At 42.8% G+C, this 117,752-nt stretch overlaps 4 protein-coding genes and 1 pseudogene across 13 annotated transcripts; 4 read left to right on the top strand and 1 right to left on the bottom strand.

Moving 5' to 3' along the window:
• The first annotated feature begins 3,540 nt into the window (after positions 1-3,540).
• Positions 3,541-6,865, top strand: LOC115207975 (HIG1 domain family member 1A, mitochondrial). Of its 3 annotated transcripts, none has more exons than XM_029775636.1 (4): positions 3,541-3,675; positions 5,735-5,846; positions 6,058-6,192; positions 6,373-6,865. In XM_029775636.1, exons 2-4 carry the CDS (start codon positions 5,756-5,758, stop codon positions 6,435-6,437), a joined length of 291 nt encoding a protein of 96 aa, XP_029631496.1. In that variant the 5' UTR covers positions 3,541-3,675; positions 5,735-5,755; the 3' UTR covers positions 6,438-6,865. The 3 variants fall into 3 exon arrangements, with proteins under 3 accessions (XP_029631496.1, XP_029631498.1, XP_029631497.1); XM_029775638.1 differs by having other exon boundaries at positions 3,543-3,675; positions 5,751-5,846; XM_029775637.1 differs by having other exon boundaries at positions 3,566-3,675; positions 5,748-5,846.
• Positions 6,866-12,624: 5,759 nt separating this feature from the next.
• LOC115207976 (natural resistance-associated macrophage protein 2) lies at positions 12,625-55,834 on the bottom strand. Of its 4 annotated transcripts, XM_029775641.1 has the most exons (18): positions 55,719-55,833; positions 43,353-43,454; positions 36,779-36,845; positions 32,704-32,858; positions 31,900-32,019; positions 31,533-31,652; positions 31,242-31,348; positions 27,581-27,651; positions 27,394-27,461; positions 27,103-27,258; positions 20,797-20,955; positions 20,265-20,351; positions 19,978-20,097; positions 19,588-19,737; positions 19,167-19,240; positions 17,095-17,248; positions 16,834-16,896; positions 12,625-13,051 (listed from the first exon to the last, which is right to left on the bottom strand). In XM_029775641.1, the coding sequence occupies exons 5-18, from the start codon at positions 32,017-32,019 to the stop codon at positions 12,929-12,931; spliced, it is 1,572 nt and encodes a 523-aa protein (XP_029631501.1). In that variant the 5' UTR covers positions 32,704-32,858; positions 36,779-36,845; positions 43,353-43,454; positions 55,719-55,833; the 3' UTR covers positions 12,625-12,928. The 4 variants fall into 4 exon arrangements, with proteins under 4 accessions (XP_029631501.1, XP_029631499.1, XP_029631500.1 ...); XM_029775639.1 differs by lacking the exon at positions 36,779-36,845 and having other exon boundaries at positions 55,719-55,834; XM_029775640.1 differs by lacking the exon at positions 36,779-36,845 and having other exon boundaries at positions 43,353-43,468; positions 55,719-55,834.
• Positions 55,835-79,553: 23,719 nt separating this feature from the next.
• Positions 79,554-98,094, top strand: LOC115207977 (syntaxin-16). Of its 5 annotated transcripts, none has more exons than XM_029775648.1 (9): positions 79,554-79,605; positions 90,167-90,178; positions 90,317-90,424; positions 90,739-90,879; positions 92,016-92,178; positions 92,380-92,468; positions 93,011-93,154; positions 96,611-96,691; positions 96,819-98,094. In XM_029775648.1, the coding sequence occupies exons 3-9, from the start codon at positions 90,332-90,334 to the stop codon at positions 96,918-96,920; spliced, it is 813 nt and encodes a 270-aa protein (XP_029631508.1). In that variant the 5' UTR covers positions 79,554-79,605; positions 90,167-90,178; positions 90,317-90,331; the 3' UTR covers positions 96,921-98,094. The 5 variants fall into 5 exon arrangements, with proteins under 5 accessions (XP_029631508.1, XP_029631504.1, XP_029631505.1 ...); XM_029775644.1 differs by lacking the exon at positions 79,554-79,605 and adding an exon at positions 81,212-81,789; XM_029775646.1 differs by lacking the exon at positions 79,554-79,605 and adding an exon at positions 81,214-81,738.
• Positions 98,095-98,197: 103 nt separating this feature from the next.
• Positions 98,198-106,603, top strand: LOC115147804 (probable aminopeptidase NPEPL1; annotated as a pseudogene).
• Positions 106,604-110,414: 3,811 nt separating this feature from the next.
• On the top strand, positions 110,415-114,514 carry LOC115207978 (cathepsin Z). The gene is made up of 6 exons (XM_029775649.1): positions 110,415-110,573; positions 111,883-112,046; positions 112,643-112,822; positions 112,968-113,118; positions 113,493-113,658; positions 113,894-114,514. Exons 1-6 carry the CDS (start codon positions 110,461-110,463, stop codon positions 114,017-114,019), a joined length of 900 nt encoding a protein of 299 aa, XP_029631509.1. The 5' UTR covers positions 110,415-110,460; the 3' UTR covers positions 114,020-114,514.
• Positions 114,515-117,752: the final 3,238 nt, after the last annotated feature.

Raw genomic sequence — 117,752 nt, forward strand, 5'->3', positions numbered from 1 at the left:
GTGTACCTGTGGATGCATTTCAAGGCCTACCTTAAAACTCAGTGCCTCTTTGCTTGACATCATGGGAAAATCAAAAGAAATCAACCAAGACCTCAGAAAAATATTGTAGACCTCCACAAGTCTGGTTCATCCTTGTGAGCAATTTCCAAACGTCTGAAGTTACCACGTTCATCTGTACAAACAATAGTACGCAAGTATAAACAGCAAGGGACCACGCAGCCATCATACCACTCAGGATGGAGACACGTTCTGTCTCCTAGAGATGAACGTACTTTGGTGCGAAAAGTGCAAAATCAATCCCAGAACAACAGCAATGTCAAGGGTGTGTGTACTGGTGGCGAAGTCAGGTGCAGGAGAGCAGAGAGTTGTGAACAGGCGCACACTTTATTCAGGCTGGAGTGAACAAACAGACGGACGCAAACTGCGTCAAAACCTCCAGCAAAAAGGCAAAAGTGCAAAGCGCGAAAAACACTCACCAAAGCTAATGTACAAAATAAACATACATACAACGTGCACAAACACGGAACATGGAAACATAGCCTGGCGCATCACAATAACCACATAACAACAAACAATTTCACACAAAGACATGGAGGTGAACAGAGGAATAAATACATGCAATGTGATTAGGGAATGAAAACCAGGTGTGCAGGGAACAAGACAAAACAAATGGAACAATGAAAAATGTAGCGGCGATGGCTAGAAAGCCGGTGACATCGACCGCCGAACACCGCCCGAACAAAGAGAGGAGCCGACTTCGGCGGAAGTCGTGACAAGCAAAGGACCTTGTGAAGATGCTGGAGGAAACAGGTACAAAAGTATCTATGTCCACAGTAAAATGAGTCCTATATTGACATAACCTGAAAGGCCGCTCAGCAAGGAAGACGCCACTGCTCCAAAACCGCCATAAAAAAGCCAGACGACGGTTTGCAACCGCACATGGGGACAAAGATCATAATTTTTGGAGAAATGTCCTCTGGTCTGATGAAACAAAAATAGAACTGTTTGGCCATAATGGCCATCGTTATGTTTGGAGGAAAAAGGGGGAGGCTTGCAAGCCGAAGAACACCATCCCAACCGTGAAGCACGGGGGGTGGCAGCATCATGTTGTGTGGGTGCTTTGCTGCAGGAGGGACTGGTGCACTTCACAAAATAGATGGCATCATGAGGTAGGAAAATGATGTGGCTATATTGAAGCAACATCTCAAGACATCAGTCAGGAAGTTAAAGCTTGGTCGCAAATGGGTCTTCCAAATGGACAATGACCCAAGCATACTTCCAAAGTTGTGTCAAAATGACTTAAGGACAACAAAGTCAAGGTATTGGAGTGGCCATCACAAAGACCTGACCTCAATCCTATCGAAAATGTGTGGGCAGAACTGAAAAAGCGTGTGCGAGCAAGGCCTACAAACCTGACTCCATTACACCAGCTCTGTCAGGAGGAATGGGCCAAAATTCACCAAACTTATTGTGGGAAGCTTGTGAAAGGCTACCCGAAATGTTTGACTCAAGTTAAACAATTTAAAGGCAATGCTACTAAATACTAATTGAGTGTATGTAAACTTCTGACCCAATGGGTATATGATGAAAGAAATAAAAGCTGAAATAAATCACTCTCTACTATTATTCTGACATTTCACATTCTTAAAATAAAGTGGTGATCCTAACTGACCTAAGACAGTGAATTTGTACTAGGATTAAATGTCAGAAAATGTGAAGAACTGAGTTTAAATGTATTTGGCTAAGGTGTATGTAAACTTCTAATTTCAACTGTAATATCTCACTCTCTGACAACATACTCCAACAACCTGTCCCAGATATGCCTGAGCAATACAGTGTGCGCTGCATTGTGTGAGGTCTGGCTTGGTCTGGCACTATATACCGTAAACCAATACATTGACCTATAGGGAGAGAGGAAGAGAGAGCACACATGTGCAGGCAGCAGAACAGTGAAGTAACAAGGAAATAGAAGGGTGTGATACTGGATACCCATTGGTTGAGAATGTGAGGAATTTATGGAAAACCTATACAGAGGTCACGTGATCCTCAGTGTCTGGCAGGAACGAGGGGGCTGAAGAGAGGGAGACAGGATAAGTAGAGAACACCAGAAGTCACAAGGGTGGGGCAATCAGACACACATAGCGAAGTTAACTAAAACAGTGGTGTAGTAGTCCCTTTTGATTAATACCCCTGGTTACAAATATATTTATATCTCAACTACATCGTAGACCACAAGTTGAACTCATGAAGTAAAGGCACGTCCTGTACCATGTGATTTGCAGGAAGACTGCTCCCCCTCCTCCTTGCCATCCTGCCCTGAGGTGGCCTCTGCTGTAGAGCCCTGGTTCCAGGAAAAGGGGCCTAGAAGGCAAACTGTGATGCCTGGGCAGAGTGAAACAGGAGGAGAGAGAAAGAGGGAATAAGAGAAGGACAGAACGAGACGGCCCGCAGAGGCGTAGTAAAAAGAGGTGATAAAACAAGAGAAGCAAACAAAAATGCCCAAATCGAGAGATTTTGAGGGAGACAGAAGAAAGGGGCATACCTAGTTAGTTGTACAACTGAATGCATTCAACTGAAATGTGTATTCCGCATTTAACCCAACCCCTCTGAATCAGAGAGGTGGGGGAGAAAAGGAAAGAAAATGAGAGAAAAACCCTCCCATTTTACATAAATCCTAAAACAATCTCACTGTCCAGCAGTGCAGACTGCTCACTTTGGGAAAATAAGGTATTTCACGGAGAACCCCTTTGTAGACTAACACCAGTTGGCCTACCTGTAAAATGGAATAGATGTTTGAGGAAGAATGTAACAAAAATATGAACGTAGAAATTATGTATGTGCAGAGACTTTCATTATTTATAGGAATGGAATAACTTGGAGTGCAATAAATGTAACTGCAACAACAGCAAATAAGCAATACAATTTAAAAAACTGTGGCAAGTATTATAAATAACTGTCGAGGCAAAGAGCCTCTCTGGTTGACACAAGACACTTGTTTTAGCTCGCGGGCACCCCCGTGTGAATTCAGACCGTAAGCATCGTCAGAGATTTGGGCCTCACTCCCTCCTATCCGAGATAACTACTTCAGCCCTCATCCAACACCCGTTCTGCCAGTCACATTCTGTTAAAGGTCTGCAGCTAGCGACTGGACCGAGCTGCAAAAAACAGTCACTGTACAGTTTTATCTTCATCTCTTCATTCAAAGCCTCAATCATGGACACTCACTGACAGTTGTGGCTGCTTCGCGTGATGTATTGTTGTCTCTACCTTCTTGCCTTTTGTGCTGTTTTCTGTGCTCAATGTGTGTGCCATGTTTTGTGCTACTACACCTTGATGACCCAGGCATAACTTGCTGACTGATCAATCAGCACCTTTTAATAATTTTAAATAAACAAATGAATAGCTTCCAAAAATCACTGTAACCTACCTACATATCAAATCGTATGTTGAAAAAAATATAAAAATATTCGATGATGTCCTTATGCACGTTATTACGGTGTATTACGGTACACTAACGTTACCGTAGCTTTTCTATCGCGATAAGAATATTGCGTGAGACGGAAACGAGGGAAAGAAAACGGACTAAACTATCTTTGCTTGACATCAGAGATTGAAACAGAGCCCAAACGCAGCCAAAACATTGCTTCTTTAGCGGGATCTTTCGACAAATCGAATGTAAGTAATCAACCAATAGTATAAAGCTCACTCGAATGGCTGTGTAATAATTTGTACTCTCACTGTAAATGATGCGCCATCCTAGCATTATAGATGATTAGGACTGTCTTCTGCGATTCTGTCCTTGTCTGGGATACTTGCTAGCTTGTAAAGTTAGGTGACATTCTAAGGTCACGAGGACAAATAACTTGCAATAAAAAACATACATTAACACAAAGCAGTGACTGTAAATGATTGTCAAACGCCGTAGTTTAAAATGCGACATCAAGCCACCGGGCTGTGAAGCTCTAAACTCTGGGTCCATCCCTCGAGTCTACTGTACGTAAGTTGAATAGTAAACTCAAATGTATAAGTTCAAGGCATGTTCCTGCTTTGTGTCACGTAGATAAGTAGCGGTATGTGGTAAAGGGACATTTGTTATAAGCAATACATCTGCAATATACATTTATTATGATTAAATGAGTATCTTTGCAGTGCCTTCGGGAAGTATTTAGACCCCTTGACTTTCCACATTGTTACGTTAGCCTTATTCAAAAGCAATATATATGACAAAAACATCCTCAAATCTACACAATTTTTGCAAATGTATTAAAAATAACATACCTTATTTACATGTATTCAGTCCCTTTGCTATGAGACTCGAAGTTGAGCTCAGGTGCATCCTGTTTCCATTGATCATCTTTGAGACATTTCTACAACTTGGAAACCACCTGTGGTAAATTGATTGGACGTGATTTGGAAAGGCACACGCCTGTCTATATAAGGGCCCACAGTTGACAGTGCATGTCAGAGCAAAAACCAAGCCACGAGGTCGAACGAATTGTCCGTAGAGCTCCAAGACAGGATTGTGTCGAGGCACAGATCTGGGGAAGGGTACGAAAACATTTCTGCAGTATTGAAGGTCCCCAAGAACACAGTGGCCTCCATCATTCTTAAATAGAAGAAGTTTGGAACCACCAAGACTCTTCCTAGAGATGAGCAATCGGGGAGAAGGGCCTTGGTCAAACCCGATGGTCACTGACAGAGCTCTCTCTAGAGTTCCTCTGTTGATATGGGAAACCTTCCAGAAGGACAACCATCTCTGCAGCACTCCACCATAGTGGCCAGACGGAAGCCACTCTTCAGTAAAAGGCACATGACAGCCCGCTTGGAGTTTGCCAAAAGGCACCTAAAGACTGTCAAACCATGAGAAACAAGATTCTCTGGTCTGATGAAACCAAGATTGAACTCTTCAGCCTGAATGCCAAGCGTCACGTCTAGAGGAGCCTGTCACCATCCTTACGGTGAAGCGTGGTGGCAGCATCGTGCTGTGGGGATGTTTTTCAGCGGCAGGGACTGGGAGACTAGTCAGAATCGAGGGAAAGATGAACGGAGCAAAGTACAGAGATCCTTGATAAAAACCTGCTCCAGAGCGCTCAGGACCTCAGACTGGCGCAAAGGTTCACCTTCCAACAGCACAACGACCCTAAACACACAGCCAAGACAATGCAGGAGTGGCTTCAGAATAAGTCTCTGAATGTCCTTGAGTGGCCCAGCCAGAGCCCGGACTTGAACCTGATCAAACATCTCTGGAGAGACCTGAAAATAGCTGTGCAGCGATGCTCCCCACCCAACCTGACAGAGCTGGAGAAGATCTGCAGAGAAGAATGGGAGAAACTCCCCAAAGACAGGTGTGCCAAGCTTGTAGTGTCATACCCAAGAAGACTTGAGGCTGTAATCGCTGCCAAAGGTGCTTCAACAAAGTACTGAGTGAAGGGTCTGAATACTTATGTAAATGTGATATTTCAGTTGTATTATTTTTAATAAATTAGAAAGCATTTGTAAAAACCTGTTTTTGCTTTGTCATTGTGGGGTAATGTCTAGATTGAGGAAAGCCAAATGTTTATCAATTTTAGAATAAGGCTGTAACAAAACGTGGAGGGGTCTGAATACTTTCCGAAGTCACTGTACATTATCTTTTACCAACAGTAGTGTGTATGACAAGACTACAGTACCTACTGTAATTAGTGAGGGATATAAGTTGGACTGTGTTATTCAAGCCAGTATTCCCTTATGTCAGTCTCTCCTCCCAGCAGTCATCATGTCCTCCAACAAAGATTTGCCAACATATGATGATGAGAATGAATCAAAATTTCTGAGGAAAGCGAAGGAGTCTCCGTTTGTCCCAATAGGTAAGTGAATCTGTACAAAAAAAATAAACAATTTTTACAAGAGCATGAATTATGTTGGTGGTTTCACCGCAGTGGAACTTTTTCATAGTGCATGATTGATTGAATCCCAGTCAGTCATGGAATAAATTGTAATCCACTTTTCCAACCCTGGTTCTAAGGTTAGATATCATACACCCAGACCATCATTGCATTTCCCATGTGTTTTTTACAGGCATGGCAGGATGCGCTGCAGTGGTCGCCTTTGGTCTGTGGAGGCTCAAGTCGCGGGGAGACACAAAGATGTCAGTCCACCTCATCCACATGCGTGTTGGAGCTCAAGGCTTTATAGTAGGCGCAATGACATTAGGTAAGTCCTAATCTAATATGTGCTGTATAACAGATACACAGGCCCAACAGCGAATATCTCTTAATCAATTTACAGGGGCAACATGTATCACACAAGACTGTGACCGTGTTGTGCCCTTATACACGTACCACTACCATGAAATGGAACACTAACATGACTGTAATGTTTGTCTATTTGTAGGGGTGATCTACTCTATGTACAAACAATACCTTGCACCCACGGACCCAGGTGAAGACAGCAAGTGAGCCTACCAGCCAATCAGCAAGTGACATGACCAGAAAACGCTCCACGCCTGCCATTTCTGCGTTCTACCCTTAGAAATAGAAATCATAGAATGGATTATATCTGTCAAAATAACATTTCATTCATGGCAAGTCATTTATTTTGGTGAGGGCGTCATTTAAGCTAAGCAGCATTTCAATCTGGCAGTCACTTTGAAGAAGGTTAGTACATTTCAGGTAGTCGAGTGGCACATTCATTCTGTTTCAATCATTACCTCTTTGCTAGACACCTGATGTAAACCACCAGTAAAATGCCACCTTGAAGGCGACCAGCACACCCATAAACTCCTATAGCCAATCCACTCATTGACCATTGTCAGCCTCACCATGTAGTGTTATTGTTATTATATAATAAATAATATATTGGTTATTTTCTAAAATCTACTTTGAAATATGAGTTAAGTTGTTATTTCATTAACAGGTACAGAAGTAGGTAAAAGGTTATTTTCAACCACCTATCTGCACACTACTATCTCTTCTAAGGGATGGATTGAAATTTACAGAATGGTTACCTGGAGGAAAATGGGGGAGGGTCATGCTTTTTCAATCAAGGGGAGGGTTTAGTATTTTTTTTAATGAAATCTAGTCCAGGGGAGGGTCATGTAATTGATGAAATTTCAATATTTCTCAGTGTTTTTGAATTTGTTGCTTATTAGGCTATATATCAATGTGTGCCTGGGTGCGCAATATCAAGTGTGCTTATAGGCTATTTAGTGTGGTGACAATCATATGATCTATAGCTTATAGGCTACGAAGTGCATGCTCGGTGAAGCAAAGAGCAAAGTTACATTTCTAAGAAAGCTGCTGGGATGGTGTAAATACAATTAGGCTACAATGGATATTCCAACCGTGAGTCCTGGCCTGCTCTTGCTGATCAAAAACGTTTTTTTTGTGTGCTGCCCAACCAATGGCTGTGCTGTGTAGGTCTACGGTGGCAATTTAGGAGGAGAGTCAAAGGCTTCTTCTGAAAATAATTTATGATTAGGCCTAGTCCCCAAAAAAATGCACCCTTGCACACATACTAGCCTATGTTCTGTTCAGTTTGAGAAGGAGAGCGAAAAGATGAGGACCAAAGGTCAACTTTGATAGCTTGCTACTACTGTAATTGATTTCAGTAAAAACTGTGTTTCTTGCCCATTATGTATTTATCAGAGTTACTGACCTCACAATAAGATAGATTCGAGTAACTTACATTGTGGTGCTGAAAGTTGAAGCAACAGCTGCAGTACAATCAACCGGAAATGGACAGACAGCTCATGGTGCTGAAGGTAGGCAAATTCAAGTAGGTGTAATTCATTCATAGTCTTAATGTTAATTAGACTTTACTGACAAGAGAGCTTTGTGTTGGAGCCTATTTATTCCTATTTACGAAAGAGGTAGGCGTACCTGTTTGACAGACAAAACTGGGCTATAGGCTATCCATAGACCAACAAATCTAAGGCACTGCATCTCAGTGCTAAAGGCGTCACTACAGACCCTGGTTCGATTCCAGGCTGTATCACAACCGGCCGTGATTGGGTGTCCCATAGGGCGGCGCCCAGCGTCGTCAGGGTTAGGCCGTTATTGTAAATACGAATTTGTTCTTAACTGACTTAGTTAAATAAATATTTGTTTTAAAAACCCACCATGCACTCTTTAAATAACAGCCCTTCACTGTCACGGAGGTAGGCTAAGTTCCAAGACTGGAATTGAGGGGTAATGAGAGGGTATGCCATAGGCCTACCTTTTATTTAAGAAAATGGCAAAAGGCATGATTTATAACAGCGCTTTGGTCCGTGATGCTTTATGCTATAAAACAACCGGGAAAGACACGACTCCGATGCATATGGGAATATCCTTGCCTCGTGTCTTTGACATTGAGGCTGAGCTAGAACCTTCTATAGCTGAGAAGACAAAAAATAGACTTTGCTTGGAAGTAATCTAATTCTGTTACTATCAATTGATTAAGCTATTCACTTTCTGTACAATAGATGTTTAAATCGGAGGGCCTGTTGTCCGGACCTCTCTATGGGGGTACCACAGGGTTCAATTCTCGAGCCGGCTCTTTTCTCTGTATATATCAATGATGTCGCTCTTGCTGCGGGTCATTCTTTGATCCACCTCTACGCAGACGACACCATTCTGTATACATCTGACCCTTCTTTGGACACTGTGTTAACAAACCTCCAAACGAGCTTCAATGCCATACAACACTCCTTCCGTGGCCTCCAACTGCTCTTAAACGCTAGTAAAACTAAATGCATGCTCTTCAACTGATCGCTGCCCGCACCAACCCGCCTAGCATCACTACTCTAGACGGTTCTGACTTTGAATATGTGGACAACTATAAATACCTAGGTGTCTGGCTAGACTGTAAACTCTCCTTCCAGACTCACATTAAGCATCTCCAATCCAAAGTTAAATCTAGAATCGGCTTCCTATTTCACAACAGAGCCTCCATCACTCATGCTGCCAAACATACCCCCATAAAACTGACTATCCTGCCGATCTTTGACTTCGGCGATGTCATTTACAAAATAGCCTCCAAAACTCTACTCAGCAAATTGGATGCAGTCTATCACAGTGCCATCCGTTTTGTCACCAATGCCCTATATACTACCCACCATTGCAACCTGTATGCTCTCGTTGGCTGGTCCTCGCTACATATTCATTGCCAAACCCACTGGCTCCAGGTCATCTATAAGTCTTCGCTAGGTAAAGCTCCGCCTTATCTCAGCTCACTGGTCATCATAGCAACACCCACCCGTAGCACACGCTCCAGCAGGTATATTTCACTGGTCACCCCCAAAGCCAACACTTCCTTTGGCCGCCTTTCCTTCCAGTTCTCTGCTGCCAATGACTGGAACAAATTGCAAAAATCACTGAAGTTGGAGACATATCTTCCTCACTAACTTCAAGCATCGGCTGTCAGAGCAGCCGATCGCTGCAGCTGTACACAGCCCATCTGTAAATATCCCATCCAACCAACTACCTACCTCATCCCCATATTTGTTTTTTTCTGCTCTTTTGCACACCAGTATTTATACTTACACATCCTGATCTGCACATATCACTCCAGTGTTAATTGCTAAATTGTAATTACTATGGCCTATTTATTGCCTTACTTCCTTACTTAATTTGTACACACTGTATACAGATTTTCTATCGTGTTATTGACTACGATTGTTTATCCCATGTGTAACTCGGTGTTGTTGTTTTTGTCGCACTGCTTTGCCTTATCTTGGCCAGGTCGCAGTTGTAATTGAGAACTTGTTCTCAACTGGCCTACCTGGTTAAATAAAGGTGATATAAAATAAAAACCTAGACAGCTTTTAGGTAAACACTTATGACTGACTCTCGTTGGGTTAAGCTACAGAAGAAGAGTAGCCAGTAGTCAAAGCTTACATATTTCTGCGTTGGTAGGCCTACTCTGTCTGGGGTGGAAAAGTAGACCTAACTTTTGAAAGTACCATGCTCAGATTCCTGTTGGATGTCGCAGATTTAATTGTTTGCAAACAAGACACACTGATTTAGCATTGTAGAAATAAGATAAAATGAACACATAGGATAAGAATGGACAGAGAGAGGCCTGTAATTTCTCATTTGTGTGGTATTAAAAAATTCTGCTAATATGTAGAATTGCATGACATTTTTAGAAAAAGGCCAGTTTGTCTCCGACCTGCAAATACAATGAAAGATCCATGCAATGCTTTTACTATAAAGACATTCATTCCACCCCTACTCTTGTCCACGGTGGTCTGCGAACCCACAACTTTCTGGCCTGCAGCCCTCTGCGCTATCAACTCCTGTGTTGCTATGCAATGCTTACAGGATGAAGAACAGTTTCTAAAACTGCTTATCTATAGCTCTGGTCTGTCCAGGAAGTGAGGGAAAATGGTAGGAATGTTCTCTGCTATCCACTTTGATTTAATTATTATTTTGGGTATAGGGGATGGTCACTTGTTTTTTTCCCACCAAGCGTTGAGGGAGGGTTTAGGTCAAATATATTTTGCTGAAGGGAGAGCCATCCATTGTTGTAACCTTTACTATAAAGAACGTTCACTCCCTAAAGAGAAGTATTGACATGGAGCTCAACGGGTCTCAAAGATGTTATTTTCAGTGTCCGGACTGTTTAAAAAATATATATAATGCTGTTAATGAGTTTGTACATAGTGAAATTTGTGAAAAGTATTTAATGGTTTATCTTTGGAAAGTGACAAAAAACAGAAAAGGTTATTTTGTACAAACGTTTTTATTCATCGAAAATGTATGGTACCAGCGAAACTTAACAGCCACAAACTGTTGATACTTTAGTTTCCTTTGAAAAAGATATATATAAAAATAAAGTCAATATATCTATGCGATTGTTAAATTGACCAAATACAAATACTGGCTTTACAGTACATAAAATTCCACATTAAAAATAAATGTCATATGTAAACCATACAAGTGAATGACTTCTGTTTGAAGATTTCATAATTAAAACAATCCAGGGTAATGACTTCACTAAAGTGGTGTGATCATGCACACGCAGAGACCTTCTATTTATGATAGATCTACACTCAAAATGTCAGTCTATAAATATATGTAAATTCTACAATGGTCATCAGGAGCTGTATTTAGCAGTGACACCTCTGACTTCATAGACCGCGTCAAGAAGCAGAAAAAGCCTGCATCTTTCATTATATTGGGCTTTGGGTACGAATTTAAACTTCAACAGAATTTCAATGGGTAGAGTTTTGTACTAACAAAAACACTGAATTCACAGAAAGAGGTCAGTACAATTGTTAGTATCACATTAACATTTTCCCTGAGAAATGATTTGAAGAAAATGGGATAATTTGGGCATGTGGGCTGCTTTTATGCCTTTCACTGTAAAGCCAAAGCTTTAGTTTTACTGGGGTGCTTTGGAGGGAATGACCAAAATAGCAGGACATTTGTAGAAAATGTTAAATGACTTCACCCAAAATCTAAAATATTTATCTATTAGCACCTTGAGTGTGATAAATTGTGTTTTATAAATAAAATGTAGAATTATTTTGAACACCCCTGCCCCAGTTTGAGCAGGGCAGTGGGTGCATACCTTCTTTTTAAAATAAATAAAATACAAATCCAGCCTGGATTCGTACCAGGGACTGTAGTGATGCCTCTTGCAATGAGATGCAGTGCCTTAGACCGCTGCGCCCGTCGGGAGCCCTGGGGAGTTATAATTGCAAGTGCCAGAGCAACTGAGTTAGGAAGTTGTTCTTAAAAGGGCCAGTCCGCACTTGAAACAATAACAAAGCAGACACCACGCCTCTGTTTTGATAAAAAGCTGAGGGATGGGCCTGGAGAAATGTAACCACTTAAATTCATAGACCGCGCTATGGATGCAAGGACTGACCCTCCAAGATTTGGTGTACTGGGTTCTGATGGGGTACGACTGAACTATGGTCATGAGGCATTTCTAAGTAATATTCTTCAAGAAACAATTGATATACAATGAGTATACAAAACATTAAGAACACCTGCTCTTTCCATGAAAGACTGAGCAGGTAAATCCAGGTGAAAGCTATGATATCTTATTGATGTCACTTGTTAAATCCACTTCAATCAGTGTAGGACTTTAAGCCTTGAGATCATTGAGACATGGATTTTGTATCTGTGCCATTCAGATGGTGAATGCGCAAGACAAAAGATTCAAGTGCCTTTGAACGGGATATGATAGTAGGTGCCAGGCGCACCGGTTTCTGTCAAGAACTGCAGCGCTGCTGGGTTTTTCACACTCAAGTTTCCCATATGTATCAAGAATGGTCCACAAACCAAAGGACATCTAGCCAACTTGACAACTGTGGGAAGCATTGGAGTCAACATGTACCAGCATTCCTGTCCATGCCCCGAAGAATTGAGTCTGTTCTGAAGGCAAAAGGGGTTGTGGGGAGGTCTTCCTAATATTTCGTATACTCAGTGTATATCATTCATTTATATGCTCAAAAATTGATGTAGCAACTGTGAATTGGCCCTTTAAGTGCTTGCTCTGATAAAGTCTTACGAAAATGAAGTTCTCTGTGTGTTCATAAATAAAACAATTCTACAACGTACATGCATATAAATTGGTGGCAATTGCCTTTTTTGTAACCAACTCACTACACACAGTGTATTTCCCATATAAAATGATCACAGCTTTTCAAAGTCATAACAATGCTGTCCCGTGAAAAAGACAGCTCATTTGCAGAATTTTTATAGTGCCACGTTGATCAAGCATGCTCGACATGACAAAAACCAACAACTCATTAGGGTAAACTTGATAATAGGCCTAACCTTCATATAATGCCAATCATAGTTAGGCTACCTGCCCAGTGGAATGTCAAGTGAGGGGTTCAAGGCTTCTTGTAAGGGTCAGATGATGAGGATGGGCATTTACGAAGGTCTGGCTGGCACTAAGGCACAGGAGGCGCACTGCATCCTCCATGTTGAAATCACAGGGGTGACCTTCTCTAGCTACGGACTGTATCACTGCTAATAACCACTCCTCCAATGTGTTCTTCTTCTAATCTCTCCACCATCGTGTCGCTGTCCATGTCCTTCAGCAGGTAAATGTCATTGTGTCCCGTCAGCATCTGAGAAGTGAAGAAGAGCGTGAGAGATGGTTAATCTCATGCAATGCGAGTTTGATTCTCTTAATGTCATAAGCACTCGATTGGTAGGATCTCATTCATCAACTCATTAACCATTCCCGGGAAATGTTTAAGCAGTTGTATGTTGACTGCGCATAGGCTACGTACTGTAAGCAGCAAAGCTCTTTTCATCAGGTGATTGTGAGTGTTCAATGCCAATGTTGTAATCTATGGTGTCAAAAATTGACAAATGCAAAGAAATCCATCACTGACACCAACCAAAAACAAAGTAGTGCTTACCAAGTTTTTCTCATTGGGCTTTCTAGGGCCTGGTGATATTTATTCAACATAAAATGTGGTCAGCCCAGTGCAATGCGTAGCTGCAGGAGTATGGTTCATTGGGACATTTATTATGAAGTGGTTGCTACAGACTAGCCCTGCTAGAGCTGCCCCGGTCAACTGTAAGTGCTGTTATTATGAAGTAGAAAAGTCTAGGAGCAACAACGGCTCAGCAGCGAATTGGTAGGCAACACAAGCGTATAGCGCGTAAAAATAGTCTGTTCTCAGTTGCAACACTCTCTATTGAGTTCCAAACCGCCTCTGGAAGCAATGTCAGCACAAGAACTGTTAGTCGGGAGCTTGATGAAATGGGTTTCCATGGCCGAGCATCCGCACACAAGCCTAAAATCACCATGCGCAATGCCAAGTGTGGGCTGTAGTGGTGGAAAGCTCGGCGCCATTGGACTCTGGAGCAGTGGAAACGCGTTCTCTGGAGTGATGAATCACGCTTCAGCATCTGTTAGTTCGATGGACAAATCTGGGTTTGGTGTATGCCAGGAGAACGCTACCTGCCCCAATGCATAGTGCCAACTGTAAAGTTTGGTGGAGGAGGAATAATGGTCTGGGGCTGTTTTTCATGGTTCGGGCTAGACCCCTTAGTACCAGTGAACGGAAATCTTAACGCTACAGCATACAATGGCATTCTAGACGTTTCTGTGCTTCCAACTTTGTGGCAACAGTTTGGGGAAGGCCCTTTCCTGTTTCAGCATGACAATGCCCCCGTGCACAAAGTTAGGTCCATACAGAAATGCTTTGTCGAGATCGGTGTGGAAGAACTTGACTGGCCTGCACAGAGCTCTGACCTCAACCCCATCAAACGCCTTTGGGATGAATTGAAACGCCGACTGCGAGCCAGGCCTAATCGCCCAACATCAGTGCCCACCTCACTAATGCTCGTGGCTGAATGGAAGAAAGTCCAGAAAAGTGGAGGCTGTTATAGCAGCAATGGGGGGGACCAACTCCATGTCAATGTCCATGATTTTGCAATTAGATGTTTGACGAGCAGGTGTCCACATACTTTTGGTCATGTAGTGTACAATAATGTTCAAATACCAAATAGATAGATAGCAGCTTCCAAATACTATAGACTTGGGCTGATTATCATGTCAGCAGGATAAGAATTTCCATTGTGCAAGATTAACTTTTCACATCTTAACCTGGAATAAGATTGCAATAATTTTAGTTCTCTCATTGAAAAACACGAGAACAAGTCACACTCGCTCTGCTTGAGCATGAAAGATAGGATATGAAAAACTATGGCTGACCACTGAGAATCCTCTCAAAAGGGACAGGGAGGCCTCTGAACAGGAACAAGTGTATTTGTTGTCATTGGGGTTTACATAATGTCCGTTGTGCACAGCAGGTGCGTCATTTTCTGTTCAGGCTTCATTTTGTGTTTATTTCCCAATGATTCTACATGTTAAATCCAGGGTATCTGCAGATTCAATGAAGTTGAATTTAAGACCTTATTAATGCTACTCAGAATGCAATTTAAATACACATTTTAAGGTCTGCGTGCTCCATACACCTGCTAATATTCCCCTCTAGAAATGAGCCCATGTTGGCAAAAAGTAGTATTTTTAGGGCTGGCTCTTTCACCAAAGGCTATAGCCTACATGGCTCATATTATCAGGCAGGTGTGCTATTTTAGCCATGAGCATTTGTCCCGTAGCCTAAGGAATTTAGTAGCATAGTGGTTAGGCTATAGATGGCTGAAGCATGGGGTTGCCCATCTGCATTTGTTTAGGCTACCCCAATGGGCTAATTATTAGCTAGATATCAAACTAAGTGTTCAGAATTTTGGCTTCGATATCAACACCAGCTTAATGCTCACTCAATAGACTTGGGCTGAAATAAAAATGCCTTAAAGTCAAATGTACACTGGGTGTGCAGGCTTTTGATTCAGCCCTGCTCAAACAACAGAGTCAGCTTAACAAGGTCCTGTTGAGCAGTGAATTTGAAGAATCTGGTGCTAGAATTGGGCTGAAATAAATGTCTACTCACCCAGTAGCTCTCCTGGAGGTATTATGATATAACATTTGAACATTAGCCTACAACCAAAAAGTTGAATAAAATAATTCCCTCATTCAATAAATCAGGTATCAAATAGCTATACTTCAAAGCAAGGTAGCCAAGCGGGAGGGGCTCTAGACGGACTTTTTCCAGTGCCAAGTAAGACACGAAAGAAGTGAGCTATTTCATCTAACACGTTCAGTGAATGTATAATGGCTATTTTGATGTGCAACATGTCAAAATAGGATCCAGAATAATCAGATATCCTTTTTAGAGATGAATTTGCCAGCATGTTTTGTGCATATTGGCCTAGGCTACATGCTACATCATTTACCACCTGAGGAAATGGGAACTCGAAACACATTAGCTAGATTGCTAACTCTAAATATTATATGGTTGCTAGATAGCCATGCAATTGATCTAACAGTACATTTGATGTTCTACAAAAACTTTCCATTGGTAGACCTATATAGGCTACTTGATGCCTATTCACCACACATGATGCCTATTCACCACACATGCTCTCCACTCCATTCCCCCGGCGCATAATCTCAATGACATACTATGCTTGTAAAGTGGTGTTATTTCCATTGACAGTTGAGAAATAATTGGTATACTTGGTATACTCATAAAGCAGAGACTTTCCTCTTTTTTAACAGTAGTTGTTTTAAAAACTGTCTTTCCTGCAATTAGCCTACATTTTGAAATGTTGCTCAACTGTCAGTACGCTTGCGCCTATCAGAATGGATCTCTTCCTTTACTATGTGTGCAAAGACTGGAGCGGGAGTGAGAGCCAGCAACGAAACAAGGAAAGGGCAGATACTTTCATTGTGGGAAGCAGGTGAATGCACATTACTGTTGACCAAATAACGGTTTTAGAACCAAAAAATCTACAGGCATGTTGTGTAGCCGAATCACCGATGTAAGCAAAATTGCTTTGGTAAGAGGGAAATGACAGTGTCAGCAATTTTCGGTTTAGCGTCCCAACTCTAGTCTTGTTGTCTATCAAATTGTACAGGTTACCTTGTTCTCTCCTCTCTCTCCTCTGGCAACGGACCGACGCGCACTGGCACACGCAGAGGCGCACACGTGGATAGCTCTCTAATATTTTGAAAGTGCACCTTGAGTATTATTTGATGTTCAATAGTTTTTTTTGCCATGGTGGCAACAATTAAGTAGCTGCACAATATAACAGAAACACTGTAGTCACCTCCTTCACATTTTTTAAGACCTGTGAAAACAGATCAATTAATTTAAGACTAAGAACCTCCGGACACCCTGTGAATTGCCACCGTTCTTTGACAACCAGCAGGTGATCTACTGTGCACAGCCGACATTTGTGTTGGTCCATCTTTTAAACACTGTCTTGTTCAGTTTTAGGTGTCATACTCTGGCTGTTCCTCTATGAACACAGAAGGTCTGTTGTTGCTTACCCTGCTGGCCAGACAGGACACATCCAGACAGGAGACCCCCAGGGCTATCAGACAATGCCACGCCTGTGGACACACACAAAGAGGGTAGGAGGTCAGAAGAGGGTCATTGTACTCCCTATAATAGTTTACAATGCATCTTTCCAAACCCTGCATTCAGTACTCAGCATTAAAAGTAATCACTTCATTCTGGTGTTAATATACAGTGTTGTGTGCTAATCAAACCCGGTCCATGGTGTTATAATGACTGCTATAGTAACTCACCAGGTAGCCCACAAAGCATAGGTACGCTATACAAAGCAATCCCGCCAGCACATAGAGAGCCACACTGCTTAGGCTGGTCACGTAAACCACCACAAAGTGCATGTTGATGGCACAGACCACCAGGATCACCAGCCCTCCGCCTATCTTCCACACCCTGAGGAGCACAGGCACAGCTGAGATAGTAAGTTGGCACAATGATAAATTGTCACTGTCATCACATGTATGAAATCATTTCTTTATCAGTGCAAATACAGAAAATCTAACTGCATCCAAAATGGAACCCTTATTTCCTCCAGGCCCTGGTCAAAAGTAGTATAATATGTAGGGAATAGTGCTGAGCGATGAACCGAAGTTTCAGGGGGGGTTCGGTTATTAAACAGCTAATTGACAGACGTCGGTTCAATTACTTGAATTCCATTTTGTTTCTCTAGAGAAATCAAATAATTCACAAGATAAATTAAGTCAAGAACTATGTGGGACGCTGGGCTGATTGGAAGTTGTAGTTTTCATTAGGCAAATATTTAACCCAGCTCAACGCAGAAACTTGGTAATTAACTACAAGAATGACCATAATCCATTGTGCCTCTTCTTTCCGGCCACGGAAAGAGGCGGATACACACAGACCATAGGAGACTGCGTGAAAGAGGAATGACAACACAACGACGAGAGGGACAGAGTTCGTGAGGTAGCTCTACCTGATTGATAGTTAGCTACTACTAGCCTACCTAAATAGGACGACTTGTTCAATGGGAAGCACAGAAATAACAGATGGTTGTCTGGCTGGCTGCTACTGCTTGAGCAGAGATGAGATGGAGTCTCGTGTGGCTCAGTTGGTAGAGCATGGCGCGTGCAACATAAGGGTTGTGGGATCGATTCCCACGGGGACCAGTACAACAAAAAAAGTAGCTTTCACTACTGTAAGTCACTCTTGATAAGAGCATCTGCTAAAATAACTCAAATGTTCCACTACAAGTCCATGGTGTTTGCCTACAAAGCAAAAAGTGGAACTGCCCCTCCCTACCGTCAGGCTATGATCAAACCCTTCATCTCAACTCGAGCACTCCGTTCTACCATCTCTGGTCTCTTGGCCCTCCCACCGATAACGGGAGGGCAGCCCCCACTCAGCCCAGTCCAATCTCTTCTCGGTCCCTGCCCATCTTCCAAAAGCGCCTGAAACCATAACTCTTCAAAGAGTATCTTAAATAATCTCCTCCTCACCTCGACTACTATGCCTGTAATATGTGGTTGTCCCACTTAGCTTTCTTAAGATGAATCCACTCACTAACTGTAAGTCGCTCTGGATAAGAGTGTCTGCCAAATGACTCAAATGTAAATGTAAAATGAGATGATGATTTAAAGGTATTAAAATAAAGTCATCAAATAAAAACTAAGTAATATACACAACTGAAATATTGTATTAAAGTAATGTGAATACATTTTGGTTGAGAAGCAGTAATAGGCATTCACTACCATCATGAGGCTCTTATTGTTTTATTCTGTGTTACAGAATTAAACCCACTGTCAGTGTCAGGAAAAAGGCGATGGCTGAGGGAAGCTCTATAATCATTTTCCAGAATGCATTACATGTTTAAAATAATACTGATTATTTTTTAATAACCGAACCAACCTCAAAAAGCACTAATCGCTCAGCACAAGTAGAAAAGTAGGTTATATTTGAGACGCATCCCTGTCATCACGTCTATGAATTAATTGGTCAATCAGTGAAAACACAGAACCAATCGGAGTCATATAATAATAATTTGGTGGGTGCTTATATTTTTCCTATTTTATGTATGTATGAATTTTACGCATGTGTGAATTGGAAATGTGTTTTTTTTTTTTTTTTTGCATATCCCAACTCCCCTCAGAGTGGGGTCACGGCCAGGGTCAGCCATTATCAAAGGCAACCCTGGAGCAATTAAGGTTTAGTGCCTTGCTCAAGGGCATATCGACAGATTTTTCACCTTGTCGGCTCGGGGATTCGAACAAGCGGTTACTGGCCCAACGCTCTAACCGCTACCTGGCAGGAGACCTGCCGCCCATCTCTGGGGTAGAGGGTTATGATGACTCACAGTCCATTAGCGAAGTCATTCATGATGGATGTCAGGCTGGTGAAGGTCAGGATGGGGATCAGAGCAAACGGAAGCTATAGAACAAGGAAAGGCAGAAAGAACAGTTGAAACTGACTGCATCCAGTCCCCTTCTATACCTTTGAATACAAGCATCAGTGTAACACCCTAAAAGACTCCCAGCCAGCCCTGATTAGCTGTTCTCCACTGGGAGAACAGCAGTACCGAATCTCCATGGTGTTCTCTCTCTAACCTGCATGTCCCCAGACCCAGCCTCTACTCTCTCTGACCTGCCCCCATGTCTCCTCTCTCTCTCTGACCTGCATGTCCCCAGCCCTCATGTATCCTCTCTGTCAAGCCTCCCTGTCTCCTCTCTCTCTTTGTCCTCCATGTCTCCAGACCTCCCACTCGCTTTCTCTCTGACCTGCATGCTCTGCAGCACGTTGAGGAAGTCATTCATGCCCGTCAGGTGCTGCACGTCCTGGAAGATGGCCACCAGCAGGGTGGGGAAGATGGCGATGGAGCGGGTGAGAAGCACCCGTGCAAAACGGGACCAACGCAGATTCAAGAAACCCTAAGGCAGGGGCAAAGAGAGAGAGAGAACTAACAGTCAACACACCCACATCCGGACCTACACAAAACCCATTATCTCACACACACACACACACACACACACACACACACACACACACACACACACACACACACACACACACACACACACACACACACACACAAATGGTTAACAATACAATTTGCAAACTCTCTCATACACACAGAAACACAGCCAATGAGTATATCAGCACGTTCTCACCTCCATGACAAACTGGCCAGAGTAAGTGCCAGTCATGGTGGAGCTCTGTCCGGCAGCAAGGATCCCGATGGCCCAGATGTAGAGGGCCACAGGGCCAAAGAAACAACCCAGCACCACCCCCTGTACAGTCAGAGAGACAGACAGAGAGAGAAAGAAAGAAAGAAACAGTCCCCTCTATGGTTATGCATCTTATCAAGACCTAAATAAATGCCATTTCATGACAAAATTATTGACATATCCTATCACAGGAGGTTATGTAGACTGTTGTTAATCCATTAAAGACGTACTCCCTTGTAGATGTCCACCTGTAGCCTGCTGTTGTCCAGGGGGAAGAGGTCTGTGTGTGGACTGCCTGATGCATTGCACATTGCATTCTGTGACACACAGAGAAGAGCAGCAGCACATCACAAACAAAGGGCGTCACTGATTTAGAGGTGCCATACTGGCCATGCTATATTACTATTTATAAACTGGGTGGTTTGAGCCCTGAATGCTGATTGGCTTATAGCCGTGGTATATCAGACCGTATACCACGAGTATGACAAAAGTTATTTTTACTCTTCTAATTATGTTGGTAACCAGTTTATAATAGTAATAAGGCACATCGGAGGTCTGTAAAATATGGCCAATATACCACGACTAAGGGCTGTGTCCAGCCACTCCGTGTTGCGTCGTGCATAAGAACAGTCCTTAACCGTGGTATATGGGCCATATACCACTCCTCCTCTGGCCTTATTGCTTAAATAAAACATCTGTAAAGGAGTGTTACATTCTGAGACATAAGATGACATGCTGGGTTTGGTTAGTCGTTATACCCACCACTTCAATGTTGGTTTTCTCGTAGAAGGCCTCGGCAAACACTGCTACAACGAAGACGTTGATGAGGAAGGAGATGAAGAGAGCGATAGTCGACTCGATGAAGTAGTATTTGTTGGCCTCCTTCACCTCCTTCTTGTTCCCACGATCTATTGACCGAGACTAGACGATAAAATATCATTCAAATTAATTAAAATATAAAATCACAATTGCTGTGACATTGGACTTTTAGGTTGTTTGCCCCAAAAATTGGGCAATGATTCCATTCCAATTATTCTCAAAATGTATTCACTAATATTGTATATGTCATAGTGAAGGTCTATGATGGCTCTGGGGCAGCAGGTAGCCTAGAGCTTAGAGAGGAGTGCCAGCAACCGGAGGCAAGAAGTGAGCTGGCAAACTGGAGGTTTGCTGATATCAAATCCCAGTCTTCATGGGCACACAAATTCCAAATAATGTATGCGATTGCAAAATCAAATGCTTCTAACGAAAAGAGTCACCTTACTTTGATACTTAAAACCCAAATCGATGCTGTCGTTAACGTGGTTCTTCAATAACTCTGCATTCGGTGTCCAGCTGATTAGTTAAGCCATGATATTTTCACATCTGATCCAAGAAGGAATTTTCCAAATGACAATCAAGTAACAAACAGCTGTTGTGATGGCACATGTGATGCAACAACAGCCCAAGTGTTGGGATAAAAAGTGTTTGCGAGGAATGTCCAGAACAGGTATTCCCAAACGGGGGTACCCCCAGTTGTCGGGGTACGCCAAATAAAAATGTGATTCACATTTTCAAACAGTCCATTTATATTTTCCAACGGGTCTATACATTTGGGTGAGGTTTTTTCCTCACCTGAGTAGCCTCGTTTCACTGCCAAAAATAAAATTAAACCATCTAGTGTTCAGCGAAATAACAACACAATGTCAAATACAGGTAGCTTAGTCCAATAATTAACATCCAATCACATTAAACCGTTACTCTCTCGTAGGAATTCCAAACGCAGCTGGTGCTCATTCCGTTTGCTTGAAAACAGATAAATGGTAAAAAAAAAAAATTTAAAAAACGCCCGCGTCCAGAGACACATACCAGCTCTACTGGTAGTACTGCTACGGCCAGCAGTACTACACCTGCACCTGTCGACGACACAAGTTGTTCTGCTTCCATGAGCACATCCAATGCTAGCATCAGTAATTCTACATGTGTTGTTAGCCCAGCTAGCATGGACACTGACAATTGTGAATCTGATGCAGCCAAAGAGCTACTGCCCCCTTACCCGGGAAAGCACCGAACAACAGACAGGGACGTTGGACCATCGGAGAGGCGCAAATATGATGAGAACTACATTGATTTGGGGGTCACTCATATTGGGAGTAGTGCCTTTCCTATGTGCAAAAGTACTATCTCACAACTCAATGAAACCTTCACTCTTGCGCAGACATTTAGAAACAAAACATGCCAATTTGAAAAATAAGCCACGGAAGTTTTTTGAGCGAGAATTAAGACAACTTTCAAGTAGTAAGACAGATACCATTAATAAGAAGGGGCTAGAAGCGTCTTATATGGTGATCTACCGAGTGGCTAGGACAGGAAAGACCCATTCTATTGTGGAGGACTTAATTCTTCCTGCTGCCGCGGATATGGCTGGGACAATGCTGGGGGTAAAAACTATACAGACAATGCCCTCATCAAACAACACTGTTTCACGACACATCAGTGACATAGCAGGAGATGTCTTGAAACAATTACTGCTTAGCATACAAGCCAGTGAACCCTATGCGTTAAAGCTGGATAAGTCAACAGTTGTGGCGGGCCAGGCACAGCTCCTGGTATATGTCCGTTACGTTTATGGGGGGGGGGTCAGTTAAGGAAGACATCTTCTTCTGCAAACCAGGACAACAGGAGAGGATCTTTTTAAAGTCCTGGATAGCTTTGTGACATCAAATGGACTTTGGTGGTCAAGATGTGTTGGTATCTGTACTGATGGAGCAAAAGCCATGACAGGGAGACATAGTGGAGTGGTAACGCACATGCAAGCAGTTGCTCCCGACGCCACTTGGGTACACTACAGCATCCACTGAGAGGCTCTTGCTGCCAAAGGAATGCCTGACAGCTAGAAATACGTTTTGGACACTACAGTGAAAATGGTTAACTTTGTTAAAGCAAGGCCCCTGAATTCTTGTGTATTTTCTGCACTATGCAATGATATGGACAGTGACCATGTAACGCTTTTACAACATACAGAAGTGCGCTGGTTATCAAGGGGCAAAGTATTGACACGTTTTTTTTAAATTGAGAGACAAGCTTAAAAAGTTTTTTCTTTACTGACCATCATTTTCACTTGTCTGATCGCTTGCATGATGACGAGTTTCTCACACGACTGGCCTATCTGCGTGATGTTTTTTCTCACCTGAATGATCTGAATATAGGATTACATGGACTCTCCGCAACTATATTCAATGTGCGGGACAAAATTGAGCCTAAGATTAAGAAGTTAGAGCTCTTCTCTGTCTGCATTAACAAGAACACAGGTATTTTCCTCATTGATTTTTTTTTTTTGTGTGCAAATGAACAAGCTTACAGACAGACAATGTCAAATGTGATATAGCGAAGCACCTGAGTGAGCTGGGTGCGCAATTACGCAGGTACTTTCCCGAAACGAACAATACAAACAACTGGATTCGTTATCCCTTTCATGCCCTGCCTCCAGTCCACTTACCGATATCTGAACAAGAGAGCCTCATCGAAATTGCAACAAGCGGTTCTTTGAAGTTGTAATTTAATCAGAAGCCACTGTCAGTATCCTGCCTTGGCAAATCACGCTGTTAAGACACTGATGCCCTTTGCAACCACATACCTATGTGAGAGTGGATTCTCAGCCCTCACTAGCATGAAAACTAAATACAGGCACAGACTGTGTGGAAAATAATTTAAGACTGTCTCCAATTCAACCTTGCAGAGTTATGTGCATCCTTTCAAGCACACGCTTCTCATTAACCCGTAGTGAGTTATTCACAATTTTTGATGAACAAATAAGGTTTAATATGTAAGATGGCTAAATAAAGAGGAAAATTGATTATTATTATATTATTATTTGTGCCCTGGTCCTATAAGAGCTCTTTGTCACTTCCCACGAGCCGGGTTGTGACAAACTCACACTCATTCTTATGTTTAATTAATGTAAGGTGTGTGTGTGGCAGGCTTACAATGATGGCAAAAAACAACATTTGAGAGTGCGCTGACCCTGGTGCTAGAGGGGGTACGCAGCTGGAGGTTGAATGTTTGAAGGGGTACGGGACTATAAAAAGTTTGGGAACCACTGGTCCAGAATATTTTGGAGTCTCATTCGTTACGCAAGTGAAGACAGTTGTGCCTGGTTCTACGTTGGCTCGAAATATCCCTTGCAAATTGATGTTGATCTGTTGTTGTCTGCTTGATTTACAGAAGCATCTCGTTAGATTTAACAGAGAACGCGTCAAGGTAATGAGTCCATGTTTTCAGTCTGCTGTGTGCAATTGTGTAGTGATGGTTTGGATTTCTGAGCTTGAACTATTATTAATCATTAGTTCTAATAGAGACATGAGGGGTGCAATAGCTGAGGGTTTACACCATGAGTTGTCTGTAGGAGGAAGGGTTATGGTGGATGGGAGGGGCTGAGTGCAGGGAAAACGGTCACATGTGGCAGTACTGATAAGGGGAAAGAGCCGTGGATGAGGGGGTCGAGGTCAGGTTAAGGGAAGAGGAACCATTTATTTCCCGTATCACTTTGTTTCCTACCTAGTAATAAAGATGCAATGTTTAGCGAAAAAGAGGAGACTCCACCCAAAGTGGGGTACATATACCACCACTATCGTACCATGTCTTTGTCGATTCAGCTGTTCGATCCTTTGGGAAGAATACATTTGGTTTAAGCTTTAATAGTATCCGTTGAGTTCTTACTTGGATAATTAGAACCTAACAGTAGGATAGACCAGGGGTTCCCAAACTTTATCACTCGTGGCCCCCCTTCCAGCATTGGGGAACATCTCGCACCCCCGTTGAGCACGAGTCACTCCTATTTATATGGGTAAAAGCACAGTTCATGACAAACTTCTCACACCCCTCTTGTTGGTGGAGATAATTTCTCAGGTTGAAGCTCATTTCATGCAATTCTACACATTTTGTCATGGGGTGTAAAAAAATAAATTCTGCAATTTTAAATCAATTTTATTTGCAAATCAATACATGTTGCCATGTCTAATGTGTGACTAAAAGTGACAAAAAAATTGCACCAATATATATGGTCTAAAAAAAAACTTAGCTGACATGGGCTGGTTGATCTGGACATTTCTGACAAGTTATAAATAGCTCTCCAAGGTCTGCAATGACTGACATGATAAGAGGAACTGATGATGCACTATCCAATTTCAAAATTATACCTTGTGCATTCTACTACAACTTTCAAGAGGAAGTTTAAAGCCGGACTGAGTTCCTTTAACCTCAGATGTAAATGGCAAAATGTTCATTTCCGTGGACAGAGTTCCTTTAACCGCCGCACAGTTTGGGATCCACTGGGATAGAATATTGCGCAAAACCAAACCCTGTTCCTATGATTTATTCTGAATATAATGACAAATTATACTGAACAAATATATAAATGTAACATACAACAATTTCAAAGGCTTTACTGAGTTACATTTCATATGAGGAAATAAATTCATCAGGCCCTAATCTATGGATTTCACATGACTGGGAATAGAAATAAGCATCGGTTGGTCACGGATACCTTAAAACAAAGGTCCCCACAAATAGCCTCAGGATCTCATCACGTTATTTCTGTGCATTCAAATTGCCATCAATTAAATGCAATTATGTTTGTTGTCCATAGCTTATGCCTGCCCATAACATAAACCCACCACCACCTTGGGGCATTCTGTTCACAGTGGCCATGCACATGGTCTGCGGGTGTGAGGCCTGTTGGGCGTACTGCCAAATTCTCTAAAATGACGTTGGAGGCGGCTTATGGTAGAGAAATTAACATTAAATGATCTGGCAACAGCTCTGGTGGACATTCCTGCAGTCAGCATGCCAATTACAAGCTCCCTCAAAACCTGAGACATCTGCACATTTTAAAGTGGCCTTTTATTGTCCGCAGCACAAGGTGCACATGTGCAATGATCATGCTGTTTAAATCAGATTCTTGATATGTCACACCTGTAAGGTGCATGGATTATTTTGGCAAAGTAGAAATGCTCACTAAAAGGGATGTGCATATGGAACATTTCTGGGATCTTTTATTTCAGTTCATGAAACATGGGACCAAAAGTTTACATGTTGCATTTATATATTTTTGTTCAGTGGGCTTATTGGTCACTTTCTCATTATAAAAATAGCGATTGTGAGATTAATGCTACCGCTATTCATGGCTTTGTATGTGTGCCTGCGTCTGCTATAGTATACAGGGGAAAAAAATGCATGCATCCAATCTATTTCGTCAGGCAATGTCCACATTACTCTCACATATTTAAGGAATGCAATAATAATTTGAATATCAATGCATTGGCAAGGCCTACAAAATGCATTATTCTTAAAGTGATAATGGCCTACTTTTTCTGACACTTTTTGCATGCTTTTTTTGGGGGGGGGGGGGGGTCTGTATTAGGCCCTATACGTACAATTATATAACATTGATGTCCTTGAAAATTACAATTAAGTATTTGAAAAAGTCCTTGAATTTGACCTATCAATGTCTGTATGAACCCTGCTTAAAGGATGTATAGTCCTAGGCCTATGTTATTGTATAGGTGGAGTTATGGGTCAATTTGCATATATTCATTCCTCTAAGTAAACATGTGGAACTGCATGAAAATCTTTTTTATTTACGTTTCAAAGCATTTCAAATGTTGATCCCAATGTCAGTCATTGGCCCCATAGAAAGACCCTTATGTAAGCCTATGTGCATGCATGTGTGTCTTTTGGAGAGGTTGGGTTAAAAGCGGAAGTCAAATTTCGGTTGGCCCTTGTTTGGTCTTAAGTCATAGTGAAGGTCTGATTCCTTGTACTATGTCCCAATTACTTATTTGACTAAACTGTACTCTCACAGTAAAGGCATTTAGCTCCCCTGTACGATGTCAGTGAAAGTCTTACCCTATGGGCCGTACGCACCCTCTGTAGCGCCTTGCGGTCGGATGCCACAGTTGCAATACCAAGCGGTGATGCAGCCAGTCAAGATGCTCTCAATGGTGGAACTCCTCAAGGAACTGAGGGTCCATACTATGTCAAAGCAGGTCTTTGACTCCCCTGTACCATGTCATAATGCAAGAGACCTACCTTGACGAGAGCTGAGTGCAGGTAGATGTTGTGGGGCATGATGACGGCTCCTACGATGCCCACAGCCTGCTCCATCTGGGCAGGACCACAGCCCTCACAGTACGGCAGAAACATCCCCTTCAGCAGCTCCCCCTGGTCCGGACGCACCACCACATACTACAGGCACATACGTAGAAACAAAACCCAACAAATTATATCAAAGCTGCGCTATATATTATCAAACCAGCTGCCAGGTCTATGGGAGAAGTTGGAAAGTGTTAATGATCAATACAGGGAAAAACTTGTTCTTACCTCATACCCAAAGCTTACAGCCATGATTGTGATGAGAAACCCAAAGAAGGCTTCAAGTTTTCTCAGGCCTAAAAAACAAAAGTTGAAAATCACATTGAAACACACCCATACAGAAATTGATACACACCTCTACCCAAGGACCATTAAATCACATACACATCTTGGTATGCGTCAAAGAAACACTCACCATATTTATCTAGAAAGAGGAACACAAAGGTGTCAATGATTGTGATAAGGACACCTCCCCAAAGTGGAATCCTGGTAGATGGCAAACAACAAATGTTAGTTTGAGCCCAATACATTGACCTCCAGAGCGGCAGTTTTATGCCTATGTCTACATCCCAAAAGTCACTGCATGTCTGCATCTCCACTTTTGACCAGAGGCACCCTATTCCCTATATTGTGCACTACTTTTGAACAAAGGTCATTATACAGTGCATTCAGACCGTTTGACTTTTTCCACATTTTTTGTTACGTTTCAGCCTTATTCTAAAATGGATTAAATAATTTTTTCCCCCTCATCAATCTACACACAATACCCCATAATGACAAAGCAAAAACTGTTTTTTAGAATTTTTTGCAAATGCATTAAAAATCTAAAACTGAAATCTAACATTTACATAAGTATTCAGACCCTTCACTCAGTACTTTGTTGAATAACCTTTGGCAGCGATTACAGCCTCGAGTCTTCTTGGGTATGATGCTACAAGCTTGGCACACCTGTATTTGGGGAGTTTCTCCCATTCGTCTCTGCAGATCCTCTCAAGCTCTGTCAGGTTGGATGGTGAGCATAGCTGCACAACTATTTTCAGATCTCTCCAGAGATGTTCGATCGGGTTCAAGTCCGGGCTTTGGCTGGGCCACTCAAGGACATTCAGAGACTTCTTCTGAAGCCACTCCTGCATTGTCCTGGCTGTGTGGTTAGGGTTGTTGACCTGTTGGAAGGTGAACCTTCACCCCAGTCTGAGGTCCTGAACGCTCTGGAGAAGGTTTTCATCAAAGATCTCTGTTTACTTTGCTCCGTTCATCTTTCCCAAGATCCTGACTAGTCTCCCTGCCGCTGAAAAACATCCCCAAACCATGATGCTGCTGCCACCACCACGCTTAACCATAGGGATGGTGCCAGGTTTCCTCCAGACGTGATGCTTGACATTCAGGCCAAAGAGTTCAATCTTGGTTTCATCAGAACAGAGAATCTTGTTCATCATGGTATGAGAGTCCTTTAGCTCCCTTTTGGCAAACTCCAAGTGGGCTGTCATGTGCCTTTTACTGGGGAGTGGCTTCCGTCTGGCCACTCTACCATAAAGGTCTGATTGGTGGTGCTACAGAGATGGTTGTTCTTCTGGAAGGTTCACCCATCTCCACAGAGAAACTCTGGAGCTCTGTCAGAGTGACCATCGGGTTCTTGGTCACCTCCCTGACCAAGGCCCTTCTCCTCCGATTGCTCAGTTTGGCCGGGCGGCCAGCTCTATGAAGAGTCTTGGTGGTTCCAAACCTCTTCCATGTAAGAATGATGGAGGCAACTGTGTTCTTGGGTACCTTCAATGCTGCAGACATTTTTTGGTACCCTTCCCCAGATCTGTGCCTCGACACAATCCTGTCTTATATAGACAGATGTGTGCCTTTCCAAATCATGTTCAATCAATTGAATTTTCCACAGGCGGACTCCAATCAAATTGTAGAAACATTTCAAGGATGATCAATGGAAACAGGATGCACCCGAGCACAATTTTGATTCTCATAGCAAAGGGTCTGAATGCTTATGTAAGTAAGGTATTTCTGTTTTTTATAAATGTGCAAAAATATCTAAAAACCTGTTTTGGCTTTGTCATTATGGGGTATTGTGTGTAGATTGATGAGGACATTTTATTTAATCCATTTCAGAATAAGGCTGTAACATAACAAATTGTGGAAAAAGTCAAGGGGTCTGAATACTTTCCGAATGCACTGACAAAGGGAAACCCAGCCGCGAGCTGTCCAGTGACGCGAGCCTACCAGACGAACTAAATACCAACTATGCGCGCTTCGAAGCTAGCAACACTCAACTATGCATGAGAGCACCATCTGTTCCGGACGACTGTGTGATCACGCTCTCTCAGAGCATGCACTGACCAGCTGGTGTCTTCACTGACATTTTCAACCTCCCTGACCCAGTCTAATTCCTACATGTTTCAAGCAGACCACCATAGTCCCTGTGCCCAAGAACACCAAGGTAACCTGTCTAAATGGCTATTGCCCCGTAGCACTCACATCTCTGAAATGCTTTGAAAGGCTGATCATGACTCACATCAACATCATCATCCCAGACACCCTGGACCCACTCCAATTCACATACCACCCCAACAGATAACACAATCTCTATTGCACTCCACACTGCCCTTTCACACCTGGATAAAAGGAATACCTATGTGAGAATGCTGTTCATTGACTACAACTCAGTATTCAACACCATTGTGCCCTCCAAGCTCATCACTAAGCTAAGGACCCTGGGATCAAACACCTCCCTCTGCAACTGGATCCTGGACTTCTTGATGAGCCGCCCCCAGGTAGTGAGGGTAGGCAACAACACATCTGCCACGCTGACCCTCAACACAGGGGCCCCGTAGGGGTTAGTGCTTAGTCCCCTTCGTACTCCCTGTTCACCGATGACTGCATGGCGCACGACTGAAACACCAGCATTAAGTTTGCCGATGACAGCGGTGGTAGGCCTGATCACCGACGACGATGAAACAGCCTACAGGGAGGTCAGAGACCTGGCAGTGTGGTGCCAGGACAAAAACGTCTCCCTCAATGTCAGCAAGACAGAGGCGCTGATTGTGGACTACAGGAAATGGAGGGCCGAGCACACCCCCATCCACTGGGCTGTTGTGGAACAGGTCGGGAGCTTCAAGTTCCTTGGTGTCCACATCACTAAGGAACTATCATGGCCCACAAACATCAACACAATATATATATATATATATATATATTATTTTTTTTTTTTTTTTTTTTTCCCCCACCTTTATTTAACCAGGTAGGCTACTTGAGAACAAGTTCTCATTTACAACTAGCGTAGAGGGCACAACAACCCTTCTTCCCCCTCAGGAGGCTGAAAGGATTTGGCATGGGCCCTGAAATCCTCAAAAGGTTCGACAGCTGCACCATTGAGAGTATCTTGACTGGCTGCATCACGGCTTGGTATGTCAACTGTTTGGCATCCGACCGCCAGACGCTACAGAGGGTAGTGCGTACGGCCCAGTATATCACTTGGGCCGAGCTCCCTGCCATCCAGGACCTCTAGACCAAGCGGTGTCAGAGGAAGGCCCTAAAAATGGTCTAATACTTCTGCCACCCAAGTCAGACTGTTCTCTCTGCTACTGCATGGCAAGTTGTACCGACGCACCTGGTCTGAAACCAACAGGACCCTGAACAGCTTCTACCCCCAAGCTAGAAGACTGCTAAATAGTTCAAACGTTAACTAATAGCTACCCAGAATATCGGCATTGACCCTTTTTGCACTAATCTCTTTTGACTCATCACATATGCGGCTGCTAATGTTTATTATCTATCCTGTTGCCTAGTCACTTTATCCCTACCTATACATATCTACCTCAATTACCTCGTACCCCTGCATATCGATCCAGTACTGGTACCTTGTGTATATAGCAAACTCCTTGTGTCACTTTTTTCTATTTGTTCTACTATTTATATATGTTTGTCTCTCTGCATTGTTGGGAAGGTCCCGTAAGTAAGCATTTCACTGTTAGTCTACATGTATTTACGAAGCATGTGACAAATAAAATTTGATTTGATTCTTAGTGTAGTAAACTGTAGTCTAGTTGGGCACTGGCTGGTGGTACTGTAGCTACCTGCCAACAGAGAGGAGGTTGAAGGCAATGGCACAGCCAATGACCTCCTGCATGTCTGAGCCAATGATGGCCAGCTCCACCATCAGCCACAGGATAATACGAGGAACCTGGGAGTGAGGAGGGGATGGAGGTGTGAATAACCAGACTGAATATAACACACACAGCAACCACATTCAATTACATTAAACAAAACCAAACCCTTTTATATGGTGTTATACCAGAGTGTGTATGAAGAACTGGAGTGTGTGTGTGTGTGTGTGTGTGTGTGTAAGGCGAGGGAGGGATACTCACAGTAGGGTACTGGCGGTTGCAGACCTCTGCTAGGTGCATCCCTGTGACAACCCCCAGGCGTGCAGCCAACCTCTGCAAGAGGAGGCCGATGATGGTGGCCCCTAACAATACCCACAGGAGCTGAAAGAGGGAGAATGGTGATGAAGCATGGGATTAAATGAGTCAATGAAAGAAATAACCAAGAGCAAAACGACCAGAGGGAATAAGGTATGCTGATTATAGAATTGAATGGAATAAAGTACAACTTCACTGTCAAACAGAGATAGAACTTTGCAGATGAAATCATTTTTGCCATAGTTTTTGAGCATAGTACCCCTGCCGCTAGAGAGTGAAGGTCACCCATGGCTGATGTTGTGTCTGTGTTCACCTTAAAGCCAGCTTTGGCTCCAGACTGTAGATCAGACTCGATGTTCCCTGGGTCCAGATAGGCGATGCTCATCAAGAAACCAGGTCCCGTAAAGGCCCAGAGTTTACGGAAACTGAACATCTGAACGAGATAATCACGAATAGCACAATTAACGCCTGAAAATAAATCTTAGCATGAAGTATTATCTGTCATTGATGTTAGGATGATTCATAAATTCTAAACTATTCTATAGTCAAAGCAACTTCATGTATTTAACTTTATACAGGTCATAAACTTCATGTAATAGGCTCTGAGGTCATAGGCCCTGTGATGTCACTGACTGAGGTAATAATAATCTCTATGATGTCAGACATAGATAACAATAATCCCTGAGATGTCATAGGCTCTATGACTCAATAATCATTGTGATGTCATACCTGGTGAGGTTATAATAACTCTTGTGATTCCATAGGCTCTATGACTCAATAACTTTGAAGTTATAGTCCTTATGCGGTCATGAAAGCCCTTTGATGCCATGGGCTCTGAGTTAATGCCGCGTTCAAAACAACTCAGAAACTTTCGACTTGGAAATGGAGCTCATCTTTATATTTCCAAGTCGAATGTTTGAGTTTCCTACTTGGAAAGTATCAGAATCAACCAATTGATAGCTCTACGCAAAAAAAACATATGCACATATTTAACTCTGAGGTTCTGAGTTGTCTTGAAAGCACCAGAGTACTCCTTGTGATGTCATAGATCCTGGGGGTCATAGGCTCTGTGTTAATAATCCCTGTGAGGTCATACGCCATATAATGGCTTCAGTACCTGGGTGACATCCTCTGGGATTGGCACCTTCTCCTCAAAGTATGTAGAGAAGGGCTCGTCGTCCGGGGCCCCAGACACTGTTGAGGCTGGCGGAGAGATGGAGCTGTGCTGGTCCTGGGTGGTCTGGATAACCCCATTCTCCTGTAAAGACTCCTCTGAAGAAAGGAGAGGGGGGAAAGACAAAAATGTCCCTCAACAATTTCCACAACAGCAGCATGTTGCCTATACTTTATTCTGTTGACATGAAAACAACAATTGTGAGTATATGACCCTAAACAATATGAAGAGAGATTCTATTCTACCCACACTATTCCCATGACAAGCCATCTGTTCTATACAACACCAGATAAAAGCAGATATTCACTGGCAACCTTGCCACAGTCAACAGATTGAAAGCTCTACTTTCATTCTCCACAATCACTTCTGTCATTAAAGTCATAAATGCCTAGAAGGCAGCATTTGCCATTTTCAACAAGAAAGTGCCACATATAGCCCGGTACATCAAAGTCATGTGTAAAAAGTGTGTCAATCAATATTCTGAAACCAGCTGAGTCTTCAGGAAGGGCCCACAAACTTGTTTTGACACAATTTTAAACACTTCAGGTTAAAAACTAAAGTAGATGTCAACAATAGGTTAATGCAAGGCGACTGAGGACACCTTTTTCTCTTAAGACATTTTTAGGCTATATCTAGGCCTAATTATACATCAAATCTTATTTGTCACATACACATGGTTAGCAGATGTTAATGCGAGTGTAGCGAAAAGCTTGTGCTTCTAGCTCCGACCATGCAGCAATATCCAACAAGTAATCTAACCTAACAATTTCACAACAACTACCTTATACATACAAGTGTAAAGGAATGAATAAGAATATGTACATAAAAATATATGAATGAGTGATGGCCGAACGGCATAAGCAAGATGCAGTAGATGGTATAGAGTACAGTATATACATATGAGTAATGTAGTGTATGTAAACATTATATAAAGTGGCATTGTTTAAAGTGGCTAGTGATACATTTATTACATCACTTTTTCCATTATTAAAGTGGCTAGAGTTGAGTCAGTATGTTAGCAGCAGCCACTCAATGTTAGTGATGGCTGTTTAACAGTCTGATGGCCTTGAGATAGAAGCTGTTTTTCAGTCTCTCGGTCCCCGCTTTGATGCACCTGTACTGACCTCGCCTTCTGGATGATAGCGGGGTGAACAGGCAGTGGCTCGGGTGGTTGTTGTCCTTGATGATCTTTTTGGCCTTCCTGTGACATCGGGTGGTGTAGGTGTCCTGGAGGGCAGGTAGTTTGCCCCCGGTGATGCGTTGTGCAGACCGCACCACCCTCTGGAGAGCCTTACGGTAGTGAGCCTTACGCTGCTGCGCCTTCTTCACCACGCTGTCTGTGTGGGTGGACCATTTCAGTTTGTCCGTGATGTGTACGCCGAGGAACTTAAAACTCTCCACCCTCTCCACTACTGTCCCGTCGATGTGGATAGGGGGCTGCTCCCTCTACTGTTTCCTGAAGTCCACGATCATCTCTTTTGCTTTGTTGACATTCAGTGTGAGGTTATTTTCCTGACACCACACTCCGAGGGTCCTCACCTCCTCCCTGTAGGCCGTCTCGTCGTTGTTGGTAATCAAGCCTACCACTGTAGTGTCGTCTGCAAACTTTATGATTGAGTTGGAGGCGTGCATGGCCACGCAGTCATGGGTGAACAGGGAGCACAGGAGAGGGCTGAGAATGCACCCTTGTGGGGCCCCAGTGTTAAGGATCAACGGGGTGGAGATGTTGTTACCTACCCTTCACCACCTGGGGGCGGCCCGTCAGAAAGTCCAGAACTCAGTTGCACAGGCAAGGGTCTCGAGCTTAATGACGAGTTTGGAGGGTACAATGGTGTTAAATGCTGAGCTGTAGTCGATGAACAGCATTCTTACATAGGTATTCCTCTTGTCCAGATGGGTTAGGGCAGTGTGATTGCAATTGCGTCGTCTGTGGACCTATTGGGGCGGTAAGCAAATTGGAGTGGGTCTAGGATGTCAGGTAGGGTGGAGGTGATATGGTCCTTGACTAGTCTCTCAAAGCACTTCATGATGACGGAAGTGAGTGCTACAGGGCGGTAGTCATTTAGCTCAGTTACCTTAGCTTTCTTGAGAACAGGAACAATGGTGGCCCTCTTGAAGCATGTGGGAACAGCAGACTGGGATTAGGATTGATTGAACATGTCCGTAAACACACCAGCCAGCTGGTCTGCGGATGCTCTGAGGACGCGCCTCAGAATGCCATCTGTGCCTGCAGCCTTGCGAGGGTTAACACGTTTAAATGTTTTACTCACGTTGGCTGCAGTGAAGGAGAGCCCGCAGGTTTTGGTAGCGGGCCGTGTCGGTGGCACTGTATTGTCCTCAAAGTGAGCAAAGAAGTTGTTTAGTTTGTCTGGGAGCAAGACATTGTGGTCCGCAACGCGGCTGGTTTTTCTTTTGTAGTCCGTGATTGACTGTAGACCCTGCCACATATCTCTCGTGTCTAAGCCGTTGAATTGCGACTCTACTTTGTCTCTATACTGATGCTTAGCTTGTTTGATTGCCTTGCGGAGGGAATAGCTACACTGTTTATATTCAGTCATGTTTCCGGTCACCTTGCCCTGATTAAAAGCAGTGGTTCGTGCTTTCAGTTTTGCGCAAATGCTGCCATTAATCCACGGTTTTTGGTTGGGGAATGTTTTAATACACACTGTGGGTACAACATCACCGATGCACTTGCTAATAAACTCGCTCACCGAATCAGCATATTCATCAATGTTGTTGTTCAACGCTACGCGGAACATATCCCAGTCCACGTGATCGAAGCAACCTTGAAGCGTGGAATCCGATTGGTCGGACCAGCATTGAACAGACCTGAGCACGGGTGCTTCCTTTTTTAGTTTCTGTCTATAGGCCGGGAGCAACAAAATGGAGTCGTGGTCAGCTTTTCCGAAAGGAGGGCGGGGGAGGGCCTTATATGCATCGCGGAAGTTAGAATAACAATGATCCAGGGTTTGCCAGCCCGGGTCACGCAATCGATATGCTGATAAAATTTAGGGAGCATTGTTTTCAGATTAGCCTTGTTAAAATCTCCAGCTACAATAAATGCAGCCTCAGGATATGTGGTTTCCAGTTTACATAGAGTCAAATGAAGTTCGTTCAGGGCCGTCGATGTGTCTGCTTGGGGGGGAATATACACGACTGTGCCTATGATAGAAGAGAATTCTCTTGGTAGATAATGCAGTCGGCATTTGATTGTGAGGAATTCTAAGTCAGGTGAACAAAAGGACTTGAGTTCCTGTATGTTGCCATGATCACACCACGTCTCGTTAATCATAAGGCATACACCCCCACCCTTCTTCTTACCAGAGAGATGCTTGTTTCTGTCGGCACGATGCATGAAGAAACTAGGTGGCTGTACCGACTCCGATAGCGTGTCTCGAGTGAGCCATGTTTCCGTGAAACAAAGAACGTTAGTCTCTGATGTCTCTCTGGAAGGCAACCCTTGCTCGGATTTCGTCTACATTGTTGTCAAGAGACTGGACATTGGCGAGTAGTATGCTCGGGAGCGGTGCGCGATGGGCCCGTCTACGGAGCCTGACCAGAAGACCGCTCCGTAAACAAAGAATAGTACTTCAATGCTATACACGCATTTCCGTAAAAGTTTGAATATTAACAGACTGATCAAACAACTGTTCACGACACGTGATAAGAATAAAAATTAATTGGTAGGCCTGATCACCGACGACGTTGAGACAGCCTATAGGGAGGTCAAAGACCTGGCAGTGTGATGCCAGGACAGAGAACATGAGTGGAGGGAGGAGCGGAGAGCGCCTAATTTGACTGGAGCGCAGAGCGAGTTTCCCCAAAGGCTAGAGCATCTGCCTTCTCTCCCGCAACAATTTTGCTCCAGTACCGCTTACTTCGCGAGTTCAGGGCACGCCTGGCCCAGCATGCATTTGTAGGCTACTTGGGTGCTGCTATAAGCCCATTGCTTTAGCTACTGTCATGGAATTCGCTATACATTTTCATAAAGAAACTGATTAAACACAAAGGTACTTACAAATATGAGGAGGAACGAGAGTAAGAGCGGTGATGTAGTGTCCACAACCAAAGAATCATTTTGGAATCTGAAAAGACACGTATCCCGAAAGCTTGATAGTGTACTACATGCACATGCTAACAGAAAGGAACGGGGTTGGTAGCTAGCTAAGTGAGTCATTGTAGCAAACTATTTATAAATGAAAAATCTGATCTCTTAAAAATTAAGTTCATTTTCGTTCTATTATCGATACACACACACACACAACGCCATCATTGATTTTGGCCCAATAGGCCTGACATATGACCTCTTTCAAGGAGCTTTCTGTTTTGATATTGCTATTATGCCTAAAAACCTTTAGGCTTATCTTACAGATTTTTGGGGTTTTAACTCTGCATCCCTGGCCAGTCTGGCAAGAGTGGCACGAAGGGTGTTAAGCATCCCTATTGGCTCTGCAAGCGTGGAGAAAGGGTATTGTGGCGGATGAATCAGAATTAGTTGGGTAACATAGATAATTAAGATGTCTTATCTGCATAATATGCTTATGTGATATACTTGTTATTAGAATGTATCCCTTTGGACTCTGGTGTTGGCAGTTGCACTTCTTCCCTCAGCTGGGGCTCAGTCACTTGGGGCCCAGAGAGGGGAGAGGTCAGGCTTGTCTTTTACATGTCTCTGGTGCTATGCAGAAGAGGACAGGATGGAACATTGTCTTCATATGTGAATTTGTCTTTACCTATCCTTAATCCGCGTGAAGGGATGGCGTGATTAATGGGGAACCAATTACTTGTCTCCACAATGTCTGTGCGCAAGTCACTCCCTCCTTTGGCATTGGGGGGAGGTGTATGGCAGTGTATGGAACCATTGTATGTCCTCTCTGATGTTGCACTTATCCTGGGATAGTGTATGACCTAGAGACTCACTCCCCTCAGTGAGCTTGTCCAGGAGTGGGGTCAAGAAGGGGTTTTACTTGAGATGGGAGTATCTAGAGTTGACAATTGAGTTATGCCATTGGATGAGCTAATGTTTCTGTTCTATACCGTACCAGGAAGAGACGGTTCCAGTTTTCCAATGAAAACTGTTGACATAGCAGATGCTGTCTGCTATGTATTATAGATATATTTAATACAAATCTTAACCTTGTGACCATTCTATGTATCTGTTGTTCGTCATGTAGGTTGAGAGGGGTGCATCTTGGCTATAAAAGATCTTTGTACTTCTGTGTTGTCACTCAACGGTTCATTAGAAATAGGGAATCGTTGAAAGTCAATGCTATTGCAAAGCTCTTATTATTAAAGATGTAGTTTAAGTATAACTCTGACTGGTGTGTGAAGTTTGTTTCTCCTGATTTGGTAATACAGAAATTAACCACCACAGTATTCTCAGCGGCTGGCCAGCTCTCCAGGCAACATCGCATGAGCCTGAAGCTACAGACTCTGGCCAAACTCGTGTTTCTAAAAGTGAATTCAAAAGGCACTGTAGACTAAGCCTAACAACACATTTTTAGTTTCATTGTTTTATTATTTTACCTTTATTTAACTAGGCAAGTCATTTAAGATCAAATTCTTATTTACATTGACGGCCTACACCGGCCAAACCCTAACCCGGACGGCGCTGGGCAAATTGTGCGCTACCCTATGGGACTCCCAATCACGGCCGGTTGTGATACAGCCTGGAATCGAACCAGGGTCGGTAGTGACGCCTCTAGCACGGAGATGCAGAACCTTAGACCGCTGCGCTACTCGGGAGCCCATTTAATTCGAAGTCATAGCCTATATGCACAATTTATAGACAATACCCCATAATGACATAGTAAAAACAGGTTTAGAAATGTTTGTAAATTCGTTTTTTTTTTAAATAATGAAATATCACATTTACATAAGTATTCAGACCCTTTACTCAGTACTTTGTTGAAGCACCATTGGCACCGATTACAGCCTCGAGTCTTGGCACACCTGTATTTGGGGAGTTTTTCCCCATTCCATTCTGCAGATCCTCTCAAGCTCTGTCAAGTTGGTTGGGGACCGTTGCTGCACAGCTAATTTCAGGTCTCTCCAGAGATGTTTGATCAGGTTCAAGTCCGGGCCACTCAAGGACATTCAGAGACTTGTCCCAAAACCACTCCTGCATTGTCTTGGCTGTGTGCTTAGAGTCGTTGTCCTGTTGGAAGGTGAACCTTGATGCCCAGTCTGGAGGTCCGGAGTGCTGTGATGCAGGTTTTTGTCAAGGATCTCTCTCGACTTTGCTTCGTTAATTTTTCCCTCGATCCTGACTAGCCTCCCAGTCCCTGCCGCTGAAAAACATCCCCACATTATGATACTGCCACTACAATGCTTCACCGTAGCCATGTTTCCTCCAGATGTGACTCTTGGCATTCAGGCCAGAGTTCAATCTTGGTTCAACTCCGAGCGGGCTGTCATGCCTTTTACTGAGGAGTTGCTGCCGTCTGGCCACTCTACCATAAAGGCCTGCTTGGTGGAGTGCTTTAGAGATGGTTGAACTTCTGGAATGTTTCCCATCTCCACAGAGGAACTCTGGAGCTCTGTCAGAGTGACCATAGGGTTCTTGGTCACCGCCCTGACCAAGGTCCTTCTCACCCGACTGCTCAGTTTGGCCAGGCGGCCAACTCTAGGAAGAGTCTTGGTGGTTCCAAACTTCTTCCATTTAAGAATGATGTAGGCCACTGTGTTCTTGGGGACCTTCAAAGCTGCATAAATTGTTGGTACCCTTCCCCAGACATGATCCTGTCTCAGAGCTCTAAGGACAATTCCTTCGACCTCATTGCTTGGTTTTTGCTCTGACATGCACTGTCAACTGTGGGACCTTATATAGACAGGTGTGTGCCTTTCCAAATCATGTCCAATCAATTAAATTTACCACACACAGGTGTACTCCACAGGTGTGATTACTACCTCTGAGGGTTTAGAGCTTGAGGTAGTCACCTCATACAAGTACTTGGGAGTGTGGCTAGACGGTACACTGTCCTTCTCTCAGCACATATCAAAGCTGCAGGCTAAAGTTACATCTAGACTTGATTTCCTCTATCGTAATCGCTCCTCTTTCACCTCAGCTGCCAAACACACCCCGATTCAGATGACCATCCAACCCATGCTAGATTATGGAGACGTAATTTATAGATCGGCAGGTAAGGGTGCTCTCTAGCAGCTAGATGTTCTTTACCATTCGGTCATCAGATTTGCTACCAATGCTCCTTATAGGACACATCACTGCGCTCTATACTCTTCTATAAACTGGTCATCGCTGTATACCTGTCGCAAGACCCACTGGTTGTTGCTTATTTATAAAACCTTCTTAGGCCTCGCTCCTCCCTATCTAAGATATCTACTGCAGCCCTCATCCTCCACATACAACACCTGTTCTGCCAGTCACATTCTGTTAAAGGTCCCCAAAGCACACACCTGGGTCGCTCGTCTTTTCAGTTCGCTGCAGCTAGCGACTGGAACGAGCTGCAACAAACACTCAAACTGGACAGTTTTATCTCAATCTCTTCAGTCAAAGACTCAATCATGGACACTCATACTGACAGTTGTGGCTGCTTTGCGTGATGCATTGTCTCCTCTACCTTCTTGCCCTTTGTGCTGTTGTCAGTGCCCAACAATGTTTGTACTCTGTTTTGTACTGCTACCATGTTGTGCTGCTGCCATGTTGCAACCATGTTGTTACCATGTTGTTGTCATGTTGTGTTGCTACCATGCTGTGTTAGCATGGCAGCAACACATGACATGTTGTCGTCTTAGGTCTCTCTTTATGTAGTGTTGTCTCTCCTGTGATGTGTGTTTTGTCCTATATTTTTATTTCATTTATTTTTAATCCCAGCCCCCATCCCTGCAGGAGGCCTTTTGCTAGGCCGTCATTGTAAATAAGAATTTGTCCTTAACGGACTTGCCTAGTTAAATAAAAATAAAATAAAAAATACTCCAATCAAGTTGTAGAAACATCTCAAGGATGATCAATAGAAACATGATGCACCTGAACTCAATTTCGAGTCTTATAGCAAAGGGTCTGAATACTTATGTAAATAAGTATTTTTTATTTTTAATAAATTAGCAAAAACATTCTAAAAGCCTGTTTTCAATTTGTCATGATGGGGTATTGTATGTAGATTGCGGAGGGGAAAAAACAATTTAATCCATTTTAGAATAAGGCTGTAAGCTAACAAAATGTGGAAAAAGTCAAGGGATCTGAATACTTTCCAAAGGCACTGTATATAGCAAAGTTATCGTTACTAATTGTGTATTATTTATTACGTATCTTACTTTACCATTATTTATCTTTTCTTCCTCTCTGCATTGAGACGGGCCCGTAAGTACGCATTTCCCTGCTAGTCCACAACTGTTGTTACGACGCATCTGACAAATAAAATTGGATTTGATTTGAAAAGGGGTCATGACATTCTGTGAGCAGGTGATTGTCAAGCAAATAACTGCCAGTCTCACGGTAATTTAGCATTAATTAACATAAACATATTTAGCATCTCCTGGCTTCCACGCATAGCCTACGAGCCACTGATGCAGACTTTTGGAACATCTACATATTTAAAAGTATAATAAATCCATGTAATATAGCCTACACCATCACAATAAATCCATTATTTATTTTAGAGGTCTAAAGAAACATGATATGAAGAAAATGTAGTATATTTCAGAAGAACATAATAGCATACTCTGAGTTGTCCTTACATTAGGGCCTGATCTGGCTATGCCACATGGCTGTGGGCTACACTAGGTCATTTAGCAGACAAGATTGTCTTAGAATTCTGTGGCATTATTTTATAGTATTCTGAATACAATTAAACATAGCTGAATGAAATAGAAATATATTTTCTCCAAACGATTTGAGGGAAGGCACACATGCAGCTATTCTGTGTTGAGCGGTTAACAAAGAAACAGGTAGTCTTATATGCTTAATTTAGAGTTATTTACAGTTGAAGAGGGAAGCTTACATACACCTTAGCCAATACATTTAAACTCAGTTTTTCACAATTCCTGACATTTAATCAGAGTAAAAAAAAATCCCTCTTTTAGGTCAGTTAGGATCACCACTTCATTTTAAGAATGTGAAATGTCAGAATAATAGTAGAGAGAATGATTTATTTCAGCTTTTATTTATTTCATCACATTCCCAGTGGATCAGAAGTTCTCAATTAGTATTTGCTACCAATTAGTATTTGGTAGCATTGCCTTTAAATTGTTTAACTTGGGCCAAACGTTTCGGGTAGCCTTCCACAAGCTTCCCACAACAAGTTAGGTGAATTCTGGCCCATGTAACTAAGTCAGGTTTGTAGGCCTCCTCGCTCGCACACACTTTTTCATTTCTGCCGACAAATTTTCTATAGGATTGAGGTCAGGGCTTTGTGATGGCCCCTGCAATACCTTTACTTTGTTGTCCTTAAAATACATTTTGCCACAACTTTGGAAGTATGCTTGGGGTCATTGTCTTGAGATGTTGCTTCAATATATCCACATACTTTTCCTGCCTCATGATGCCATCTATTTTGTGAAGTGCACCAGTCCCTCCTGCAGCAAAGCACCCCCACAACATGATGCTGCCACCCCCGTGCTTCACGGTTGGGATGGTGTTCTTCGGCTTGCAAGCACCCCCCTTTTTCCTCCAAACATAACGATGGTCATTATGGCCAAACAGTTCTATTTTTGTTCCATCAGACCAGAGGACATTTCTCCAAAAAGTATGATCTTTGTCCCCATGTACAGTTGCAAACTGTAGTCTGGCAACTGTGTTAGGAAGGACGCCTGTATCTTTGTAGTGACTGGGTGTAATGATACACCATCCAAAGTGTAATTAGTAACGTCACCATGCTCAAAGGGATATTCAATGTCTGCCTCTTTTTTTACCCATCTACCAATAGGTGCCCTTCTTTGCAAGGCATTGGAAATCTTCCCTGGTGTTTGTTTGTGGTTGAATCTGTGTTTGAAATTCACTGCTCAGCTGAGGGACCTTACAGGTAAACGTATGTGTAGAGTAGAGATGACATAGTCATTCAAAAATCATGTGAAACACTATTATTGAACACAGAGTCCATGCAACTTAATATGTGACTTGTTTAGCAAATGTCTACTCCTGAACTTATTTAGGCTTGCCATAACAAATAGGGTTGAATACTTGACTCAAAGACATTTGAGCTTTTCGACTTTGACATTATGGGGTATTGTGTGTAGGCCAGTGACAAAACAAATCAAAATGTAATCAATTTTAAATTCAGGCTGTAACAACAAAATGTGGAAAAGTAAAGTGGGGTGAACACTTTCTGAAGGCACTGTAAGTTAATCTATTGTGTACACTTTAGAAGAGAGTTATCACTCCCACTACCAAGCTTCTCGTTGTCGTGCAGGACGTTTTGGTAAAAACATTTCTACATTCTAGAACAATGTGTGAATCTCACATTGTCTTGAAAAAGGTCTTGGACCAAAATGTTAACAATAAATGAGTTTTAATAAAATAGTTCTACAATGTATTGTGTAGGCAGGCATAGGGCACCATGTGTGCTGAGCTGACCACAGTACGGCATAGGAGTGAGTGTGGTGGAGTGTGTTGTGCTTCTGTTATCATAAGTTACCTTCCAGGTCTGCTTCCAGCGCTGTCTTCATCAGGGTGGGGTGGAGTTAAAAGGGGGCCGAGGGGAGTGGGAGCTCTGTAAACGCAGGGACTGGAGATCTGTCTGGAAACAGACAACTGAAATTAAAACAAAATATTAAGAAAAATATAATACAAACACTGCAGAGACCAGTATCACTCTTATTTAGAGTTTTAAACTATCTAGTCTTAAAATCCTGACCAATTCAACTCTGGTCATTGTGGGTATCATTCACTCTAGTCAGCCACTAAATCACAGAAGGATCAATGTTTGTGAACGGTTAGAGTTCCATTTCCTTCCACCATTTCTCCACTTAATGCTGCTTTGTCTGAGAAGAGCAGGCACGCTATAGAAAATTGAGGATTTGAGGAGTTAGGCTAAACTAAACAAAAATAACCTCCACATTTTTTCATAACAATGGGAAATAAGCACTCATAAACCTATCAATAAGCCATGACAGGAGACAACTGATATTGATGCTGAGTAACTAGTTCTGCAACAGCAAAAATGACTCTGCAAGAAATGCACATGACCACTTCACTCATATTAACCTAATAGTGAGAACATAACAAAAGCCTTGAATTGACCTCAATATGGTCACCGTGGTTAGAATACATCTTATTCAGTACTTCCCTCAATGTGAAGTCAAAAACCTCCTGACCTCATTTACACAGTACAGCTTTACAAATGCCCATACAAGAGATATCAGAAGACCCTTGGGTCGTTCCACCTCAAAAAGCATCTCAGATAGACACAATTAACACTCATGAAAGATTTTGCCAAAATAGAATTTGAACCTTGAGAAATTAAGCTAATTCATTGCAGCCAAATTGCCCATTTTAAATTTAGAGGATTCAGATAATATTAAATAAATATATCCGATTTGGACCAAATCGAGGGGGGGGGGGGGCAAAAGCCACTCAGACCCCTCACGCCAATCCCACACTAAAAACCTGTAGGCCTACACAGTATCAGTTCTTGATTTTAGTAGTAAGAAGCTGTGGCTTGGAGTATTGCTTCTACATACAGTACCATGTAATGTATTCCCTGTGAATCTGGTGATTTTATATTTTATTTTTCGCATGTTCCGAGAAATTAGGTCATCGACGTTTGCGTTATTTACCATAAAGTAGTGGGAAAGTACCAAATTCTGATCACTAGATGACACTGTTCCTGCTATACCACCACACTCTTAAATCCATTTTGCTGGTCTCTTGTGTTTAAATAGATCACAACATTTTCATTGCAACTTTGGGTAGAAAACCAATAGATTGTGTGGTCATCCTCACAAACCAAGCCAGTCTTCCAGGAAAGCAATTCACTTTGTCCTAATCGCAACCTAACGCTTCAACCCAACTCTCCTTGAATAGTCCCAACAAGTGCTGGGTGATTGTGAAGAAACTGGCACTTGACTAGGGCTGCACATTTTGTGTCATATTCAGAGGTGGAAACTTTCCATGGGAATTTATTTTTTGACCACTCCACAAAATTCTTGTTAACAAACTATAGTTTTGGCAAGTTGGTTAGGACATCTACTTTGTGCATGACACAAGTAATTTTTCCAACAATTGTTTACAGACAGATTATTTCACTCACTTATAATTCACTGTATCACAATTCCAGTGGGCCAGAAGTTTACATACACTAAGTCGACTATGCCTTTAAACAGCTTGGAAAATTCAAGAAAATTATGTCATGGCTTTAGAAGCTTCTGATAGGCTAATTGACATAATTTGAGTCAATTGGAGGTGTACCTGTGGATGTATTTCAAAGCTCACCTTCAAACTCAGTGCCTCTTTGCTTGACATCATGGGAAAATCAAAAGAAATCAGCCAAAACCTCAGAAAAAAAAATGTAGACCTCCACAAGTCTGGTTCATCCTTGGGAGCAATTTCCAAACGCCTGAAGGTACTACCTTCATCTGTACAAACAACAGTACGCAAGTATAAACACTATGGGACCACGCAGCCGTCATACCGCTCAGGAAGGAGACGCATTCTGTCTCCTAGAGATGAACACTTTGGTGTGAAAAGTGCAAATCAATCCCAGGATAACAGCCAAGGACCTTGTGAAGATGCTGGAGGAAACCGGTACAAAAGTATCTATATCCACAATAAAACGAGTCCTATATCGACATAACCTTCAAAGGCCGCTCAGCAAAGAAGAAGCCACTGCTCCAAAACCGCCATAAAAAAGCCAGACTACAGTTTGCAAATTCACATGGGGACAAAGATCGTACTTTTTGGAGAAATGTCCTCTGGTCTGATGGAACAAAAATAGAACTGTTTGGCCATAATGACCATCGTTATGTTTGGAGGAAAAAGGGGGAGGCTTGCAAGCCGAAGAACACCATCCCAACCGAAGCACGTGTGTGGCAGCATCATGTTGTGGGGGTGTTTTAGTCAACTGCATTAAGATCGGTCATTTAATATTATGCAAGTCATTTGGGATTAACCAATGACAAGTGATGATGTATTGGGTACTAAATCTCTAGTAGTGCTCAGTACAGTTTTTCAATGGAAAACTATTCAACACGCGTTACCGAAACATGCATTCTAATCATCGAAACGTGTTTATCATTACTGTAATGCACCAATATTTAGGAAATATAAAGCGTGTAATTTAGGATTAATCGTATGTTCCCTATCCAAAATATATTTTACATAAAAATAACATTACTTGTGTGTATATGGGGAAAGAAAAAAAATAAGAAAAAAATAAAAATAAAAAAAGATTCAGAAAAGGTTGTTGCGGTATTGAGAAATTACTAAATGCATTTTAATGTAATTTTGAATAGATTTGTTTTCAGTTATGTTTAACTCAGCCCTTTTCATTAGATGAGCAATGTTAACAAAATATTAAATTGATGTATTACATTTTTGGATTTCAAACTGTTACTGTTAATTTCTCCATTGGTTGTTGTGGAAATTGTGATAAAATACATATCTGATAAACGTAACAATAATTATGAAATAGATAAATAAATATCATAATCTTAGTGATCAAAGACTAATAATGGTGGAAAATGTTTTTAAGTAGGGTTGCAAAGGGTCGGAAACTGTCCGGTAAATTTCCGGACATTTTCCATGGGAAGTTAAGCCCTGGAATTTGGGGAATTTTGTTTAAATTCATCAAAAAGTTAGCTTATAACAGTGAACCTTTTTTGTGGGATACATAAGGCAATTCTAGGTCTTGTGGCATATTTTTGTTAAACTATCCCCAATTCAATGGAATTTCAACCCTCTGCATGCACAGTGCACTCTTCCATCACATGTACAGCTGATTCTCAAGATCTTGCACACTAATGAGATGCTATTAGGCTCACACTACTACACTCTCTGAGCCAAGGACTATATGCTTTCTGGTAAGTTTTGATTACAATACTGGGTGGGGTGAATATATGTTGTGACATACATAGATACTTTTTTGTTAACTAGTAAATAGTAGCCAAAATGTGTTTTAATTGTTAACAATTTCTGCTTTTCCTACCATGTGGGTTTTAGCTTGTTTGAGCCTGCTAACTGAGGAGTGTTAATTCACCTGTTTCCATACATGTTTCATTTTAAAAGATTTTATCTTACAAAAGGAGTTGTTTAATCTAACTGCTTAACTATTTATCTGTATATGGAAATGTATTTAAAAAAAATCTTTACAGGAAGATTCCACTATCTGATGTGTGGATACATTTCACTGCAGCGAATGTAGAAGGAAAAGCTGTGCACATTTCCAAATACTGTGCCAAATCATATGTGAAGAATGCAACAAAGATGCAGAATCTGACCAAGTACATCAAGTTCCCTCAGCGCTCACAACAAGCAACCTCTGACAAAAGTCCTTCTACTTCTATTCGAGGTGAAAATGATGAATCGGACACCTTATCGATAGCAACAGCTCATGGTGCTCCTGGAATCAGATTTTTTTTTTTTAACTCAATGGAGGAACATAGAGAAATACTGATGAATGTATTGCTCGAGCTGTGTATGCAACTGGTTCACCTCTGATGCTCACAGGCAATGTGTATCGGAAGAGATTTCTCTCCCAGCATACACCCCTCCAACCAGACATGCTTTATCTACTCATTTGCTGGATGCAGAGTTCAACAGAGTTCAAGTGAAGGTCAAGCAAATCATAGAGAAAGCAGACTGTATTGCAATCATCTCTGATGGGTGGTCGAATGTTCGTGGGCAAGGAACAATTAACTACATCTCCACCCCTCAACCAGCATTCTACAAGAGCACAGCCACAAGTGACAATAGACACACCGGTCTCTACATTGCAGATGAGCTGAAGGCAGTAATCAATGACCTTGGACCACAGAAGGTATTTGCACTGGTGACAGATAACGCTGCGAACAAGAAGGCTGCTTGGTCTAAAGTGGAGGAGTCCTACCCTCACATCACACCCATTGGCTGTGCTGCTCATGCATTGAATCTGCTCCTCAAAGACATCATGGCACTGAAAACAATGGATACACTCTACAAGAGAGCCAAGGAAATTGTTAGGTATGTGAAGGGTCTTCGAGTTATAGCAGCAATCTACCTCACCAAGCAAAGTGAGAAGAATAAAAGCACCACATTGAAGCTGCCCAGCAACACTTGTTGGGGTGGTGTTGTCATCATGTTGACAGTCTCTTGGAGGGGAAGGAATCTCTCCAAGAAATGGCCAATATCACAGTCTGCTGATATGGATAGCCCCATCCAGAGGATCCTCATGGATGTGTTTTGGGAGAGAGTGGTAAGAAGCCTGAAACCTATAACAGTAGCCATTGCACAGATTGAGGGAGACAATGCCATTCTGTCTCATGTTCAGACTCTGCTTGCAGATGTAAGAGAAGAAATCCGTACTACCCTGCCCACTTCACTGATGCTCCAAGCAGAGGAAACTGCAGTTCTGAAATACATCAAAAAGCGTGAAGACTTCTGCCTGAAGCCAATTCACGCCACAGCGTACATGTTGGACCCCAAGTATGCTGGCAAGAGCATCCTGTCTGGTGCAGAGATCAACAAGTCCTATGGTGTCATCACTACTGTGTCTCGCCACCTTGGCCTGAAAGAGGGCAAGGCTCTTGGCAGTCTGGCGAAGTACACTTCCAAGCAAGGGCTTTGGGAAGGAGATGCAATATGGCAGTCGTGCCAACATATCTCATCAGCCACCTGGTGGAAGGGACTTTGTGGATTTGAGGCTCTTTCCCGTTGCCTCATCATCCTCCAAATCCCACTAACATCAGCCGCCTCAGAGCGCAACTGGTCCTTGTTTGGAAACACACACACCAAAGCACGCAACAGGCGGACCAATACAAGGGTTGAAAAATTGGTGGCCGTCCTAGGCGAATTTGAGGCTTTTTGAGCCTGACAACAAGCCATCCTCAACAAGGTTGGAAAGTGACAGTGAAGATGAGGCCTCAGAGTCTGATGTTCAAGAGGTGGACATTGAGGAGGTCTAGGGAGAAGACATGGAAGCCTAAGAGGAAGACAGTCTAGAAACTAAAGCTTTGGTTATCATTTTACAGATGTATGTTGAAAAAGTTTTTGGGGATCATTCAATATTCCCTTTTGTTGTTCAGTGAAATCATCCCATGTGAAAACTCATTTAATTAATTAAAGTTCAATTCGTATCTAAATTGTTTTTTAAATTTCTATTGGAAGGATTTAATCATTTGCAATTATGTCTACTTATGATAAGGTAAATTGTTTATGTTTCTGTCTCCATATGATAGGGTAAATATATCCAATGCAAAAAAATCTACATTTAAATGGTATTAATATTAATTTGCATACAGTTTTAGTCGGAAGTTTACATACACCTTAGCCAAATACATTTAAACTCAGTTTTTCACAATTCCTAGTAGAGAATAGTAGTAGAGAGAATGATTTATTTCAGCTTTTATTTCTTTCAACCTGACAGAGCTTGAGAGGATCTGCAGAGAAAAATGGGAGAAACTCCCAAAATACAGGTGTGCCAAGCTTGTAGTGTCATACCCAAGAAGACTCAAGGCTGTAATCGCTGTCAAAGGTGCTTCAACAAAGTACTGAATATAGGGTCGAATACTTATGCAAATGTAATCAATTTTATTATTTATTTGCCAATATTAAAAAAATGTAAAAAATAATGTGCTTTGTCATTATAGGGTATTGTGTGTAGATTGAGAGATAAAAAAACAATTTAATCAATTTTAGAATAAGGCTGTAATATGTTTCAACTATTAACTTGGTCAGGCCCTAAGTTAGTGCTAGCAAACTTGCAACATTGTTTCCCATGCCAGTGAGCTCCAGACAGACACAGCTGTAGGCTATTTGGAGAATGAGTAATCAGTTAGGCCTATTTTATGACGTTTCCACTGGATCAGAGCATCACATTTGTTTCCCCTTTCATGCTGAGTGGTTATTGCAAGGGATCGAGCTGGAAACATTTGAGGAACTATAGTCATTCTCAATGGATGTAAAAATAGACATAATTTACTTGCTGTTTGAGGCGAAGAAAAACTTACTTTGAGAAGCTCCAAAGTGATGCTGAGTTAAGACAATCAGAAATAGTATCAGATCCCCAAATGGGCAAATTTTGGGGCCTAAATTTGCATGCAGGCCAGGCAGCCTAGGCCTCCTTCTATGCATAATCAGGTGAGTGTCCTTAATGAAAATTGACAGGAGTGCTCAAAACAAAAGACAACAAATAAATTGACAAAAAAAAAAAAAATGGGCTTCAGGATCTCGTCACGGTATTTTTGTGCATTCATATAGCCATCGATAAAATGCAATTGTGTTTTGTCCTTAGCTTATGCCTGCCCATACCATAACGTTGACATCAGTAAACCGCTTGCGCACACACAACACGCCAGACACGTGGTCTGTGGTTGTGAGGCTGGTTGGACATAGTGCCAAATTCTCTAAAAATGACATTGGAGGCAGCTTATGGTAGAGAAATGAACATTCAATTATCTGGCAACAGCTCCCTGTGGACATTCCTGCAGTCAGCATACCAATTGTACGCTCCCTCAAAACTTGAGACATCTGTGGCATTGTGATGCGTGACAAAACTGCACATTTTAGATTGGCCTTTTATTGTCCCCAGCACAAGGTGCAAATGTGTTATGATTATGCTTTTTAATTAGCTTCTTGATATGCCACACCTGTCAGGTGGATGGATTATCTTGGCAAAGTAGAAATGCTCACTAACAGGGATTTAAACAAATTTGTGCAGAAAATTGAGAAATAAGCTTTTTTTATTTTTTTTATCTCAGCTCATGAAACCAACACTATACATGTTGCATTTATATTTTCGTTCAGTGTATGCTGAAAACATCAACAGAAAATACCCTAACCAAACAAACATTCTAGATTATAAATTATGTTAATTTAACGGTAAATGTAGGTTACTACTGGTGATACTGGTGTGCCATCCCCGCGGCCTCCACAATGGATTAGTCCACTCAGACAGGTGACTTGTGTGCCATAAATTATTTTGATATATTTGCCACTGCTCGATTAAAAAAAATCTTGCTTAACCAACAGCCTATTGTCCAAACAATCGACTAAATGTGGTCAGCCCTAATGGGTAGAAATAAGTTTGGTCCCAAATCAGATGTTAGGTACTATAATTATTTAATATTATCGGAATCCTATAAATTAAAAATGGCCAATGTGTGCAATTCTTAATTTCTCTGAGATCAAATTAAATTTCAACAAAATAATGTTTCAGGAATGGCATTTTTACTTGTTTCTAACCACAGAAACAACTTCAGAACAATCTGAGATGGTGGGTGTCATGGCATGCTGAAACGACATGGAACGACTCCCTATCCATTGTCAACCTTGGATTTACACCCCTATCAATGTAAATAAAATTGTATAGCACCTGTGTATAGGACTACTCAGTCAAAATTGTCAAATTACCAGTCCCGGTCATTCATTCTTCCCAAAAACAGACGCATGAGACTGAGAAGAATGAGGGCAGAAAAGAGAGAACAGAGTGGGAGCAGTTCTGCTCTCCCCCTAACCTCGGGCCTCTCTCGCCCCCCTTCTCTCTCCCTCTCTCTCTACCAGACCTAATCTGTAAAAAACAGCTCACTCCATATCTGTCACCTCCCTAACGGAACAAGGACCTGTCACACACAATCTCTAAAAGTACAACAGCCTAAACTAGGACTGAAGCACAAATCTTTAGGCTACATTCCTCACGAGACAAGGAACAGTTTGACCTAGAAATGCCTCCGAGGGCTGAATGAACAGCTTAGCAACTTTAGAACACCTTATAAAGTTGTTTAAAATGTTATACTAGGCTATAGGCCTTGCCAGAAGATATCGACCATACCATTATGATAGTTTACACTGAGTTCAGAACGCAATCATGGTTACATTAAGACACTGTGGTGCTGGTGCGAGATATGGGTCGGAAAACGCACCTCAATGCAAGGATGGGATATGCCACTGTACCTATATCCACACTGCTCCATTGAGAAGATTAAAATAATAAACTAGCAGTATTTCAAACAGTGAAGTTATGTAAGGTATATGTTTTAACCTGCAACCTACATTGCAGCTACACTGCATACACTAGACTAGCCCTTAATCATGACTCTCAGTTAGTTCCATTACAGTACACATAAGAGTCATTGGACAAAGGAGTATTTTGTACGGTGGAGTTTTGTAAAGAGCCCCGACACTGTCTGAACATTAACACGCATCGCTTACATTACGTTTTTGGAAGCATAAGGCCCTTATCTCTCATATCACCGAGTGATATTTAAAAAAATACATTAAATTGAGACACACCTTTATTGGGTTAGAGTTAGTATTCCCACATGGGCATATATCACCACTCTATTGAGCATGTGCCGAACACCTGTGTGTAACGCAATAAAAATACTGTTGGCTGCAGCTGTGATTAAAGCCGGTTAAAACAGTGTACAGTAAGTGTGTTTTGCATTTGTGAAGTTGTGATATGAAAGTAAAAGGCTTTATATTTCAAGAACTGTATCACAATTAAGAATCGATTCACGTTTAGATGCAGTATTGGCTGCCAGAGCCAGTCTACTTCTGAAAATGACGTAAGGTCTTGGACATTAAACTGGAACTGACAACGATTTGGCAACATGAAATCATATTCAAATCTGTTCATATACACCCCCAGGAAGAATATGACACTTGTTTTTTTTACATTTTCTGACAAGCGAGCACTTAGATATGGTCATTTTCATGTTAAAACATAATAAAAACGTATTTTCAAGGACAGGAGTCTACACAGACCGGTGCGCCATAGCCAATCAAAGCTACAATAGGCCTATAGGCAAATAAGCCATTTGTCAAACGGGCCTGCCATCCTTCCCTTTGAATTGGACTGTATGTTCACAGGCAGTAGCAACAGCGCGACTTTTGATCATTGGAACGCATTCGTCAAAAGTCACAAAATACACCTGAATGAATTTCTGCAAATACAGTATTCAGACCCCATGACTTTTTACACATTTTGTTATGTTGCAGCCTTATTCTAACATGGATTTTATTGTTTTTTCACCTCAACCTACCACAATATCCCATAATGACAACACAAAAACATGTTGAGAAATCTTTGCACATTTATTTTTTTAAAACACAGAAATATCACATTTACATAAGTATTCAGACCCTTTACTCAGTACTTGGTTGAAACACCTTTGGCAGCAATTACAGCCTCGATTCTCCTTGCGTATGACGCTACAAGCTTGGTACACGTGTATTTGGGGAGTTTCTCCCATTCTTCTCTACAGATCCTCTCAAGCTCTGTCAGGTTGGATGTGGAGCGTCGCTGCACAGCTATTTTCAGGTCTCTCCAGAAATGTTCGATCGGGTTCAAGTCCGGGCTCTGGCTGGGCCAGTCAAGGACATTCAGAGACTTGTCCCAAAGCCACTCCTGCATTGTCTTGGCTGTGTGCTTAGGGTCGTTTTCCTGTTGGAAGGTGAACCTTCACCCCCAGTCAGTGGTCCTGAGCGCCCTGGAGCAGGTTTTCGTCAAGGGTCTCTCTGTACTTTGCTCCTGTCATCTTTCCCTCGTTCCTGACTAGTCTCCCAGTCCCTGCCACTGAAAAACATCCTGCCACCATGCTTCAACATAGGGATGGTGCCAGGTTTCCTCCAGACGTGAAGCTTTGCATGCAAGCCAAGAGTTCAATCTTGGTTTTATCAGACCAGAGAATCTTGTTTCTCATGTTCTGAGAGTCCTTTAGGTCCTTTTGGCAAACTCCAAGCACGCTGTCATGTGCCTTTTACTGAGGAGTGGCTTCCGTCTGCCCATTCTACCATAAAGGCCTAATTGGTGGAGTGCTGAAGAGATGGTTGTCCTTCTGGAAGGTTCTCCCATCTCCATAGAGGAACTCTGGAGCTCTGTCAGAGTGACCATCAGGTTATTGATCACCTCCCTGATCAAGGCCCTTCTCACCCGATTGCTCAGTTTGGCCGGGCATCCAGCTCTAGGAAGAGTCTTCTTCCATTTAAGAATGATAGAGACCACTGTGTTCTTGGGGACCTTCAATGTTGCAGACATTTTTCAGTACCCTTCCCCAGATCTGAGCCTCGACACAATCCTGTCTCGGAGCTCTACGGACAATTCCTTCGACCTCATGGCTTGGTTTTTGCTCTGTCATGCACTGTCAACTGTGGGACCTTATATAGACAGGTATGTGCCTTTCCAAATCATGTCCAATCAATTTAATTTACCACAGGTGGACTCCAAGTAAGTTGAAGAAAAATCTCAAGGATGATCAATGGAAACAGGATGCACCTGAGCTCAATTTTGAGCCTCATAGCAAAAGGTATCTGTTTTTTATTTGTAATAAATTAGCAAACATTTCTAAAAACCTGTTTTCGCTTTGTAATTATGGGGTATTGCGTGTAGATTGACGAGGAAAAAAATGCATTTAATCCATTTTAGAATAAGTCTGTCACGCAAAACAAAATGTGTACAAAGTCAAGGTCTCAACTTCCCGAATGCACTGTATGTAAATACCACGGGAATCCTCTAACATTTGTGAGTCCTATTGCTCAAACAACCATAAAAAAGGTAGGCTCTCTCTCCCTCAGTTGCCTATGCACATCAAGAACAATAACTAAAGCTAGCCAGAGCGAGATAAGCTAAAATCCAACCCTCTCAAACTTTAAGCTAGTTGGCCATCACGAATTGAAACGTTGGAATTGTAGCCTGCTCGTCCTTATGCAACTTGCTGTCCAATGCATGCTTATCCAAACCCACATTTTGACAGCTGAACGGGAACTTGCCTGTCCGCAAATTTGATCGTTGCCAAATACATCTGATTGACAACAAAAGAGATACGCGAACTATGGATAACAGTTGTTCAAGTTCAGCATAGCTAGCTAGCAAAGCGATTCATATTTCTTGCTAGCTAACCAAATGACACCATCTCTAGCGTAGCCACTGAAAAACGATATTAGTGGAAACAGTCGGTCACTCACCCACTCCTCCAATGACATGACATCCTCTCAGCAGCTAGCTAACATTAGGCTCTGTGTTTTTAGTTTGCAAAATAAATACCTAACTACATAAAGAATTTGCAGGCAAGACAGACTATTTTTGTTTTCACAAAAAAAAAAAAAATTCAACCGCAACCCAAACTGGCCATTGTTTTATTAGAAAAATTTGGCCCTTTATAAATGTCCACTTGTGTACATTGGACGCTGTATATAGCATTTTAACATATTAAACAAAAGGAGAAATATATTTATCAAGCCTTTGTTGCTATGCTTGCAAATGTGTATAATATGGAGACTCAGACAAGAGTGCTCTGAAATCAGAGTAAGAACACACCCAATATGCATGTCATGGAATAGCGTTAAATATAACCTATTTTTAAAACCTCTTTATGAAGTTAGTTTTGAAGCATTTTTTTACTGATATTATGATTGTGTGTTTCATATCTGCAAAGTAGTTAAAAGGCTGTCAGTTCCACTTTAAGGAGTAACGGTAACATTAGGCTCCTTAAGAGTACTACTTGGACTAACACTAGACTATATTTATTTCCTGTAAACTGTTTGACCACATGGGCTCACTTTGACATTGAGACCCAGTCAAAAACAACTAACTAGCAAGCAAGTGTGGTCAACTGGATTAGGAAGGGAGGGCAGAAAGTCGAGACATTTCTATGGTTGGCAGCTACTTGAAATGACCAAAACGTAGACATCAAATGAGTCATGTTACCATGAAGCAAAGATGTTATCGTGACTTTCCTTTTTTTATTAACAGCTAACGTTAACTAGCTAGCCAGCTAACTTTATCCTATCTGGCAAGCAATTAGCCTGTTAAATACCTGCACAGTTCACAAGTAAAACAACCACTGGAATAAATAGAAATGCGTCATCTTACCTGGATATAGCGAGTAAAAAGTATGGTCATGTAAATGTCATTACATTAAATAACACATAGCTAACGTTAGATGTCGACACAAGCAAGTGAAGTGACACAACTTCTTCTTCGGTGGGGATTATCAGTAGTTGGCATCCAACGTTATGGTACATTACTGCCACCTACTGTACTGGAGTGCGGGCCAAGAGACGGAGAAACTAAATCCTTCCTGCCAGCCCCGTTGCTCTTAAAAAATATAAAATATTTGAGACTATATCTAATAACATTCTACTCAATATACTATTTAAACTAATTTCCTGTATCCCCTTTTCCCTCATACTAGATCTCAGTGTCTCTTTCCCTCTGAAACTGCTCACATTGTAGCAATACATGCTCCACTGTATCTGTTTCATGGCAAGAATAACACTTTCCTCTTGGATGCTTTTCTATCACATTTAAGGTCTTATTCAACCGGCTGTGTCTCACCTTTAATCTTGTAAAAAACCGCCTTCTCTCTTCTGTCCCTTCCTGCCGTTCTACCATCCCCGACCTTCCTCTGTACTTGAAATAAATGCCTTAGTATCTCTATTCCACTGCTCCTGCCGTCTCTGCACCATCTCCATATCAGGCTTGTTGCCTCTGCCTTGCTCATTTGGTATTTTATTAGGATCCTAATTAGCTGTTGCAAAAGCAGCAGCTACTCTTCCTGGGGTCCACACAAAACATGAAACATAATACAGAATGACATAATACAGAACATCATTAGACAAGAACAGCTCAAGGACAGAACTACATACATTTTTAAAAAGGCACACGTAGCCTACATATCAATGCATACACACAAACTATCTAGGTCAAGTAGGAGAGAGGCGTTGTGCCCCGAGGTGTTGCTTTATCTGTTTCTTGAAACCAGGTTTGCTATTTATTTGAGCAATATGAGATGGAAGTAAGTTCCATGCAATAAGGGCTCTATATAATACTGTACGTTTTCTTGAATTTGTTCTGGATTTGGGGACTATGAAAAGACCCCTGGTGGCATGTCTGGTGGGATAAGTGTGTGTGCCAGAGCTGTGTGTAAGTTGACTATACAAACAATTTGTGATTTTCAACACATTAATGTTTCTTATAAAATAAGAAGTGATGCAGTCAGTCTCTCCTCAACTCTTAGCCAAGAGAGACTAGCATGCATAGTATTAATATTAGCCCCCTGATTACAATTAAGAGCAAAACGTGCCGCTCTGTTCTGGGCCAGCTGCAGCTTAACGAGGTCTTTCCTTGCAGCACTGGACAACACGACTGGACAATACTCAATATTAGACAAAACTAGAGCCTGCAGAACTTGCTTTTTGGAGTGTGGTGTCAAGAAAGCAGAGCATCTCTTTATTACGGCTAGACCTCTCCCCATCTTTGCAACCATTGATTCTATATGTTTTGACCATGACAGTTTACAATCTAAGGTAATGCCAAGTAATTTAGTCTCCTCAACTTGTTCAACAGTCACACCATTCGTAACCAGATTCAGCTGAGGTCTCGCAGTTAAGGAATGATTTGTACCAAATACAATCCTCTTAGTTTTAGAGATGTTCAGGACCAGTTTATTACTGGCCACCCATTCCAAAACAGACTGCACCTCTTTGTTAAGGGTTTCAGTGACTTCATTAGCTGTGATTGCTTATGCGTATATGGTTGAATAATCAGCATACATGGACACGCATGCTTTGGTTAATGCCAGTGGCAGGTCATTGGTAAAAATAGAAAAGAGTAGAGGGCCTAGAGAGCTGCCCTGCGGTACACCATACTTTACATGTTTGACATTTGAGATGCTTCCATTATAGAAAATCCTTTGAGTTGTATTAGATAGATAGCTCTGAATCCACGACATGGCAGAGGTTGAAAAGCCATAGCACGTAAGTTTTTTCAACAACAGGTTATGGTCAATAATATCAAAGGCTGCACTGAAATCTAACAGTACAGCTCCCACAATCTTCTTATTATCAATTTCTTTCAGCCAATCATCAGTCATTTGTGTCAGTGCAGTACATGTTGAGTGCCCTTCTCTATAAGCATGCTGAAAGTCAGTTAATTTCTTTACAGAGAAATAGCATTGTATTTGGTCAAACACACATTTTTCCAACAGTTTGCTAAGAGCTTGCAGCAAGCTTATAGGTCTGCTGTTAGAAACCGTAAAGGCCGCTTTACCACTCTTGGGTAGCGGAATTACTTTGGCTTCGCTCCGGGCCTGAGGACAAATACTTTCCTCTAGGCTCAGATTAAAAATATGACAGATAGGAGTGGCTATAGAGTCAGCTACCATCCTCAGTAGCTTTCCATCTAAGTTGTCAATGCCAGGAGGTTTGTCATTATTGATCGTTAATCATTTTTCCACCTCTCCCACACAAACTTTACAAAATTCAGACTTGCACTGCTTTTCTCTCATTATTTGTTTTTTTTATACATGAATATAATTGCTCACTGTTTGTCATGGGCATTTCCTGCCTAAGTTTGCCCACTTTGCCCATGAAATAATCATTAAAATACTTGGCAACATCAAATGGTTTTGTGATGAATAAGCCATCTGATTCAATGAAAGATGGAGTTGAATTTGTCTTTCTGCCCATAATTTCCTTTAAAGTACTCCAAAGTTTTTTTCCATCATTTTTTATATCATTGATCTTGGCTTCATAAACTAGTTTCTTCTTCTTTTTGTTGAGTTTAGTCACATCATTTCTCAATTTGCAGTAAGTAAGCCAGTCAGATTGTCAGCCTGACTTATTTGCCACTAATTTTGCCCCATCTCTTTCAACCATACAGTTGTTCAATTCCTCATCAATCCATGGAGCCTTAACAGTTCTAACAGTCAGTTTCTTAGCAGGTGCATGTTTATCAATAATTGAAAGAAGCAATTTCATAAATTCATCAAGTGCAGCGTCTGGATGCTCCTCATTAATCACATCAGACCAACAAATATTTTTAACATCATCCACATAAGAGTCACAACAAAATCATTTGTATGATCTCTTATACACTATATTAGGCCCAGCTGTTTGAACTTTGGATTTCCTGGATATAGCCACTATATTGTGATCACTGCATCCAATGGGTACGGATATAGCGTTAGAACAAAGTTCTACAGCATTAGTAAAAATATGATCGATACATGTGGAGGATTTTGTTCCTGTAGTGTTTGTAAACACCCTGGTAGGTTGATGAATAACCTGAACCAGATTACAGGCACTGGTTACAGTAAGAAGCTTCCTCTTGAGCAGACAGCTTGATGAAAACCAGTCAATATTCAGGTGCCAAAGAAAGTAGACCTCTCTGTTTACATCACATACACTATCAAGCATTTCACACATATTATTTAGATACTGACTGTTAGCACTTGGTGGCCTGTAGCAACACCCCAAAAGAAAAGGCTTTAGATGTGCCAAGTGAACCTGCAACCACAACACTTCAATAACACTTGACATAAGATCTTCTCTAAGCATTACAGGGATATAGCTCTGAATATATACAGCAATTCCTCCCCCATAAGCATTTCTTTCTCTTCTAGAAATGTTATATCCTTGTATTGCTAGTGATGTATCATCAAATGAATTATCTAAGTGAGTCTCAGAAATGGCTAATATATGAATGTTATCTGATGTTAGCAAGTTATTGATTTCATGAACCTTATTTCTAAGGCTACATATATTAATATGGGCTATTTTCAGCCCTTTCCTGAGTAGCTTATCAGAGATAGACATAATATTGAAAAGAGCAGACAAAGCAAGATTAAACAATATTCATTCAGCAGTCCATTAATCAATTGGTATGTGTGTGCTGTGGGGTTGAGGCTACGAACCCATAGGCTTGGCTCTCTCATCCCTTCCAGGCTTCTGGAAGGGAGGGTGGACAATGAGCCTATCGTAGCGGATGTACGCAATGTCCCCACGCGCTCTGGCAGCTTTCATGGCTGGGATCAGTTCTTTCCTCTTCTGGTGCACAGCTTCAGGATAGTCCTCGTTGAGGAAGATATACGTTCCTCTCAAGTTCTTGGCTCTTTCCAGAACAGCTACCTTGTCCTTGAACCTCAGGAACTTGACCACTATCGGCCTGGGACTATCACCCGTGCCGATGGTGGGTTTTTCAGTCCTGTGGGCGCGCTCCACCTCAATCTTCCTGTGGTCCATCTTCAATTTTTCAGAGATCATTTCCCTCACTTTGTCCTTAGACTCCATCCAGGTCTCATGTGGAGATTCTGCAATTCCATCCACAACCATGTTGTTTCGCCTTGACTGTCCCTTGAGAGTCTGATTTTTCTGTCCTTATTATCATGGATTCACAGAAAGAACTGATGTCCTCTCTCAATGACTTACAGAATGCTGTCATCTTGCCGTTCTCCTGTTTCAACTCGTTGAGCTGACCCTGGGAGAACTGCAAACTGTTCTTCAGGTCCAGGACCTCTCTGGTCAGGTCGTCCATTCTTTTATTAGTAGAACCCACAAGTATTTGGACAAAACACTTGAAACTATCTTCTTGTTGTTGTAACAACTGCTTATAGGTCTATTTTTGTTCGTTTAAAAGATCCTTCACGTATGATATAGAGGCACCACTGGCACTGTCCTCAACGGTACTCCAACCGGCTTGGTCTTTGTCATGGTAGCTAGCAACGTATGTTAGGCTGTTACTCCTTGCAGTTCCAGAAAGGGCAGGTCACGGGAAAAATTGAAAACAACAAACAGCAGGGATCTAGACAGCCACAAACACGGGACAATCCGCGGTCCCAGCCACAATGACTTATCGCGCCGCGGGCTGTGTTCAGGAACACTTCGCTAGCTTGATGTCCAGCTAGCTAGCAGCTAGGCTAGCTGCGACGCCAAATAGCTCCTCAGACCCATCCTTGGTCGGCAGGATCACTGGAAAGATACAAGCAGTCCCAGCAACTGATGCCAACTGTGTCGGGCAATCCAACAGAAGAAGCTAGGTAGATACCAAGAACTTTCCAATATACTTTTAAACAACAAACTTTCCAACAAACTTTCCAAACAAACAAAACCGAGCTCTTCCTCGTTTCATGTACATCATCAACATACCCACTACTAAGCACTTGGATCTTTTGAACCATCTGTGTAAGTGGCCACAAAATCCCGATACACAGTATCTCTTTCTCTCTTTCTCTTTCTTTCTTTCTCTCTCTCGGAGGACCTGAGCCCTAGGACCATGCCTCAGGACTACCTGGCTTGATGACTCATTGCTGTCCCCAGTTCACCTGGCCGTGCTGCTGCTCCAGTTCCAACTGTTCTGCCTGCAGCTATGGAACCCTGACCTGTTCACCGGACGTGCTACCTGTCCCAGACCTGCTGTTTTCAACTCTCTAGAGACAGCAGGAGCGGTAGAGATACTCTCAAAGATCGGCTATGAAAAAGCCAACTGACACTTACTCTTGTGTTACTGACTTGTTGCACCCTCGACAACTACTATGATTATTATTATTTGACCATGCTGGTCATTTATGAACATTTGAACATCTAGGCCATGTGCTGTTATAATCTCCACCCGGCACAGCCAGAAGAGGACTGGCCACCCCTCATAGCCTGGTTCCTCTCTAGGTTTCTTCCTAGGTTTTGGCCTTTCTAGGGAGTTTTTCCTAGCCACCGTGCTTCTACACCTGCATTGCTTGCTGTTTGGGGTTTTAGGCTGGGTTTCTGTACAGCACTTTGTGATATCAGCTGATGTAAGAAGGGCTATATAAATACATTTGATTTGATTTATCCAGACGTCTCTTTTAATAAAATATATATATATCTTTTTTTTTACCCCTTTTTCTCCCCAATTTTGTGGTATCCAATTGGTAGTTACAGTACGGACTCAGGAGAGGTGAAGGTCGAGAACCATGCAACCAAGCTGCACTGCTTCTTGACACAGTGCCCGCTTAACCCGGGAGCCAGCCACACCAATGTGTCGGAGGAAACACCGTACACCTGGTGACCGTGTCAGCGTGCATGCCCCCGGCCCGCCACAGGAGTCCCTAGAGTACAATGGGACAAGGACATCCCTGCCAGCCAAACCCTCCCCTAACCCGGACGATGCTGGGCCAATTGTGCGCCGCCCCATGGGTCTCCCGGTCACAGCCGGCTGCGACAGAGCCTGGACTCAAACCAGGATCTCTTGTGGCACAGCTAGCACTGCGATGCAGTGCCTTAGACCCCTGTGCCACTTGGGAGGCCTCATCCAGACGTCTCTTAAACAAATCAGATGGATCAACACCCTCCCTATCTTTCTGTAGTCTCTCCAACACTAGATCAACTACTGGAGGTGAGAGTAGCCAAGTAGATGTGCCAAGTGAACCTGCAACCACACAATGGTGACTCGGGGAGCGTCATCAAGAAATTGTGCAAACTCACATGTACTTGCCAGCCTTTTCAAAGCAAGGATGAGGTCAGCCACGGTTTTCCTTGACTCTGGTAACATTGGTAGAATCTGAAGCATTCTGCAATGAGAATTGGCTTAGGCTTGAAATACCTTGAGCGTTTCAGTCAGATCTGCATAGGTCAACTCCACTACTTTTATTGGTTCAATAAGACCTTGCAGCAATCCATACTCATCTGAGAGCACTGAGAAATATGTCAGCTTTCTTTTCATCTTTGATTTCATTTGCAGCCAGCCAACGCTCAAAATGCTCTAAATAGGAATCAAAATCCTATTTTGTAGCCTCAAACTTAGGTACTCGACCAGTGGTTTTCACCATTTTCACAGTTAATTGTTCCGTTTCCACATTCCTTGTTTTCCTTCATTTTCAGAATTTTCATCTAATTCTTCACTTTCTCCATTTCAGAAGTTTCTGCAATGGATCACCAATACTACAAATATGTAAATACATTTACATTATACATTTTAGTCATTTAGCAGATGCTCTTATCCAGAGCAACTTACAGTTAGTGCATTCATCTTAAGGTAGCTAGGTGGGACAACCACATATCAAAGTCATAGTAAGAAAAATGTTCCTCAATAAAGTAGCTATCAACAAGTTCAGAGCTAGAAAGGGGGAAAAAAAAGTAAAATGCATGTGTTAGTTCATGAAAGTAAGGAGGTGGTGCAAGGGGAGGTGCTCTGGGATTATTTAAGATACTCTGAAGAGGTAGGGATTCAGATGTTTTCGGGAAGATGGGCAGGGACTCTGCTAACCTAGCTTCAGGGGGAAGCTAGAACAGCAACATTGGGGTGTCAGGACAGAGAAGAGCTTGGACTGGGCTGAGCGGGAGCTGCCCTCCTGTAGGGGTGGGAGGCCCAAGAGACCAGGTGTGGCAGAATGGAGTGCTCTGGTTGGGGTGTAGGGTTTGAGCATAGCCTGAAGGTAGGGAGGGGCAGTTCCTCTTGCTGCTTCGTAGGCAAGAACCATGGTCTTTTACATTTACATTTAAGTCATTTAGCAGACGCTCTTATCCAGAGCGACTTACAAATTGGTGCATTCACCTTATGATATCCAGTGGAACAACCACTTTACAATAGTGCATCTAAATCTTTTAGGGGGGGGTAGAAGGATTACTTTATCCTATCCTAGGTATTCCTTAAAGAGGTGGGGTTTCAGGTGTCTCCGGAAGGTGGTGATTGACTCCGCTGTCCTGGCGTCGTGAGGGAGCTTGTTCCACCATCGGGGTGCCAGAGCAGCGAACAGTTTTGACTGGGCTGAGCGGGAACTGTGCTTCCTCAGAGGTAGGGAGGCGAGCAGGCCAGAGGTGGATGAACGCAGTGCCCTTGTTTGGGTGTAGGGCCTGATCAGAGCCTGAAGGTACGGAGGTGCCGTTCCCCTCACAGCTCCGTAGGCAAGCACCATGGTCTTGTAGCGGATGCGAGCTTCAACTGGAAGCCAGTGGAGAGAGCGGAGGAGCGGGGTGACGTGAGAGAACTTGGGAAGGTTGAACACCAGACGGGCTGCGGCGTTCTGGATGAGTTGTAGGGGTTTAATGGCACAGGCAGGGAGCCCAGCCAACAGCGAGTTGCAGTAATCCAGACGGGAGATGACAAGTGCCTGGATTAGGACCTGCGCCGCTTCCTGTGTGAGGCAGGGTCGTACTCTGCGAATTTTGTAGAGCATGAACCTACAGGATCGGGTCACCGCCTTGATGTTAGTGGAGAACAACAGGGTGTTGTCCAGGGTCACGCCAAGGTTCTTAGCACTCTGGGAGGAGGACACAAGGGAGTTGTCAACCGTGATGGCGAGATCATGGAACGGGCAGTCCTTCCCCGGGAGGAAGAGCAGCTCCGTCTTGCCGAGGTTCAGCTTGAGGTGGTGATCCGTCATCCACACTGATATGTCTGCCAGACATGCAGAGATGCGATTCGCCACCTGGTTATCAGAAGGGGGAAAGGAGAAGATTAATTGTGTGTCGTCTGCATAGCAATGATAGGAGAGACCATGTGAGGATATGACAGAGCCAAGTGACTTGGTGTATAGCGAGAATAGGAGAGGGCCTAGAACAGAGCCCTGGGGGACACCAGTGGTGAGAGCACGTGGTGCGGAGACAGATTCTCGCCACGCCACCTGGTAGGAGCGACCTGTCAGGTAGGACGCAATCCAAGCGTGGGCCGCGCCGGAGATGCCCAACTCGGAGAGGGTGGAGAGGAGGATCTGATGGTTCACAGTATCAAAGGCAGCAGATAGGTCTAGAAGGATGAGAGCAGAGGAGAGAGAGTTAGCTTTAGCAGTGCGGAGAGCCTCCGTGACACAGAGAAGAGCAGTCTCAGTTGAATGACCAGTCTTGAAACCTGACTGATTTGGATCAAGAAGGTCATTCTGAGAGAGATAGCAGGAGAGCTGGCCAAGGACGGCACGTTCAAGAGTTTTGGAGAGAAAAGAAAGAAGGGATACTGGTCTGTAGTTGTTGACATTGGAGGGATCGAGTGTAGGTTTTTTCAGAAGGGGTGCAACTCTCGCTCTCTTGAAGACGGAAGGGACGTAGCCAGCGGTCAAGGATGAGTTGATGAGCGAGGTGAGGTAAGGGAGAAGGTCTCCGGAAATGGTCTGGAGAAGAGAGGAGGGGATAGGGTCAAGTGGGCAGGTTGTTGGGCGGCCGGCCGTCAGAAGACGCGAGATTTCATCTGGAGAGAGAGGGGAGAAAGAGGTCAAAGCACAGGGTAGGGCAGTGTGAGCAGGACCAGCGGTGTCGTTTGACTTAGCAAACGAGGATCGGATGTCGTCGACCTTCTTTTCAAAATGGTTGACGAAGTAGTGGATACGAACGAGTGGAGTGTGCGGAGGAGCGGATGACATGGGAAAACTTTGGAAGGATGAACACCAGGTGGGCTGCAGCGTTCTGGATAAATTGCAGGTGTTTCATGGCACAAGCGGAGAGCCCAGCCAAAAGTGAGTTGCAGTAGTCCAGACGGGAGTTGACAATTAGGACCTGCGCCACTTACTGTGTGAGGTATCGTCGTACTCTACGGATGTTGTAGAGCATGAACCTGCAGGATCGAGTCAATGCTTTGATGTTTGCAGAGAACGACAGGGTGTTGTCCTGGGTCTTTGCACTGTGGGAGGGGGACACTGTGGAGTTGTCAACCATGATGGCGAGGTCTTAGAGTGGGCAAGCCCTGCCTGGGAGGAAGAGCAGCTCCGTCTTGTTGAGGTTGAGCTTGAGGTGGTGGGCCGACATCCAAGCTGAGATATCTGCCAGGCACACAGAGATGCGTGTTACCACCTGGGTGTCAGAAGGGGAAAGGAAAAAAGTAGTTGAGTGTCATCCGCAATGATAGGAGAGACCATGCGACGATATGATGGAGCCGAGTGACTTAGTGTATAAAGAGAAGTGGAGAGGGCCAAGAACCGAGCCCTGGAGGACACCAGTAGTGAGAGTACCTGGTGCAGACATAGGTCCTCTCCAAGCGGACTTATGGAATTGAATTGATTTTGAACTTTACTACTATAGCCAAAAGAAGCGCATTGAATAACACCTTCATAAATGGCAGGAAAAGTCCAAATAAATCATAAGGAAAAGGGTTTTGAAATGTCTGTCCAATATCTAGGATATACAAGAAAGCTCAGGAAATGTTTTTGGGACACATTTAACCCCTTTTTTTGGGGGGACACAAAACTTCCTCCATACTACTATTAATTTGTATGGGTTACCTTTATATGAGTCCCATGACCCTTGTGAGGGTCATAGAGCAAAACGGAGAACGCCATTGTGTTCTTGAGTCTCCCCTTTCTACATATTAGTTATAGCCCAAATGGTTCAGACGCTACAGACAAAAGTTGGCACATCAGCATTACCAAATTTACCATTACCTACTGTATATCTTACCTATCATATGAATATCCTTTTCTTACTCATAAGATTCCTTCAAAGTTGCTCTGAAGTCCAAAAGATTTCAAATCTACATTTTGTGAAATGTAACTTTTAAGTTGCACCATGTATTTGAAAATATCCACATTGGTCAGTCCGAAATTGCTTTTTAATTCTGTCATGGAAATAAATGTATTCCCTGTTACCAAGTCATTTACGGTTTCTATGCCTTTAGTTTCCATGTGGACTAATTTATCTGTGAATTCTGAAAAGCTATCCAAGGATTATTCCATAGGGTTGTGTTTTTAGGGAGTGATATTGGTTCTTTTAGCAAAAGTTTCATTTTCTTCCATAATTGTTATAGTGTTCTTAACTACACTACATTGCCAAATGTATGTGGACACCTGCTCGTTGAACATCTCATTCCAAAATCACGGGCATTAATATGGAGTTGGTCCCCCCTTGTTGCTATAACAGCCTCCAATATTCTGGGAAGGCTTTCCACCAGATGTTAGAACATTTCTGTGGGGACTTGCTTCTATTCAGCCACAAGAGGTCAGGCACTGATGTTGGGCTATCAGGCCTGGCTCGCAGTCGGCATTCCAATTCATCCCAAAGGTGTTCGACGGGGTTGAGGTCAGGGCTCTGTGCAGGCCAGTCAAGTTCTTCCACACCAATCTCGACAAACCATTTCTGTATGGACCTCACTTTGTGCATGGGGCATTGCCATGCTGAAATAGGAAAGGACCTTCCCCAAACTGTATCCACAAAGTTGGAAGCACAGAATCGTCTAGAATGTCATTGTATGCTGTAGCGTTAAGATTTCCCTTCGCTGGAACTAAGGGGCCTAGCTCGAACCATGAAAAACAGCCCCAGACCATTATTCCCCCTCCACCAAACTTTACAGTTGGCACTATACTTTCCGGCAGGTAGCATTCTCCCAGCATCCGCCAAACCCAGATTCGTCCGTCAGACTACCAGATGGTGAAGCGTGATTCATCCCTCCAGAGAACGCGTTTCCACCGCTCCAGAGTCCAATGGCGGATAGCTTTACACCATTCCAGCTTGGCATTGCGCATGATGATCTTAGGCTTTTGTGCGGCTACTCTGCCATGGAAACCCATTTCATGAAGATCTCGACTAACAGTTACTGTGCTGATGTTGCTTCCGGAGGCAGTTTGGAACTCGGTAGTGAGTTTTTCAACCGAGGACAGACGATTTTTACGCGTTACGCACTACAGCACTCTGTGGTCCTGTTCTGTGATCTTGTGTGACCTACCACTTCGTGGCTTTGCGGCTGGTCCTAGACGTTTGCACTTCACAATAGTAGCCTTACAGTTGACCGGGTCAGCTCTAGCAGGGCAGAAATTTGATGAACTGACTTGTTGGAAACGTGGCATCCTATGATGGTGCCACATTGAATGTCACGTAGCTCTTCAGTACGGCCATTTTACTGGCAATGTTTTGTCTATGGAGATTGCATGGCTGTGTGCTCCATTTGATACACCGGTCAGCGACGGGTGTGGCTGAAATAGCCAAATTCACTGAGTCATGTCCACATACCTTTGGCCATGTAGTGTATGACGTTGTTAATGTACCTTGCTTTATCCTTTGAAAATAAACATATTCTGTGGATGAGCATGTGCATCTTCAATAGTTACCCATTGTTCCTATTTCATTAATTTAACTATAAGTTGCAAGTAAAAGCCTTTGGTAGCGAGTTGATACAATTCCAAGTCTAGATTGTAAAAAACACCCTCAGACTTGGGAAGATGTAAAACTTTTCGTTTTTATTCTATGCATTTTATTTGCCAATATAAAGTCTGTTGTTACTGAGTAAACTTTTTTAAAGAATGTCTTTGGTGGGGTAATTGGTATTATAGAAAAGAAATACAAAAACTGTGGGAGCCATGCCATTCTGAAGAGGTATATTCTACCTGTAAGATTCATGGGAAGATTGTTCTATTTAATTAGATCTGCTTTCCTATTGTTGACTAATGGAATAAAGTTATCTTTATATATATGTTGTTTGTTGTCACTTATTAAGTATCCTAAGTATGTCATATTTTGTGTGGTCCACTTAAAGGATTGCTGTAGATCGTGAGTTATTCCTTTTCCTATTGACATTATTTCATTTTTTCACGTACATTTTATATCCTGAGATTTTAGAGTATTCTGAAAATATTTTTAACAAAGGGGGCATTTAATATTCACTATTTGTCGGGTATATTAGCATATTTATATAATATGTTTATTAAATGCATTATTTCAGCTGGAAAGTTGAAAGCTTCCAACGTTTTGAATAGAAAAGGCCATTCAAGACGGTTGAAAGCCTTTTCGGCATTAACAGCCATTATTGATGAATCTACATCTTGGTTTTTATCATTTTGCATTAAACTGAAACATTTTCTTGTATTTGTTTGTAAGTGTATATTTTTTATAAACCTATTTGATTGATATGTATCAAGTCTGGTAAGACTTTTGCCATTCTATTGCTTATTATTTTATTGTCACAATTTATTAAACTTATGGGTTTATAATAAGCAGGGAACTCTGCAGATTTTCCTGGTTTTAATATAACTGAAATAACTGTTTGATAAATGGAAGTAGGAAGTACTGAATTGAGTGATATATGTGTTGTCATTTGTGTAAATTTTTGTCCCAAAATGTTGAAAATAATTCTATGGGAAAGCCATCCATTCCTGGTACTTTTCGCCGCGTGACTGTTTTAACAGTATCTAATATTTATTTCTGGGTGCTCTGTTTTTAGTCAATCTTATTTGTCTGCTGATAATATCTTCATTGTTGTTGAGTCGAAGAAGCCTATAGGATCCATCCAAATGTTGTTGAATTCTGATTTATATACATTTTCATCGATTCAGTTGAGCCTTCTCAATACTTAACACCACTCCAGTCATTTCAACAAGTCACAGTTCTTGTCCCCAGTCGCTTGGTGCGGAGAAACACAATTTTTTTTACACGATTCCAATTTCAGTCACTTTCACCGACCCAACATTCCCCAACCAACCTGACACCACATATGGATCTTCCAGAAGGCAAGGATCCATTCTCTCCAAAAATCTCACTCCAACTGGGCCAATGCTCCTTATAGGACACATCACTGCACTCTATATTTCATTAGTCCCTAATCTGTGGATTTCACATAACTGGGCAGGGGTGCAGCCATGTGTGGGCCTGTGAGGGCATAGCCCCCCCCCCCCCCCCACTGGGGAGTCAGAATTAATTTTACCTCACAAAAGGGCTTTATTACAGACAGAAATATTCCACAGTTTTATCAGCTGTCCGAGTGGCTGGTCTCAGACGATCCCGCAAGTGAAGAAGCCATAGGTGGAGGTCCTGGTCTGGCGTTGTTACACATGGTCTCCGGTTGTGAGGCCAGTTGGACGTACTGTCAAATTCTCTAAAACGACGTTGGCTTATGGTAGAGAAATTAACATTACATTTTTGGCCAACAGTTCTGGTAGACATTCCTGCAGTCAGCATGCCAATTGCAAGCTCCCTCAAAGACAGCTGTGGCATTGTGTTGTGAGACAAAACTGCACATTTTAGAGTGGCCTTTTATTGTCCCCAGCACAGGGTGCACCTGTGTAATGATCATGCTGTTGACAATCAGCTTCTTGATATGTCACACCTGTCAGGTGGATGAATTGGAAAAGCATAAGAATCTGTGTGCTCTCGGATAGTAATAATAGTTCATATGGTGCTCTTCGATGTCCCAGGTCTGTGGCATTGATGAATACATCATTTAATGTTTACTTAAATTCAGATGTTTATATGTTATGAATAAAAGGCATTATGCATTATTTACTATTTTGATTTCTTTAAAACAATGTAATTGTTAAAGTTCAGGTGTTTGATGTGATTGACGGGTGACTAGGTGCATTCTTGTCAAATAAATATGCTTATTCATTCATGATTATGGATACATTCTGTAAAGAGTTCATCTGGATTTGAATCTGCAACAGAACATGTCAAGTTAGTTCTGAATTGCTTTAATACAGCAGTACATTCTGACACCATTAATTGAAATAGATTTGACCTCGTCCATATAGATGGTAGAAATGATAAGGGATTAAATCAAGACCTCCACTGGCTGAAGGAGAACAGGATCTGGTAATATAAGGGTATGTTGCTAATAACGTCTAGCTAGCTAACTATATAGCTTTTTTGCAACAACAACAAAAAGTTGCCTAGTATTCATGACATATAAATATCTAACTGCTACTAAGATATTATTATGTACAAGACAGAAGAACAAATGCATGAATAAGACAACAAATATTAGATAAATAAAACATGGAACAGTAAATGAAAATGTTCAATATATCTTTCGTTTTCACGTGATGCACAAATTGTATAGAAATGCATTTGTAAAGTTTCTAAATAAGGTTTGTAAGAAAATATTGGCATGCTGTAGGACTAATTCAAGGAAGGTTTGCATAGGATAGTTTTCAAACCTCAATAGTTATAAAGTAAATGGTAGCATACATTTAATTCTAGGATAATAATTCCAGTGTGTTTTACTCATTTCTACATAAAGGAAATGTCATCTCTGTCATATATGAATGAATTGTTCATTAAATATTTAAGACACCTTGCTTAAAGTAGGCCTAATGAGTTGTTTATTGTTGTGACATGTAAATCATGAAGAGGACCAATACTTAAAAAAGCAACCAATATCATAAACAAATTGTGGACGTTGAAAAAACATGTTTTACACAGACTAAAGTATGGTTCATTTATTACATTATTTTTTATTAAAACAGCACAATTATTGAAGCATAATTATGTCAGAGTATGTCAAAATGCACAATTCAAAACGCACATCTCTAAACCAATAATCCCACAGCATAAATATTAATGAAAAACACAGCAAATAGATTGGACCCATTGAGAGATGCTTTGGCAATAACTACACCCTGCCATACAACAAATCTCAGCGGTCTTGCAAAATGCCCTTTAATAAATTAAATACCCTTGTTCTACTATTTAAAATTCTGTATGTCTATAAAAAGTCAGATCCCACACACATAGACGTGTCCTCAATCTCAATATAAGGCTCTGAAGGAATTTAAAATGTAAATGAGCTCATTTTCAATTGTATGCAAGTTGAAGTTCATGCTCTGATAGCATGATATACCACTTGCAGCGCTACTTATTGACTTGACTGACAGGGAATATCCTCCTGAGAGGACTCCTCCATTAAGGATGAGTCACAGGATTTATCATCCAAAAGGATATTTTCTGATGTCACATTGCTGCTACACATTTCCTCAACACTTTCCACCACCTCAGTGCATTGACTAGTGTAAACTGTTTCACCATTGTTATGGTGTTGCCCATTAGCACTCTCCTCTAGCCCCTCTACTGTCGCGCATCCACACTGACCCTCATCACCCATAGCCCCACCAGAGAACCTTTCAGACGTGGTTGCATTGACCAAACCTCTGCTCTCCTCCCCCTCAGAGCTTCGCCCTTCCCCTGCTTTCTGACAGTTTACCATATCCCTGTCCTCAATTTGTTGTGTTGTCGCCTGTATCTCAGACAGATACCCCTCGTTTTGACAAGGCTCAGCTGTGTCCTTCACCTCCCCATCTCTCTCATCTTCTCGCTCCTCCTCCACTACAACATAGCTTTTTGGCCTCACAGTGCAGCTCCATTCCTCTCCCTCAGTAACACGGTGCTCCACGTTGGTGTCAGGCTTCTCACTGACGAGCTCAGCTTCACAATCTGTCTCCTCGTCAGTCTCAGTCTCTGTCTCAGAGTCAGACAATCCCTCGGCCCCCATGATGACCGTGTCCCCTGAGCCGTGGCTGTCTGTGCTGCTGCAGGAGTGTGTGTCATCTTCAGCCGGTCTGCTGGGCTCCTTCTCACTGTATTTTTCATCCGTTACCAAAATGTGTTCCTCTTTGTGATCCCTTTGCACCTCTAAGTCATTTGCTACTTCAAGGGAACTTCCCCCAGAGCTGAAAATGATCCCCTGTCTCAGGTTATCACTACTCTGGAACAACATATTCCCCATGCCCATATCAAACTCTTCATCTAGTGGAGCACCATCCTCAGCCGCACTCTCTGGATCCCACAGCTCACCTCCCTCCTCCTCCTCATTCTCTGAATCAGGTGCTGTGTGCTTCCGGATGCATTTCACTGCATCCCAGAGGGACTTTGGGTATTCGGGCCCCTCTCTATGTGTGGTGGGTGTGGTAGATGAGGACAGGACATGGGTAAAGGACTTGACCAGTATCTCTGGACTCTGGGGTCTAGAGGAGGGGCCTGGAGGGGGAGGAGATCTGGAGGGGGAGAGTGGGACTGAGGGAGATGGAGATCTGGAGGGGGAGAGTGGGACTGAGGGAGAGGGAGAACTGGAGGGGGAGAGTGGGACTGAGGGAGATGGCGATCTGGAGGGGGAGAGTGGGACTGAGGGAGAGGGAGATCTGGAGGGGGAGAGTGGGACTGAAAGAGAGGGAGGGGGAGATCTAAAGTCGGAGAGTGGGACTGAGAGAGAGGGAGGGGGAGATCTAAAGTCGGAGAGTGGGACTGAGAGAGAGGGAGGGGGAGATTGAGAGGGGGAGAGTGGGACTGAGAGAGAGGGAGATCTAGAGGGAGAGAGGGGGACTGAGAGAGAGGGAGGGGGAGATTGAGAGGGGGAGAGTGGGACTGAGAGAGAGGGAGGGGGAGATATAGAGGGAGAGAGGGGGACTGAGAGAGAGGGAGGGGGAGATCTAGAGGGAGAGAGTGGGACTGAGGGAGAGGGAGGGGGAGATCTAGAGGGAGAGAGGGGGACTGAGGGAGAGGGAGGGGGAGATCTAGAGGGAGAGAGGGGGACTAAGAGAGAGGGAGGGGGAGATCTAGAGGGAGAGAGGGGGACTGAGAGAGAGGGAGGGGGAGATCTAGAGGGGGAGAGTGGGACCGAGGGAGAGGGAGGGGGATCAGGGTGAAGAGGTAAGCTTATATCTGATGGAGAGAGTAGCACTTCCTCAGGAAGACAGAAGGGATCTGTGTTAGATTCAGGAGGAGCAGATTGAGAAGTAAACTGGGAGGGTAAAGTCAAGAAGTGATGAGAGGGAGATGAGGATCTTGAATTAGAGGGGGAAGTAATATTTAAAGGTGAGTGTGGGGGAGAATCAGGGTAACTTTGCTGTGGGTTGAGGCACTGAGAGATGGGTGGGGAAAAAACAGCATCACCAATTTCACCTGACCTGAAGGCACTGACCTGAAGGCAGTGTTTGAATGGGGGCACATGTGTGGTATCTGTCTTCTGTGAATACATTACCTGTATGTCAGGCAGACCATCACTGGAATCCTGCACTGAGAAATCACATGTCTGTTCTCTCACCTCCATCTTGGGCTCTACAATTATGTCTGGTGAAGACTGGGCATCTAAAGTGACACCAGCCTCTGTAACTGAAATGTCATCTTTAGCTTGACCAATCTCAGGTGATGCCTCTGACACTGACTCCTCCAGAGTAATCATGGGAAGGACCTCAAGGGAGTCATTGTTGTCATTGTTTGGCTGTGGCGACTCATCCTCCTCTGTTTGATCCAGAACACTAGAGCTAAGAAGAGGGATCCCCAAAATCCTTTCAGCACGCTCCTCCAATGTCTTATTGTCAGGGATTGAAGGTGAGGGCGAGAGCCAGAGCGATTCAGGGAGTTGGCTTGTGTCCTCTCTCTGCTGAGGTAAGTACGTTTCAGTGAAAGGTATGTCAGAGGGAGTATGTTGATCTTTATCCACATGCTCTTCTACATCTAGCTTTTTAAAATCAATCACAGGCTCTTCATTATCTAACAGGGGGCAGACCTGGGCTGATATATCAGTGCTCTGTTCAGGTGAAGTATTTACCTTGACTTGGTTATGTATTGGGTTAAGGTCGATAGGGGAGCTTGGGTCTAGACCAGGCTCAGCTGGGTCACTAGGAGTTGGTGAGCACAAATACTGGACATGTTCTTTTTTAGGAGGGAAAATGAACTCCACTCTGACTACAACACAAGTTGCGTCGATGACCAGAAGACCACTGCTGCCGTCAGACTCTGTGTCTCTCTTGAACTCCAATCGCCTCACTTCAACATCAAGGGGATGATTGCCATCATCAGGGCTATTTCCTGTACGATCGTCATTCAGATCCTTACCTGGTTCGCCCTCCTTCCAGGTACCCTTCAAATAGCAAGGTGAGGGATTGTCACTCTTGACTCGGCCCATGTAACTGGGCTCCCTCCATAAGGGATACTTGACTGACACAGGAGCCAATGTCTGCATCCCTTTTCTCCTGGATACAGGGGATGAAGCACCAACCTGGGTGCCTTCTGGCAAAGCAACTTCACTGTCCGTCGTACTGGGCAGGCTTTGACAGTCTCGTTCTTCTCCTTGAAGTCTTGGTCTGCTCTGAATGGCCCTGAGAAGCTCCTCCCTGTGGGCTGCTACTTGCTCAATTCCCATCCATTCTAGTGCCCCCTTCAGTTTAGGTTTGAAATTGCTGTCTCTTTTGTAGGCAGGGGTCTGGGCTGGAGCACTGGACTCATGCTGGAGTGATGGCACAGCTGAATCAACTTCATCTGCAAGCTTATGCGATTCATTAATGTCACCACACTCCTCTAGGCCTCTAGATACCCCGCTTACCTCAGTGTTTGACACAGTTGTAAGAGGTGAGTTGGTGAAGAGAGGCAGGGAAAGGGTTTTTAGTGGTTCTTCAGGAGAACTTGACAACCCTGCCGCTCCACCCATGCGAGACACCAAGCAAAATATGGTCTCCCCTCCTCTGCTTTTCTTTAGACTGACTTTCCTTTCCATGGTGGCACTGAGGTTGGCCATCTCACAGATGTTGGACGTCTGAGGCTGTTGTGGGGACTGCAGCAGAGGTGAGAGGCTATCAGATCGGATGTTCTGTGGATGGGGAGAAGAGCCTGTCCATTGACCAACTACAGCATGTCCTTGCTGCCTATATCCTCCAGGATCAGACCAGGTCCTCTGCTTCCAATCCTCTTTTGTAAACGTATCTCCCCCTCCCCTCTCCCTATGAAAGTCTAGTACAGAGTAGTCTTGCTTCCTTGGAGTAGGCAGTGTGCAGTATACGGGTCTGCTAGCTCCCTGATTCCACCCTGCGTACACAGAAGCCACTGCTTTTTTAGTGGTATATTTCTCAGCATGTTGCATTACTGGTGAAATGTTATGTGGGGCGTTATAAGGCGGAGGTGGAATGTAGCCTGGAGGTTGACTAAACACCCTCTTCTGGTAGCTTGTCTCATTCTCCTTGGTGTCTGATGGGTATGTTGTATCAGGAATAACAGGCTGAGACAAGCAGTGGGACATTGTTTTCTGTGTGTCCCTTCTCTCCCACTGTCCCCATTCTCTCGGCTGAGGTAGTCCCGCCAGATGTATTGCACTTGCTCTGTGTTCTGTTCCACCTCTGTTGCCCCATGAATCTTTCTCCAGCACTCTCTCACTCTCCTGCGGCCCCTGGGCTCCCCATAGCCCTGCCTCCAGGCGTCTCTTCCTGGGGAGTGAGTGGCTGTAGCGCGCCGCCCAGGCCTCCAGCTCCCGATAGCTAGTGTCGCTCAAACTCCTCTTGGCTGGCTCTCTCCTGTAGCGGACAGGACTACAGGGCTCCCACCTCCTCTGCAACCCCTCCCTCTGCATCCTCCTCTCACACTCCCTTTCCCTCTCCCTAGCTGCTGCTCTATGAGCCTCTCCCACCAGCCATTCTCGCTCTCTTTTCTCTTGAGCCTGATAGTCCCTTAAACCGTGAAGCTGTCGAGGCTGGCTGTCTAGAGCAAAGGGGAAATGAGGGGCAGAGGGTGACAGGTCTTGATCAGTCCAGTTGGTATAGTCCTGTAGGACCCCTCCGGTCCTAGAACCTGGTACTGTCCAACAGCTGGGCTCCCTGCCCCGGTCTTGCCGCTCACAAAGGTACGGTTGAAAATCTGCTGCCTGATGCTTGTCCTGATATCTGTGGATATAACAGAGTAGAAAATAAAACATGGACATTACCCCCATACCGAGCATTTTAGGACACAGTGTAGTAACATGTTACAAAGACATCTAATAACCCATATAGACAATAAAGAGCATATTGCATAATATAGTCAATTCTGGTTAAACCATCTTTACTTGTAAATCAAATGTATTTTTGTATGAATACAAACAACCTTATTTACATGATCTTTATGCGATACTATTGCAAGCAGGTTTCTTTTGTTTAGGATTATGAACATTCTGCCCTGCTTCTGTTCGCAGTCAAAGAGACATCAAAACAATCTAAACAGACTATAGCTATTTGTTTAGGTTTCTCACAGAGACAAACACACTACCACCTTGAAACAGCTTAAAGTGAACTGAACTCACGCATGTGCAAAGTGCCGTCCAGGAACAGTCCCAAATTTGGCATACTGGGGCGGTTGCCCCTGACTACCAGACCAGAACTCCATCACTCTAGGTTTGAAACCATGGACTGACTTCTGAAATTATTGTAGAAGGAAAAAATGATGTTATTGTTTTATCCCTAATGTATGCCTTTTTGACTACAGAATAGCTCTTAGAATTTTGAAAAATATGTTTTCTCTGTTTCATCAAATGAGATGCAGTTTCACTATTGAAAACTACACTTTTATAGTCCAGACTTGCATACAAATGTCAACAAGTGTGTGTTTGTATAAAGATGAAATCAAAATATAGTTATAGCACATAATAATCCAACGACTGTCACATCACACATACCGCTGGTCAGCGCGTCTGGATGAAGGTCCTTGCTGTTAGGGTATGGTCTGATGCTGTCCACGCCAACTGGGCAGCTTGTTTAAAAAGAGAATGTTATTGAGCCCCCCCTCCTCATGCCACACACCCTCACTCCCCTGTCAGCGCCAGAGAGGCCTTCCTCCTCTTGTGCACATCCAACTTTCCCAGTCAAAACATCACAGTGGAATTCTTTAATTAAAGTATTTTAAAAGGCACAGTCTCCTGGTCAAAACAAACATCCCCCACTCAGTCACCTTCTGTAGACTGACAGCTAGAAGGATGAGAGAAGTGGGAAAATGGACTGTGTCTGTACATACAAATGGACCAATGTGGCATAGTAGTTCAAAAAACAACGGTTGCTCCCAAACGCTTACTTCAGCGTTTTTTGGCTGAGGTCAATTGTTTGGGGGCGACAAAGGCTGTCCGCCATGAATTTATTGGGACTGAAAAACTGAAAGCATGGAGGTCAGATTGAGGATTAGGGACTGCAGGGGTGGAAGATTTGAGGATGACACTATACAAGATGATATCTTTCCAATGATGTCCTCCTGTCGGAACTAGAAGCACAAGCATTTCGCTACACTCGCATTTACATCTGCTAACCATATGTGTATGTGACCAATAAAATTAGATTTTGATTTGAAATAACTTGATTGTCATGTTTGCTTGTACAATTCTGAAATGACACTGATGGTTGACATGCTTCACTTTGTTGATGTGCTTAAAAGTGACTGACATTACAAAACAAAGTACAAAAGCACTGTAAGAAGCATTACAACAAGTCATCATTTATACCGACAAAGCAGACAAGGAGATTACGTTGCACTTTTCTTTTTTTTTACATTTAATTTACATTATTTCTTTGAAGTTTTGCTGCCAAATCAATCATTTGATAATTAAAAAAATAAAAATAATTTATCTTACAGGCACAGTAGGCATTTGAGAGTAATGCATATAAAATTGTATTTTATGTTGTACCACAAGTTACTTCTCGTCCAACCTGCGTTGGGCATTATCGTTACAATTAAGGTCTATATCAATGTTGATCAAAGGATTATTACACACACAGTGAATGACAGTTTCTAGTTTGGGGACTCTGTGGATAGCTGGTGGAGAGCAGACTCTGAATATAGATAGGGATCTGTTGTTTTGTCGGGAGTGCTATAGCACAGAGAGAGATGGAGGGGGGAAGACCGCCGGTCTCTCTTTCTTTGAAACTCTCCAGCGGAACAAACAGGCTTTTCTTTTCTGAACAGAAACTCTGCACATCAGCAGAGAGCAGAAGAGAGAGGGGATGAAGTATGTACAGGCAGGGGGGGGGCAGAATCTGTCGATGTTGACAAAAAAGTTCTGCAAGTGGACGGTCATGGTATAAACAATATTTTAACCAGTAATCAACAACCCCTTCAACCTATACAATATAGCACTTCATCAAACTGGATCAAACACAACTTCACATGATTTGACTGTAGTAACCTGACAAAGACAAGAAAAGTATCTGTGCACTGCTTTTACTGCTCACAAAGTATTCTTTTATCTCTGTTTCTTACTTCAACATGAACACATATTGGTATAACCTCCCTGTGGCTCAGTTGGTAGAGCATGGTGTTTGCAACGCCAGCATGGTGTATGCAGGGTTGTGGGTTCGATTCCCACGGGGGGCCAGTACAAAAAAAAATGCATGAAATGAAAATGAAATGTATGTATTCACTACTGTAAGTCCCTCTGGATAAGAGCGTCTGCTAAATGACTGAAAAATGTGTATATTTGTGTAAAATAACAGTTGGGAATATTAAAAGCTGAGAGCGGAGCTGTTGCTCTTTAATGTCTATTCAAAAGTCTCTCCTTTGGTATCCAGCACCTACAAAAGGTTTTTGTATGTGTGCAAGTTCTTCCTTTTCTCTCTAACCATAGTAATGTATCAGGGTATATGTGTTCTGGCAGTAAAATACTAGTAACAGTCATGTACTTGTCTCAGAGAGGATGTCTAGAAGACTCCCTCTTGACCAGAGGATTCAGAGTCAGGCACTGTTGTGTTATTCCCCTCCAAGTCTCAACCTATTCAACTGTTCATCACAGTCTCCCAACCCTACCCAGTCCCATTGTGGTCACTACTTCCCTCTCTGAGTAGCGCGGTAGATGTTGATGTTCTGTGTGGGGTAGCGGTGCAAAAGCTCTACATGGAACCTTCTACGGAGGCAGAGTGTCTCAGTAGAAGCTAGGTGTCCCGTGATCTCCTCGCATCTTGGATGAGAGGTACGTCACAGCCCTGTCCTTGCTCAGGTGAGCCAGTGTGTCCAGAATGAGGGGGTAAGTCTCAGACAGGTACGCAATATCTGCACCCAGCACCAGGGTCCCAGTCTGAAGGGAAGCTGTCCTGGTCCTGGACCCAGGAGAGGGAGAGGACGGAGGGGGCGAAAGAAGGCCAGCCGGAAGATGGCATGTTTGCTGAGACATTGCTTTGCAGTTAAGGGACAGCAAGGGGGAGGTTTGTCATGGTCACATCCGCTCCTGTAAGAGTGGGAAATACGAGGTCAATACCCCATAAATTATTGTGATTTATACCTATTTTTAGTGTTTCAAAGTCTCTGAAAAGTGCATTTGTAGGCTAATGTTTGTGACATGATGGAACAGTGTTATGGGAAGGGCTATTAAAAATCTATTAACGGATATTAAAATGTTTTACAATTATGATTCAGGCTAATTAAATAACAGTGGCTGCTACTGAACATCATTACTGACCTCTACTGGACGGACAAAGAATTAACCAACATAGTACCCAATCGTGCTGCCAAAATGCCAACAATACCAGTCTCTGCGCTTTCTCTTCAGGCTGAGTGGGTTTTCCTCAAAATAGCGGCATAGATGAAGCGCCTATGTAACAAACAGTACGGTAAATACAACAATGCGTCTCATTGCAGTCTTTGCACAAGACTACTGTATTAAATGCACTACTAATCAACAAAGCTTTATTTATCATGTGCTGAAAAACTTAAACCAGTCACTGTAATAATGGAGTAAATCGTGAACAGGCGCTGAACACCTGGCTTATATTTAACTATTGACCGATCAATTTGTACACGGTTGGGTTGGCGCTGGCGCTGAACACCTGGCTGATCTTTAACTCTTGACCGATGAATTTGTATACGTTATCATCAGAAAATGAATCAGCAAATAAACCGTCTACAGAGAACATTACTCTCTCTTCCTCTCCATTTACTGACATTGTAAATACAAATTGTTAGACTGATTATGTAGTTTATCCTCTGCAATTTGCTAGGCATTCATGGAAGTACGCGAGCTACAGCTTCCAATGGGAAGGTTGCTGCTGATAGGGGTAGCGCCAATACTGACGTGCGTGAAATAGATTTTCTCTTTAAAACGAATATATTCCTCATTTATAGATGGCAATGATTGTATTACCATACAATACTATGTATTCCAGAACTACATATAATGCATCGTTTATTATTATATTCATTATTTTAACTTTCCTTCCAAAATATCTGTGGACTGGAACGTACCACACCAGGTCGGATTGACCCGGAAAAAAAACAATAATGCATGTTCTCGTTTTCATGTATTTATTTTATCAATATAAAAGTTAATGATATGAAAATATAATAAAATATATATATCAATGATGATTAGATGTAGTTTTATTGAGGTTTAAAAAAACAATTCTCTTTTATAGAGGTCTTCAATTAAAATGAGAACTTTTATTATGAAAGTGTTGACTCGATCTTGCCAAAGACAGTACGGTATGAAGATAGATCTATCCAATAGAAACCCCCGATCACACTTGTAGGCGATGTCATGGCGACGTTGGCTAGCTAAGCTCATGCGCAGGTCTAACGGTCGTCTCGAGCCAAACTGCGCATGTGCAAGCCGTCAAAATTAAAGGCTGTCTTTCGGTATAAATTAGTTTTTGACTAAAATAAAAACGTGTCAGTTTGTCACTTTCCCAAAGTTTGAGTAATAACATGTTCAACTACTTAACACATTGTCTCCAATATAGGTTGTGCTTTTAGATTTCGAGAAAATTAACAACTAAGGAATCATTTTTCACTTCTCAAACCCCGCCCTGGTCTGCTTGGCCTGTTTCGCAAGCTTTCCCGGAAGACTTCCGATGTTGCGCCTCTGGGTTTACTGTGTATTTACGGGTGCGTTCGTAAATTCAATCTGGAGTGCCAGAGTCCCCCTGGGCCCTCGTATATTCCGAGCGTTGTCCGTTCATAAACGCTGAGCGTTTCGCTCTCGGAGTGTTCAGAGCGCACACTGGACGCTCTGTCCGAGGAGTAGGGTTGATCCGAGCGTTCTGGCAACACAACGACAGTCAAGCACCCAAGCTAACGTTAGCTAGCTTCTTCCAGACACAAATGAGCTAACACCTCACTCTGACTATTTACCCGCCCTAGCAGAGCTGGTTAGGTTGTTTTCATGTTATCCAGAGCGTTGGTGACTGTGCTGCTGGCAACAATTAATTACGCTTTTTTTGCCGACGTTTAGTGACAGCGGCCCTATTCAACGTTGGTAAATTCGTCAGTTATTCTGCGCTCTAGCACACTCGGACGAGAGAGCCTGAGTGAATGTACGAACGCACCCGTTCCACGTAGCTAGAGAAGGCCGTTCTTATACCACCGACCCGTTCTATCCTTTCCATTTTTCATTGAAAACAAACCGTATCGGTCATATTTTATGGTTTTATTTATGCATTTGGTGAAAGCGACAGAGAACAAAGTATATGTTATTGTGAAGATAGAAAAGGGAAGAACCCCTCGATTAGCCGGTCGGCGAGTGTGCCTGCTGTTTTGCTGGCTAGCTCGCGTTAGCTAACTTTCCTTGTATTGTAACTTACTAGTAAGTTAACGTTAGCTAGCTAGGTTCTCGTCGTTGCCACTGGTTGTTATTGGATAGCCGTACATCCTTCGTGTGTAAATTAATCATGGCAACTAGGCGCCTGACCGATGCCTTCTTATTAATGCGGAACAATGCAATCCAAAATCGGCAGATATTGGCTGAGCAAGTGAGTACATACGACCCCCGTCGTACTCTGAGTACACGTAGCAATGCTGCGGTGAGTCTAAAGTTAATCGTCTGGATTTGACATTTGATTTGTGTGTGTTATGATAGTTAACACATATGTTAGCCGTCACTTGATTAAGTAGCTAACTAGCGAGTGACTATCTACCAAACATCAACCTGATGTTGGCTACTTGCTGCGTTTAGCTGTCAAGCTAGATGCGTACATTTGCATTGAGTCATGTCAGAGGCATGCATTTGGAGTACTGATGCCCTCGAGTTGCATTTCCTGTCTTGCCAAAATATTTGACCAGCTCAGTTTGCTACCAATCATGAAAGAGCGTGCATTTTCCTTTGCCATGATATTCAATTGAAGGATTGCATTTGTAAGAGTAAGAAACTAAGTAAAAGATAAAGGTAGAACATGAAATGCATTTTTAGGGGCAATGTTCAATACTTGATAAATAAGTGCATGCTGTGCATGCTGGAATGAGTTGGCAGGTCTTTTGTTATACAGATGGTCAAATGTAACAATCTACATGTTACATTTCATGAGGTGTTTGTTGATAGTGTGTGGCCTCTGTATTTGCCCTTTTGCCTTAGTGAATTGCATGCCTCAACCTCCCCTTTATGCTAGATGGTGCTGTTGTTTCAGTTATAGATTTAGTTGATCCTGTGCTTGGTAAACTGTTCTTTAAAACTTATTTAACGCTCTTTAGATCAATATGGTTGTTACTAAGATATTTGTATGCTAGAATTTAGAATACCTAGTTTGCACTGTTGGTCATTGTTACATTTCATACATTCTGCACTGAAATATAGTACCACTAAAAAGTGTGGACACCTACTCATTCAAGGGTTTTCTTTATTTGTACTATTTTCTACATTGTAGAATAATAGTGAAGACATCAAAACTATGAAATAACACATGTAGAATCATGTAGTAACCAAAACCGTGTTAAACAAATCACCTGGAATGCATTTCAATTAACAGGTGTGCTTTGTTAAGTTGATTTGTGGAATTTCTTTCTATCCTTAATGCGTTTGAGCCAATCAGTTGTGTTGTGACAAGGTAGGGATGGTATACAGAAGATAGCCCTATTTGGTAAAAGACCAAGTCCATATTATGGCAAGAACAGCTCAAACAAGCAAAGAGAAACGACAGTCCATCATTAGTTTAAGACATGAAGGTCAGTCAATCTGGAAAATGTCAAGAACTTTGAAAGTTTCTTCAAGTGCAGTCACAAAAACCATCAAGTGCTTTGATGAAACTGGCTCTCATGAAGACCACCACAGGAAAGGAAGACCCAGAGTTACCTCTGCTGCTGAGGATAAGTTCATTAGAGTTACCAGCCTCAGAAATTGCAGCCCAAATAAATGCTTCAGAGTTCAAGTAACAGACACATCTCAACATCAACTGTTCAGAGGAGACTGCGTGAATCAGGCCTTCATGGTCGAATTGCTGCAAAGAAACCACTACTAAAAGGACACCAATACGAAGGAGAGACTTGCTTGGGACAAGAAAGATGAGCAATGGACATTAGACCGGTGAAAATCTGTCCTTCGGTCTGATGAGTCCAAATTTGAGATTTTGGGATTCCAACCGCCATGTCTTTGTGAGACGCAGAATAGGTGACCGGATGATAGCCGCATGTGTAGTTCCCACCGTGAAGCATGGAGGAGGAGGTGGGATGGTGTAGGGGTGCTTTGCTGGTTACACTGTCTGTGATTTATTTAGAATTCAAGGCACACTTAACCAGCATGGCTACCACAGCATTCTGCTGCGATACGCCATCCCATCTGGTTTGCGCTTAGTGGCACTATCATTTGTTTTTCAACAGGACAATGACCTAACACACCTCCAGGCTGTATAAGGGATATTTGACCAAGGAGAGTGATGGAGGGCTGCATCAGATGACCTGGCCTCCACAATCACCCGACCTCAACCCAGTTGAGATGGTTTGGGATGAGTTGGACCGCAGAGTGAAGGAAAAGCAGCCAACACGTGCTCAGCACATGTGGGAACTCCCTTCAAGACTGTTGGAAAAGCATTCCAGGTGAAGCTGGTTGAGAGAATGCCAAGCGTGTGCAAAGCTGTCACCAAGGCAACAGGTGGCTACATTGAAGAATCTCAAATATAAAATATATTTAGATTTGTTTAACACTTTTTTGGTCACTATATAATTCCATATGTGTTATTTAATAGTTTTGATGTCTATTGGTCTAGAATGTAAAAAATAAAGACAAACCCCTGAATGAGTAGGTGTGTCCAAACTTTTGACTGGTACTGTATATATTTTATTTTTCATTGTTGCCCAGGATGCCGGGTCTTTTACAAATACTTTCTATGTAAGTCTATAATATCTTGTAGCCTAATTTCCTTTGTATAGTTTCAAAACTCTATTGTTTGTAGTTTTCCCTTTTAGTCCCTCATTCATTCACCCTCCTTCTGGACTCGTAGGTGTTTTGACTCTGGGACGGTTATTGTGTGTAGCAGCTTCATAGTAGATCTCAAGCCAGACTTTGAAATTCCTAACTTTGTTTAATTCACCTGATTGTGGGTAGTAGCTTGGATAGGTTATTTTTTGGCACTGATGGCACCAACTATCAAATGTTTCTTTGGATCAAAGAGCAAATCCGGTGGTTACTAGGCTTTGAGTTTATCTGATGGATATCGCTGAGGTGCTTGTTTTTATGTCACTGTGTCTCTTGTATGGCATACTGCAATCTGCATGCTCATGCTGAGTGATCTGCATATCAAAATTCTCTTATAATGCTAATCGTTGTCCTGCATCTTTCCTTTCTCTGGGCCTATATGAAGTGGTTCTGTGGTTAGGCTAATCATTTGGGGATCGGGGACATAGGCTAGCCCTATATATTTTCCTTCACACACACTCATGTCACACTTCACTGACCCAATGTATGTAGGCCTAGCTCCTGAAGATAAGCGTCTTCACCGCAATAGGTAGCTACTAATCAAATTGTATTTGTCACATTTATTTAATTTTACCTTTATGTAACTAGGCAAGTCAGTTAAGAATAAATGCTTATTTTAGAATGATGGACTACCCCGGCCAAACCCTCCCCTAACCCAGACGACGCTGGGCCAATTGTGCACCGCCCTATGGGACTCCCGATCATGGCCCGGGATTGAACCAGGGTCTGTAGTGACGCCTCTAGCACTGAGATGCAGTGCCTTCGACCGCTACGCCACTCGGGAGCCTACATGCGCCGAACACAACAGGTGTAGACCTCACCGTGAAATGCTTACTTACAAGCCCTTAACCAACCATGTAGTTCAAGAAGGAGTTAAGAAAATATTTACTAAATAAACAAAAGTAAAAAATATACTAAAATTAAAAGTAACACAATCAATAACGAGGCAATATACAGGAGGTAACGGTACTGAGTCAATGTGCGGGGGTACAGGTTAGTCGAGGTAATTTGTACATGTATGTAAGGGTAAAGTGACTGCATAGTTTATAAACAGCGAGTAGCAGCAGTGTAAAAACAAAGGAGGGTGGGGGGGTGTCAATAAAAATAGTCCAGGTGGCCATTTGATGAGTTGTTCGGCAGTCTTATGGCTTGGGGTTAGAAGCTGTTAAGGAGCCTTTTGGACCTAGACTTGGCACTCCTGTACCGCTTGCCGTGCAGTAGTAGAGAGAACAGTCTATGACTTGGGTGACTGGAGTCTTTGACAATTTTTTGGGGCCTTCCTCTGACGTCGCCTAGTATATAGGTCCTGGATGGCAGGAAGCTTGGGCCCAGGGATGCACTGGGCTGTACGCACTACCCTCCGTTGTGCCTTACTATTATGGTCGCCATTTTGGAATTGATCTCATGGAGTTAAATGTCCAACGCAGCCATTATCTCAAATAATTTATGGGTAACAATTAAGTACCTTATTGTGATTGTTTTCAATTAAAATTGTAAAAAAACAACAAAAAAAACGCTAAGAACCATTTCTCAAGCAATAATGTTTCTAGAACTGTCTGGGAGTGATCTGAGTGGGGAAGGGGAAAACGAAAAACTAGCTGTTACTGGCATCTACTTACCTAGATTAACTCGTGGATACCATTTGTATGTCTCTGCGTGCAGTTTGAAGGAAGTTTCTAACTACAGTTAGCGCAATGACTAGAAGTCTATGATAACTGCTAGCATGCTAACAGTTAGTTGGACACTACAGCAGAAAATTGGACACTATAGCAAGGCTCAGATCAACATGGCAGTGTCAACATAGCTGTTATTGTTTTATACAAGTTTTTCTTTATAAATGTCCAAATAAACTTTTCTATACCCCCATATCACAAACTGAAAACCTAACATGTGTACAATTAATTGGTTAGAGAGGTCTCAAATATCACTTTCATTTGTATCTCTTGTAGCTTAAGTATCGCGGAAAAGTTGGTTCCTGTTTCAGTCACGTCTTTGGCCACGTTCTCGTGGGTCAAACAAAAACACCCCAATGATTGGTTGACAAATAGTGCCTCCCACAATGCAAGTGATGACTGCATGGTGCAGTTGGTGAGAAGACACTGCAGCGACTTGAATCTGACTTCATCAAAAACGGCATGACTTTTCATCACATGATTTTTGTGTAGTTGATGCAGTCGACATGTAGTGGCAACTTTTTTTTTATACCCATAACGCAACACACTTTGAAAGGCGGAGACCAACGTTTGTCAACGTCTTGACAAAAGTGATCCGGAGAACAGGCTACTAGGGTGAAGTTAGATCAAGCTCACTCAATGTCTGCAAGATCATATCACATAACTAAAATATAATGGCACAATGTAATGTTACTGTAAGACAAAAACACAATTTGTTTTTCTCATGAGGCCAAAACTCAACCATGTGTGTCTCTAGGCAAAATACACAGGTAGGCTGTGCTACAGTTTTAACAACATGTTCTCTAAAATTCGCTCAGTGTACATCATTCACAACAACACTATATAACTCAAGATCAAAATGCAAATCCCCATTAAACTGATTGAGATCTGATGGTTGGTTACTATGGGTAAAACTTTAAGAATTATCATTCACAATGAAACGCTGTGGTGTTTTTGTCTTACGGTAACGTTGTGCTATTATATTCTGTTATGTAGAATATTGTGGTCATTGTGAGATCTTGCAGACATTGATTCAGCTTGATCTAACTTTATTAAACGAGCACCATGCGCCTGAGTAGCCTGTTCTCTGCGTGTAGAGAATTTATTAGGTACCCCGTTCACGAAAATGGTTCACTCCTACAGAAAGTGAGTCTCGTGGCCGTGGCTTGCTATATAAAGCGGGCATCAAGGCAGTCAGTTACTGTTCATTGAATGTTATAATGGGCAAAACAAGTGATCTAAGTGACTTTGAGCGTGGTATGAACGTCGGTGCCAGGCGCGCCAGTTCCAGTATCTCAGAAACTGGGCTTTTCATGCACGACAGTGTCTAGGGTTTACAGAGAATGGTGTGACAAACATCCAGTCAGCGGTGGTCCTGTGGACGAAAACAGCTTGTTGATGAGAGGTCGTAGGACAATGGCAAGAATCGTGCAAGCTAACAGGCGGACCACAAACAGGCAAATAACGTCGCAGTACAATGGTGGTGTGCAGAACCCATATCTTGTCGGCCCTTGTCACGAATGGGCTATTGCAGCAGAGGACCACACCGGGTTCGACTCCTATCAGCTAAAAAGCAAGAAGCGGCTCCAGTGGGCACGCAGTCACCAATACTGGACAATTGAGGAGTGGAAAACCATTGCCTAGTTTGATGAATCCCGGTTCATGTTGCATCATGTTGATGGCAGAGTCAGGATTTGGCGTAAGCAGCAAGAGTCCATGGCCCCACCTTGCCTGGTGTCAATGGTACAGGCTGGTGGCAGTGGTGTAATGGTGTGGGGAATGTTTTCCTGGCACACGTTAGGTCCCTTGATACCAATTGAGCAATGCTTCATTACCCAAAGAATTCAAGCTGTTCTGGAGGCAAAGGTGGTTCTGGCCCAGTACTGAGTGTGCACATGCACAGAGTCTTCGGGAAGCTCTGGATGTTTTAGTCGGCAGACTAAAGATCCTGAAAGTCAGAGACGCAGCCACGGCTTAACTAATTTACTGCCTTGTCATTTTTGTATTTTTTATTTCACCTTTAACTACGCAAGACCATTAAGAACAAATTCTTATATACAATGACGGCCTACCACAAGCCAAAAGGCCTCCTGCGGGGACGGGGGCTGGGATTTTATATATATACACTGCTCCAAAAAATAAAGGGAACACTTAAACAACACAATGTAACTCCAAGTCAATCACACTTCTGTGAAATCAAACTGTCCACTTAGGAAGCAACACTGATTGACAATACATTTCACATGCTGTTGTGCAAATGGAATAGACAACAGGTGGAAATTATAGGCAATTAGCAAGACACCCCCAATAAAGGAGTGGTTCTGCAGGTGGTGACCACAGACCACTTCTCAGTTCCTATGCTTCCTGGCTGATGTTTTGGTCACTTTTGAATGCTGGCGGTGCTTTCACTCTAGTGGTAGCATGAGACGAAGTCTACAACCCACACAAGTGGCTCAGGTAGTGCAGCTCATCCAGGATGGCACATCAATGCGAGCTGTGGCAAGAAGGTTTGCTGTGTCTATCAGCGTAGTGTCCAGAGCATGGAGGCGCTACCAGGAGACAGGCCAGTACATCAGGAGATGTGGAGGAGGCCGTAGGAGGGCAACAACCCAGCAGCAGGACCGCTACCTCCGCCTTTGTGCAAGGAGGAGCAGGAGGAGCACTGCCAGAGTCCTGCAAAATGACCTCCAGCAGGCCACAAATGTGCATGTGTCTGCTCAAACGGTCAGAAACAGACTCCATGAGGGTGGTATGAGGGCCCGACGTCCACAGGTGGGGGTTGTGCTTACAGCCCAACACCGTGCAGGACGTTTGGCATTTGCCAGAGAACACCAAGATTGGCAAATTCGCCACTGGCGCCCTGTGCTCTTCACAGATGAAAGCAGGTTCACACTGAGCACGTGACAGAGTCTGGAGACGCCGTGGAGAACGTTCTGCTGCCTGCAACATCCTCCAGCATGACCGGTTTGGCGGTGGGTCAGTCATGGTGTGGGGTGGCATTTCTTTGGGGGGCCGCACAGCCCTCCATGTGCTCGCCAGAGGTAGCCTGACTGCCATTAGGTACCGAGATGAGATCCTCAGACCCCTTGTGAGACCATATGCTGGTGCGGTTGGCCCTGGGTTCCTCCTAATGCAAGACAATGCTAGACCTCATGTGGCTGGAGTGTGTCAGCAGTTCCTGCAAGAGGAAGGCATTGATGCTATGGACTGGCCCGCCCGTTCCCCAGACCTGAATCCAATTGAGCACATCTGGGACATCATGTCTCGCTCCATCCACCAACGCCACGTTGCACCACAGACTGTCCAGGAGTTGGCGGATGCTTTAGTCCAGGTCTGGGAGGAGATCCCTCAGGAGACCATCCGCCACCTCATCAGGAGCATGCCCAGGCGTTGTAGGGAGGTCATACAGGCACGTGGAGGCCACACACACTACTGAGCTTCATTTTGACTTGTTTTAAGGACATTACATCAAAGTTGGATCAGCCTGTAGTGTGGTTTTCCACTTTAATTTTGACTGTGACTCCAAATCCAGACCTCCATGGGTTGATAAATTGGATTTCCATTGATTATTTTTGTGTGATTTTGTTGTCAGCACATTCAACTATATAAAGAAAAAAGTATTTAAGATTATTTCATTCATTCAGATCTAGGATGTGTTATTTTAGTGTTCCCTTTATTTTTATATATATATATATATATATATATATATGACAAAAATACACATCACAACGAGACACACCAAAACATTACATAAAGAGAGACCTAAGACCGCAACATAGCATGACAGCAACACATGAAAACACAGCATGGTAGCAACACATGGCAACATGGTAATAACACAACATGGCAGCAACACAACTTGGTAGCAGCACAATACATGGTATAAACATTATTGGTGTGATGTCCCCAGGCAGGCTAAATCTCCATCTCACCAAAACAGGCTGACATTCCAGGCGGTCTTTTCAAACAGCTCTTACACTAATTTCACAGTATTATTCCGACCGTGTGTGTGTGTGTGTATGTATATCTCAAATACCTTTTAAAGGGGGATTTCACAGGTTTGAAGAACCTCAATTGATTAACATAAAATTCATTAGACTTTTTTTTCCCAGACACAATCTGGTGACTCAAAATGAGACATTTTGGAATGTGTACGATCCCTCTTTAAACAGTGTCTGCTAGTGCATGCAAAATGTCTCTGTGTGAAGATGATCACTGCTTTTTGTCTGGATCTCACTTACTGTCACTGCTGTCTTACTTCATCTCACCTCTCCCTCTCTCCTCATTGGATGGGACTTCGCTGGGGTCTGCCAATCATATTAGGAGCTTGATGAGGTACTGTCTAATCTCCTCGTATCCAAACTGTCACAAGGAAAAAATAATAAACCATGCTTTGTATGGGTTGGAAAATCTGCAAACAATGTTTCAAATGGGTAGTGATAACTGTGTAATATGTATGGTTTTTACTGTCAGTTGGCTGATGACCGCATGGCCCTGGTCTCAGGGATCAGTCTGGACCCAGAAGCTGCCGTCGGAGTCACCAAGAGACTGCCGCCCAAGTGGGTAGATGGGGTCGTTGAGGTAAGAAACAATCACATGCTCTTAACTACTTCAGTATGAGAAGTTTATTATTATGTTTATTACTAGTCTCTTCTCAAAGCAGCCGATTTCAAATGCTTAATTTCACCATCACAAACAATGAAACTATTGAGCTAGATACTTAGAGATACTTTAGAAAATGTAGGCCTAATATGTATTAGTCTATATAAAATTCCTAAATCCGATCTCATTCGTCTTTCTTTAAAATAGATTTCTTATTTGGAACTGTGGATCTTTTGGTGTCTAGTTTTCTCGTGCCTCTCATGTATAAATCCTGTGGTTGCGTGGGCTATCAGATTCAGTACGAAATCACACGGGTCCGGCAGAAAATGAAGGAGCTGGCCGCCCTACATGACAAGCACATGAACCGTCCTACCCTCGATGACAGCAGTGAAGAGGAGCATGCCATAGAGATCACCACTCAGGAGATCACACAGGTAGGCCAATGACAGAGATGGAAGTCTATACAAGAAACCCCATTTAAAGAATTTTGAAGAGAAGTCACTACTACTATTATAACTGTTATTACATAGGAAACCCGCTGAGGCAAACAAGAAATCCCACTGAAAGAAACTACATTCTATACAATAAACCCCATTGAAAGAACTTTGAAGAGAAGTCACATGTATTATTACTACATAGGAAACCAGCAGAGGCAAAAGGTGACCCACCCCATAAGAGGCCTTCTGGAAAAGCCAACGCCTATGCAGTGGTGTAAAGAACTTAAGTACAAATACTTTTTTGGGGTATCTGTACTTCACTTTACTATTTATATTTTTGACAACTTTTACTCCACTACATTCCTAAAGAAAATAATGTACTTTTTACTCCATACATTTTCCCTGAAGAACTTCTTACATTTTGAATTGTTAGCAGGACAGGAAAATTGTCCAGTTCACACTCTTATCAAGAGAACATCGTTGGTCATACCTACTGCCTCTGATCTGGCGGACTCACTAAACAAAAATGCTTTATTTGTAAAATATGTCTGAGTGTTGGAATGTGCTCCGTCTGTAAAATAATAACAATTCTGCTGTCTGGTTTGCTTAATATAAGGAATTTGAAATGATTTATACTTTTACTTTTGATACTTGAGTATATTTTAGCAATTGCATTTACTTTTGATACAAGTATATTTCAAACCAAATACTTGTAAACTTTTACTCAAGTAGTATTTTACTGGGTGATTTTCACTTTTACTTGAGTCATTTTCTATTAAGGTGTCTTTACTTTTACACAAGTATGACAATTATGATTTCCTAACTAATTGTTATGAATATTAATTTGTTAGTATGATCTGATCATATTTAAGACTTGTTGTACATGTTAACGTTTGTAAGCTTTTATAAAGGGCTACAGTAAATAGAGCCTGCTGATGTAATACTGTATGTCAACAATTATTGGCCATTCTTGTTATATAGTAGAATTAGAAATATATTTTTCAGTGAGCATTTCTCCGTGCTCTCATTTTCTTGGGTCTGTGTTGATGATAATTATTTATTTAGAATTGAAATTGTACAAAGGTCTTTTGTCTTATGGCAAAGATGTATTGCTCTCTCCTTTGTCTGTGTAGATGTTCCACCGGTGTCAGCGTGCAGTGACAGGTCTGCAGACTCGCTGTGGCCACTGCACAGAGCAGGAGGAGAGGCTGCTGAGAAATGTGGTGTCCTCGTTGGCAGGGAGCCTGCAAGACCTGTCCACCAACTTCAGACACACGCAGTCTAGCTATCTAAAACGTAAGCAAGCACTCACTCAGTATTTACTCCTACACCTCGCAACTATCTTCTGAATTTTTTTCCTTTCTATTAGTTTCAAGTCTTCCATCCCTCACTTCTCTCTCTCCTTACACAAACACTCTCTACATGTATCTTTGTTTTCACCTCCACCCTCATATCATGTCTCATTTATTGTCATAATGTTGATGCTTTCTGTTACAGGCATGAAGAATCGTGAGGAGAGATCCAAACACTTTTTTGACTCTGGTCCTCTAATGGAGGAGGATGAAGACCTGGCACTATATGAAATGGTGAGCTTGGAACTGACAGTGTATTTTGACATTTACCTGATAGGTGCTCATGCATATCTCTCAGGAAAAATATCATATCCTGGTTAAATTAATATAGTAATGCATAGACAAATGTCTTGTTTTTGCTAAATGTAACAAGAATGTGAGTTCCAATAAGTTGACTTGAAGCCTAATGAAAATCAATGGGTGTTGTGCTTTATCTCAATGTAACAGAGGAAGTCACCTTTACATTTTAACAATACTCATCTGATACCACATGATTTATTTGGATAGCCACCAAAATGTTGACATACTTTGCATTATGAATATCATACTATTATTTACACTAGAGAAATGTTTCCTTACACGAGTTTGAATCCATTGATATGACAAAGGGTCTGTCCCAAATGGCACCCTATTCCCTACATAGTGCACACATTTTTTTTTTACCAGGGTCCATAGGACTCTGGTCAAAAGTAGTTCACTATAAAGGGAATATGGCACCATTTTGGGATGCAGACAAATTTATATCTCACTGAGCCCATATCTCTGATCTCGCCCAGGGGTTTACAGATGACCAGCTGGTCCTGGTAGAGCAGAACACAGTGATGGTGGAGGAACGCGAGAGAGAGGTCCGACAGATAGTCCAGTCCATCACCGACCTGAATGAGATTTTCCGAGACCTGGCAGGAATGGTGGTGGAACAGGTCTGTGAGGGAAACCCTTTTCAGTGTTTGGAAACACGACAATTATATGGAAATAAAGTTTAAGCTATACAATCCAACAGTCCATTTATCCATAATTTCATTTGACTCTGCAGTAATATGAATAATATCTGATTTACATCACTATCAAACTGTGTATATATATATATATACAGTGGGGGGTGAAAGTATTTGATCCCCTGCTGATTTTGTACGTTTGCCCACTTACAAAGAAATGATCAGTCTATAATTTTAATGGTAGGTTTATTTGAAGTGAGAGACAGAATAACAACAAAGAAATCCAGAAAAACGCATGTCAAAAATGTTATAAATTTATTTGCATTTTAATGAGGGAAATAAGTATTTGACCCCCTCTCAATCTGAAAGATTTCTGGCTCCCAGGTGTCTTTTACACAGGTAACGAGCTGAGATTAGGAGCACACTCTTAAAGGGAGTGCTCCTAGCTGCAGCTTGTTACCTGTAAAAAAGACACCTGTCCACAGAAGCAATCAATCAGATTCCAAACTCTCCACCATGGCCAAGACCAAAGAGCTCTCCAAGGATGTCAGGGACAAGATTGTAGACCTACACAAGGCTGGAATGGGCTACAAGACCATCACCAAGCAGCTTGGTGAGAAGGTGACAACATTTGGTGCGATTATTCGCAAATGGAAGAAACACAAAAGAACTGTCAATATCCCTTGGCCTGGGGCTCCATGCAAGATCTCACCTCGTGGGGTTGCAATGATCATGAGAACGGTGAGGATTCAGCCCAGAACTACACGGGAGGATCTTGTCAATGATCTCAAGGCAGCTGGGACCATAGTCACCAAGAAAACAATTGGTAACACATTACGCCGTGAAGGACTGAAATCCTGCAGCGCCCGCAAGGTCCCCTTGCTCAAGAAAGCACATATACATGCCCGTCTGAAGTTTGCCAATGAACATCTGAATGATTCACTGGGTGAAAGTGTTGTGGTCAGATGAGACCAAAATGGAGCTCTTTGGCATCAACTCAACTCGCCGTGTTTGGAGGAGGAGGAATGCTGCCTATGACCCCAAGAATACCATCCCCACCGTCAAACATGGAGGTGGAAACATTATGCTTTGGGGGTGTTTTTCTGCTAAGGGGACAGGACAACTTCACCGCATCAAAGGGACGATGGACGGGGCCATGTACCATCAAATCTTGGGTGAGAACCTCCTTCCCTCAGCCAGGGCATTAAAAATGGGTTGTGGATGGGTATTCCAGCATGACAATGACCCAAAACACACGGCCAAGGCAACAAAGGAGTGGCTCAAGAAGAAGCACATTAAGGTCCTGGAGTGGCCTTGCCAGTCTCCAGACCTTAATCCCATAGAAAATCTGTGGAGGGAGCCGAAGGTTCGAGTTGCCAAACGTCAGCCTCAAAACCTTAATGACTTGGAGAAGATCTGCAAAGAGGAGTGGGACAAAATCCCTCCTGAGATGTGTGCAAACCTGGTGGCCAACTACAAGAAACGTCTGACCTCTGATTGCCAACAAGGGTTTTGCCACCAAGTACTAAGTCATGTTTTGCAGAGGGGTCAAATACTTATTTCCCTCATTAAAATGCAAATCATTTTATAACATTTTTGACATGCGTTTTAAAAAAAATAAAATTATTCTGTCTCACAGTTCAAATAAACCTACCATTAAAATTATAGACTGATCATTTCTTTGTAAGTGGGCAAACGTACAAAATCAGCAGGGGATCAAATACTTTTTCCCCCCACTGTATGTATAAAAAAAATATATATATATACTGCTAAAAAAAATAAAGGGAACACTTAAACAACACATCCTAGATCTGAATGAAATAAATAATCTTATTAAATACTTTTTTCTTTACATAGTTGAATGTGCTGACAACAAAATCACACAAAAATAATCAATGGAAATCCAATTTATCAACCCATGGAGGTCTGGATTTGGAGTCACACTCAAAATTAAAGTGGAAAACCACACTACAGGCTGATCCAACTGTGATGTAATGTCCTTAAAACAAGTCAAAATGAGGCTCAGTAGTGTTTGGCCTCCACGTGCCTGTATGACCTCCCTACAACGCCTGGGCATGCTCCTGATGAGGTGGCGGATGGTCTCCTGAGGGATCTCCTCCCAGACCTGGACTAAAGCATCCGCCAACTCCTGGACAGTCTGTGGTGCAACGTGGCGTTGGTGGATGGAGCGAGACATGATGTCCCAGATGTGCTCAATTGGATTCAGGTCTGGGGAACGGGCGGGCCAGTCCATAGCATCAATGCCTTCCTCTTGCAGGAACTGCTGACACACTCCAGCCACATGAGGTCTAGCATTGTCTTGCATTAGGAGGAACCCAGGGCCAACCGCACCAGCATATGGTCTCACAAGGGGTCTGAGGATCTCATCTCGGTACCTAATGGCAGTCAGGCTACCTCTGGCGAGCACATGGAGGGCTGTGCGGCCCCCCAAAGAAATGCCACCCCACACCATGACTGACCCACCGCCAAACCGGTCATGCTGGAGGATGTTGCAGGCAGCAGAACGTTCTCCACGGCATCTCCAGACTCTGTCACGTCTGTCACGTGCTCTTTGTGAACCTGCTTTCATCTGTGAAGAGCACAGGGCGCCAGTGGCGAATTTGCCAATCTTGGTGTTCTCTGGCAAATGCCAAACGTCCTGCACGGTGTTGGGCTGTAAGCACAACCCCCACCTGTGGACGTCGGGCCCTCATACCACCCTCATGGAGTCTGTTTCTGACCGTTTGAGCAGACACATGCACATTTGTGGCCTGCTGGAGGTCATTTTGCAGGGCTCTGGCAGTGCTTCTCCTGCTCCTCCTTGCACAAAGTCGAAGGTAGCGGTCCTGCTGCTGGGTTGTTGCCCTCCTACGGCCTCCTCCTCGTCTCCTGATGTACTGGCCTGTCTCCTGGTAGCGCCTCCATGCTCTGGACACTACGCTGACAGACACAGCAAACCTTCTTGCCACAGCTCGCATTGATGTGCCATCCTGGATGAGCTGCACTACCTGAGCCACTTGTGTGGGTTGTAAGACTCCGTCTCATGCTACCACTAGAGTGAAAGCACCGCCAGCATTCAAAAGTGACCAAAACATCAGCCAAGAAGCATAGGAACTGAGAAGTGGTCTGTGGTCCCCACCTGCAGAACCACTCCTTTATTGGGGGGGTCTTGCTAATTGCCTATAATTTCCACCTGTTGTCTATTCCATTTGCACAACAGCATGTGAAATTTATTGTCAATCAGTGTTGCTTCCTAAGTGTACAGTTTGATTTCACAGAAGTGTGATTGACTTGGAGTTACACTGTGTTGTTTAAGTGTTCCCTTTATTTTTTTGAGCAGTGTGTATATATATATATATATATATATATATATATATATATATATATATATATATAAAATGACTGTCTTTCTTCAATCTGATTTTCTTTATCCAATATCAGGGCACAGTACTTGACAGAATTGACTTCAATGTGGAGCAATCGTGTGTCAAAACAGACGAGGGGTTAAAACAGTTACAAAAGGTGAGGACACAATGTTAAAGATTGTTGATGTTTCAGCCCAATTGGTGATTATGTCCACGAAAAAGGGAAAGATGTTATCTTGCCCACAAACTTAGTTAAAACATTTTCTCTCTTTGTTTTCTTGCAGGCTGAACAGTATCAGAAGAAAAACCGAAAGATGCTGGTCATTTTAATTCTTACTGTTATAGTTGTTGTTCTAATACTTATTCTATTTGGGACCAAGTTCTAGTGATGCATTCCTTTGTTTTTGGTATGTCTGTGTTTATGTTTGGTGTGCATCTATGTGTGCTTGTGTGAGGGGTGTCTGTCAGTATCGTTTGAAGTACAATCTGTCCAACTTTCCAATCAACATCTGAAGATTCACCCTTCCCGAATCTCTCTCCGTATGGCTGATGAAGATGTATTGAATGCATGATCACAAAGAGAGAGGACAGCCAGGGAGAGTTCCTATTTCACTTTGCAACTGGCCTGCACACATGGCCACTGTCCTCCCCAATACCCTCTTAAACATGACCGTATCCTCCATCTGTCATGGTTCCTGCTGCAAACAAACACAGAAAAAAAACCTCCTTAAATTCCCTTGTGGAAGACTACTGATTAACTGTCATGGCCACACATTTTGCTTGTTTTTCAAGCAAATAAGTGGTTTGCTTGTGTGAGCGTAAGCATCATATGTCCAGTTTTATTGTAAGCTATAGCTGTAAGCCCTGCCCTCCAATGTCTGTTTTCAAGAGAAGAATCCTGACAACTCAACTAGATGAATATTGAATGTCTATGAACAAGGAACATTTGTGTCTCGTGATGATGCTACACCACCCTGGTCATTCTTTTTGCATTTGATTTTTCACTTCATCATGGTTACTTTTTTAGAGGGAGAAATGACAAGGTTTGCTTTTCTCTCAGTGGCTGAAAAACTACAATAGCTGATTCATTGAATACCAAAAACAACCTTTTGGATTAAGACCTGTAGTTGACCATCCTAAATTCATGTCTCTGTACCAAGAGTAGTGTCTTTAATGAGTTTGCACATTTAGATCACTTGATGACTGCTTTCTTTTGTTTCATGACCCTCTATTGTCCGATATCGCTAACTAACACATCAGTTCAGTTTATTCTTGTCTTTTGTCCCTCAGTTTGCACATATCGAAAGACTGATGGGTTTGGTTTCATGGCTGTGAAACGGTCTCCTGTATAATATGAAATTATAATTATTTATTTTGAATTTAAATTGTATAAAAGTGAAACGTTTTTTGTCTAATATGACAAAGATGTATTGAGTAGCCTACATTGTGTCTATGGTCTAAAGTATGGGGATGAAAATTGTGATCAAGCCTTGATCTCAGAAATGACTTTGCCCATTCCACTACAAAATCTATTAAAATTGAGAGTACCTTTTTCTCACACTACTGTTTCTCATGAAGCATTTAACGTTTTTAAGGAAAATGTGTTATTTTGTTTGAGCAGCTTTTGAAAGCAAAAGTCTAATTTAAAACAGCATTGATTGTAGAATTCGATTTTCATAATAGCAAGCTAGGACTGATGGTTTGGTTAGCAAGTCTGTTTGGAAAACACAGCAACTACTGTCGCTATCTGGTAAGCACACATTGAACACATGTCTAGTGGCTAATGTGTTAAATTATAGCCATGGTATGAAATAGATAATCATCTCCGGCCTCTATGCGTTCTCTGGGAAATAATGCAACTCCGTTAAAAGGGCAGTTGCACTTCGCTGGCACGTCGTGATACACACCTTCCACGTCGTTTATTATTTCCCATAGAACTCATAGCCCCTCTGTTGATTATTCCTTACATAATATTTGGTTATACACACTAGAGGTCGGCCGATTAATCGGCATGGTCAACTGAATAACCTGCAGCAAGCAACCTGGACCCAAGTCAAGGGGAAATTGCAGCCAGCTGTCAGCGTAAAGGTGAGGAAATAAAATGTAAAAAAGCAGGGCTGCTCGCGCTGAACTGAGCGGCGCTGGAGTTCTCCGACAAGCACTCACCAAAGCCAGCTGGAAAGCCTGTATCAGTAACTTTTTTTTCCTACCTATTAATGATACTATGACAATGCTTGGTATTTTGTGAAATAGTTAAATGGTTAATGCATGAGAGTCAGGTCACCCATTTAACACCACATCTGAAAGACAGCACCCTACACAGGGCAATGTCCCTAATCACTTCTCCGGGACATTGAGATATATCTTTTTTTTTTAGACCAGAGGAAAGAGTGCCTCCTACTGGCCCTCCAACACCACTTGCAGAAGCATCTGGTCTCCGATCCAGGGACCAACCCTGTTTAGCTTCAGAGTCAAGCCAGTAGTGGGATGCAGGGTGGTATGCTGCTGTGTTAACGAGTGAAATGTGTGTTTTTATTTATATCCAGATCTGGCAGGCTGCCCTCAGTGCTCTGAACCCTAACCCTACGGACAGCTGTGCTCTGTACTTGAGCCATGCAGACTTGGCAGCCCTGCCCTCCCGGGTTAGCAGACACAACAGCACCTCCTCTGCCCACTTCCTCTCCCGTCTGGTCCGCACCTGCCTGCCTGGAGGGACAAGCCGATGCATCCTGGTCAGTCAGTTCAACATACTCACTGGGATTAAAGGCTAATTTGGAGGCTAATAAGGATCTAATAATAAATGTCTAATGCAAAATGGCAGATAAGGTCAGCAGCGCCGTAAACTCCACAGGCCGGTTTCCCAGACACAGATTGAGTCTAGTCCTGGATTTAAATGCACTTTCAATGGAAATTGTCCATTGAGAATGTTTTTTTTTGTTGTTGTCCAGTACTAGGCTTAATCTGTGGCGGGAAACAGGCCTGTGGAGTTTACAGCGCTGCTGATCTTATCTGCCATTATGCATCAGACACCAGACATTTATTATTAGATCCCTAGTGTTAATGTGATCATTAAGCCATAGATCTGCTCCTACAGCTTTCCAAAGTCTCAAACAAATCTAGGTTAGGTCTACATTTGGTTTTACTTCTAAGAAAATATGTCAATGCCTGCTTTGTAATTGACACACTGTATTGGTCATTTTAGACTGACCGTTGTTACATTTTGTGATCAGACAGTAAAAGTGTGTTTGTTCCTGTCTGTACAGATGGTGTGTGAGCGGTCTGATATGTTTGCCTGTGCCATCGTCCGGGCCTTCCCCATATTCTCCCGTCGCTCTGCCTCTTCCCGCAGGGCCGAGAAGACACAACTCAATGTGGAGTTTATTACTGTTGGCCAAGAAAACAGACCTCTGAACCTCACTGTACTGCAGGTACCTCTAACTTCTATAATAGTGAATTATAGGTGTCTGTCTCATTGCCTTAGCCATTGTGGACTTGATCATTAGGCCTAAATTAGCCACTGTTGTTGCTGCCACAGACTGGTTATGTTGCTGACTGACCAAACTGACTCCAAGATCTAGATGGAGTGCTTTTATGATATGCGTTTACTGAACAAATGTCCTATATGTTGTTTTGTCTATGGTGGTATGTACATGCATTAATGTAAATCTAAAGTACCTTTACATGTTATTTGCACTGATGTATGCTTTAGTTCATGCCAGTGTCTTGCCAATGCTGCGGATGGAGTGAGACTGGCAGCACGGATTGTGGACTGATCACTTCTTAGAGGCAAGTGAGAATATAATGGTATAATCAACTGCATCCCAAATGGCACCCTATTCCCTACATAGTGCACTGCTTTTGACCAGAGCCTTAATGTGCTCTGCTCAAAAGTAGGCCACTATATAGGGTATAGGGTGCCATTTTGGACGCAGACATCAAAGCAATCAATAGGACCCAAATAATGTCACCAAAATTGACAGTGACTTCTTTTAACCAACTTCTTTTAAACCAAATATACTCTATTTGACTGGGTATGTCTTTTTGTCTTCAGGAGATTAAGGCAGTGGGGACAGAACTGGGCGTTACTCCTGTCATCATTCGTGAAGAGGAACTGAAACAGAAAGTATTTGGAGGTACTGTACCAGGAGAAGGCTTGTTGTAATGGCCATGCATCCAAAGCCTTGGCTATGTGTTATGCTTCCATTTGAAGCCATTTTAGCTATGGATTGGAACTCCAATCTGTTGGGTTCTTTGCTTGCAATCACACAGACTAATGTGTGGGCCAGTTAGTAAAGCCTTTTTCAAACTGGCTGTACTCTTGTGCAGTGTTTAAACAACACCATAAATATGTACTGTATGTGTCAGGTCACGTGTGGACCACATGCTTTCTTCCACTTCCCTTTTGGAGTTTTCTTGGTACATTGCTGTGAAAAAAGATTTGCATAATGGGACCCTTGTCATCCAAAAAGTTGGCTCAAGTTTTCCAAAAAGCACCTGGATGATCATCAAGACTCTAAAAGAATTTCCTATGAGAATATAATTCAAAAGTATCACTTTTTGGATGACATGGGTCCCATTATGCTTGGTGAAAACCAAACACTACATTCCACAGTAAGAACCTCATACCAACGGTCAAGCATGGTGGTGGTAGTGTAATGGTTTGGGGATGCTTTGCTGCCTCGGGACCTCGGCGACTTGCCTCCATAGAAGGAACTGTGATTTCTGCTCTGTATCAGAGAATTCTACAGGAGAACGTCAGGCCATCCGTCTGCGAGCTGAAGTGCAGCTAAGTCATGCAGCAAGACAATGATCCAAAACACACAATCAAGTCTACATCAGTCAAATTTTGACCTAATCCCAATTGAGACGTTGTGGCAGGACTTGAAACGAGCAATTCATGCTTGAAAACCACAAATGTCGCTGAGTTAAAGTATTCTGCATGTAAGAGTGGACCAAAATTCCTCCACAGCGACGTGAGAGACTGATCAACAACTACGGGAAGTGTTTGGTTGGAGTCATTGCAGCTAAAGGTGGTACAACCAGTTATTTAGTGTAAGGGGGAATTTCTTTTTCACACAAGGGCATTGTGTGTTGCATAACTTTGTTTATTAAATAAATTAAGTATGTAATTGTTGTGTTATTTGTTCACTCAGGTTCCCTTTATCTAATATAGGTTTGGGTTGAAGATCTGCTAACATTCCGTATAAAAAATCATACGCAAAATTAGAGCAAATTAGAAAGGGGTCAAATACTTTTTCACAGCTCTGTATGTTCATTTGGTGGTTCTCTCCATTTTGTCTTTGAATGTACAATGTTTCTATTCAGCTTTGTTACTTTCTCAACAAAACAAGCTGATTTATTGGGACCCAAGAGATTTTGGCAAAAAGGAATGTCAAATTAAATAGTTTTTCCACATTGGAACAAAGTGTGTATTCTGATTTATGAGTTGTTATGATGCACATACACTCATCGTGGTTCTTTGACTGATAACACAATATTAGTTTCTGTGATCATCAACTCGATCACTTTGGACTGTTTGGGCCTTCAGAGATCTATGGAGTGGGCAAGGCAGCGGTGAACCCTCCTGCCCTGGCAGTCCTGAGTCACAAACCAGATGGTGCCACCCAGACTATTGCATGGGTGGGCAAGGGCATCGTGTATGACACTGGAGGTCTCAGCATCAAGGGAAAGGTAAAAAGGTATGTTTATGGCTGGTCAGTTGGGTTGCATCCCAAATAGCACCATATTTCCTATAGTGCACTACTTTTGAACAGAGCCCTATGGGTAAAGGGAATTAGAGTGCCATTTGGAACGGGTCCTTAATGTGACTATTTTGTCCAATTCAATGGATGTTAGGGAGTTGCCAGCCAAATAACTATTCAATTACAATGTCGTAAAGGCTGAATGTACTTTTCTTTTGCATCTAGACTAACATGCCTGGGATGAAAGAGACTGTGGTGGGGCAGCAGCCATTTTAGAAGCTTTCAAAGCTACAGTCAATCAGGTGAGGCCTACTGTACCTACTACCCCTGCTTACTCTTTCAAGTCAACTTCTTATTTGAAACATAAGGTCCTGTTAGGAGACACCCTATTGGAACATGTATTGAACGTTTGGTTAGAGCTGTTGAAAAGTTGTGTGCAAACCTTTTGAAATGTGTCTTTATTTCAGGGCTTCAAGGACAATCTCCGTGCCGTATTCTGCCTGGCGGAGAATGCAGTCGGACCCACTGCCACACGACCAGATGACATCCACACACTCTACTCTGGAAAGTGAGTAGCCGTTGGGGGAGCATGTAAACCAGTTAGGCAAGGTAATGGGAACCGGGCTAAGATGATGGCAACCTGATGGAGGTAAGTAGAGTTTTTCCTTCTGATGGGCTTTTGTGTGGAAAAGAAACAATTAGCTGGCATTTAGGCAAGGATTCATTATTGGCTTACATTTAGTTTGTTGTTTGGTTAATTTATGGTTTCAATAGCCTTTTGTTCTCTTTTTGCTGCCTTTCTGATTGAAGAATTTATGGCCTGAAATAATACTTTTTTTTTTCTTGTTTTGCTAACTTTCTCACAGAGGACAGTGGAGATCAACAACACTGATGCTGAAGGCAGGCTAGTACTCTCTGATGGTGTGGTGTATGCCAGCAAGGACCTCTCTGCCGACATCATCCTGGATATGGCCACTCTAACAGGGGCACAGGTGTGTGACGGGTGGCCTCTAGGGCCACAGCAGTGCAGCTTTGGCAACAACACTCGCATACATTACTTTGATGCCCCACACTTCTTTAATCACTTATTGTCATTTTGCAGCAAGAGATTGATATCATTTTGCAATTGTATAATAGATTTAGGCCTCTTTATATTTGATTTATTTCTTTAAGATTTAGTCAAAAAAAATGTTTGGAAGTGATGGTTTGGTAATAAATGTTAGCCTAAGAAAGTCAAGTCTTCACATGTACATTGCTGAAAACACTCATAAAAGCCAGTTGGGACTGTTTTACAGTCACTGCACTTCGATCAGAGCAAAGGTTAACAGGGCTTGTGACAGACATAATACCTAGTAACGAAGAAGTTGTACTTTCCGTTGATCTTTGCACTCACTGATATTGTCTTGAGCTAAAGCTAAAACTCCCCACATTCTCTATGAGGTACTCAAAACAACTGTTATCAAGGGTGTCTCACACAAGTGGATGGTGTTAATCACACAAAATTGTTAGGCCTACAAAAATAGATTTTCCTTAGAGCAGTCATTTTCTAACTCAAAACACACCTCGTGCTGGTGATGATTCTGAAAACACCACATGATGCACCACATTGGATTTTTTTGTGCTAGCTAGTGAAGTAGCTAATTGCAAGTGAAACATTTGTCGCTGAGGTCTGATCAGCACAAAATTGGGGCTGATTTTTGTTGCTGACCAGAAAAGGTTTAAATCTATACTGAATATAAATGAAACATGCAACAATTTCTAAGATTTTACTGAGTTACAGTTCATTTAAGGACATCGGTCAATTGAAATAACTTCATTAGGCCTTCATCTATGGATTTCACATGACTGGGAATACAGATATGCATCTGTTGGTCACAGATACCTTAAAAAAAAGTTTGGGTGTGGATCAGAAAACCAGTCAGTCTGCTTTGCGTAACGTTTATCAGGCTGTTGATTGTGGAATGTTGTTCCACTCCTCTTCATAGGCTGTGCGAAGTTGCTGGATCACTCTGTCACACATCAATCCAGAGCATCCCAAACATGCTCAATGGGTGACATGTCTGGTGAGTATGCAGGCCATGGAGGATCTGGAAAATTATCAGCTTCCAGGAATTATGTACAGATCATTGCGACATGGGGCTGTGCATTATCATGCTGAAACATGAGGTGATAGCGGCAGATGAATGGCATGACTTTGGGCCTCAGGATCTTGTCACAGTATATTTAAATTGCCATCAATTTAAAAAGCAATTGTGTTCCTTGTCCGTAGCTTATGCCTGCCAATACCATAACCCCACCGCCACCATGAGGCACTCTGTTCACAAGGCTAACATCAGCAAACCACTCTTCCACACGACGCCATACATGTGGTAGGCGGTTGTGAGGCCGGTTGGAAGTACTGCCAAATTCTCTAAAATGATGTTTGATGCGGCTTATGGTAGAGAAATGAACATTCAATTCTCTGGCAACAGCTCTGGTGGACATTCCTGTAGTCAGCATGCCAGTTACACGCTCCTTCAAAACTTGAGACATCCGTGGCATTGTGTTGTGTGGCAAAACGGCACATTTTAAAGTGGCTTTTGTGTCCCCAGCACAAAGTGGAACAGTGTAATGATCATTCTGTTTAACCAGCTTCTTTATATGCCACACATGTCAGATGGATGGATTATCTTGGAAAATGAGAAATGCTCACTAACAGGGATGTAAATTCAAGTTGTGCAAAACATTTTAGAGAAATAATATTTTTATGCGAATGGAACATTTCTGGGATCTTTTATTTCACTTCATGAAACATGGGACCAACACTTTACATGTTGCGTGTATATTTTTGTACCATGTATATTCAATATAAACATGTCATCATATGTCTTCTTACCTTCTTTCACTTTAGTGAATAACTATAGTTCCTATATAACAAATGACTACATAAGTATATGTTTCCAACAATGGTTGAATTTGTGTGTGGCTCTCCTAGGGGATTTCCACAGGGAAGTACCATTGTGCTGTGATGACCAACAGTGAGCAGTGGGAGACGGCGTGTGTGAGGGCAGGCCGCAGCAGCGGGGATCTGGCTTGTCCCCTGGTCTACTGCCCAGAGCTGCACTTCAACGAGTTCACCTCAGCCGTGGCAGACATGAAGAACTCTGTGGCTGTGAGTGGTACCACTACTCTGCTGTATGCCCAGTCTCTAGCAGGTCTGAATCCTGGATCTGAGTACAATCAAATAGCCTCTACAGCCTATTGTGATTGTTGATCATTTTCCTTCAGCTTATTATATATTTTCTGGATAAGAGTGTCTGCTAAATGACTAAAATATAAATGCATGTCTTTGCTGTGTCTGTGAAAGGGCAGGAAGAACGCCACGAGCTCCTGTGCCGGCCTCTTCATTGGCTCTCACCTGGGTTTTGACTGGCCTGGGGTCTGGGTCCATGTGGACATAGCCTTCCCTGTCCATGCTGTGGACAGTGAAGTGACTGGATATTTGAGTTTAGTGGGGGTGATTTCCGAGACACAGATTAAGCCTAGTCATTAACTAAAAAGCAAACCCAATGGAGAATCCTCATTGGAAATGCTTTATAGTCCAGCAACAGCTCCTTAAAGTGTTTCAATTAATATTTAGAAAGTATAGACTAGACATGCTATATTAAATCCATTTCAGCCCCTCACAGAACATTGACTGACTTGTATAAACAAAGGATCTTCCTATGTATAGCTTATCTATCTAGTGCTTATAGATCGGTGAAAAAATGTGTAGGAGCTAAGGGAAGGGGGCCTGAGAGCCAAAATATAGTTGAGTCATGGTGTAACCTGTCCTCTCTCGCTCTTTCCCTCCCTTACACTCTGCAGGGGGAGCACACTACTGGCTTCGGCGTGGCTCTGTTCGGCCAGGCCTCAGACGACCCTATGCTCAACCAGGTGTCTCCTCTGGGGGCCGCTACCATGAAGGCTGCATCCAGGGACCCGGTGGAGCGCAACTGCAAGAGGAGGAGACTGGTGTAAAACCTCCAAGCAGCCACCTCTGGACCCACCCACCTCCACTCTTTACACTGACTTGCACTGAACACATAGAAAGCATTTCCAATCCTCAATTTTTATTCGACTCATTCACAATGCAGTGAATTTTTTTTTATTACATTTTTTTTTTCTCTCAAATTTGTTCATGTTGTATTTAATTGACTGTCTTTAATTTTGTCTCCAAATTGTCCATGAATAATTGGGAGGGATAATGAATATGCAAATGTTTATAGCATATTGAACACTTAAGGTTCTGCTTTCCTTGAATGAATTACCAGAGGATTATCACAATTCTCCTAAAATTAACCATAGCTATAATAAAATCAAAATACAGCCTTAAATGGTTAAGTAACTGAATAAGGTATTTAATCCTGTGGGGTAAGTCATGGTTTCTTTTTCTGTTTCAATGTCCTTGAGCAAATTAGCTTGTTTAGGTATCAGGTTTTTAGCCATAGCCTAGCAACTGATGGCAAACTTGTCATTCTGGACATTGGGAATAACCCATGTGAATAGTAAAGCTGGATATTTGGAGTAAGATATTTTTTTATTTAACCAGGTGGGCCAGTTGAGAACAAGTTCTCATTTACAACTGTGACCTGGCCAAGATAAAGCAAAGCAGTACGACAACAACACAGAGTTACACATAAACAAACGTACAGTCAATGACACAATAGAAAAATCGATGTAGTGTGTGCAAATATAGAAGAGTAGGGAGGTAAGGCAATAAATAGGCCATAGAGGTGAAAAATAACAATTTTAGCATTACCACGAGTGATAGATGTGCAGATGTTGATGTGCAAGTAGAGATACTGGGGTGCAAAAGAGCAAGAGGGTAAGTAATAATATGGGGATGAGGTAGTTGGGTGTGCTATATACAGATCGGCTGTGTACAGGTACAGTGATCTGGAAGGTGCTCTGACAGCTGATGCTTAAAGTTAGAGAGGGAGATATAAAACTCCAGCTTCAGTGATTTATTATTATTTTTTTTTAATTTGTCCAGTCATTGGCAGCAGAGAACTGGAAGGAAAAGTGGCCAAAGGAAGTGTTGGCTTTGGGGATGACCAGTGAAATATACCTGCTGGAGCGTGTGCTACGGGTGGGTGTTGCTATGGTGACCAATGAGCTGAGATAAGGCGTGGCTTTACCTAGCAAATACTTATAGATGACCTGGAGCCAGTGGGTTTGGCGACGAATATGTAGCGAGGGCCAGCCAACGAGAGCATACAGGTCGCTGTGGTGTATGGGGCTTTGGTGACAAAACGGATGGCACTGTAATTGACTACATCCAGTTTGTTGGGGGCTATTTTGTAAATTACATCGCCGAAGTCGAGGATCGGTAGGATAGTCAGTTTTATGAGGGTATGTTTGGCAGCATGAGTGAAGGAGGCTTTGTTGCAAAATAGGAAGCAGACCCTAGATTTAATTTTAGATTGGAGATGCTTAATGTGAGTCTGGAAGGAGAATTTACAGTCTAACCAGACACCTAGGTAGTTGTCCACATATTCTAGGTCAGAACCGTCCAGAGTAGTGATGCTAGTCGGGCGGGAGGGTGCCGGCAGCGATCGGTTGAAGAGCATGCACTTAGTTTTACTAGCATTTAAAAGCAGTTGGAGGCCACAGAAGGAGTGTTGTATGGCGTTGAAGCTCATTTCGAGGTTTGTTAGCACAGTGTCCAAAGAAGGGCCAGATGTATACAGAATGGTGTCGTCTGCGTATAGGTGGATCAGAGAATCACCAGAAGCAAGAGCGACATCATTGATATATAAAGAGAAAAGAGTCGGCCCGAGAATTGAACCCTGTGGCACCCCCATAGAGACTGCCAGAGGCCCAGACAACAGGCCCTCCGATTTGACACACTGAACTCTATCTGAGAAGTAGTTGACTTCCCTGAAAAGTTGCATATCGGGGGGGGCTATTCGATGCTAATGCAGAACGCCACAGGATGTTTTTGTGTTGGTCAAGGGAAGTAAAGTCTGGGGTGAACCAAGGGCTATATCTGTTCTTAGTTCTACATTTTTTGAACGAGGCATGTTTATTTAAGATGGTGAGGAAAGCACTTTTGAAGAGCAACCAGGCATCCTCTACTGACGGGATGAGGTCAATATCCTTCCAGGATACCCGGTCCAGGTCGATTAGAAAGGCCTGCTCACTGAAGTGTTTTAGGGAGCTTTTGACAGTGATGAGGGGTGGTCGTTTGACCGCGGACCCCTTACATACGCAGGCAATGAGGCAGTGATCGCTGAGATCCTGGTTGAAGACAGCAGAGGTGTATTTAGAGGGCAAGTTGGTCAGGATAATATCTAAGAGGGTGCCCATGGTTACGGATTTAGGGTTGTACCTGGTAGGTTCCTTGATCATTTGTGTGAGATTGAGGGCATCTAGCTTAGATTGTAGGACAGCCGGGGTGTTAAGCATGTCCCAGTTTAGGTCACCTAACAGTACGAATTCTGAAGATAGATGGGGGGCGATCAATTCACATGTGGTGTCCAGGGCACAGCTGGGTGCTGAAGGGGATCTATAACTTTATTAGTCCACGTGAGATGGAAATTTGTCTTCTGCTTTTCTTGGAATTAAACATTGAGCAATCTTATATGCGTTGTCATATCCCTTGTAAAATTATAACTGCATGAAATACAGAAGTTGACAACCTTGCCTGGTAATGTGGAATACTTTTATAAGTAGCAAGAAAGCTGTGGTCGTGTTCCACTGCTCAGTTGTTGAAAGCATCATCCAATGGTTGCCTGGCACATTGACTGTCATCGACTTGACAGATTGCTGTATTGTGTTTAGCTGATATGTAAAACCTATCCAAGTGTTGTGAGATCTGTCAGCAACGCCTAGACAAAGGAACGCGCCTTATCATTTGCAGCGGTGTAAAGTTCTTAAGTAGAAATATTTTAAAGTACTACTTAAGTCGTTTTGGGGGTATCTGTACTTTACTATTTATATTTATGACAACTTTTACTTCACTACATGACAGATATTAATGTACTTTTTACTTCATAAATTTTCCCTGACACCCAAAAGTACTCATTACATTTTGAATGCTTGCAGGACAGGAAATTGGTCCAATTCATGCACTTATCAAGAGAACATCCCTGGTCTTCCCTATTGCCTCTGATCTGGCAGACTCACTAAACACACATGCTTCGTTTGTAAATTATGTCTGAGTGTTGGAGTATGCACCTGGCTAAAAAACAAGAAAATGGTGCAGTCTGGTTTAGTTTATGTAAGGCATTTGAAATTATTTTTACTTTTGATACTTAAGTATATTTAAAACCAAATACTTGGGAGACTTTTACTCTAGTAGTATTTTACTGGGTTACTTTTACTTTTACCTGAGCAATTTTCTATTAAAGTATCATGACTTTTACTGAAGTAAGACAGTTGGGTACTTTTTCCAACACGGATCATTTGCATGGAGCAACGTTTGAATGCCACAGGTTATTATTATTTATTTAACCTTTTTTTAACTAGGCAAGTCAGTTAAGAACAAATTCTTATTTACAATGACGGCCTACACCGGCAAACCCTAACCCGGACGACGCTGGGCCAATTGTGCGCACGTTGTGATACAGCCTGGAATCGGACCAGGGTCTGTTGTGACACCTCTAGCACTGAGATGCAGTGCCTTAGATCGCTGGCCATATTGATGCAGGCAAGCCTGTAAAAATGTTAACATTGTATCAATAGCTCTCTTGAATGAAACTTGCAATGAAACATGTTTGCAAGCCTGTAAAATGGTAATGTTATATTTTGGCAAGCCTCAAATTGTAGCCTCAAATTGTAACATACCAATGTATCACTTTCTGGATGTTGCAAGTGCAGGTTCTGTCCATTCGGCAATATTACCCCCCCACCCAAAATGTAGCTTTTTGAAAAGATTTTGATTAAAGCCAAGGGCAGTGTTTGGTTGATTCATTAATTAGAAGGTGCAATGTTTGTAAAACAAAATCAATTCAGCTGTTCCTACGTGTGTAGTGTACTGTAATGAGTCACTAATCACGGGACCTAAGTTGTTCACTGATCTATAAACCATCTCGTGCTGTCTGTAAAACCAGTAATCAATGGCAGGGAAGTAAAGTCCTTATGACACAAAACTCTTCGAGTCTGCGCCGCGTTTACGCCGCGTTCACGTTGACCCTCGTGGTGAAACAGTATAAAAATCTCACCGAGTTTCTAAGAAGTCATATGACAAATATTTTTCAACATGGCTCGGTCGCTGTTATTCGTGTTTATGGTGTCGGGTGTCTTTGCTGGACGCTACTTTAACGAGAAGCAGCCATGCTATAGACCCGAGCGGAACAAGAACAATGGATTCAGGTAACTTTAGCCGTGATGTCTTCCATCACCAAATCTGATATGTCTAGTGATTGCTCTTGAGCTATCAATAGTAGCTAGTTGTTGCAACATGATTGTTGTAGTGACTTAGATTGTTGCAACAGCCGTGGAGGAAAGAGGAAAAAGTCAGTTATTTGTATTTGCGCAACACCGCTATTTTCTTTGTAGTGTACTTTTTGATTTATTTCATATAATCAAAGCCATTTGATATGGGAAGTAGGGCGACCAGCAAGCGCATGCTTATTTTTTGCCTCTAGTGGTTTCAATTGTCTTTTTTGTTGTGTGTTCTTGATTTGTTCATGCGTGCTTTGCCTGCATCTTCTGCACTCCATTGATATTAGTCAGCCACTGAGCGAGTTTGTTGTACATATTACAACCGGTTTAATGGCTCAAATGTTGATAAGTTCCTCCCCTTTTTAAGACTTAGCCATGATGTTCCTTCTGTAATAGACTGATTATCTAAAGTTTGAACGCAATCAAAGCCGAAGGAGACAATATTTTTGACTTGTCTGTGGTTAGGAGATGGCCGTAGTATGGGCAGAGTTTGACCTGTTGTTTAAAGCTTATCATCCCATTTTGCTATTGGGTGCTCACAATTTCCCCCCCCCCCCCCCCCTTCCAAATGTAATTAGACTGACTGCTCACTGGTTGTCTCCAGAGACATACATGACCCTTTCAGGGGTAGTTGAGTTTTGAAAGAATACTTGTGCTTGGAGAGGCAGCTCTACCAAGTTCAATCTGGTCAGGTTTTGCATGGGACCTTATGAGTGCTTAGATCCTTCATGCTTGCAGAGTTTGTTTGAGCCGCTCTGCATTTAGAATTCTATCTAGGGCCTCCCGAGTGGCGCAGCGGTTTAAGGCACTGTATTAGTGCTTGAGGGGTCACTACAGACCTGGGTTCGATCCCAGGCTGTGTCGCAGCTGACCGGGATATCCACGAGGCGGTGCATAATTGGCCGAGTGTGCGTCATCTGGGTTAGGGGAGGGTTTGGCCAGCCAGGATGTCCTTGTCCCATCGTGCTCTAGCGACTCGTTGTGCCGGGCACATGCACGCTGACTTCGGTTGCCAGCTGTATGGTGTTTCCTCTGACGCATTGGTGCAGCTGGCTTCCAGGTTAAGCAAGCAGTGTGGCTTGGCAGGGTTGTGTTTGAGGACGCATGGCTCTCGACGTTCACCTCTCCCGAGTTTGTGCAGGAATTGCAGCGATGGGACAAGACTAACTACCAATTACCCCCCCCTAAAAAATAATATCTAGAGCACCTTGTACCCTGATGTCATGTCTTTCATCAGGACGATGCCCCGACCCTATGAGTTCCTTGAACTCGATGAGCTCCCCAAGGCCTGGGACTGGAGGAACATCAACGGCACCAACTACGTCAGCACTACTCGCAACCAGCACATCCCCCAGTACTGTGGCTCTTGCTGGGCACACGGCAGCACCAGCGCCATGGCAGGTAGCCTAACCTCCATCTCGCCTTTCTGCTGTCATCTAATTTGTACAGCTCATAGAAATGAACAAGGCATACAGTTTACATGGTACAAATGGACAGGATGAAGATCAGACTGTAAAATTCTATTTGGCTATGGATGTCTGGAAACTTTTGATTCTCTATAGGTACGGTGTTGCAAAGCTTGGTAATTGCCCTTCAAGATGACTGTCATAAAGATGGTTTACCAATCTAAAGTCACTTAAACTAGATTTTATAACGTAAGTGGAATAAACATTGCTATTGTTCAAACATTAATGCCTGTCAGGCATTTAACACATCTGACTCATTCGGGGGGGTGGCCTGGCAGGGAAGTTTGTGGCAACACCTGACTGTGCAGTTATAGCTTCATGGTTTCCTGTCATTTGGGTTTCTGGTAAATCTGTTTTTAATATGCAAAGGCAATTTCCTCCTCTGCTCATACAAGTAGTCCTTTATCATAATACAATGACTTCAGAATCCTAGACTTGTCCTTACTAAGTTTGAATTTTCAACATTTATGAGCAGATTCTGGAACAAGTACTGAATTAATGGACTGGTTGTTGGTGTGCCCCTTTTGCCAGATCGCATAAACATCAAGCGGAAGGGAGCCTGGCCCTCTGCCTATCTGTCAGTCCAGAATGTGGTGGACTGTGGTGAGGCTGGCTCCTGTCATGGAGGTGATCACAGTGGGGTGTGGGAGTATGCCAACAAACATGGCATCCCTGACGAGACCTGCAACAACTACCAAGCCAAGGATCAGAGTAAGGCCTCAAGATTTTAACTCCCAGCTGAACAGTCACTTCACTTGGTTTAAGTCTTTCCCATTATAGACTTGATCACAAAATTAAGATTGTGGTTCATTTGCCATTTGTCCTATTTTAACATGTTCTCCATATTGTTTTGCAGCGTGCAAACTGTTCAACCAGTGTGGAACCTGCACCACATTCGGTGTCTGCAACGTCATCCAGAACTACACTCTGTGGAAAGTCGGAGACTTCGGCCCTGTCAGTGGGAGGGAGAAGATGATGGCTGAGATATATGCTGGCGGACCGATCAGGTTAGGAACTGGACTTGGTCAACGTGGTGACTGTTTCTCTTATGCGCTCCTCCTGTTGTGACGGTGTATGGATTTGCATGAGAAGTAGAGCCAAATCAGTCCAACGGGCACCTACCTCAGTGTCAGTTTGCCAATGTCTGACGTGAAACAAAGTGACCCCATAGCAGCACTATGACTTAGGAAGTTAGTGAAGGAGCAATTCATTTTGCTTGTCTGTATGGAGTTGCCGCTTAATGTTCATTGGCTTACTGCAGCCATGCAACTCTGTCCAAGTAGTCTCTTTCCCTTCCCGCCCCTCAAAACGTACACACAAACATGGCGTCTGTATTTAGTTAAAGCGACACTATCATTTTTCTTTTTTTTGTCCTTGGTAGCTGTGGGATCATGGCGACAGAGAAGTTGGACGCCTACACAGGAGGCCTGTACTCTGAGTATATAGAGGACCCCAACATCAACCACATTGTGTCTGTTGCTGGCTGGGGCCTGGATGAGAATGGTGTGGAATTCTGGATCGTCCGCAACTCCTGGGGAGAGCCCTGGGTAAGCTTCTTAAATGAACACCATGCATGCCATATATCTGTCTGTAGTGATCTCCTATGGAAACTGCAGCAGAGAATCCTGTTCTGCTACAGAATTGCGATCAAGATGCGGCAACAAACCTAGCCTATCTATAGCTTTTCCTGTAGTTAACTTAACTTTTCTGTTGCTCATGTACCATCAAGCATATTTATCTAGCTGACACAACAGATTGAGGAAGTTTCTATTTTCTTGCCAGGGAGAGAAGGGCTGGTTGAGGATCGTGACCAGCGCCTACAAGGGAGGAAGTGGCAGTCAGTACAACCTGGCCCTGGAGGAAGACTGCATGTATGGAGATCCCATCGTTCCCAAGACCTACATGTAAACCACAGGCAGTGGAGCCAACCAGTATTTTAAACACAATGCTGTCTATTCTATGCATATCTACTGTTTTCTATGAGAATCTCAGGCTACATCCACATTTTAACACTGTCCTACTGTAAAATCAGGAAAAGGGAATACATTCAGTTTTCTTAGCTTTTATTTTTACATTTTATTGTTAATGTGGCAGAACAAGACATTATGTGCTTTGCCTTGGGAACAAGTACGACTGCAGATGCCCATAATATTAGGTGCACAATTAGCCAAAGATCAATGCCAGTAAGAAAACAAATTGATGCTGTCAATGTTTGCAGTGGTAGCCTTCATCAATTCTGATGCCACGTCTTTTGTTCTATGATAATTAACTGAAGGATTGTATCAGTAAGGCACTGACTCGTGTGATTTCAGTGCTAACAGATTTTATTTAAATTTCTACGTTTTGAATGTACAAGTTCAATCATTGACTTCAAAAATATAACTTGTATTTCATGAGATTTAAGCTGGGTCTCTTGTTTTTAAAATGTAATTACATTTGAGTTTCAATATTGAAGCTATTGCATTCATTTTAGATTCAAAACCAGAGACATATTGGAACTAAAAGACCCTTCTGGCGGTTTCTGAAACTGTCATGTTGGTTTTATTTTCTTGAGTTTGAACCGTTCAGGCCAGTGACCCCAGTCTTGAAAGCTAAGACTCTTGACCATGGCGGTGTGTTCTGGTTCCCTCTGATCACAGGTTACGTCAGAAGGGACTGTCAACTGTTATTTGGCCTCCATAAGAGTAGTTGGATAGCCTTTCGACTCCCTCTTTAATGTTGCGACTGACTGGGTTCGAACCAGGTCTCCTGCATGTCACGACACTGTTAGCCCACTTAGATAAAGCCTATCGGGACAAGTTAATTTAAAGGACAGATTCAGCTTATACAGAGACTAACTCGGGACATCTGCTTCACAAACACGTGACCACCCTCCTGAAGTATTTTAACCCACCGTGCTATTGAAAGTGGCATTCTTCAATTAAGGGGTGACATTTTAGGCTGAGTGAGTTTCACAGATCCAAATCAAATTTATTTACATAGCCCTTCGTACATCAGCTGATATCTCAAAGTGCTGTACAGAAACCCAGCCTAAAACCCCCAAACGGCAAGCAATGCATGTGAAAGAAGCACGGTGGCTAGGGAAAAACTCCCTAGAAAGGCCAGAAACCTAGAGAGGAACAAGGCTATGAGGGGTGGCCAGTCCTCTTCTGGCTGTGCCGGGTAGATATTATAACAGAACATGGTCAAGATGTTAAAATGTTCATAAATGACCAGCATGGTCAAATAATAATCATAGTAGTTGTCGAGGGTGCAACAAGCACGTCCGGTGAACAGGTCAGGGTTCCATAGCCGCAGGCAGAACAGTTGAAACTGGAGCAGCAGCATGGCCAGGTGGACTGGGGACAGCAAGGAGTCATCATGCCAGGTAGTCCTGAGGCATGGTCCTAGGGCTCAGGTCCGCCGAGAGAAAGAGAATTAGAGAGAGCATGTTTAAATTCACACAGGACACCGGATAAGACAAGAGAAATACTCCAGATGTAACAGACTGACCCTAGCCCCCCGACACAAACTACTGGAGGCTGAGACAGGAGGGATCAGAAGACACTGTGGCCCCATCCGATGATACCCCCGGACAGGGCCAAACAGGCAGGATATAACCCCACCCACTTTGCCAAAGCACAGCCCCCACACCACTAGAGGGATGTCTCCAACCACCAACTTACCGTCCTAAGACAAGGCCGAGACAAACCCAAGAGGGGGGGTGCCAACCCAGACAGGAAGACCACGTCAGTGACTCAACCCACTCAAGTGACGCACCCCTCCCATGGACGGCATGGAAGAACACCAGTAAGCCAGTGACTCAGCCCCTGTAATAGGGTTAGAGGCAGAGAATCCCAGTGGAGAGAGGGGAACCGGCAAGGCAGAGACAGCAAGGGCGGTTCGTTGCTCCAGCCTTTCCGTTCACCTTCACACTCCTGGGCCAGACTATACTTAATCATAGGACCTACTGAAGAGATAAGTCTCAAGTAAAGACTTGAAGGTTGAGACTGAGTCTGCGTCTCTCACATGGGTAGGCAGACCATTCCATAAAAATGGAGCTCTATAGGAGAAAGCCCTACCTCCAGCCGTTTGCTTAGAAATTCTAGGGACAATTAGGAGGCCTGCGTCTTGTGACCGTAGCGTACGTGTAGGTATGTACGGCAGGACCAAGTCGGAAAGATAGGTAGGAGCAAGCCCATGTAATGCTTTGTAGGTTAGCAGTAAAACCTTGAAATCAGCCCTTGCATTAACAGGAAGCCAGTGTAGGGAGGCTAGCACTGGAGTAATATGATCAAATTTTTTGGTTCTAGTCATGATTCTAGCAGCCGTATTTAGCACTAACTGAAGTTTGTTTAGTGCTTTATCTGGGTAGCCGGAAAGTAGAGCATTGCAGTAGTCCAGCCTAGAAGTAACAAAAGCATGGATACATTTTTCTGCATCATTTTTGGACAGAAAGTTTCTGATTTTTGCAATGTTACGTAGATGGAAAAAAGCTGTCCTTGAAACAGTCTTGATATGTTCTTCAAAAGAGAGATCAGGGTCCAGAGTAACGCCGAGGTCCTTCACAGTTTTATTTGAGACGACTGTACAACCATCCAGATTAATTGTCAGATTCAACAGAAGATCTCTTTGTTTCTTGGGACCTAGAACAAGCATCTCTGTTTTGTCCGAGTTTAAAAGTAGAAAGTTTGCAGCCATCCACTTCTTTATGTCTGAAACACATGCTTCTAGCGAGGGCAGTTTTGGGGCTTCATGTTTCATTGAAATGTACAGCTGTGTGTCGTCCGCATAGCAGTGAAATTTAACATTATGTTTTCGAATGACATCACCAAGAGGTAAAATATATAGTGGAAACAATAGTGGTCCTAAAACGGAACCTTGAGGAACACCGAAATTTACAATTGATTTGTCAGAGGACAAACCATTCACAGAGACAAACTGATATCTTTCCGACAGATAAGATCTAAACCAGGCCAGAACTTGTCCATGTAGACCAATTTGGGTTTCCAATCTCTCCAAAAGAATGTGGTGGTCGATGGTATCAAAAGCAGCACTAAGATCTAGGAGCACGAGGACAGATGCAGAGCCTCGGTCTGACGTCATTAAAAGGTCATTTACCACCTTCACAAGTGCAGTCTCAGTGCTATGATGGGGTCTAAAACCAGACTGAAGCGTTTCGTATACATTGTCTTCAGGAAGGCAGTGAGTTGCTGCGCAACAGCTTTTTCAATTTTTTTTGAGAGGAATGGAAGATTCGATATAGGCCGATAGTTTTTTATAATTTCTGGGTCAAGATTCGGCTTTTTCAAGAGAGGCTTTATTACTGCCACATCTGCTACATTCACCCTCAAGTCACTCCAGTGACCCCCAGTGGTTGAACCAGTGCAACTGTAGATGAGTCCAGTGGCACCATTGTAAAGGACATCACGCTGCCTGCTTAGCGAGTTTTACTTCACGCTTATTCAGCTTCTTTAATTGCGCAAGGGGTGACACTTTAGACTGAGTTTGACATACCCACCTGCAAAACAAGTCTTCAAGCTCCAACGTTAATCGTCAAAAGAGCGTGGTTTTGTGACAAGAACCTTGCCTGAGACCCGACGAAATGTTAGTTTCAAATCTACGGCAAAGGTAACTGACTGGGTTTAGCCTAAGCATTGGT

This window comes from Salmo trutta, chromosome 14, assembly GCF_901001165.1.
Source record: "Salmo trutta chromosome 14, fSalTru1.1, whole genome shotgun sequence".
Lineage (NCBI taxonomy): Eukaryota > Metazoa > Chordata > Actinopteri > Salmoniformes > Salmonidae > Salmo > Salmo trutta.

What these genes read in the sequence shown, in the direction of transcription:
- LOC115207975 (XM_029775636.1), top strand. Translation starts at nt 5,756, where the DNA reads ATGTCCTCCAACAAAGATTTGCCAACATATGATGATGAGAATGAATCA. An exon ending in GTCTCCGTTTGTCCCAATAG is followed by an intron (nt 5,847 to 6,057) that starts GTAAGTGAATCT and finishes TGTTTTTTACAG; the next exon opens with GCATGGCAGGATGCGCTGCA. An exon ending in AGTAGGCGCAATGACATTAG is followed by an intron (nt 6,193 to 6,372) that starts GTAAGTCCTAAT and finishes GTCTATTTGTAG; the next exon opens with GGGTGATCTACTCTATGTAC.
- LOC115207976 (XM_029775639.1), bottom strand. Translation starts at nt 43,383, where the DNA reads ATGAAGACAGCGCTGGAAGCAGACCTGGAAG. An exon ending in GCAACCGCCAGTACCCTACT is followed by an intron (nt 31,349 to 31,532) that starts GTGAGTATCCCT and finishes CCTCACTCCCAG; the next exon opens with GTTCCTCGTATTATCCTGTG. An exon ending in ACGTGCTGCAGAGCATGCAG is followed by an intron (nt 19,241 to 19,587) that starts GTCAGAGAGAAA and finishes CTTGTTCTATAG; the next exon opens with CTTCCGTTTGCTCTGATCCC.
- LOC115207978 (XM_029775649.1), top strand. Translation starts at nt 110,461, where the DNA reads ATGGCTCGGTCGCTGTTATTCGTGTTTATGGTGTCGGGTGTCTTTGCT. An exon ending in TATGCTGGCGGACCGATCAG is followed by an intron (nt 113,119 to 113,492) that starts GTTAGGAACTGG and finishes TGTCCTTGGTAG; the next exon opens with CTGTGGGATCATGGCGACAG. An exon ending in ACTCCTGGGGAGAGCCCTGG is followed by an intron (nt 113,659 to 113,893) that starts GTAAGCTTCTTA and finishes TTTTCTTGCCAG; the next exon opens with GGAGAGAAGGGCTGGTTGAG.
- LOC115207977 (XM_029775644.1), top strand. Translation starts at nt 81,658, where the DNA reads ATGGCAACTAGGCGCCTGACCGATGCCTTCTTATTAATGCGGAACAAT. An exon ending in GCAGTCTAGCTATCTAAAAC is followed by an intron (nt 92,179 to 92,379) that starts GTAAGCAAGCAC and finishes TTTCTGTTACAG; the next exon opens with GCATGAAGAATCGTGAGGAG. An exon ending in CAGGAATGGTGGTGGAACAG is followed by an intron (nt 93,155 to 96,610) that starts GTCTGTGAGGGA and finishes ATCCAATATCAG; the next exon opens with GGCACAGTACTTGACAGAAT.